At 41.3% G+C, this 144,179-nt stretch overlaps 3 protein-coding genes across 5 annotated transcripts in view; all 3 read left to right on the forward strand.

The window, feature by feature from the left end:
• Positions 1-2,353: 2,353 nt before the first annotated feature.
• On the forward strand, positions 2,354-95,957 carry ATP13A3 (ATPase 13A3). Of its 3 annotated transcripts, XM_021692747.2 has the most exons (33): positions 2,354-2,400; positions 28,643-28,741; positions 29,794-29,967; positions 32,527-32,709; positions 33,222-33,292; positions 34,958-35,038; positions 36,226-36,295; positions 37,625-37,759; positions 38,232-38,304; positions 41,221-41,352; positions 42,507-42,686; positions 42,805-42,962; positions 43,699-43,887; positions 45,855-45,916; positions 49,428-49,578; positions 58,937-59,053; positions 59,679-59,696; positions 59,785-59,938; positions 60,035-60,155; positions 64,818-64,942; positions 67,196-67,371; positions 68,330-68,452; positions 68,536-68,615; positions 69,162-69,204; positions 69,293-69,402; positions 69,707-69,803; positions 71,137-71,209; positions 72,651-72,828; positions 74,531-74,718; positions 79,859-79,947; positions 83,362-83,442; positions 84,955-85,044; positions 92,502-95,957. In XM_021692747.2, the coding sequence occupies exons 2-33, from the start codon at positions 28,691-28,693 to the stop codon at positions 92,697-92,699; spliced, it is 3,771 nt and encodes a 1,256-aa protein (XP_021548422.1). In that variant the 5' UTR covers positions 2,354-2,400; positions 28,643-28,690; the 3' UTR covers positions 92,700-95,957. The 3 variants fall into 3 exon arrangements, with proteins under 3 accessions (XP_021548422.1, XP_044775821.1, XP_044775822.1); XM_044919886.1 differs by lacking the exon at positions 84,955-85,044 and having other exon boundaries at positions 2,362-2,400; XM_044919887.1 differs by lacking the exons at positions 2,354-2,400; positions 34,958-35,038 and having other exon boundaries at positions 28,673-28,741; positions 92,502-95,950.
• Positions 95,958-100,354: 4,397 nt separating this feature from the next.
• On the forward strand, positions 100,355-102,082 carry GP5 (glycoprotein V platelet). The gene has a single exon (XM_021692646.1). The coding sequence runs from the start codon at positions 100,355-100,357 to the stop codon at positions 102,080-102,082; it is 1,728 nt and encodes a 575-aa protein (XP_021548321.1).
• A 32,642-nt stretch (positions 102,083-134,724) lies between these two features.
• LRRC15 (leucine rich repeat containing 15) overlaps positions 134,725-144,179 on the forward strand; it is a 9,532-nt gene continuing 77 nt past the window's right edge. Inside the window, exons 1-2 of the mRNA XM_021692610.1 lie at positions 134,725-134,767; positions 142,398-144,179. The exon at positions 142,398-144,179 is cut by the window's right edge and continues 77 nt beyond it. Of these exons, the coding sequence (XP_021548285.1) occupies positions 142,403-144,145 (1,743 nt within the window). The 5' untranslated portion in view covers positions 134,725-134,767; positions 142,398-142,402 and the 3' untranslated portion in view covers positions 144,146-144,179. The remainder of the gene's footprint in view (positions 134,768-142,397) is intronic.

Below are 144,179 nucleotides of genomic sequence, written 5' to 3' on the forward strand. Positions count from 1 at the left end.
TGCGGTGTGCTGTCTACACCACGTGAGGAAATATGCGTGGAAACTGTCCAGCTCCACACAGCTTAGGGGACCAGAAGCAGCGTGTTCCTGGCTCCCAGTGAGGTGACATCTGCGCCATGGACCAGATGAGGTGTCAGCATATGTCCCGGACCCGGGGTAGTAGCCCCAGGAAAGTGTCACCATGTGCTAGAACCAGAGCCTAAATGCTTTCCCGCTTCCTGGGAGGTGTCTCCTAAGTGAGGTGGACCGGGGTGGGGCAGGGGTGCTACTTTCCTTTTCTCATGTTTAAGCAGCTAAGGGTTCTGTTAGCCGCAAGGTGTAACAATAATAACCCCGATGGCCGAGCTTCAAGGGCGCGGGCGCGGCAGGCTCTGCCAGAGCACGAGGCAGCAGGTGGCGCCTCCTGTGCGCGTCGCCGAAGGGACACCGCGAAAACCAAACGCGCGATTTGTGTATCCGGCCGGGGCCCTGCGCCGAGATAAAGCTTCTGCGGAGGGAAGTATTTAATTTGCCTCCAGCGCCATCGGAAGAAACTCCTTTAGGCCGGAGACAGTGGGGTGGGCGCCTGGAAGCTTTCTCTTGCGTATGCATCCCAGTCCTCCGCCCGAGGCCGGGTGCGCTGAGCTTGTCAAAGGCCAATTACAGTTTTTTGTTTGTTTTTGGATGGGGGGTGGTGCTGCTGTTAAGGAATGGAGACCTGGATTAAAGCTGGGATCTGGCTTCCTCTCCGTTGTAGCGTAAGTTTCCTCCTCGACCTTGACTCTGGGCAAGTCTATTCTAGGTCCCTCACTGGTCCTCAGTTTCCCTGTTCATTAAATGGGGATTTGTACTATGATCTTGTTTTTGCACGGCCAGGGTGGCAAATTCCACCTCCTCCAGGCCAAAAAAAACCCCGTGCTCTGTTGGTAACCTCCCCTCCCCAGCATCCAGCTATTTTGAAAGGTCCTCTCCTCCCCTTTCTTTCCTTCGCGGGTCTAAGGGGCTGAAGGCGAGGTGGGCAGGGCCTGCCTCATGGCCCCGCCCATCTCCGCTGGCCCCGCCCCCGACGTCCCCTCTGCGCCCCTTCGCGCTCGGCGCTGGGATGAGGCAACCACGTGACCTCACATCCGGGCGCGGGAGTCCCGAGCTTGCGGCGCGCGCTCCCCCGCCCGCCGGCTCTCCCCGCAGCGTGATCTGGGCGCCACGGCGGAGGGGAGGGGGGTTCGCTTCGTCGCTGGCGGCTGGAGGCTGTTTCGGAGAGCAGACCGCCCCCCTCCCCTGCCCGCCTACCCCCGCCACCCTCCCTTGTTCTCGCTCTGTCCCGGCTGCACGCCGCCGCCGCCGCCGCGGGCGCTGAGGAGGAGAGCGCGGACGCCCCTGTGCCCGGCTCGGCCGGGGCCTGGCCGCGGCGCCTCCCTCCCCTCACCCCGAGCGCAGCGCGCGGCGGCGGCGGCGGCGCCTCGAATCCGAGCGACCCGCGGCCGCTGGCGCCCGCCAAGGGCGATGGGGCTGGGCTGAGGCGAGGCGGCGGCGGCGACAGCGGCGGGCCCGGGCCCCGGCCCCCCGCGGTCCCTCGGCTGCTCCGGCCCGGAGGCCGCGGAGGAGACGGCGCAGCGGCGGCGGGTGAGTGGTTGGGTTTTCTCGGGGCGCCGGGGGGACAGGGTGAGCGGGGCGCGGAGTAGGTGGGTCGTGGTGGTGATGGTGGGGGGTTGAAGGAGGTGAAGGGTATTGTCGGGTACCAGGTGAGCTTCTGGTCGGCTCCTTGGGCCAGAATCCCGCATCACTTCCCGGGGGAGGTGAGTGAAGTGGGGAGGGGAGCGCTAAGACCGCGGAATGTCTGCCTGGGACAGGTGAGGCGAGAAAAAGGGATCCACGTTGTGGGTGCGAAGGCCTGGTTTGGACACACTGCTTGCATTGGGACTGGGGAGTGGGATGGTGGTCCAGCCCTTTTGGAAAGTCCGGGAGATGGTGTGGTGGAAGGGCAGGACGCTTGATGTGTTTCTGCGGATGCTGCTTTTAAAGGCATCTTGAGTTCGTCCTTAACCTCGGAGTAGTAAGAGCTTCTTGCCATCACCGCATTTTATGGATGACTAAGTGAGGCCCAGAGAGGAAAAGTCACTTCTTAATTGGTTAAGGCCTCTCACTTTGACTCTGTAAGTGAGGACTAGGAAAACCCCGGGGTCCTCTCCTCCAGCACTTGAGTGGCCACTCTCTTTATGGCCTTTACTTCTCCCCATTGCCTTCACAGGTTTTGTGGATGTATATTTAGCGGGGTTGTGGCCGGGGGAATGGATTGGGGATTGACAGTAACTCAGTTCGGGGCTTCCCAATTTGGAAAGCTTTTGTGACAGGTGTTTATCATTTCCTCTTCCCATAGATCTGACAGAAACATCCTTGGATCTTGGTGTCTGGACATAGGAGGTATGAATCACTCACGCAATTAACTCTTTTTAATCGTCAGTGTCTTAGAGCTATATTTAGTGGTTATATTAGTGCAAAATGAATGGGTATGGAGTCGTAAAACTAGAAACAGAAACTTAGGTTCCCTACATATGATTCTGAACTAAATAAGTAGAACATTTGTGTAATGACTATTTTAGCTCTATGAGTCAGGAAGTTAGAATTTTTTTTTTAAATCCAAGAAATACAGGAACGTTAAAGATGATTGCAAAATGAATACTGTTTTTAAAGGCTTTGTTGCTAAAGTGAAGGTGTTCTGATTTCCTTGTCTTTTAAGGGGTGATTTCAGAGTTCAAAGTGCTCTGCCTTAGGTTAGATCTCAGCCTCCCTACCAGGGCACATACATTTTGTTACACAGGAGTATGCCTGGAATTCTTTTCTCAAGAGGATTGTTGCTTTGCCCAGAAGGCTACAGTTGCCAGAATAAGTGTATGTGGGTATCCCATTCTGGTTTAGCAACCCTTTCTTTTTTTTTTTTTTTTTATTATTTATTTGACAGAGAGAGACACAACGAGAGAGGGGAACACAAGCAGGGGGAGTGGGAGAGGGAGAAGCAGGCTTCCCGCCGAGCAGGGAGCCCGATGTGGGACTCACCCAGGACCCCTGAGATCATGACCTGAGCCGAAGGCAGACGCTTAATGACTGAGCCACCCAGGCGCCCCTAGCAACCCTTTCTTAAATGCAAATCAGTTCCTGGAAGTTCCAAATAGTACCTATTATTAATAATTGTTATGGAAGTTTACATTTGCTACTGTCCTTTTACATTATCCACTGCTAGATCAGGTGAGCCTGAGACAGCTAAGTGAGATTTTTGAACATTGTTAGAAGAACAACAAAACTTGTATTTGCTCAGGACATCGGGTAGGAAAAGTGATGATGCTGGTTACCTCCATTTATAAGTAGTATAGTTATAAATGAAAATATGAAGTAGCCGTTTATTTTGAAAATACAGTTGACAGGCTTCAATTTGATGCAGTGTTCAAATTATGTAGTAGGAGGGCTGATTTCTTTGCCCAGGTCAACCAGAATGCTTTATTTGGTGTATGCTTGGTAATTAAAATTTTAATTTATAACTGATTTGAGATAAATATAATAAATTCCTACATAGATAGGAAAATAGTTTTATAGTAATTAGAACAAAACTTTGTTAAGCCTGAATGTCTTAAACATTGTCTTCTAATAAGTTTCTATGTGGTTTTGCTTATTAGATTTTAGAGCTAAAATACTTCTCTTCGTTTAGTTAGCCCTTAATAGTTCTCTTATTTAGGTAACATCAGTTTCCCACCTATGTCATATTTCAAATATGGATTCTTATATGGATAATGATTGTGTGTTGGTAGCTACAACATAATGTATTAGAAAAAGCACGGACTTGGGAAATTAGACTGGAGTTTGATTTTTGACTTTTCGTAACTAGCTGTTTGACTTTGACCAGTGCTAATAGTTATTGAGTAAGCTTATTACATAGTAGGCTTTGGATTAAACACTTAACATTTCATTTAAACCATATTTTACAGATGAGGAAACTTGAGGTTCAGAGATGTTAAGTTGCCCAGAGTCACATACAGCTGACTTGGTAAACCTAGAAATAGAAACTGCTTGTCACATACAGTAACAGAGAACTAAGATTCGGGCTGTCTTCAAAGTCCCTTATATTATAAGTTGCTTAACTTCCCTGATCATCAGCGTCATCATCTTCTAATTCTTTTTTATTGAAAATGAATACTAATACTTATCTCAGAGAGTTTTGAGGATTAGCTGAGAACTTACGTCCTCCCTTTCCCCCATCTATTCCATATACTAAGTCAAGCTCTGCTTGTATAACATGGTGGTCTTGTAACCACTGTGAATATGAGGTTTTAAAATGTGAGTATATTTTATTCCCAAGATTAATAGTCCTAGGAGATGGGCCATGATCAGTGATATGGGGGCATCCTGTGAAACTTTGTCTTTATTCTGTATTTTTTCCCAGTGGTCTGGGTGATGGTGGAAATAAGAACTTTATACTTGAATGACAATGTGATGGTTGTAATTACTAAACATCTGGGAAGACAGAAGTAGAATTTTAAAATGATCTTGATTACTTTGTTTATCTAACGCTGGATTCTGTCCATTGCTATACTTGGTAACCTAAACTAACTATATACTTAGTAAGTGGAAGACCTTGTGAATGGAACATAAGTTGAATAGGAGTTAGCAGCTTATCACTTATGAAAGATAACACTTAAAACAATTTATAGTGGTATGCTAAAAGAAGATAAATCTAGTGCTTGACATCTACCTGATACATCAGCAGAAGGTTTGTTCCAGTGATGAAATGCATTCTGAATGTGCTGTATAGCCATCTAGTTAAATCCCCAACCCAGAGATAGCTGATGGGATTTAATCTTTGGTTTTGGGACATACTTGTGTGAAATGAAGGTAAGTGGACTATGGAGAGAATAAATCTGTAGTCACTAAAACCATATTCTAATTATTAACCCATCTAACCAGTCCAGGAAACATGCAAGAAGCAAGGAGATAATTGTTAGAGTCTTACTTGAATTTTGTTGACTTCATATTTTGAGATAGAGAAATAAGAGGGCATTGGAATTAGAACACATCTTTTTTTTTTTTAAAGATTTTATTTATTTATTTGACAGAGAGAGACACAGCGAGAGAGGGAACACAAGCAGGGGGAATGGGAGAGGGAGAAGCAGGCTCCCCGCAGAGCAGGGAGCCCGATGCGGGACTCGATCCCAGGACCCTGGGATCATGACCTGAGCTGAAGGCAGTCACTTAACCAACTGAGCCACCCAGGCGCCCTAGAACACATCTTTTAAGATTTATGTAAAAAAGTAAAAGGTTCTGGGTTTATTTAATCTGGAGAAAAGTAGGTGATATCTGTATGGTACAATGTCCTGGACTTAATGGTAACTAGTGATTATATAAGCTATGAAACATTTGTATTAGTGGGGTGCCTGGGTGGCTCAGTTGGTTAGGCATCCAACTCTTGATTTTGGCTCAGGTTGAGCCCTTTGTTGGGCTCTCTAATTAAAAAAAAAAGTAATAAAAGAACACAAAAGATTTGTATTAGTAAGATTAAAAATAGAGGTGATGTGAAATGTCATGAATGAATGGTAATAAAAAATTACCACTTTTGTAATCGAGAGTTAAAAAATGGCATTAGTAAGGAGGGAGAAAAATGGAATGAAGGAAAGGGAGAGTTGATCAGATAATCAAATGTCTGAGAATAAGGAAAATTGAGGGTGTGGATTGCTGAAGAGTTTCCATAGAACAGTTCTCCAGAGAGAACTGTCCCAACACCGGATCTGGTAACATCTTAGACCCAAAGGCTCATAATGGGGCCTTTGTTAGGTCTGAGTAGTAAAACATTAACTCAAATAGCAAACTTTAAGACTGCCAAATTAAAAAAAGGAGTTATGTACCACAAGGCATCTCCCCAGGGAAAGAGGCCATATAGACCTTTGAGAACAGAGCTCACAGAGACATGTTTCTTTGAAGGTACAGGTGAAGATACATCTTTTACATTCCTATCACCCAAGACAACTAATACTAGTATGAACTGAGAATGCAGTAAAAAGTAACCCTGTGTTTGGGGCACCTGGGTGGCTCAGTTGTTAAGTGTCTGCCTTCAGCTCAGGTCATGATCCCAGGGTCCTGGGATTGAGCCCCTCCCTGCTTAGCGGGGAGCCTGCTTCTCCCACTCCCCCTGCTTGTGTTCCCTCTCTCGCTGTGTCTCTCTCTGTCAAATAAATTAAAAAAATAAATAAATAAAAATAAAGAAATCAGTCCAAAGGCCAGAGAAGTAAAATAAAATCTCAAATCTTCCTCTTAAAGAAAAGATGTAGACACATTTCACTAACCAGTATTTTCTATTGTTTTAATTTTAATTTTTTATCATTTATTATTTTTTACTAACCAGTATTTTTAAATGAAAATAAGGCACATAAAATTCCATTAAATCAACCTAATTACACATATTTTTACATTTTATAATGTGACCAGGGAGAAAGAGAATGGATAACAGTAACACAGAGGATGGGGGGAATGACACACCCAGAGACAGAAAGGGAAAGACAAAAATACAAATAAGATGTACATTAGAGATACATGAGATTAACAGCTTGAGCCTTTTAGGACGCTGTTCCCAAAGATGCAAAATCATGGTATCTTTCTATGAAAAGCCTGAATACAACATTATGTCCTTACTGCCTGCTGCTCTAGTTAAAATAAAACAGGCGGCAATCCTCAGTCCTGCCCCCACACATTCTCCTCTCTCTCTCTCTCCCCACACACACACACACACACACACACACACACTACTTGTTTTGAATATGTTAAATGTTATTAAACCAATAATTGTATGTTACCATTTATTGAGCCTCTTATCCTCACAATTCTCTAAGGTAGCTTTTATTCCCTCCGTTCGTCAAATGAAGAAACTAAGAAAGGTTAAGTGACTTGAACCTGACTACAGAGCTAATAAGTGATGAGCCTGGAGCTCAAAGTCACTTGTATATGGCTCTGAAGCCCACATTTTGACCACTGTACCATGCCCACTCCCGAGGCATCTTTGGCCACCATTACTTTTTTTTTTTTTTTTGAAGACTGGTGTTTTTTACTGTGCTATCCCAAGAGTGAATGTTAAGGTTCAGATACTTTAAATTTCATGAAAAACATCAACAACTTATATAGTTTTATTTATCTGTTTCTTTTATTTTATTTTTAAGTAGGTGGGGCTCAAACTCACAACCCCAAGATCAAGTCTCATGCTCTAGCGACTGAGCCAGCCAGGTGCCCGTATAGCTCTTAAAATAATGCAGATTTTACTAGCAGTAAGGAAGACATTAACTAACACTGAATACAGCTGAGTATCAATCCAGAATTATACAAAGTACAAACGGTTCCCCAGTACTCCCAACTTTATTACCTAGCCTTTTAATTATGCTGGGTTCTTTGTGTGGTATAAAATACCCAGTGTAACCCTGGAGAGATAACAGATTTTCATAGATATCTAATTTCTTTCTCCATTATTCACATTGTGGACTCTCATCATACATGCATTTAACTATACCCATTCAACTATTTGTGCTACACGAAAAAAGAAAAACAAAAAAATACTTTAAATAATGATGGCAGGATGCCTGCCTTTACATCCGTGTCCCAGAGAATGCAATGAAGACTATAAATTTGCTGTTCCTCAGCTAAAGTCCCATTCACCTGTCAAAAGGTATCTTGCATAGCCAATTATGATCCAGCTCACCAAAAAAGTAACCTATTCTTTTTTTTTTTTTTAAATTTATTTGAGAGAGAATGAGAGACAGAGAGCATGAGAGGGAGGAGGGTCAGAGGGAGAAGCAGACTCCCCGCCGAGCAGGGAGCCCGATGCGGGACTCGATCCCGGGACTCCAGGATCATGACCTGAGCCGAAGGCAGTCGCTTAATCGACTGAGCCACCCAGGCGCCCAAAAGTAACCTATTCTTAAAGCTGGAGGAAAAACTGGCTGTTGGAATTGAAAAACAGTATGTCAGTTAAGAACCAGTTTTCAAACTGGTATCTTCCTAAAGGACCTTTTCAACAGTAATTTTCACTATACAGGATTTCTACCTTAAATGAGAATTTAGACCCAAAGCCCCCACATAAAAGGTGATTTCACTTTACCCAGCTCTTTAGATTATGAAGAATTAGGAACTCAAACATTTGTCTTGTATATCAAAATAAGTTAATTAGTAATGCATATTCATCCTATTTCACAAATGGGAAAAAGCAGAGCAACAGGGATGCTGTTAGAAGAAGGCACACTTGGGGTGCCTGGGTGGCTCAGTCAGTTATGCGTCTGCCTTTGGCTCAGGCCGTGGTTCTGGAGTCCCGGGATCGAGCCCCACATCGGGCTCCCTGCTCAGAGGGGAGTCTGCTTCTCCCTCTCTCTTTGCTCCTCCCCGCCCCCATGCTCTCTCTCTCTCTCTCTCTCTCGATCACTCTCTCTCTCAAATAAATAAAATCTTTTTAAAAAAGAAGGCATGCTAGACACATATGGGAACTGTTCCATGACTTATTAAAAATGTAATAAAAGTCTGTCATGTGGGGCGCCTGGGTGGCTCAGTTGGTTAAGCATCTGCCTTTGGCCCAGGTCATGATCCCTGGGTCCTGGAATAGAGCCCCACATCAGGCACCCTGCTCAGTGGGGAGCCTGCTTCTCCCTCTCCCTTTGCCCCTCCCCCTATTCGAGCTCTCTCTCTCAAATAAATAAAATCTTAAAAAAAAAAAGTCTGTCATGTAATCAAAAGCAATCCTTAACATTGGTTCTCAGTAGAAAAAAGAAAAAAACAGTGAGTTCTGAGATGAGCCATTACCAGAGTACAAAACAAAGGCAAGAGTGGAAAGAATACCCTACCGACAAAAACTGTCTAACCCCAGATCCTTTACTGGCATGCTGTTGCTTACTCTCCACACGTTTCCTTTTCTGTAAAAAGAAGGGACTAATCTATCACCTGTGACAATTCACCATTATTGTTTTCCAATCTCACACTTCGATTATTTCAGTGTCCAACTCACAAATTCCTTGTGAGGAAAATAGGTAAAAACTAAATAAAATAGGAGTCAATTAATCTAGCTTGCTATCAGAGGTAGAACTGTCTTTCATATCACCACCCAAAAACAGTTAACAAATATTTTTATTTTTTTTCAAGATTTTATTTTTTTTAAAGATTGTATTTATTTATTTGAGTGAGAGAGAGAGAGAGCATGAAAGGGGGGAGGGCCAAGGGGAGAAGCAGACACCCCACTGAGGGGGAGCCCGATGTGGGGCTCGATCCTGGGACTCTGGGATCATGACCCAAGCCGAAGGCAGACGCTTAACTGACTGTGCCACCCAGGTGCCCCTTCAAGATTTTATTTTTAAGTAATCTCTACACCCAACCCGGAGCTCAGACTTATAACCCCAAGATCAAGAGTCACATACTCCACCAACTGAGCCAGACAGGCATCCTCAAATATTTTTATTTAAAACTTCTGAGAAGGTCTACATACATCATCAAGTTCCACATCATGTAATCGGTAAATTCTACTTTACATAGTTAACTCACTTTTCTCAGCAATTCAGTTTCTTACCTAGCTAGTAACTGAGTATCAGCAGATCAAAAGCTAGATCCACAGGGAGTAAGTGAGAGTCAGCAAAACAGAGAAATTTCAATTAAGAGATTGATTATACCTCAATTCATACACATACACAAATAGACTTTAAACACAGGGTACTTTTTTTTTTTTTAAGATTTGATTTATTTATTTGACAGAGAGGGAACACAAGCAGGGCGAGTGGGAAAGGGAGAAGCAGGCTTCCCGCTGAGCAGGGAGCCCAATGCAGGACTCGATCCCAGGACCCTGGGATCATGACCTGAGCCGAAGGCAGACCCTTAACGACTGAGCCACCCAGGCGCCCCTGGATTGATTTCTTTAAATGTTGGTCACTGGTTCTTCAAAGACCAAAGAGTTTTCATCCATCTCTAGATTATGCCTTAACAGCTTCTTTTTTTTTTTGTAAGATTTTATTTATTTGAGAGAGAGAGCGTGCACGTGAGCACGTGTGAGCGAGTGTGCGCACAGAGGGAGAGGGAGAAGCAGACTCCTTGCTGAGCAGAGAGCCCGACTGGACTGACGTGGGGCTCCATCCTAGAACTCTGGGATCATGACCTGAGCCTAAGGCAGACGCTTAACTCACTGAGCCACCCAGGCGCCCCAGTGCCTTAACTTCTTAAGCCATCAACTTTCTAAGCTCATTTATAATTTAGTTTCAGCTGTGATTTCCTGAAGTTTCTCTTAAAAATTTTTGCTTTACTGTTTCACCAAGCATAAGAAATGGAATCCTTATTTACATGTCAATTATAATAATGTTATTCAGTTTGCTAAGTTAAATGTAAGGTAGTACAGGCAAGTTGCCTAATTTTGTATGGAGCACTTAAATTATTTGAAAGAATAGACTAGGGGCACCTGGGTGGCTCAGTCAGTTAAGCGTCTGCCTTCGGCTCAGGTCATGATCCCAGGATCCTGGGATCCAGCCCCGTATCGGGCTCCCTGCTCAGCGGGGAGTCTGCTTCTCCCTCTACCCCTACCTCCCCACCCCACTGGTGTGCACACAAAAATAAATAAAATCTTTAAAAAAATTTGAAAGACTAGACTAACTTAACAAATTCTCAGTTAAAATAGATTTTTATTTCATGGATCCTTTTGATATGAAAATAAGCTTTTTATAGTTATTACCACTGCCTTAGAGTTCATTGATGAATAAATTTTAGCTAACCCATGGTTGTTTTCTGCAGTTTTTGGTGAGAACAGAATAAAGTGTTTAGGGGCGCCTGGGTGGCTCAGTTGGTTAAGCGACTGCCTTCGGCTCAGGTCATGATCCTGGAGTCCTGGGATCGAGTCCCGCATCGGGCTCCCTGCTCGGCAGGGAGTCTGCTTCTCCCTCTCCTACTCCCCGTTTGTGTTCCCTCTCTCGCTGTGTCTTTCTCTGTCAAATAAATAAATAAAATCTTTAAAAAAAAAAAAAATAAAGTGTTTAATTTAGTTAGGTTCAGAAACATCTTAATGTGTTTTTTTTTCCCTGAATCCTTTCTTACCTCTGATACAGCCCATGGTGAATGACCTTTTCTCATGTTCCCTTAAAAGTTGCGGTAATTACCAATTATTTTGGTACATAAGAGTTGTGATTTTTATAGGCAGGAAGGGAGAAAGCTTGGTTAGGGCCTCTTGGTTATGCCCTTAGGACTGTGGTGGCAAATTTAACTATTCAGTATTTTTTTAGTTCCTGTATGTGCCAAGCACAGGGCTAGATGTTGGATATATGTTGATGAACGAGTTTTGCCATCTTGAAGGTAAACAGTCTAGCAGGTGAACACAGTGCTCCTGCACTGTACCAGTCTTGAAGACACCATTCACACTGTATTCTTTGGAATGTGGCCCTGTGGTGTGGGCTTTAGTGTCTCAGTTGAAAAAAGTTCAGAATCTCTATCCCATGTAAGTTAATCCATATCTTTATCTAATCAGGCAAGGCCCTTCATCATAATCTGATCCTGTCCCATGTTTTTAGCTCCATTTCTAGCTGTTCCCTAGAGGCTACCCTGTGCTCTAGCTGGTTTAACTTGTATTCGTGACCTTTTCTAGGATTTCTCACCTTAGTACTTCTTTTTTTTTTTTTAGTTTTTATTTTAATTCTGGTTAGTTACCATACAGTGTTACATTAGTTTCAGGTGTACAATATAGTGATTCAACAGTTCCATACATCATTTGGTGTTCCTCTTGGCAAGTACACTCCTTCATGCCCATCACCTCTTTAACCCATCCGCCCAGCCTCTTCCTCTCACCTCAGTACTTCGGCGTGTGGTAATTCCTCTGCTTGGATTCCATCCCTCTGTTATTTTCTTTTTGCTGCCTGTTTGCCTGATGAACTTCACACCTTTCAGGTCTTAGATCAAGGGATATAATCTCCAGCATTTAGCACAGTACTTGGCACATGTAGACAGTGACATTTTTTTTTTTTTTGTAAGATTTTATTTATTTATTTGAGAGAGAGAGAGCACAAGCGGGGGGAGGGAGGAGCAGAGGGAGAGGGAGAAGCAGGCTCCCCACTGAGCACAGAGCCCAGTGCGGGGCTCGATCCCAGGACCCTGAAATCATGACCTGAGCCAAAGGCAGACACTTAACTGAGTCACCCAGGCGCCCCAGACATGGACTTTCTAAAGCATGACTTTTTATGAAATCAGAAATGGTGATAAGCCATAATGATTTTTGCTAAATGCTAATTTAATATTTACAGATCTATCCTGAATTATTAGGACACTTGGGCAACGTTGTTTTTTTTCAACTAATTTGCCTTTTCCTAAATCAAGCAATGGTGTAGAGTATATTTGAAGATCCTACCTGGCTAGGATAAGGACAGTTTTAAGTTCATTGGAGAACATGTTAGTGAGACTTTCCAGAATAATGAAAAATTGGTCATAAATGGTCTCTCAGCTGAACCAAGCTTTTCAGTCCAAGAATGGGTGACCCAAAGGATGGCAGTAGCACTAGTTCCAGCTCTGTTTGTGCTGGTAGTGCCCAGTGCTGCTGCGGTGAGAGCCCTTGAGGGCAGCCCAGGCAGGAATACTCCGAGACTGTTCCATGATGCCCACTCGCCACATCTCCTCCGTACTTGTTTTGTTTTGTTATTTGGAGATTTATCTTCTATTTCTCAGTTTTGAGAAGTTATAATTTATTTATTTATTTTTTTAAAAGATTTTTTTATTTATTTAATTGACAGAGGGAGAGACAGCGAGAGAAGGAACACAAGCAGGGGGAGTGGGAGAGGGAGAAGCAGGCTTCCCGCCGAGCAGGAAGCCCGATGTGGGACTCGATCCCAGGACCCGGGGATCATGACCTGAGCCGAAGTCAGATGCTCAACTGACTGAGCCGTGCAGGTGCCCCTAGACTTTGCAGTGTCTTGCTAGTAAGAGGATTGTTCAATTTGCTTAATCCAGTGTATTTCTTCAATTTATATGAGCAGGGGATGCCTTTTTAAAATTTTTATTTTGGAGGGGCTCTTACCAGTTTGGGAAATGCTGCTGCAGACAATGGGAAGCTATTTAAATTTCAAGCAGAGAAATGATCATGTATGGATTATATAATGATATGAATGAGGGAGACTAGAGAGGGCATCAGGACCCTGATGGGCAGTGCCAGTGGAGATAGGGCTTGGTGAAGTGGATGTGAGAAAGGTAGAAATGATGACTAAGTGCCTCCTTGTGGATACAAAGGAGTCTAGGATGACTTCCAAAATCCTGGCATGTAATTTTAGCAAATCATAATTCATTTAAGGAGTAGAGGGAATTGTTCGTGTTAGGGGGTGGGTTTGGAAGAAAGATAAAATGAATCTATTGAATTTTAGTTGTATGTAAACATGTTTGTTTGATGTTTAAATCTGTGGGTCTAAAGCTGGAGAGAGATTAGTGCGGAAAATACTGATTGACAGCTATTGGTAGCTTTCACCATAGATGGGTCAGTGGAGCCCCTCTTGGCCCTTTGTGTTGTTATAAAGAGAGAAGGCCAGAGAATATTAATAATTAAGTAGTGGGCAGAGGATGTGGAGGCTTGGGGAATATTAATAATTAAGTGGGCAGAGGAAGTAAAAACTTGATTACCTGGCTGCCTGCCCCATGACCCAGGCTACTGTGATATGAAGTATAATTTAGCAGAATTGTGGGAGGTAAAAAGGTCATTGTGGGCCATCTTGGGAACCTAGTCAGTACTTCAACTACATTTGACTTTCAAATGAATTTTTGAGAAATAGACCCTTGAAAGATGGTGCTGTCTGCGTGCTAATTCCTTAATTTGTTGGTAAGGCTTTTTGATATAAAGTCACCCCATGCTTGACTTTGTGGGAAAGTAAAAAATGCTAATTTTGGTCAAGTGAAGATTATTTTTTTTCCTGTTTTTAAAAGATGATATCGATTGAAAACTGGTAAGTAAAGTAGGAAAGGCCTGTGAAAGTGTTTTGTAAACTAAAAATCCCTGTATAAATGTCAGTTACTTTTGTCATGTTTGGCATAGTACCCAAATGCATTGTTTTTTTTTTTTTTAAATCCTGGATAGTGGATTACAGAATGACCATAGGAAATGAGAAAGTTCAGATTTCTATGATGATTGTACCATGAGTAAGGCCATTATCCTCTTCAACAGCAATTTAAATTGTGTTTTTGAAATATTTGTTGAATGCAGATGTTAAGGGCTTTGCACTTCCTTTCTATGCTGAGTCAACATGGGTAGGTTTCAAATTGGGGAAGAGGAGTAAAAGTGGAAAGAGACAAATTCACATAATTTTAAAAAAGTGATCGAAGTGCCTATCAATTATAATTGTAAATTAGCAGGATTGCATTTTTTTTTTTTTAAGATTTTATTTATTTATTTGAGAGAGAAAGAATGAGACAGAGAGAGCGTGAGAGGGAGGAGGGTCAGAGGGAGAAGCAGACTCCTCGCCGAGCGGGGAGCCCGATGTGGGACTCAATCCCGGGACTCCAGGATCATGACCTGAGCTGAAGGCAGTCGCTTAACCAACTGAGCCACCCAGGTGCCCAGGATTGCACTTTTTGTACAGAATAGCTTCCTAGTGATTTTGTGCTTCCTTTGTGGTCAGGTTCAGGTCTTCATAATGTCTGGAAGAATAAAATGTGAACCATAGTGTAGTACAGATGATGAGTAAAACTAATTTTGCTTTCTTGCCAGCACAATACAGTAATCCTGAAGTGAACCATGCTGAGTTAATAAAGAAAAATTATTTTGGGTTTTGCTGTTAATAAGTAAAATGAACATCTCTGGATTCTGTGTGTAACTTCTTAACATACTACTTAAGACTTAGAATCTAATTTTCTGTAATGTTTTCTTCCCGCTCCCCCCCCTTCTTGACTATTCCCTACCCACCCCCACTCCTTCTCCAAGCCCCTCTTCTGCACCTTGCTGCTCTGTTTGGGTACCTTCTGTGCACACGATTAATTTTTGTTTCAAAATGCAGCTACAGTGTAATCTTTTTGAATACCTTTAATCAACAATTTCAACTCAGCACTGTACTACCAACAAAGTACTCTGCTCAGCTGAAATGACACAGTACTATGAAAAGTGAGACCAACTTCAAGCAGCACATGCAAGGACCACTGCATAATGATGGTCATCTGCCAATAGCAACTATAAGGTTTTATCTAAACTATATCCTGGTTTCTGTGCAAACATGTGGATAGTATGAGTCTCAGAATTGATGACTTGAAATTTTATTTATTATTAGTTTTTACAGTAAGCCCTACACCCAGTGTGGGGCTTGAACTTAAGCCCCCAAGTTCAAGAGCCACATGCTCCAGGCATGCTCTACGAACTGAGCCAGCCAGGTGCCCCTGAATGTTTAAATTTAAATTTTATTTATTTATTTATTTTTAATTTAAATTCAGTTAGCCAACATACAGTACATCATTAGTTTTTGGTGTAGTGTTCAGTGATTTATTAGTTGTGTATAATACCCATTGCTCATCACGTCATGTGCCCTCCTTAATGCCCATCACCCAGTTACCCCATCCCTCCCCTAAATTTTAATTTTAAATTGCTGATTGAAATGTCAAACAAGTTATTAGGGATTTGGATTAACAGTATTACATTTTAGAAAAAATAATCACTAATTTGCATTAAAATGGAAGAAACATTCATTCATATATTACTTAACAAAAATCCTTATCTTCTAAATTTAAAAGTGTAGCTTTTATTTGGGCGGTTAAGCTCACTTACTAATTTGGGTTGTTTATACAAGCTGTTGTTAGAACTCTAGATTTGTCAATTCTTTACTGTATTAAATGCCAAACACTTTCTTTAGTGCTTGCTTTAAAACTTGTTTCAGTTAGGTTTTTCTGCTTGTAAGTACTCCTCTCTACCCCCAAAGCACAAAACTCATATTCTCTATTTCATGAGTTTGAAGAAACAGTTAATGGTAACATGTATGTATATGTACATGTGACGTGGCTTTCTAATTGGGATTGTTGGATCAAAGTGTGGGAGTATTAAATTCTAATATACTGTTGGTTTTCCAAAAAGGTAGTACAGATTCACTCTCTCTCTCTTTTTATTTTTCCTTTTCTTTTGGAGGGGGCAGTGGGGGAAAGAGAGACAATCTTAAGCAGGTTCCACATCCAGCATAGAGTTTGATGTGGGGTTCAATCTCACGACTGACCCTGAGATCATAACCTGAGCCTAAATCAAGAGTCGGACGCTTAACCAGCTGAACCACACATGTGCCCCCAGACTCACTCTTAACAGCAGTGTATAAGGGTGCTCCTTTTTTTTTTTTTTTTTGCAGTTTAATGGGCAAGTAGTGTTTTACCACATAATTTTATACTTTACCTCATCTTGTTCTCTAATAGGTTCATGTGCTCTTTGTTACTCTTCTCCCCTCCCTTGCTTCACAACATTATAAGATCCCTAAATTCTAATTTCAGACAATTGTGAACTTGGGAGTAATCTTTGTAAAGGCAATAATAACATACCTGCCTTCTCTCCCCTCCATCACCATTATCATTTGTTTTGTGTTTGTGTCTTATTTTTCTATTGAGACACCTGAAACAGAGGCTGTATTATTTAGCCAACTCCTGCTTTCCCAGATAAGTACCTACAGTCATACTAAACAAAAAATCTTAAAACTTCCCATAATCACTTTTGATCATCAGCTTTTCTATTAAGGCTACTGAAAACTGGGGCGCCTGGCTGGCTCAGTCGTTAAGCGTCTGCCTTCGGCTCAGGTCATGATCCCAGAGTCCTGGGATCGAGTCCCACATCGGGCTCTCTGCTCCACGGGAAGCCTGCTTCTCCCTCTCCCACTCCCCCTGCTTGTGTTCCTGCTCTCGCTGTGTCTTTCTCTGTCAAATAAATAAATAAAATCTTAAAAAGAAAAAAAAAAAAAGCTACTGAACTGTCAGCCGTTTTCCTTACCAATGTTGGAACATCACCTAGTGGTGAAAGAGTGCAACAGCAAGATGCGTACAGAGGCAATACTTAATGTAGGTAAAAACTTTCATGGTTGGAATGAATCATACAGACTATTAGAACTGTCTCATTTCAGGGCGCCTGGGTGGCTCAGTTGGTTAAGCGACTGCCTTCGGCCCAGGTCATGATCCTGGAGTCCCGGGATCGAGTCCCGCATCGGGCTCCCTGCTCGGCAGGGAGTCTGCTTCTCCCTCTGACCCTCCCCCCTCTCATGTGTGCTCTTTCTCTCTCAAATAAATGAATAAAATCTTTAAAAAAAAAAAAAAAAAAAAAGAACTGTCTCATTTCAGTGGAGAAGAAATTGAAACCATGACAGGTGAAGGAACATGCAAAATAGTTCATGTTGAATTGTCTTTTAAAAACAAGTTAAAGCTGACTCTTGAGTTGTGTGCTCGTTCTTGTGTGTGTGTGTGTGTGTGTGTGTGTGTGTGTTTGGGGGTAAAGTTGTTTATCTCCTACAGTTCCTAATATCGTAATGAACATGGCATATATGCTTACTTAACGCTTGAAGATGGGTTAATTTTTTTTAGATGGATTAATTTGATTAAATAACTTAGGATTTGCTGCTATTTTATGCTGTGTCAATGGCTACTACTTTTCCTCAGTGGAGCCAAAATGTAGAGGGGATGTAAAAATAAATATAATCACATTGTCACTTACTAGAAATGTATTTGTTAAGGGGGCCTTCAAAATGACCACTTTATCTTGCCTGGGGTAAAAAAAACCTAATTAAGACAGATCCAGAGAATCTGGATAATGGTTTGATAGAGCACCATGAAGTGTTTTGCAGGTTCCTACAAGTTTCACACCCAAGGTTGGCCATGCATTGTAAAATTAGAAGTTTATACATATGCTCAGCCTACCTTCTTTCTTTAACTATTTTAAAATATTATTACATGTAGATGGTAAAAAACATTCAGAAAGCACTAAAGTCTCTCCCTTCACTCTCACTCTGCAATACACTGCCACCACTAGTAGCCACTGTCTCCATTTTTTTTGGTTTTTGATTATCTTAGGGGTAGATGCCAGTTTTCTTTCTAGGCCTTTTTGATTCTGCCTGTTTTGAATATTCAGTCTGTAGGACTGGTCTTATCGCAGTGATCCTATCTATTATTTCCTATTGCCTGCTGCAGCACTTTTCATAATAGATGCTAAGATTTTGAAATCGGTTTAGCAGTTATAACACTTTTGTAACTCTCAGTCCTTGAATATGAAGTTTTGAAAAGTTATATACATGAGGAAGATTTAAGAGGAAATTTAGAAGTTTTAAGATCAAAGTAGCTTCAGTAAATGAAAATCTCTCATTCATGTAAGTAGACATTTTAAAAATGCAAACACTTTATTATGTTGTATATAAAAGAGTTTTTACATATTTCCATATTTACAGAGCAAAAGTTAAAACATAGATACCAGTTGTCAGTTCAGAGCTACTTTTTCCCATTTTTACTAATTAAATACTTTGCAATTGATTAATACCTCAAAGCCACTGTTTTGCCTAATGATGACACTCTTACCACATGGAGGTTTCTCTGAATAAAAGAGGGTTGATTTGTTAAATAGTGTATTTAGTAAAAGTGATAAAAACGTATATAAATAAGTACGCTGTAGTGTGGGCTAAGTTGAGCTCTTAATGTTTCTAATATTGATCCTAAGACAGATAATTACATTATTTTTCCTAATTATAACTTATTTTGTTTTAGCTATTGCATTGTTTTGTAACATACAAAAAAGTGTAATTATACAAAGACTGCACTTTACAAATGTAAATAGTCTTGGTTTGGTGTATATTGGATACAATGGTCTTCCTTAAGCCTAAACACAGAAACAAAAGCATGTATTATAAGAGAAAGTTCAAGATGGGAAGTGATAAAATGGGTATTCACTAGAGCTTTGTTAAAATTTAGCTGGTATCCTTGTAAAATTTCCATGTATTCATTAAATTATATTATGTCATTCTTATTGTTAGGAGCTGACTTGAAGTGTTACGTTTTGCCCTCAAAGAGTTGTGACAGTTTGGTTTCTGTAGTTAGGAGATTGAGTTTTTTAAAAACTTCTTTTACACAAATATCTGTATAGCTATTAAAATTGAGGTTGTTCAGTGAGTAGATTAAGGATTTTAGATGTATGAGGGTACTTTTTATTTCAAAGGGAGAACTTGCTTTTTTTTTTTCTTTTTAAGATGTTTAAAAATTTATTTGACGGAGAGAGACACGAGAGAGGGAACACAAGCAGGGGGAGTTGGGAGAGGGAGAAGCAGGTTTCCTGCTGAGCAGGGAGCCGGATGTGAGGCTGGATCCCAGGACCCTGGGATCATGACCTGAGCGTAAGGTAGACGCTTAAGGACTGAGCCACCCAGGCGCCCCGGGAGAACTGCTTTTGAATTGCAGAAGGTTATCTTAGTTGCTGTGGATGCTACAGATTTGACAATGAAATAATATTCAGAGTGCTGGCTGAACTGTTTATACTTCAGGATCTTTAAAAAACCCTTTGCTAAGTGGTCCTTAAAGATGGGTTCGTCAAATTTTTATTTAACACGGGTAGGCATGTTTAAGTCTCAGGTAAAATATCTAGAACTACAGAGCCAAGTAGGATGATTCATTCTGTTTTTCAACAGTGCAGGGTATCCTAAAAAGTCTTCTTCTTTTTTTAAAAGATTTATTTTTATTTATTTCAGAGAGAGAGGGAAAAAAAAAAGACAGTGCGCGCATGCGCTAGCGAGCAGCGGGGAGGGGCGGGGGTAGAAGATCTTAAGGCGATTCTGCGCTGAGCGAGCTGGATGTTGGGCTCCATCCCATGACCTTGAGATCAGGACCTGAGCTGAAACCAAGAGTTGGACACTTGACTGCGCCCACCCGCGCACCCCAAAGTGGCCCCCAAACCTAATGCAGTTTTAATTTCTAAAACTGCAGAGTATATGTTCCAAACTTATAAAAAACATTATTTAAGAATTTCTTTTAGAATAACTTAGTTTTGTAAATTTTGAGTAATATATTTTTAATTTTAGTTTTTTTACTTCCAGCTCTCTGAACTTGGCAAATACTGAAGTAAAAAACTAAAAAGTGTTATTCAAAATAGCTTTCCTTGAAGTTTTACTCGAGTTTTGTGAAATTACCAACTTTGTAATTCTAGGTACATATATGGAATATCCTTAAAACCTCCCACACACATACTATTATAAAACTCTTGTTCCAACTAATAAGAAATTCAGGTTTGAAGCAAAGATGGATTAGAGGTTTGGGGGTTTCTGTGCCTGTTGAGGCCAACTCCTCTTGTTTTAGGAAATGAGATATGACTAACTCTTATCCTAGAGCACTACAGATGATTCTTAGTAATTATATAATGTGAAAAAAAAATAAACTTTCAAGAATTAGCATTTGATTTAGTGAGATTTATTCCTGATAGCTTGACTTTGTCTTGTGCTGCTGTTTTTACTCACACAAAAAATCATGTTCATTGTAAATGCAAGGAAGGGTTTGGTTAAGCACAATAGCCTATGAGCTCCTTGCTATTTAGATAACATCAAGGTTTAGGCATGCACTGTGGAATTGGGACTTGAGTGTGCTCACTAGATGGGACTTATTCAATAGTAGCTCTACCAGTGGCACAAGGGCGTATCTTCTGAGAACCCATTTAAAGTCAGTGAATTTAAAAATCCTAAATTTTAATATCTTAATCATTTTGAAAGCAGTTCAAAAAGAGTCAAAACAATATTTGGCCGAAAATTCTCATCTGAATGGATTTTTATGCTTAGTTTTATTTTTATTAATAGCCAGCTTTTGAAAGTGCTGCTGATACAGCAGTTGGGAAGAATGATGATATAGTGCTTTTGGTAAGAAAAATTTCTTTAATTTGTTTCCTATGAACTAGAAATTGACTTGATTAAAAAACATACACTCCTGCAAGCTATGATAGTTATATTTTGAAAGTTAAATGGATTTTAGAAGTTTGATATTAATGCTTCAAATGTTCTAATTAGATATATGGTAGTATAGCTTAATATGTGTTTTTATCTTTAATAGGCAATATAATTTAAAATATATTTATAGATTTTTATCCTTATAGAGTCATAGAAATATTAGAGATTTTCTATTATGTACAAGTTTTTAAAATTTAAATATACATTTGTAATATATATTTATTTTAAATGTAAGCTGTTGGAATTACTGTCTCATTGGATTTTATTAAAAGCTTATGTGGGGGCGCCTGGGTGGCTCAGATGGTTGGGCGTCTGCCTTTGGCTCGGGTCGTGGTCCCGGGGTCCTGGGATCGAGTCCCGCATCGGGCTCCCGGCTCGGCGGGGAGCCTGCTTCTCCCTCTGACCCTCTCCCCTCTCATGCTGTTTCTCTCTCGCTCGCTCTCTAAAAAATAAATAAAATCTTTAAAAAAAAAAAAAAAAAAAAAAAAAAAAGCTTATGTGAAAGTCTTGGTGAAGTCTTGATAATTTCCTGTGTGGTATAGTATGCTTAAAGAGAATAATAACTGATGGTTTTTAGAGCAACTTTTTATTTAATTTATTTAAATTATTTTTAATGCCTCAACTTTGGTAAAATTTGGTAAGACAATAATTTGCCTTAAAAAGTAAGCTAAATTTTAGAGCAATAACACTTATAAAAAGAGTAATGAGATAAAATGGTCAAGAATTGAATTTATAAGAGTATGAAAAATAGATTGTTTAGGCAATGTATAAGCTTCTTTAAAAATTACTGCAGTATTTTTTTGCTGTGGTCACTTTTTAACTCTGGTAGATGAGTTGATAATATAGCTGTGTTAGACTGAGGTGAGCTCTGTCAAGATCTGTTTGGGGAAAAGGTTTTTTTTTAAACTTTTTTTTTAAAGATTTTATTTATTTATTTGAGAGAGAGAGAATGAAAGAGAGCATGAGAGGGAGGAGGGTCAGAGGCAGAAGCAGACTCCCCGCTGAGCAGGGAGCCCGATGCGGGACTCGATCCAGGGACTCCAGGATCATGACCTGAGCCGAAGGCAGTCGCTTAACCAACTGAGCCACCCAGGCGCCCCTGGGAAAAAGGTTTTAAATAGTTGTAAGTACATGAAGTTAATGAACACATTGAATATTAATGATAATTTTTCTAAAATTATAAAAACATGCTTATTCATCTAATACATTCTTCATTGAAAAATTAGGATTTACAAAAGTGGGGAAGTACATCTCTGTTTCTAGGCAATGGATAAAAGACAAAAGTGAAGAAGAGTGAGAGTCAAAACTCAGCAGTAAAGGACTGTGGATAATGCCTGGTATATGATAGTTGGGTCAGTGGATTTGGGATTTATAGAGGCAGAGTTCTCAAGATTTATGGACTTTGGTGCCAGTAATGAATATCTTATGAAAATGTTTTTCTATCTAAAATCTTCAGATGGGTGACTTTTATTTAAAAACATTTTCTATTACAATTTTTACATGTTAAAAAACAGTAGGAAGATTAGTATAACGAACTCTCATGTACCTACTACACTCAGCTTTTAACTCAGCTGTGGCAGTTACTAACTTGTGACCATCCCATGACCGATAAAGATAGAGGTTTTTTAATTTTTAAATTTTTTTATTTGGAAGTAAGTTCAAACCTGCAGAAAAGTTGATGTATTGGTGTAAAGTGTTCATTAAGTTCCTTGATTATACTTCTGATATCTGCAGAATCTGTAGTAATGTCTCCTCTCTTATTCCTGATATTGGTAATCTGTGCCTTCTCCCCCTCACCCCACACTTTGAGTCTGACTAGAAATAATCACTTTTGTTGATCTAAAAAAAAAAAACAGCCTTTGGTTTCATTGATTTTACTCCATTTTACTGTTTTTTATTTTATTGATTTCTACTGTGAATTTCTCTTTGGGGCTTACTGTGGGTGTAATTTGCTGTTCTTTTTCCACTTTCTTAAGGTTGATGCTAAGGTCACGATTTTAGGCATTTCTTCTCTTCAGATTTTGGAATTTAGTGCTATAAATAATTTCTAAATACTGTTTTAGCTGCATCCCACAAATTTTGATATATCTTCATTTTTTATTCGGTTCAGAATATTTCATAATTTCCCTGTTGATTTCTGACTCATGGATTTTTTTAGAAGTGTATTTTGTTTCCAGATATTAAGGCTTTTCTACTTATCTTTCTGTTATTGGTTTCTAATTTAATTCCGTTGTTTTTAGAACTTAACTTTATATGACTTGAATCTGTTTTATGCCCCGGAATGTGGTCTTTCTTGGTAAATGTTCTGTGCACATGTTAAAAGAATGTATATTTTGCTGTAGTTGAGTAGAGTGTTCTGTAAATATCAATTGGGACCAATTTGATTGATAATGTTCAGATCTTCTATGTCCTTTGTGTATTTTGAAGATCTGTTAAATATAGACATGTGTAGGATTATTGTTTTATGTCTATCAGTTGACCCCTTTGTCGTTATGAAATGACTTTATCCCTGGTAATATTCTTTTTTTTTTTAAAAATCCCTGGTAATATTCTTTGCTTTGAAATCTATTTTGCCTGATATTAGTACAGTTATTCCAGCTTTAATTTGAATAGTACTTGCATGGTATATTTTGTTTTAACATTTAGCCTACTGTGCCTTTATTTTAGGTTGCATTTCTTATAGGCAACATATAATTGTAGCCTTACCTTTTTTTTTTTTTTTAAAGATTTTATTTATTTATTATTTTAGAGAGAGAGAGCAGAGTGGGGCAAAGGGAAAGGGAGAGAATCTCAAGCAGACTCCCTAATGAGCATGGAGCCCAAAGCAGGGCTGAATCTTATGATCTTGAGATCATGACCTGAGCTGAAATCGAGTCAGACACTTAACCAACTGAGCCACCCAGGTGCCCCTGCAGCCTTGCTTTTGAAAAATAAAACCACAATCTCTGCCTTTTAATTACTGTTTAGACCATTCATATTTAATGTGATTATTGATATTGTTAGGTTTAAATCAGCCATCTTGCTATTTGTTTTCTCTTTGTCTCATCTCTAGTTTCCATTTTCCTCCTTTTTTTTTTTTCGCCTGTTACATCAGTTTAGTATTTTTTATGGTTCCATTTAATCATCTTTGTTGATTTTTTTAATTGTGACTCTGTTTTATTTGAATGGTTACTTTAGAGTTAATAGTGTACATCTCTAACTTACTAAAGTTTACCTGCAAGTAATACTAAACTCATTCACATATAGTATAAGAACCTTAAAAGAGTATAGTTCCATTTCTTCCTGCTGTTTGTACTATTGTTATGTATATTTACCCACATATATACCATGTCTGATGCTTTTCATTCCTTCGTCGAGATCCATATTTCCATTTCCATTTTTCTACCTGAGGACTTCCTTTAACATTTTCTTTTTTAATGGTGTAGGTTTGCTCATGATGATTTTTTTCAGGTTTTGTGTCTAAAAAAGTCTTTATTTCACCTTTGATTTTGGAAGATATTTTTGCTGGGTATAGAATTCTCTGAATATTTTTTTCTCAGTACTTCAAAGATGTTGCTCAGCTGTTCTCACCTGCATTATCTTTAGCAAGAAATCTGATGTCATTCTTATCTATCTTCGTTTGTATATGTAACACATCATTTTCCTCTGGATCCTTTTAAGATATTTTTCATCACTGCTTTTTTTTTTTTTTTTTTAAAGATTTTATTTATTTGACAGAGAGAGCACAAGCAGGGGGAACTGCAAGCAGAGGGAGAGGGAGAAGCAGGCTCGTTGCTGAGCAGAGAGCCCAGCGTGGAACTCCATCCCAGGACTCTGGGATCATGACCTGAGCCAAAGGCAGATGCGTAACCGATTGAGCCACCTAGGCGCCCCTCATCACTGCTTTTGAGCAGTTTGATAATGACATGCCTTGGTGTAATTTTTCATTGTTCATTTGCTTAATATTGGATGCTTTGGATCTGTAGGCTTATAGTTTTTCATCTTATTTGGAAAAATTTTGGCCATTATATCATCACATATTTTTGGTCCTTCCTACCTTACATGTATATTAGGGTGCTTGAAGTTGTCTCATGGTGTACTGATGTTGTTATGTGCTTTTCTCCCCCTAGTCTTTTTTTCTGTTCATTTTTCATTTTGAATATTTCTGTTATTTTGTCTTCAGGTTCATTAATTTTTCTTCTGCCATATTTAATCTGCTGTTAATCTCATCTAGTAAATTTTTCTTCTCAGATACTGTACTTTTATAGTCAAGTTGGTTTTTTTTTATATCTTTCATGTCTGTACTTAATGTGTTCAGTCGTTCCTCTAGCTTTTTGAACATACGGACTACAGTTACAAGAGCTGTTTTTTTTTTTTTTTAAGATTTTATTTATTTATTTGAGAGAGAGAATGAGAGAGAGAGCACATGAGAGTGGGTAGGGTCAGAGGGAGAAGCAGACTCCCTGCTGAGCAGGGAGCCGGATGTGGGACTCGATCCTGGGACTCCAGGATCATGACCTGAGCCGAAGGCAGTCGCTTAACCAACTGAGCCACCCAGGTGCCCCAGAACAGCTGTTTTAATGTCCTTGTTTACCAGTTCTATTATTTGTGTCATTTTTTGGTCTTTTTCTACTGATTAATTTTCCTCATTTTGGGTTTTCTTTGCATACCTTTTAAGTTTTAATTGGATGTCAGATATTGTTCCTTAATTGGGACTAGATATTTTGTGTTCTTATAAATTCCTTGAGCTTTATTTTGTGAAGCTGTTATTTGGGAACAATTTATTATTTCATTTTTTTTTTTTTTTTAAGATTTTATTTATTGGGACACCTGGGTGGCTCAGTTGGTTAAGCATCTGCCTTCGGCTCAGGTCATGATCCCAGGGTCCTAGGATTGAGTCCCACATCGGTCTCCTTGCTCAGCAGGGAGCCTGCTTCTCCCTCTGCCCTCCCACTCCCCCTGGTTGTGCTTCCCCGCCCTCTGACAAATTAATAAAATCTTAAAAAAAAAAAAGATTTTATTTATTTGAGAGGAGAGGGAGCACACATTCTGGGGGAGAGGCAAAAGGAGAGTGAGAAGCTGATCCCCCATGGAGCAGGGAGCCCGACACAGGGCTGGATCCCAGAACCCTGGGATCGTGACCTGAGCCAGAGGCAGCTGCTTAACCTACAGAGCCACCCAGGCACCCCTGTTATTTCATGTCTTAAGAGTTTTGTTAGGTAGGACCAGAGTAGCTTTTAGTTTAGGGCTAATTTGATCCCACTACTGAAGCAATACCCCTCTGAGCGCTCTTCCTGAATCCTTGTGATTAATGAGGTTTTCCACTGTGGGTTGGTAGGAACAGGCATTCTTCTCAGCTCTGTGTAAGCCCTTATGAGTTTTTCCTCTTAATCCTTTTGGTTGGTGCTTTCTCTGGCCTTCAATAGTTTCCTCACACATGTGCGCTGATCAGTACTCAGCTGAAGACTTGAGGGGGACCATCTTGGGTATTTTCGGTGTTCTTTCTCTGTACAGATCTCTTTACTGATAATCTGCCTTGCAGACCTGCCTACTTTGGTGTCTCCCCAGACTCAGTCAACAATAGCTGATCTTTTCTGCAGGGAAAGAGGTTGGGCTTGCCCATTTTCCCAGTAGTCTATAGCAGTAGGTTATGGCCCTTGAGAATAACTGACACCTCAAGTCATATTGATTTGATGAATCAGGCTTACCATGGTGGAATGACTCCAGTAATATGCTTCATAGCTGTAATACTACCCTAGACTGAGAAGCAATTTTTACTAAATTCCTCACAGGGTTTTGTATGATGATGTGGCTTGTTTTGGAGATGTTGGACCAGATACCTGTAAGACTTCATTTCCAAGATGGCGTGTGTGTGTGTGTGAGATATGTTACATATATTATTAATATATGTAATATATGTAACATAACTTACATATTACACACACACACACACACATGTATATGTAAGCAAAGTTTTGTGTTTTATTTCTGTAGAAATGCCACTCAGCCCTGACCCCCATCTCCAGGGCTACCAGAAGGTACAGAAGCTTTGAGTGCTGGTGCAGGAAGCATCAGTATTTTTTACTGGTCATTTTGTTGATGATATAAATCAAGAGATTTCAGTACTCATATATGGATTTGTTTAAAATTCTGCAGTTGGTTTTACTTGGCTATTTAACTCATTTCATGTAAACATTAAATAACTTTGGCTGTCTTAGCACAAAATCTTCCTTACTTCATTTATTCAACAACTACTTTCTGAGTGTCTGTCATGTGTCAGACATGTGCTACACACTGGATAGACAAGTAGAAGGATGGCTGGCATCTGGAATGAGAGAGGTGTAATATTCCCACTGTGTTCTGCAGAGATCAGCCTAGCCTACAGCAGTGGTTATTTGGTCTCAGACATTTTTATATTCTTGAAAATTATTTTGACCTCTGAAGAGCTTTTGTTTATGTGAGTTATATCTGTTGATACCATATTAATTAAAACTGAGATATCTTTAAGCATATTAACTCAATTTTAATAAACCATAACAGTAATAAGCTTATTACAGATTAAATACTTTTCTGAAAAATATCTATTTTCCAAAAACAACAAAGATCACAAGGAAACTGACATTGTTTTATATTTTGCAAATCTCTTTAATGTGTGGCTGAATGTCTAATATTTGAAGCTAGTATCTTTTTAAAAAGATTTTATTTATTTATTTGAGAGAGAGAGACAGAGTGAGTGAGAGAGTGCACAAGCCAGGGTGGGGAGAGGCAGAGGGAAAAGCAGACTCCCTGCTGAGCAGGGAGCCTGATGTGGGGCTTGATCCGAGGACCCTGGGATCGTGACCTGAGCTGAAGGTAGACGCTTAACGAACTCAGTCACCCAGGTGCCCCTCCAGTCTCCTTTTTTTTTTTTTTAAAGATTTTATTTATTTATTTGATAGAGATAGAGAGAGGGAGAGCACAAGCAGGGGGAGTGGCAGGCAGAGGGAGAGGAAGAGGCAGGCTCCCCGCTGAGGAAGAAGCCCAACGTGGGGCTCGATCCCAGGACTCTGGGATCATGACCTGAGCCGAAGGCAGCCACTTAACTGACTGAGCCACTCAGGCGCCCCCAGTCTCCTTTTTTAATACAGGAAAAAAAATTGTCAATGAGCTCAATGCATTTTCTCCTAGACAAGCATCATGGGTAGTCAGACAATTAGAAGATTGCTTAGTGGACTTGGAATCAGAATGGGGGAGTGATCTCTAATAAGGGTACACCTGCTTTAGGAATTGACTCTTGGCCAGGGATTACCATTCATGTAAAAGGTGCTCAGTAAATATTTGTTGGATGATTAATTTAATAATCATGGAGAGGTTTTGGGGTTGGTTTCTCTGCTGGTGCTTTACCTTTTCACTATACTTCAAGGAATAAATTGAGTTGTGTGAAGCACTTTTACCTCAAGATGGTTAAACTAGATTTGTTACTGAGTCTGGGGAATGAAAAGGGAAGATTATGTAGTAGTTTCTCGCAGAACTTAAATTGTTTTGTACCAAGGCTATTGCTAGTATAAGTTAATTGATGAAATATGCCAGGTTTTGTGATAGTATGTGTCAGAAGAACTAGCACACTATTGAAAGTGTAATGAAAACCAGTCAGCACTTTAGTGAGTACTTAAATATCAGTTAAACTTTGATACACATATCACAACAAAGTCTTACAGTATGAAGTTAAATAGTCTACTAAAATACAACAGAATTCCCTAATTGTTCTTCTTTCCCCTCAGTTGTCTTCAGCTGTTCTGAAGCACAAGACCTATCAAACCACTGTAGATATGGACAAAGAAGAAAGGAAGACTATCAACCAGGGTCAAGAAGATGAAATGGTAGCTGGTTTTTATAACTTATTTGTCAAGTGTGAAGAATTTATCTTTGTAATTTATTATTCCAGGGAAGTAGAAAAGTACACGAAACAACAACAAAACACTAAATCAATGTGCTTTCCTCATCCCAACTGCATTTTTTAATTGGGATTATGTAACATCTCTATTTGTTGGTTTTAGTATAATTCCTGTTTGTGAACTGTAATACTTAGAGGAGAGTAGTATACTTTATTTTTATTTGATAATTTAAGAAGTTACATTAGCTAATGTTTTAAATACAATCCCAAATGTAAGATTTCTAATTTTGATTTATAAAAAATGTTTAAAAGTCAGCTTAATAAAAAACCCAACTTTTCAGCTCTTTGTGTGTAGAAGGGGGGAGATAAGGATGTCAGGTATAATATATGACACCCCATTAAATATGAATTTCAGATAATCAAGGAATAAATTTTTTTATATAAGCATGTCCCCAAATATAGCATAGGGCAAGCAAAATTAATTTTTTATGGAAATTTAAATTTAGGCCCTCTGCATTTTCATTTGCTAAATTTGGCGACCCTTGTTGGGTTATGGTGGGGGGGGTGCAGTAAACTGAAACAATTGAAATAATTGGCCTCAAGAAGTCAAATTGATCAGTCACAGTGGTATTGAGACAATTAGCTAATCATTCGGGAGAAAAAGTTAAAACTTACTTCGTATAAATGCAGTGTTATATTATGGCTTATGTCCTGGAACAGAAATAAGACAGTGGAAAAACTAGTGAAATTCTAATAGAGACTAGGTTTAATTAATAGTAATGTACCAGTGTCAATCTCTTGATTTTGACAAATGTACCAAGTTAGCAGAGGAAGTAAACCAGAGGTAAACCAGAGGAAGGGTATACAGAGAACTTTCTGCAAATCTAAAATCATTCCAAAATTAAAAATTTATTTAAAAAAAAAAAACCTACCTTTTATATGATAAGACTGTTAATACTTATTGGGAAAACAAAAAATTTTGGCAGTTACCTCTCCTATCATTTGATATTCAATTGTGTGATCACCGTGTCCATGCAGGAGATTTATGGCTATAATTTGTGTCGCTGGAAGCTTGCCATAGTTTCTCTAGGAGTGGTTTGCACTGGTGGCTTTCTCCTCCTCCTCCTCTACTGGATGCCCGAATGGCGGGTGAAGGCGACCTGTATTAGAGCTGCAATTAGAGACTGTGAAGTGGTGCTGCTGAGGACTACTGTAAGTCCTTGTATTTACTGGGAGCTGATTATTCAAAAAGTAATATAATGCTTTTGTGTGTACTTGGTTCAAAATAATATATGAGGAGAATATCACTGATGGATATAATCAGGAATACTAATCCTAAAAGCATTTGTGTTCTAAGTGATAGTGATTAGAATATAAAAGAATCCTAAGGATGATTGTATCAACCCCTTCCTTTTATAATTCTTGATGCACTGAGAGATTAGATGCTTGTCTGTCGAGGTCACCAGCAAGTTTGAGGACTGTATCAGATCTGTTACTCACTAGACCAGCTGCCTTTCTACTATGTGATGTTGCTGCTTCCCTGTTTTTTTTTTTTTTTTATCTTAATTGGAAGCATTTTATCAGAGGCTTTAATTTTTTTTTCCCTTTTTTTTAGTTAAAGAAATTGTTTTTTATTGAGGTATGATTGGCATATGACATTATATTAATTTCAGGTATACAACATAATGATTCAGTATTTGTGTAGATTGCAAAATAATCACCACAATAACTGCAGTTAACATCTGTTACCATACACAGTTAACAGAAGTTTTTTTTTCATGTGATGAGAACTTTTAAGATCTATTCTCTTAGAACTTTCAAATATACCCTACAGTATTGTTAACTAGTCACCATGCTGTATGTTAGATCCCCAGGAAATTTATATCTTTTGACCTTTACCCATTTCACCCTCCCTCAACCCTTACCTCTGGTAACCACTTAATCTGTTGTCTGTATCTATGAGTTCGTTTTGGCTTTTTTTTGTTGCATATATATTTTAATTGAAGTAGAGTTGACATAAAATATTATATTAGTTTCAGGTAGACAACATAATGACTTGACATTTATATATATTATGAAATGCTCACCACAGTAAGTGTAGTGACCATCTGTCACCATTCAAAGTTATTATATTACTATATTCCCTGTGCTGTACTCTTCATCCCCATGACCTAATTCTGTTATGCTGGAAGTTTGTACCTTTTTTTCCCTTTCACCTATTTCACCTATTCCTCCTTCCCCCTCCCTTTTGACAACTACCAGTTTGTTTTCTGTATTTATGAGTCTATTTCTGTTTTTGTTTTGTTTTTGGTATTTGTTTTGGTTTTTGTTTTGTAGTATTTGTCTTTTTCCTTTTGACTTATTTCACTTAGCATAATACCATCTCGGTCCATCCAGTTGTCCCAAATGGCAAGATTTTATTCTTTTTTTTTTTTAAGAGTTTTTATTTATTTGAGAGAGAGAGAGAGCGAGCGAGCACATGAGAGGGAGGAGGGTCAGAGGGAGAAGCAGACTCCCTGCTGAGCAAGGAGCCTGATGCGGGACTCAGTCCTGGAACTCCAGGATCATGACCCGAGCCAAAGGCAGTTGCTTAACCAACTGAGCCACCCAGGCGCCCCAAGATTTTATTCTTTTTCGTGAATGAGTGGTATTCCATTGTAAATATATATACCACATCTTTTTTTTTTTTTTTTTTAAGATTTTATTTATTTATTTGAGAGAGAGAGAGACAGCGAGAGAGGGAACACAAGCGGGGGGAGAGGGAGAAGCAGGCTTCCCGTGGAGCAGGGAGCCCGATGCGGGGCTCGATCCCAGGACCCTGAGATCATGACATGAGCCCAAGGCAGACGCTTAACGACTGAGCCACCCAGGCGCCCTATACCACATCTTCTTTATGTATCAGTGGGCACTTAGCTTGCTTCCCTATATTCTTGGCTCTTGTAAATAATGCTGCAGTAAACATAGGGGTGCATATATCTTTCTCAATTTGTGTTTTTGCTTTCTTTGGGTGAATACCTGCAAGTGGATTACTGGGTCTCAGTATTTCTATTTTTAATTTTTTGAGGAACCTCCATATTGTTTTCCTTAGTGGTTGCACCAGTTTCCATTCCTACCAACAGTGTACCAGGGTTCTCTTTTCTCCACACCTTTACCAACACTAGTTATTTCTTATCTTTTTTGATACTAGCCATTCTGACTGATGCAAGGTGATACCTCACTAACGGTGGTTTTGATTTGCATTTCCCTGATGATTCATGGTATTGGGCATCTTTTGTCACTTGTCCATCTTTATGTCTTCTTTGGAAACAGGTCTAGTCCATCCTCTGCCCATTTTTTAATTGGGTTTTTGTTGTTGTTACTGAATTATATGAATTCTTTATATATTCTAGATATTAGCCCCTTATCAGATATATCTTTTGCATGTATCTTCTCCCATTCAATAGGTTGCCTTTTCATTGTGCTGATGGTTTCCTCAGAGGCTTTAATTTCTAGTGTCATTATGTTGATGGTTAAATTAAGAAATTACTCATGATTTTGCATGGGATATTGTATTAGTGAAGTATGTCATAAAATGGTGAGCAATGGAAAGCATTTATACATCTTCATGTATAGAATTTATACATCTTCATGAAATGGTTTAACATTTAGTGAGTAGGAAGTGATGCTTTCTCAGAGACAAATCAATAATATGTAAAGAATGGGAATTAAAAATGTATATAGGCAGTTATGCAATATACATAATTAACTTTTTATCCCTTTCTCTCTTGTAAGGATGAATTCAGAATGTGGTTTTGTGCAAAAATTCGCTTTCTTTCTCTGGAAACTCACCCATTTTTGAACCCCAAATCTGTGACTAATAAAGTTTCAAATGGCCATGCTGTTCATCTAACTGAAAATTTGGCTGAAGAGAATAGGCATGAAATGAGTAAATATTCACAGACTCAACCACAGCAGGTATTGTGATCTTAATGTCAAAGTTTCTTTGAAAACCATTAGAATTGTTACATTTTATGCCATCATAGCGATAATTTTGTGCATGCAGTTATTTTTGTTTGGGATAAATTCATATACATATAAAATATTTATTACTATATATAACACAGTTTAGGTACATTAGAAGAAACAGATTGCATTTGTAGTGATCACTTTAATTTTAATAGATAGTAGATTTGTGTTAGTAAACTTTTTTTTAAAATTTTTTTTTTTTTTAAAGATTTTATTTATTTATTTGAGAGAGAGAATGAGAGAGAGAGAGCATGAGAGGGGGGAGGGTCAGAGGGAGAAGCAGGCTCCCTGCCGAGCAGGGAGCCCGATGCGGGACTCGATCCTGTGACTCCAGGATCATGACCTGAGCCGAAGGCAGTTGCTTAACCAACTGAGCCACCCAGGCGCCCTGTGTTAGTAAACTTAATCATAAACAAGTGATGATAATGCTTTTTGATGTAACATTTATGTGTGTTCTACAGGTCCGTTATTTCACCCACCACAGTGTTAAATACTTCTGGAATGATACCCTTCACAATTTTGATTTTTTAAAGTAAGTATTTTTTTTTTGTTTGGATTATATTATGAATGTCTTGAAAATGTTCTAGATAAAAAAGAATTCATTGTAGTGTTACATAAAATCAGAGGTATTTATTGCGTAACTTTTATTCACTTATTAACAGCTCTCTAGTGTTACTTGAATACTTATTAACCATTTTAAGATAAATCCTACTTGTAACTTGTACCTTGGCAATATTTACATTTAAAGTTTGAAACAGTATGATTCTCCAAATCCACTCTGAGTCTGAGTTCTTTTCTTTTTTGTGGGTTCATCTCAAAGTGAATTTCAAGTACACTTTATAGCCTGTCAGAATATCTGAAGTCTCATTTCCAAACTTGCTGACAGTTCCATCTATTTATCCTTGAGGGATGGAGTAATAGACAAATAGAAATTTAACTTTACTATGTGGATTAAGATTCAGACATTGTCAAATGTGTTAAGCCTTGAGTAGGACAAATTGGAGGAATCCCTTAAACTTTATTTTTTGTGGAAGCTTCAAGTTATGTAAGTACTAGATTAATTAGGATTCTATTTTTATTGCTATTGTTAAAGTGATTATTATAAACACTAAGTATCATTACTTGAATGCTGAAGGAATTCTTAATATTAGCAATACAAAGAGAATCGCCTTATGAACATTTAAAATATTCATGCCTGGATTTTTTTCCTCAGACACTAAAGAATTGGAATATTCTGGAATAGCCCCGGGCATTTCTCCATGCCTAGTTCTGAAGACCATTCCTAATTAACTGTTGCCTTATAGAACACTGCCAGTGACCATTTTGTTTTTTAAAAAAAGACTTGGAGCTGTTCCTTGCTGCTTTTGGAGAAGTTACCAACTACAGTGGGAAAAAAATGTCAAACCTATTTGCCATGTGGTGTTTGCCAACTGTAGAAACTTACAGAATTTAAACTTATGCCAATGACAGCTGTTAATTATGGAGCTTAGTTTTTCTAACTGAAAAAAGTAGAAAAGGATTGGAGTTCAGTGATGTACAAGACTCTCTTTAGAGTTCTGTGACCAGTATCTCAGTTAAAATAAGCATAATTAAGACATTTTGGGGGGAAAAGTAGATCTGTTGGTTGAATCCAGTTAGAATTGTTACAGATTTTAGGCAATGCCTGTGACTCATAAATTCTGTACTTCTCTTCTAGGTTTGTATTAGAACAGGGACAGATTTAGATTGATGCTTTTGTAGAAAGAAAAATCAATGAATAGCATTTCTTAGCATGAAGGTTAAAAAATTGAAGAGGGAAAACTATATAGATAAAAAGTAAAAAAAATTTTATTTTTAGTTTGGAATTCTCAAGTTAGTCATACTTTAGTTTTATTAGTTTAATTATTAGCTCTTACAGCTTTGGTACAGACTTAAAGGATAATAATATTATTATGTAAACTTGAGTATTTAGAGCCATCTTATCATGTGATAGATACATTGGATAATTTAGAATGGCACATTTGAGACTTAGAACTTTCATTATTGTTTATCTTAGGAATTTGAGATTTAAAAATTCTCATTCATTATCTCAGTTTTTGTTAAGGGTTTCTATTTGTAAGGAAGTCACGCTTTAAAATCAGGAATATAGAAAAATGAGGCATTAAGACATTTGGATATTTTAAACTTTGTTTAAAGTAAAAACTTTGGATTTATTTAGGGGACTGGATGAAGGTGTTTCTTGTACGTCAATTTATGAAAAGCATAGTGCAGGACTGACAAAGGGGATGCATGCCTACAGGTAATTTTTATCCAACTAAAGTTAGATCTGTTATCAAAATTCCTAAATAAAGTAGTATATATAGTCCACCCTTTTACCATATAGTTGTACATATTAACAGGTATTTATTATAGACATAGTAGTTGACAACTTACTGATGTTTTATTTGGGTAAGACTGTCTCTTAGTTTAAGAATTATGAAATGTTAAAATGTTAAAGCTGGAATTTTGAAGTTGATATCCCTGAAAATATACCATATTTCATCAATTCTAAGGTGCACATTTTCCCACATTTTAACATATTTAAAGGAGGGATGTGTCATATTGGGTGGAGTGTTACCCTTTACTTGAGAGCATTTTTATCTTGATGGCATATAAAATAATGAGTGTCTTATAATTGATAGCATCTTAGATTTTCTGAAATGTATTGGGAATTGTAAGCATGAGCTAAAAATTTACCACAATGAGTATTTGTAAATTGGAATGCATAATCTTTTTTATCATGTTATTCTTTGCTACAGTATAATATGCTACCAGTGTGTTGCATATTTTGAGAATAAATGTTATTTTCAAATTAAATTGGCAGTTTTTTTATACTCCTGTAGCATGTTTTTTCAACAGGTTAGGATATTAAAAAATTAATTCATTCAGACTTATATATCATAAAAGGCAAGAATTACTCATTACTCTTTCATATTGAAAGTACTACCAGGAGTTTAAGTTGGAAGGATTTAAACAAGTTTTTGAAAGCATTTTTTTAAAAAGTCAAATGTACAGTTGTTTTTGAAATAAATATTCTTAGTGTAGTATTCTCATTAGAAAAATAGTACAGGACCCCTCAAATATATTTTAGTCTCTTGCAAAAATTAATTGCAGTTCAAAATTTTTTATTCCTGCTGTGTTCAAGGGTGAAAAAGAAAGCGTTTGCAGACATGGTTATTATAGACTAGTGGGAAAGATACTTGTCACACAAAGAGATATGAGGCAGAATGAAACAACAGTGTAGTTATACAGTATTGACTACTTTGATTTAAATACTGTAGGTGGAGAATTGAATTGTAGAAGACAAGTATGTAGAAACATGAATGTTTAAGTTCCAGATTTAAGAGCAATCTGTGGTTTAAACCTTATCTAATGAAATGCCATCCCTAAATTATACTGTTATTATATAATATAATGTAACACTATTATTATGTTTTCCTGTTATAGAAAATTGCTTTATGGAGTAAATGAAATTACTGTGAAAGTGCCTTCTGTTTTTAAGCTTTTAATTAAGGAGGTAAGACAACATTTGTGATCAACTGAGTTGTCAATTTGAAAAGAGCCATGATTTAAGTGATAAGATATTCTTGGTTTTCTTTTTCTTAGTTTCTGCCTCACTCTTTTTTTTTTAAATTGAAATGTAAAGGTAGTAACTCTGGTAGAGAAATAATTTGGGGGCTTAAATTACCTTTTTATTAATTACCTTATTATTTGTTTTGCTTTTCTTGTCTGTAAATTTTTTTTTTACTCTCAGTATGTTGCACATGTAAATCTTGCCCTATCTTACAGATGTATACACCTGTCTTTTCTCTTTTCTTCAATTTTTAAACAGTTTATCATATTTATTCTTAGAAAGTCTAGTTTTCATCAGTAACTATCTTTGATCATTAGAAAACCTTTCTGCTGCTCCTTTATCTTTAAAATTGGAGTAAGTCCTTTCAAATTATCTTGTTTAATTTTGAAGTAAAATGGGACTATATATGTGAAAATGCTTTGAAAAGCATACAAGCATCAAGTTTAAGACATTTGGGGGAAGTTATTGAAATTGATAGAATACTATGAAATTTGGCTAAACAAAGTCCATTGCCAGGATTCCCTTATCTCTTTTTCTCGTTTAGGTTTTTTTTTTAAAAGATTTTATTTATTTATTTGACAGAGACAGAGATAGCGAGAGCAGGAACACAAGCAGCGGGAGTGGGAGAGGGAGAAGCAGGCTTCCCCCCGAGGAGGGAGCCCGATGTGGGCTGATCCCAGGACCCTGGGATCATGACCTGAGCCGAAGGCAGACACTTAACGACTGAGCCACCCAGGCGCCCTCTCGTTTAGGTTTTAATCCTTAATTATTTCCATAGAGAATGCAAAACAGTGTAACTTATTATCTCATATTTGTCTTCCCTGTAGACTCCAGTGAACCTTTGACTTATAGGAAAATTGGTATTTGGAGTTCATAATAAGTAAACATTTATTCCATTTAATTAAGAATTTTATATCCTTTAGTAGCCCAGTAATTATTGGAAGTAAATGTACTTTATTGCTAAAGCAGAATGAAGAACAGCTAAATACACACATTTTAGCTATTTCTAGCTGAGTCTGTATTGGGTTTAGTATGTAACTAAATGGATGCAAATAATTTAAATCAAGCTTATTTAGCCAAATTCTGGTAGGTTAGTGGTAAAAAAGTACTATGCTAACATCTTGCCCTACTGTTTCGGTAGTACATGTTGCCCTAGGGTCCTACAGATAAGCTACAGAGCTTATCCTCTAAATGTCTTGTTGTTTATTTCTTAAATGAAAAGGTGGAACATCTGTATGGTTATAAATTTGACTTAAAAATCTTATTTTTTAGGTTCTCAACCCATTTTACATTTTCCAGCTGTTCAGTGTTGTACTGTGGAGCACTGATGAATACTATTATTATGCTCTAGCCATTGTGATTATGTCTATAGTGTCAATTGTAAGCTCTCTGTATTCCATTAGGAAGGTAAGTCCAATTTATTATGGCTTTCACAACTGTGTATTTTGTAGTAGCAGAGTGTAAAGTGTGTAGAATAGTACTTGGTATAAAGTAATACTCAATATAGTTATTCTTTTGGGTTATATGCATATGTATTCCTTTCCCTCTGTTTTCGAGGTGGGGGAAGGTGGATGCTTTTTAGAGTTAAAATACCACTTGACTGCTTAGAGGCCATAGGGATCTGTAAGTGCTTATCACAGACTGGAAAACTGGAGGGTTTATTTTACTGTTTTCAGGACTGTCATTAAAGTGCTTCTTATTTTGTTTTGAGCTAATCATTGAATAATCTTTGAATCTTTTAGTCTTGACATTTTTAATGGCAGAGTAATATGCATTTACCATATTAACTTACCTTATTTTATGGCACCCTTGCTTTTTAATGTCTTGAAGAGTGGGTTTATATTAGCTAGTTTTTACGTTTTTTTTTTTCCTCTTTCAGCAATATATTATGTTGCATGACATGGTGGCAGCTCACAGTACTGTGAGAGTTTCGGTTTGCAGAGTGAATGAAGGTAAGTACTTAAGGTAACTCTTGGAAAAATAAACCAAATAAGATACCCATTAAGCACTAATAACTAAAGCAAGACTAATATATTATACATATACATTCTTTTTTTTAAAGATTTTATTTATTTGAGAGCGTGTGTGCATGCACGAGTTGGGGGAGGGGCAGAGGAAGAGGGAAAGAGACTCGCTGAGTGGGCAGCCCCATGTGGGGCTGGATCCCAGGATCCCGAGATAATGACTTGAGCCAAAGTCATACGCAACTGACTGAGCCACCCAGGCGCCTTTGCACCCCTATACATTCATTTTTTAAGAAGTAAAAATAAGTATTTGGATTGTACTACTTTCTGAGATTTTATCTGATTCATTTCTGTAAAATGATATTTTTATTTCTTACTATGTGACAGGTACTGTGGTTGGCTCTGGAGATGGCGTGGTTACAAGATGGACACAGTGCTTGTCATCATTGAACTTCAGTCTAGTTAGAAAGGCATAGTAACAAAGTGTGACAAATGCTATGATTAGGAGAGGTCAGGGAATTTAGATAATAGAGCTCATTTACTGTAGGTGTCAGAGATGGCTTCTTGGAGAAAGTATTTTTAAGTGGTTGAATTAGTCAGATAAGAGGTAGGTGAGGGGGGCGGTGAGAGAGGGAGAGAAGAGGGTTTTAAGTGCCCAGTCTTCTGGAAATGAGAGGGAGCTTGGTCATTGTAATAACTGAAAGGAACTCAGTGTGCCAGGCGCAGCAACTAGATGATGGACAGCCGTCTAAGGCATGTTAAGGAATTTGACCTCATTCCAAAAGGCAATGGAAAGCCATTGAAGGGTTTTTAAACAGGGGAGTGATCTGATGTTTGCCTTTTTGCAAAAATCATTCTGGCTGTTGTGTTCAGATGGGTTTAGAGGAGATTAATGTTGAAGGCATGAAATGGATCAAGGTGAAGGTTGTGGAGATGGAGATAAATGAGATGGGGCTGAAAGATGCTTAAATGTGGGCATTGAACAGGATTTAATAATTCATTGGATGTGGGGTGATAGAGCAGTGTCAGGCCTGAGGGATGGGCATCGGTGCCATTTAATTAAATAAGGAACGCTGGAGGAGAAGCAGTATTGTAGGAAAGGATAATGTTTTGGACATGTTAGTTTGTCTGGTGTGGTATTGAAGAGGTGTAAAGGACATAAAGGAGAGACAACACAACAGCATGGGCCTTGGAGGCAATAGCCATTTTGATTGATTGAGAATACCAAATCAGTCTCCATTCTCTTGGCTCAGTACACTACATCCGAGCATAAACACAGTTTGGCCTTGCAGGTGCTTCCTTCCCTGTGCTTCCTGGTCACTTGCTGCTTTAGTTGGGAGTATCTCTCTTCTCTATTGGTGCTCATCCTCTTACTGATCTGCCGTTGCTGAAGGCACTGGGGATGCCAGGACATTGCATTCAACTCATGTCTTCCTTACCCCTTTGGTTTTTTTTTTTTTTTTTTAAAGATTTTATTTATTTATTTGACAGAGCAAGAGAGCACAAGCAGGGGGAACAGTAGAGGGAGAGGGAGAAGCAGGCTCCCCGCCAAGCAGGGAGCCCGATGCGGGCCTTGATCCCAGGACCCTGAGATCATGACCTGAGCTGAAGGCAGACACTTAACCATCTAAGCCACCCAGGCGCCCCTTCCTTACCCCTTTGTAAAGTCTAACAAGTCATTGGTATTTTGTTTCCTGGTATACCTGAGAGGAGTAGACTTTCAAGTGGCATTAAAGTTTTGAAAGAGTCAAGTTTATTTAAAATGAAAAGTATTATGCCTAGTATGTGCTTAATATCATTAGAATTCTTTAGAAGTTGTTTCCTCATAGCTTAGTTAAAGGAGAAGAAAGGGAAAGAGTTTTTGTCCTACGGATTAACATCACAAATAATAGTTTTCTCTTTACTTACCAACTACCAGAACTCTTTTCTGAGCATAGTATTAAACCTAAGGGAGGGAAAGAATGAGAGTCTAAATGTAAGGTAGTCTTAAAGAAAAACCTCCTTTTGGGAAAATCTTTTTAAAAAGTGTTTAGCTAAATTGTACAAATTTCTAGCTAAATTGTACAGATTTTTAGCTAAATTGTACAAATTTTAGCTCAATGTACAAATTTCTAAGGAAATAATGAACCAGATAAAATATTGCAGTGTATATTTTGTAAATTTATTTAAAATAGATCTAAAATATTAGGACTATCTTAGGAATACTGAGAAGGATTGAAATGTTATGAGTTATAAATAGTGCCAGTGAGAAAAAGGATGGTGTAAAAAAATTGCTGTTAAAAAAGAAAATACACTGGGGTTCCTGGGTGGCTCCATTGGTTAAGTGTCTGCCTTCGGCTCAGATCATGATCTCGGGGTCCTGGGATCGAGCCCCGTGTTGGGCTCCCTGCTCGGCAGGGAGCCTGCTTCTCCCTTTCCCTCTGCTCCTCCCCCCACCATTCATGCTCTCTTTCTCAAGTAAGTAAATAAAATAATAATAAAAAAAGAAAATACACTAAAATTTTCAATGCTTTCTCTGTTTCCAAGGAGTTTTAGAAATCTGAGCTTATTTACCTATTGCAGGGGATCTCATGTGTGGACTTACTGTTTCCTAAGAGGGCTGTTGTACTGAGTATTGAAGTCTAGCCGCCTGTTTGGTCAGAAGGGACTTGGCATCACCTGTGTGTAGTTGGCATCCTATCAGGGACAAACTGCCTGATATACTTAAACACCATGCTTTGTTACCCTAAGGCATAATAATCTTACTTGTTTCATTTTCATGTATTGAGATTGTCGTGTTTAACTACATTATATTTCTGACTTAGTATGGAGGTCAGATGACCTTCAGGCAAATCTTTTATTTACTGTATTTTTATTTCAAGTTAAAGAATATTCAGACTTCTCTTTTTCTTTCTTTAAATCCAGAAATAGAAGAGATCTTTTCTACAGACCTTGTGCCAGGAGATGTTATGGTCATTCCATTGAATGGGACAGTCATGCCTTGTGATGCTGTTCTTATTAATGGTACTTGCATTGTAAATGAAAGCATGTTAACAGGTAAAGTAAATGAGTAAAAATCAGATCAGTTGTTTTTAATGATACTAAGATCTAAGTAGTTACCGATTAAACTATTTAAAAACTATCTTGTATCTATAACTATAAAACTATATTGCTTATATTTACTCATGAATGTTATGAATGTGATGGATAATGAAGATTTTTTTTTCATTTTGAGGGGACCAAATTCTGCATTATACCCAGTTGTGATACTAAATCATTATGCTGGTGTTCACTACATTTTGTGACATACTTCTTTTGACATGAGGAAATATTTTATAGTAAGAGAAGAGGAAATAAGTCTTTTGCCTGCAGAGAATGGCAGCATATTTACTTCCCTATTTGATGTGTAAAAAGTGGGAATAAAGATTTTATACTTTACTTAAACTGGGGGGAAGTAGACTTTGAAATGACTTCCCTTTGGAAATTCATAATCTGAAGGTAGAGTTTGATACCTTTTTATCACGTTTTCTTTATTTTTTGTCAGAGTCAATCTGGAAAGAAGTGATTGCTATGTTTTTAAACTGTTAAGAGTCTTCTCTTAAAACACAGTCACACAAATATCCCCACATACTTGCCACCTTTGAAACAAGAAATGTGAATGCTACAGAGAATTAAAATTTAATGTTGAAAAGAGTTTGGCCGTTTGTTGTTGAGAGAACTACCATACTATGTATTTTTCTCCACTCCCTTTCCTAGATGCCTTTTCTCTTCCTTCCGTGTGTGTGTGTGTGTGTGTGTGTGTGGGCGTGCGCGCGCGTGTGTGGATAGTGGGGGTTAGGAGTATTTCTTCACATCTCTGTGCTTGAGGTTGTGGAGTACTTTCCAGTTCAGTTTTTGGGGATAAGTGAACAGATGCTGGGGCTGTGGCAGTTACCTGGTCTTTTTATCTGAAACTTGACAAAATCATTTCCAGATTATAACTTTGACTCATAACTCACTTTCAGGACTTATTGTGAGAGACAAGACTTGATATTTTTGGGCAAGGAAATTGGTAGACAGAAAGCTAATTGAGTAAGCTTTGTTATCCACATATGAGAACTCTTAGTAACTATTGAAATAGTATAATAACATTTAGGTTATTTTAACAATTCAAGGTTTGTGTGTTTGATACTGATTTCTGTGCTTTAATTTATGTTTTTTTTTTTTTAAAGGAGAGAGTGTTCCAGTGACAAAGACTAATTTGCCAAATCCTTCAGTGGACATCAAAGGAATGGGAGATGAATTCTATAGTCCAGAAATACATAAACGACACACTTTGTTTTGTGGGACTACTGTAATTCAAACTCGTTTCTACACTGGAGAACTTGTCAAAGCTGTAGTAGTTAGAACAGGTAGAAAACATGTCACCTCTTCTTGCATGGTTTAGCGTATTTGATGCCTACTGAATGTTTAAAAAGAGATTCTGTTTTGGGAGATAATTCTCATTTTCTTCTTTCAATTTTTTTTAAGGATTTAGTACTTCCAAAGGACAGCTTGTTCGTTCTATATTATATCCCAAACCAACTGATTTTAAACTCTACAGAGATGCCTACTTGTTTCTACTGTGTCTTGTGGCAGTGGCTGGTATTGGGTTTATCTACACTATTATCAATAGCATTTTAAATAAGGTATGTAAATGGTAAACATTTAACAGGGTTTGATTTTTAATGATGGCATGTGGCTGCTGAGGGTTTGAATGTGGCTAATGAAAATGAAGAACTAAACTTTTGATTTAATTTAAATTAACCATATGAAACTAGTAGATGTTATTTTAGAATCAAGTACAGATATAAAACATTTTCATCATAGCAGAAAGTTCTTCGGACCGCTCTGGTTTAGGTGGTCTTTTTCTTGTTCTCTTATGACTTAAAAAAGGGAGGGGTGACCACATACTCACCAAAAGCTTTATTTTCTCTCTCTCATTTTTTTAACTTCTGGGATATACAGCATTAAAGTTACTTGTGATTACTTAATTGAAGGTACTTCTAAGAGACCTCGTCAAATTTTCTTTTCCATCCCCTTTAGAGATGGGCATAGTACGGTGCTGATAGTAAGAGTCAATATCTGATACATGTGTATTGAACTTTGAAGTGTGTAGTGTGTGATGCATGTAGAGCTCTTAAAATGAAAATTTCCTTTAAAAATAGCTTTCATTCCACAGTCCACTGACAATTCACTGAGCCACCTTTTTTGCAGCCTCTAAAGGGAAAAGAATTGTAAATGGTTGATGAATATAACTATATACACCTTTATATATACAATTGAAAATGGTTTATGGATTCTTCACTAAAGAAATACCCACATTAGATTAGTAAATATTTGATATGGGGGTGGTCCTGACATTTATTTTTGTGTTAATTGTAGGTAGAAATTGGGGTAATAATTATCGAGTCTCTGGATATCATTACCATTACGGTGCCACCTGCACTGCCTGCTGCGATGACAGCTGGTATTGTGTATGCCCAACGAAGACTGAAAAAAATTGGTATTTTCTGTATCAGTCCCCAAAGGATAAATATCTGTGGGCAGCTGAATCTTGTTTGCTTTGACAAGGTTGGTTCAGTGTTGTAATCATTCTCAGAAGTTACTGTCAGAACTTTTAAATACTTAGATTAAGGTTTTCTGTATGTATTCTCTATCAACCAATTTACACTCATTGTTTAGTGTTCTTCTGATATTCCTCTTTTTCAACTTTCTTGGCACATGCATCATTTTTGTATATTTCTTTTCACTGCTTTTTCTTTTTTTTTTCTTTTTCAATTTTTAATACTTTGGATATTGCTTATTTGCCCACATCTGGAATTTTCTAATCATTCACATCCAGAATTATGCCTTATAGTAGTCTTGAAAACCATATGATCTTTTGTTTTTAACAGAGTAAGCTCCATATAGATATATTTACTGGAATTGTATTGCTATAATGTATATATGTTTAGTTAAAGTTTGCTCTGTGATTTTATTGAATATGTTTCAAAATTATGAAGGTCACTGATTTTACGGTTTTATGTGAAAGTGACAAATTATGTACCTGTGTGAAATATTACTTGCCTCTTACAAAGGGTTTTTCTTTCCTCTGCTGAAATTAGTTTTCTTAAAACTTTTATTTTGAGAATTAAACATTGACCAAGAAACCTCCCATCAAGCTCTTCTTGGTAACTGATATGATAAGTATATGATTTTTGTGCATGTTCATTATTGAAGGAAAAAATGTGAGACATTTGGTTTTTTTTAAAAAGTCATATCCTGGGGCACCTGGTTGACTCCGTCGGTGGAGCATGTAACTCTTGACCTCCAGGTTTGAGTTCGAGCCCCACTTTGGCATACAGATTACTTAAAAAAAAATCCTGTCCTATGACTACATTTCATATTTGTTTGTTTGGAAAATTTCACTTACGCCTTTTTGGGGAACATTACTATTAAAATTTTTAAACAGTCGCGAAAGTGGAGAAGATACAAGTATAAAATGCCTTCATTTACCCATTGCCCAGCTTTAACAGTTAATCAGTATGTTGTCAGTCTTACTTCATCTGTCCCCTCATTTTGAAGGTGGCAGCATCAGACATTCTTTCACCCAGTATTATCTCAGTTTTATCTCTAGAAGATGTAAAAAAAAAAAAAAAAAAAAAAAATTATTGCAGTACCATTATCTTACCCCAGTTAACAAAAGTAGTAATTCTTGGTGTTACCTAATATCCAGTTCTCATTCAGATTTCCTTGTCTTTCACAAAAAGTGTCTCAAATTTTACAATTTGTTTTTTCTGTCAGAATCCAAATAATGATTGCATTGATTATAATTAATCTGTAACATTTGCTTTTCTTGCCCCTTGTCCTGAATCATCTTATTGAAGAAACCAAGTTGGTTTCTTCAAAACATCCTGGATTTAGGGGCGCCTGGGTGGCTCAGTTGGTTAAGCCACTGCCTTCGGCTCAGGTCATGATCCTGGAGTCCCGGGATCGAGTCCCGCATCGGGCTCCCTGCTCGGCGGGGAGTCTGCTTCTCCCTCTGACCCTCCCCCCTCTCATGTGCTTTCTCTCTCTCATTCTCTCTCTCTCAAATAAATAAATAAAATCTTTAAAAAACAAAAAAAAAAACCAAACAAAAAAAACATCCTGGATTTAGCCAATTGCTTCCTCTTGGTATCATTTAACTTGTTCTCTTCCCTTTTTGGCTCCCTCTGTCCTAATGTTTCCTTCCTATGTAGGCCTTTATTGATTGATAGGTTGATTGGTGCATTGTTCTGCTTTTTTTCATAATACAAGCACATAAACATACGATTCTACACATATGCTCCCCCTACCTGTCCAGAGGAACCGTACTGTAAGGAATATTCTGCACCCTTCCCTAACTTTAGTTATTTCCTGGAGGTTCTTCTTTATCAATATACAGAGATCTTACTAGTTTCCTTTGTTGACAGCTGTATTTTATTTTATTATGTATATGTAGTGTAACTTTTTGTGATTTCTGTTTTTGGAGGCATTATTCATACTTTGTACATGTGTGCTTTTTTTTTTTTTTAAAGACTGGAACTCTTACTGAAGATGGTTTAGATCTTTGGGGGATTCAACGAGTGGAAAATACACGGTAAATATTAGCTAGATTTGATCATTTATTAGTTACTTATTAATAAGTATCTTAATATATGAAACATTCAAACATAGAGTAATAGGACAGCTATGTAACCAACACCAAGATTAAACAGTTGACATTTTGCATATTGGCTTCAGATCTCTTTTAAAAGATTTAAAATATCGCAGATACTGCTAAAGTCTTAATCTATCCCTACGGTCATTCTGAAGTTGTGTTCTATTATCTTTGCATGTTTTTATATTTTCTCTACATATACATCTGTCTCTAAACAAGACCTATCTGTAAATAAACATTCATAACTGATATACTGTACGTGTTTTTGCTGCTTTCTTTGCCTCTTTAACATTGTTTTCAAGATTTATCCAGGTTGGTATGTATAGATCTAATTTATTAATCATAACTATCGTTTAATATTCCATGATAGGATTAAACCATAGTACCTCTTCTACGAAGGGGCAATTTCATTGTTTTCTCCCTTTCCTCTTTCACAACTAGGGCTGCAATTGCAGTTCTTCTACACAACTCCTGGTGAGCATGTGGTTGAGTTTCAGTAAACTAGCTTCTTAAAGATGTCAGTGCTGGGTTATATAGCATCTGCATGGCTACAGGTTTAGTAGGGACTGCCTAGTTACTAAGTGATGCTGCTCACACTCTCTCCTTTAGTAGGAATGATATCCTGTTGCTCCAGGCCTTGCCAAACTTGATATTGTCAGACTTCTCATTATTGCCACATGGATAGATACAAAATGGTCTTTCATTGTGGCTCTTTGCAGTTTCCTCAGTACTTAATAAGCTGATCTTATTTTCACCTTTTTGGAAGGATGGTCATTTAGCATTCTTCTGTGTATTGTCAGTTTATACCTTGACACCGTTTTTCTTTTGTGTTCCTAGTCTTTATCTTACTAATTTATTAGAAGTCCTTTGTATTTTTGGGTGGTAATCTTTTTCAGTACTATGCACTGCAAAAATATTCCAACAGTCTGGTCTTTTTACTTTTGTTTTTGTTGTCTTTTGATAGCTTAGTAGTTGTGTTTATGTCATTTTTTTGCCCCCCCTTAGAAGTCTGTGGGTTTTAGGTTTATAGTTGGAGAGAATACTGTTTGGTTCATGTAATTTCAGAGTTGTTACATCATCTTGATAAATAGTATTGTGACATTGTGACCTTATTTCTCCCTAATGCATTCTGCCTTCAATTCCATTTCATCTGATATTTCTACGGTTACACATACCAGCTTTCTTTGGTCTAATGTTTGCTGAGTGTGTTTTCTTTAGCATTGCTTTACTTTTTAATCTTTCTGTGCCATTGTATTCACATTTGTAATTTCAGATATATTGGAACTTATTTCTGTAATTCCTTGCCCCAGTTCACACACACATTTTCTCAAATTTCTCATATTTTCGTACATTTTCCCAGAATTTATACATTTTAATCTTTTACTGCTTGTCCAATTTAAATTATTAACGGTCGTAATTAGAGTGTAAAGTTCATGGGTGTCTTTATTGGGTTTCTAAACCCCCCAGGAAACCCATGGACTGTAGAGTACTTTTTTGATTATTCCCCTCCCTTATTTATATGTATTTGTTGCACAGCATTTTATGATTAAGACTTAGGTTTTATACTGTCTGCATGCTGAGATTCCCTAGGTTCAGGACTGTCTTTGCCAACCACTGCTGCTTCTGTCCCACTCCCCTGGACTGCACTGCCCTCTTCTGTAGCTACATTTGTTAGTTTTATTTCCATTTTCACTTTTGAAGGACGGCATAGCTGCATAGCTTTCCAGGGTGTCAGCTGTTCTCTCAGCGCTTTGATGGTGTGATTCCATTTCTCCTTACTCCTTTTCTTACTGTTGTTTTAAGAGTACTTCCTTATCCTTGATTTTTGCAGTCTCTTTTTATTTGTGTAGGACTCATTTGCTTCTTGACTCCAAAGATTCATGCTTTTCATAAATTCCGGAAGAATTGCAGCTTTTTCCCCTTTTTTTTTTTTTTTTTTTTATTACCTTTCCTCCTTTTTTTTTTTTTTCCTTTTTTTTTTTTTTTTTTTTAATGACCTTTCCTCCATTCTTTGTTTTTTCCATCTGGGAATCCTAACCATAGGTCAAACAGGAAACTGCATTTGGTTCCTAAAAGTCTTCCTCTCCTCCTTTCCCCCCATGGTGTCTTGTTCTTTTTCTAAGTCTTTAATTTAAAGGTGCCTTTTTAATTGCATTCTTTCAGATTGCCATTCTATTATCTCAAATTTATGGGATTCTAATTCTGTCTTTGTTGTGTCTGTTGAGCCATGGGAATGTTTCCCAGTGCATTTTTAAATTATGGACTTAGACTTAGCAGGATTTTTCTGTGAGATTTCTTTGTGGTTGTGTTGTGGGAGCTCCTTTATGGAGAGTTTTGACTGTGCTTGGCCAAGAGTGGTATCAGTGGTGCCAGATGAGCTTTAATGTTACTTTCATAACCTGAGGATTTCTGGACCTGCAATAGCATGTATTCAAACCCAGATCCTATCCTGAGTGGTGTAGTGGTTCAGAGCCGAGGCCCTAAAGCCAGACCTTCTGTGTTTGAATCCTTGCCCTGCCACTTAATGGCGCTGTGTAACCTTGGAAACTTACTTCACCTTCTGTTTCAGTTTCCTCATCTGTAAGATGGGGACAGTAAAACATCTTCCTATGGTGTGAGGAGGACATGAATCAGATATGTTTAAAGTTAGTAGAACAGTGCCTAGCGCTTAGTAAGTATTGTACAGATATTAACTATTTTCTTGAACTTGGGGTGGGGGGAAAAAGATAAGCTTATTCTTAGTTATGCCTTTGGGTCTGTAGGTAAATTATTTTTCATATATTCTTTTTGCAAGATGCTCCATTCTTTTATTTAGTATGTCCTTTTTTCCAAGGATGCTCTTCAAGAGCACTGGCTATTTTTGGTGAAAGAGATCCTCTCAGTGTGAATTCCCCACTTTGTACCTGGCCAGGACTTTGTCTTCTGTTTCTGTGTGGGTATTAAAGCCCCGGGGCCTTACGGGACTGACCGGCTCCTTTCCCTTCTTCCTTCTCCTTCAGGCAGTCAGCATCACTCAGGTTCAGACTCCTTTGGTTTTCCTTTCCTTCCATTTCTGGCACTTGAACATTTCCTTTTCTTGATTATGAGCTTGGTTTCCCATTGAAAAGATTATGTGTTACACATTCATTTTGTGTTTTTACAAAAGAGATTTTTATGTATTCTTATCTGTCATATACCTATAGGAGGAGTTTTAATTATTATTTGGTATCTAGTATGTTCTGTGTTGGTTTGTCTAGAGTAGTTATTCAGAATCTTAGGTAATGTGGTATTTTAGTTACGTATAATTTACATGGAAGAAAATGTTTTGAATGCCAAAAACCATAGAGAAAATTAATACATGCAGAAATGCAAACATTTTATTTACATTTTTTAATTTTATAAAACCTGAGTATGTATAGAGTATTTATTGTCTTGGGATTTATGAATCTAATTCAGTGCATTTTCTGTTTAGTTTCCTTTTGCCAGAAGAAAATGTTTGCAATGAGATATTGGTAAAGTCTCAGTTTGTTGCTTGTATGGCTACTTGTCATTCACTCACGAAGATTGAAGGAATGCTTTCTGGTGATCCACTTGATTTGAAAATGTTTGAAGCCATTGGTTGGGTAAGTTCAATATTTTAAAGCACAAGTAACTTTAAGGAAAATAATAGTAAAAATTACCTTGCAGAAGGATATTGTTTCTGCTAGTTGTTTTGATGACAAGTCTATCTCGTACCGTTAAAGGAACTGTGTAATTTCTAAAGATACATTACTGGAAAAAGATATATAATTCTCTAAAAAAGTGTCTGTTTTAGTTAAATTAACTCACTTAAACACCTTTAATAGAGGATGACCTGCTGAGGCGCCTGTTTGATGTTTATAACAGAAACTGGCTATCACCAACATGGGGTAGTAGGCTCGAGTCAGTAAGATGATCTTCAGCAGCAACAATTGTTGACCGTAGGTGAAAAGTATAGCCAGCCGTGTGTCTTCATGTTCTTTTGTCCCCATTTTCTACTTTCTGTGTTTACACACACACGTTTATTTGTTTATAGCTTTCTATTTGTTGTCATTGATCATTTTAATTTAGTGCTTGCTATGTTTTCTGGTTACCATTTCACAGCATTGAGTTCTTTTACAGATGCAATAATAAGTTTGTTTTTAAAGTTCTCTCCTGGCTTCTGAATTAATTATTTTCTCTGGGTCAGTTTTCTTTTTCCCTCCCTATACTTGGTCTTTTTCCTTCATGCTTTTGGTTTTCATTATACATCTGGATGGTACTTCCATATTTAAGGTGAATGTTTGGTTTGATAATTCTAGGTAGCTGCAGTCAGGTTTTTATCCTTGCCTATAGTGTGTTAAGTCTGTTTTCTTGAGATGTGTCTCCCCTGAGAGGGAAGGCTGACCAAGGGGAGCTCCCTGTCTGCTGAGGGTGAGGTCTCTTCAGCAGGCATGCCTCAGTCCAGAGTTGCAGAGTTAGCCTTTTAGGTTGCTCTCCTCATCTGCTCCTACAGTGCTTGCCTGGGCAGAGTTATGTTCTGGAGTGCTGACCCTCACATTAGCAGCTCTTCTTCCTCTCAGGTAGGTAGTTCATATCTCTAGACAGTGACCCCTGGTTTTCTTTTTTGTTTTTTTTGCTTAGCTCCACTATTCTGGCTGTTAAGAAATGTACCTCTCTTGTATGTCTGCTTGTGTTTACACTGGGCTATTGCTATATTCATCAATATATATCAGTTTGCCTTTTAATATATTTGAAATCCTTTTCCTTTTTTTACTTTGTTTACTTCTGTAGGTTTATTTATTTATTTTGTATTTGGTTAATGTTTTGACAGGGAGGGAGATGAATGACTAGATTAGTGTTTGGCCATCTTCTGATAGCCCAAAATAAATACTTGTCAAATTTAATTCCCAAAAGACCTGCAGAGAAAAATTTAAGAGTAAGGCAAAATAAGACTGATCAATTTTGATGTTCTCTAAAACTTCTCTCTAGCTGAACAGATTTTCAGTAGATTTAGTGTTCTGTTTGCGGGTCTTAAAAAAAAAAACAACTGGTTTTATAATTAAGTTTGTATAATAGCATGTTTTGTTTACTCTGAGATGCCTTGATGCTTGATCTTACCACAAAGTATCAATGGAATGTTTCCACATAACCACACACTGCTGTTACCTGCTGTGATCGTTGCCATATAAGATATATCTCAATTTCAGAGATGTTAAAACATGTCTTAGAATTGTATCCATTTGGTTAATTGGACACAGTCCCTACCCAGTCATTTTCCCATTGACTGATTCCTTCATTTTTAAGTCAAATTAGTTTATTGTTTCTTGCATATATGTATTTAATACAAGTTTTTGTTGGAATTCTTTGACCAAAAATAAGTGTTTTTAAATTAAATTTCGAGCAGTTAGGGTAGTAGTATCTTAACCAGAAATGTTCAGTCTGAAACACTAAACTCAAATCTTGGTACCTCAGTGTGTGCTTGATCCAGCGGTTCTACTAACCATATCTGAGTTCCATGTACTTTTATTTTTTTATTTAAATCCAATTTAGTTAACATATAGTGTATTATTAGTTTCAGGGGTAGAATTTAGTGATTCATCAGTTGCACATAACACTCAGTGCTGACTTATTTCGCTTAGCATAGTACCCTTTAGTTCCATCCATGTCATTGCAAATGGCAAGATTTCATTCTTTCTGATAGCTGAGTAATATTCTGGGGTGGGTGTGTGTGTGTGTGTGTGTGTGTGTGTGTGTGTGTGTGTACCACATTTTCTTGATCTGTTCATCTGTTGATGGACATCTGGGCTCTTTCCATATTTTGGTTATTGTGGACATTGCTGCTATGAACATTGGGGTACATGTGCCCCTTGATCCACTGTTTTTTTATCCTTTGGATAAATACCTAGTAGTGCAATTGCTAGGTTGTAGGATAGCTGTATTTTTAATTTTTTGATGAATCTCCATACGGTTTTCCAGAGTGGCTGCACCAGTTTGCATTTCCACCAGTAGTGTAAGAGGGTTCCCCTTTCTCGGCATCCTCGCTAACATCTCTTGTTTCCAGAGTTGTTAATTTTAGCCATTCTGACTGGTGTGAAGGTGGTATCTCATTGTGGTTTTGATTTGTATGTATTTCCCTGATGCCCAGTGATGTCGAGCATTTTTTCAGTGTCTGTTAGCCATTTGTGTCTTTGGAGAAATGTCTGTTCATGTCTTCTGCCCATTTCTTAAGTGTTCTGTAGTTTTCAGAGAACGGGTCTTTTAACTCTTTGGTTAGATTTATTCCTAGGTATCTTACGGTTTTTGGTGCAATTGTGAATGGGATTAATTCCTTGATTTCTCTTTCTGCTGCTTCATTGTTACTGTATAGAAATGCACCAGACTTCTGTGCATTGATTTTCTATCCTGCCACTTTGCTGAATTTATGTATCAGTTCTAGCAATGTTTTGCTGGAGTCTTTCGAGTTTTCTACATAGAGTATCAAGTCATTTGTGAAGAGTGAAAGTTTGACTTCTTCTTTGCTGATTTGGATGCCTTTTATTTCTTTTTGTTGTCTGATTGCTGAAGCTAGGACTTCCAGGACTCTGTTGAATAACAGTGGTGAGAGTGGACATCCCTGTCGTGTTCCTGACCTTAGGGGAAAAGCTCTGTTTTTCCCTGTTGAAGACTATATTAACTGTGGGTCTTTCATATATGGCTTATATGATGTTGAGGTATGTTCTATCTATCCCTACATTGTAGAGGGTTTTATCAAGAAAGGATGCTGTACTTTGTCAGATGCTTTTTCTTCAGCTATTGAGAGGATCATATGGTTCTGATCTTTTATTAATGTCATATATCCCGTTGATTGATTTGCAGATGTTGAACCATCCTTGCCCAGGAATAAATCCCACTTGACTGTGGTGAATAATCCTTTTAATGTACTGTTGAATCCTATTGGCTAGGATCTTGGTGAAAATTTTTGCCTCCGTGTTCATTAGGGATATCAGTCCATAATTCTCCTTTTTGGTGGGGTCTTTGTCTGGTAATCAAGGTAATGCTGGCTTCATAGAATGAGTTTGGGTTTTCCTTCCATTTCTATTTTTGGAACCGTTTCAGAAGAATAGGTATTAATTCTTCTTTAAATATTTGGTAGAATTCCCCTGGGAAGCCATCCGACCCTGGACTCTTGTTTTTTGGGAGATTTTTGATTACTGATCCAATTTCCTTGCTGGTTATGGTTCTGTTCATGTTTTCTTTTTCTTCCTGTTTCAGTTTTGGTAGTTTATATGTTTCTAGGAATTTGTCCATTTCTTCCAGATTGCCTAATTTGTTGGCATATAATTGCTCATAATATTCTCTTATAATTGTTTGTATTTCTTTGGTGGTGGTTGTGCTCTCTCCTCTTTCATTCATGATTTTATAGGGTCCTTTCTCTTTTCTTCTTGATAAGTCTGGCTAGGGGTTTATCAATGTTGTTAATCCTTTTAAAGAGCCAGCTCCTAGTTTTGTTGACCTGTTACACGTTTTATTGATTTCTGGTCTAATCTTTATTATTTCTCTTCTCCTGCTGGATTTAGCTGGATTTATTTGCTGTTCTTTTTCCAGCTCTTTAGGTGTGAGGTTAGTTTGTGTATTTGAGACCTTTCTTATTTCTTGAGGAAGGCCTGTATTGTTATATACTTCCCTTGTAGGCCCACCTTTGCTGGGCCTACTGTTGTGTTTTCATTTTCATTTGCTTCCATGTATTTTTTAATTCTTTAATTTCCTGGTTGACCCATTCATTCTTTAGTAGGATATTCTTTAACCTCCATGTATTTGTGGTCCTTCCAAATTTTTTCTTGTGGTTGACTTCAAGTTTCATAACATTGTGGTCTGAAAATATACGTAGTATGAGCTCACTCTTTTTGTACCAGTTGAGTCCTAATTTGTGACCCAGTATGTGATTTGTTCTGGAGAATGTTCCATGTGCACTTGAAAAAAATTATGTATTCTGCTTTGGGATGAAATGCTCTGTATATATCTGTGAAGTCCATCAGGTCCAGTGTATCATTCAAAGCCCTTGTTTCCTTGTTGATCTTCTGCTTAGATGATCTGCCCATTGTTGTGAGTGGGGTGTTAAAGTCCCCTACTATTATTGTATTATTATCAATGAATTTCTTTAATTTTGTTATTAATTGATTTATATATTTTGGTTGCTTCCAAGTTAGGGGCATACATGTTTGCATTTGTTAGAGATCTTATTGGATAGATCCCTTTATTATGATATAGTGTCCATCTCTTATTACAGTCTTTGGTTTAAAATTTAGTTTGTCTAATATAAGGATGGCTACTCCAGCTTTCTTTTGTATGTCCATTAGCATGATAAATGCTCACTTTCAATCTGGAGGTGTCTTTGGGTCTAAAATGAGTCTCTTGTAAGCAGCATATCGATGGGTCTTGTTTTTTAAATCCATTCTGATACCCTGTGTCTTTTGATTGGAACATTTAGTCCATTTACATTCAGAGTAATTATTGAAAGATATGAATTTATATGTATCAAAAATGGATCTAAAAGCACTCTGCATTGGTTATCAGATATGGATGGACCTATACTTCTCCATGACAACATTTGACCACTGAAATCCCAGACCACCATAGGGAATGACTGCATTGGGCCAAGAACTTTTGCCATATCCATCACACTCGTCTGACCTTTTTTCAACAGATTACCACCTCTTTCATCATTTGGAACTCTAAGAAACAGAACATTCTCTAATAGAGAACAGTAATTGAAGGATTTGAATAAATTTTAACAATGCTAAATTTTATAAATATATAATTGGAGAAATTTGTCATTGGGGGAAAGCCGTTAATGCTAACTTTTGGTTGAATAAAACTTTTCTTTTTCTTAAAAAAAAAAAAGAAAGATATGAATTTAGTACTTTTGTATTACCTGTAAAGTCTCTGTTCCTGTAGATTGTGTCTGTTCCTTTCTAGTCTTTGTTACTTTTGGTCTCTCTGCTTAAAGGGTCCCCTTTAATATTTCTTGCAAGCCTGGTTTAGTGTGCATGAATTCCTTTAGTTTTTGTTTGTCTTGGAAACTCTTTTATCTTTCCTTCTATTCTGAATGAAGACTTCCTGGATAAAGTATTCTTGGCTGCATATTTTTCCCATTCATCATGCCGGTCCTTTCTGGTCTGCCAGGTCTCTGTGGGCAGGTCTACTGCCAGCCTTATGCATCCTCTTTGTCTTGAGCTGCTTTCAGGATTTTCTCTTTATGGCTTTGTAATTTGCAAGTTTCACTTTAATAATCTGTTTTTGTTGATTTTTGAGGGGAGGTCTCTGTGCCTCTTGGACTTGAATGCCTGTTTCCTTCCCCAGATTAGGGAAGTTCTCAACTATAAGTAAACCTTCTGCCCCTCTCTCCTGCTCATCTTCTCCTGGGACCCCTATAATATGGATATTATTTTGCTTTATGGAATCAATGAATTCCCTAAGTCTGCCTTTGTGATCTAATAGTTTTATTTCCCTCTTCTCTTCAGCTTCATTATTTTCCGTAATTTTATCTTATATATCACAGCTTTGTTCATCCTCATTTTTGTGGCCTCCACTTGGGACTGCATCTTGGTTATAGCATTTTTAATCTTGGCCTGACTGGATTTTAGTTCTTTTATCTGTGTAGTAAGGGATTCTCTAGTGTCTTCTGTGCTTTTTTCAAGCCCAGCTAGTATCTTTATAATTGTTTTAAATTCTAGTTATGTTAGACATCTTAGTTATGTCCATATTGATTAAATCCCTGAGTGGTTATGAGTACTATCTCTTTTTCTTTCTTTTGGGGTAAATTTCTCCATCTTGTCATTTTGTCCAGAAAAGAAAAGAAGGAAAAAAAACCCACAATAACAAGAAGGGGTGCCTGGGTGGCTCAGTCAGTCAAGCGGCTGCCTTTGGTTCAGATCTCAGTGTCCTGGGATTGAGCCAGCATCTGGCTCCCTGCTTAGCAGGGAGTCTCCTTCTCCCTCTCTCTCTGCCCCTCCCCCTGCTTGTGCTCTCTCTCTCAAATAAATAAAATCTTAAAAAAAAAATAACAACAACAAAAACTTCAGGAAGTGTTTCTGGTGTATGCTGTGTGCACTCTACTGTTGTGTTTTGGCTGATCTTTCCCACTGGTCTGTCCTCTGCGGAGTTCTTTGCTTGTAGTGGGGAGTGTTTGGATCTTTAACTTGGTGTGCTTTGATTTGTTTGTTAATTTGAAAAGAAAGAAAGAAAAAAGCCTGATCCAAGACAAGAGAAAAGGAACAGAAATGCAAACAGACAACAAACTATAAGCCTGATTCCAAAGAATAAGAAAGAAAGAAGGAAAAAAGAGTAAGGAAAGAAGAAAAGAGGAAAAAAAATAAGCCTGTTCCAAAAAATAAGCTAGAAGGAGACAAACCAACAAATGAACAAAAAATTATAAGCCTGATACCCCCCCAAAAAAAGATAAAGAGAAAAGAAAAAATATATACATATGAAGTAAAAGATAAAAAGTAGAAATGGAAAAATAAAACATTTAAAAAATTAAGGAGAAAAAAAGAAGTAAGCCTGGTCTTATTTCCACCAGAAGCTGACATTGTGGAGTACTCTTATCAGTAGACTTGGTACATGTGGAGACCTGTGTTGGTCTTCTGACGGAGAGGCCTGCTGTTCTGGTTTACAAGCTGACTTGCCCTTATAAAGATGCCCCTGCCAGGCCAGGGGCATCTTTAGTGTAGGGGACTCCGGCCTCCAGGGAGGTGCTGTGGTTCTCTCTGAAGTCCGACTGAGCTGGGTGGGGGGCAGCGCGGAAGGATGGATGGTGGAGGAGGAAGAATATGGCATCATCTTACCCTCTTGTCCCTGGAGAGGGGAACTCCTGGCCACCGCTATTCAGGAGGCCCTCTCAAAAAAGCAAATAATCTCGGGATGCCTGGGTGGCTCAGTTGGTTGGGCGTCTGCCTTCGGCTTGGGATCGAGTTCCCTGTCGGCCTCCCTGCTCCGCGGGGAGCCTGCTTCTCCCCCTGCTTGTGTGCTCTCTCTCTCTCTCTCTCTCTTTCTGACAGATGAATAAATAAAATCTTTAAAAAAAAAAAAAGCAGATAATCTCTTGTGTTCCGGGCTTTTATCATTTCCCTGTTCTTGACCTGTCTGTTCCCCAGCTGTCGGTACGCCTGGTGCCACAGATCTTCTGTATTTTATCTCTGCCCAGTGGCTGGGATTCAAAACTCCCAAGTTTTAAAGGGCCTGGCAAGATGCAGACCCACTCCCCTATGCCAGAGGAGAACCTCGTGGTGTGCCCAGCACCATCCTGTCCCAGAAAAGTAGTCACACAGTTCACCCATGCAGGCTAGAGTTTATTGTGATGTACAGCGAAAAGCCGCAACTCAGTCCCCTACTCTGTTCTGTCCCAGAAAAGGAGTCGCACAGAGGCTGAATCTACTGTGGCAGACAGTGAAAAGCAGCGGCCAGGTTACCTGCACTTGGTGGTTTAGGTCTATTGTGACTCACAGTGAAAAGCTGCTACAAGGTTATCTGCCCTCTGCGCACACCTCTGTCCCTGCTGTTGAGCTCTGCTCAGTGGCTACCAGCTGGCCTTTTGTCCTTGGAGAGGCAAAATATGTTCTTCCAAATGTACGATGGTAAGGGAGCGATCTCTCCCACATGTGACCCAGGGGATCTCCTCACCTCGGCTTATTGTGTGCTTCCCATCTGCTGCGTCCTTTCCCACTCTCTCCCTCTTCCTGACTTTGCCCCATGAAAAGCGTTCCCTTCGCTTTGGGTCCTCTTGGCTTTCCTCTCCCCCAGTTCATGGCTCCAAACCTCACATCTGCCACGTCCTCTCCCTCCAACTGTGCAGATTGTTTTCTTTTTTTTCCCAAAGATTTTATTTATTTGACAGAGAGAGACAGCGAGAGAGGGAACACAAGCAGGGGGAGTGGGAGAGGGAGAAGCAGACTTCCCGCCGAGCAGGGAGCCCGATGCGGGGCTCAATCCCAGGACCCTGGGATCATGACCTGAGCCGAAGGCAGTCGCTTAACCAACTGAGCCACTCAGGCGCCACTGTACAGATTGTTTTCTTAATCCTAGATCGTATTCCTACTTGTTCAGAATAGTTGGATGTTGATCTGGCTGTGTTCGAGGGACGAGGCCAGCTCAGCATCCCCCTACTACTCTGCCATCTTAACTCCTCCCCTGTGCTCTATATACTTTGAATCCTTTCCTGGTAGCAGAAAAGAACCCTTGGGTGATAGACTGAACATCTTTTTTTTTTTTAAAGATTTTTTATTTATTTATTTGACAGAGAGAGACACAGCGAGAGAGGGAACACAAGCAGGGGGAGCGGGAGGGGGAGAAGCAGGCTTCCTGCTGAGCAGGGAGCCCGATGCGGGGCTCGATCCCAGGACCCTGGGATCATGACCTGAGCCGAAGGCAGACGCTTAACGACTGAGCCACCCAGGCGCCCTAGACTGAACATTTTTGGTATTGCAAGAATCTTCTCTTTCTTGCCGAGATTGTCTAGATCAGCAGGTTGTAAGCAAAATGAGAAGTTTTTCTGTTTCTCTGGTTCTTTTTTTTTTTTTTTTTAGTATTTTATTTATTTGAGAGAGACAGAGATAGTGAGAGAGCTTGAGCAGGATGGAGGGGGAGAAGCGGACACCTCATGGAGCAGGGAGCCTGATGCGGGGCTCGATCCTAGGAACCTGGGATCATGACCTGAGCCGAAGGCAGACGCCTAACCACCTGAGCCACCCAGGCGCCCCTCTCTGGTTCTTTATTCCACTTCTAACCTCTGCTTCTCATTTTCCATGGGTTGCCAGGACTTTAAGTTTGCTTAAATTTTACTCTACTTATATTAATGATCTAGTAGTGCTCATTTATTCCTTGGGCACTGACTTTTTTTTTTATTATTACTGAAGATAGCCATAATGTTTTTGTTTTGTTTTGTTTTTAAAGTAGAACCAGTGAATTGAATTTTATGAAGTAATGTGTTGGATATTTTCCTTTCAGATTCTGGAAGAAGCAACTGAAGAGGAAACAGCACTTCATAATCGAATTATGCCCACTGTGGTTCGTCCTGCGAAACAGCTGCTTCCTGAATCCACACCTGCAGGAAACCAAGAAATGGTGCGAAATCATGTTAAGTTGGATAATACTGTTGATGCTCATGCTTAATCCTCATTTTGAAATGTTGCTAGAAGATGAAATCACATGTCCTTTATTTAACTCTTATGCAGATATGAATATTTTAAGTGCATTTATCCAAAACTATACACCTTGTGTATTGCAGGCACTAGTTGTATAAAACATTAAGATTTAATTCTCATTACCATTACTTTTCCTTCCTATTTATTGAGCAACTTAGTGCCTTCTGATTTAGATACATGGTGATTAATCCTTTTAAATTGAAACTGTATTCTTAGGATTCAGTAAAAAGAATATGTGAAAGGCTTTATTTTTAGGTGAATATCAAATTATGTTCCCCCTTAGTTTATTTTAGTACTTAATATGTTAACATTTTAGGATAACAAAATACTTGAAAATATTCAAGGATATATTTTTATTAAATGAGAGGTAGTAGAGAAGCAGTCTTGAAACCTGACTTTGAAATAATCAAAGCTCCTTGCTGTTTTTTAAGTAATGTTTTGCGGATGTATCAAGTTTTTTTTTTTTTTTTTTTAAACTTGAGTACGTTAATGGACCTAATCTGTACTACTGCTTCTTTATTCTTTTCACTTTGTTTTACTTTTAGGAGCTGTTTGAACTTCCAGTAAGTAAAGAATGTTTGTTACTTAAGTATACTTGCTTTAATTCTAAAAAAATAGTAAATGCTTTATGCATCTTTTGAAATCACATAGGCTGTTTATGAGATAGGAATTGTTCGCCAGTTCCCATTTTCTTCTGCTTTGCAACGTATGAGTGTGGTTGCAAGGGTGCTAGGGGATAAGAAGATGGATGCCTACATGAAAGGAGCACCTGAGGTCATTGCCAGTCTTTGTAAACCTGAAACAGGTAAGGAAGCAACTAGGCTTTGAGTGAAATTCTGGTATTTGTGTGAGCTTGTATTTGTAATTTTAACAATGACATTTATTTTTTCCTTTTTAAAAGTTCCTGTTGATTTTGAAAAAGTTTTAGAAGATTACACTAAACAGGGCTTCCGTGTGATTGCTCTTGCACACAGAAAATTAGAGTCAAAACTGACATGGCATAAAGTACAGAATATTAGCAGGTAAGGTTGATGATCTGTTTTGCTATAATTTGTCCAATAATGTTTGTTTATATAAGTCATATACAGCAATTTATATGTTGTATTTATTAAATATTTATCCAATGTATGCAACTATACCTAATGCAGTTTTGTTTTAGGTGATTGAGATACAAGTACAACTCTTCAGAACTCATATCAGTTTGTTTGTTAAATATTTATTTAGTACCCGCTATGTGTCAGGCATGTTTTAGGAATACAGTTCTGTTTTAAAATGTAAACATAATTCTCTCATATTTTGTTTTTCTCAAATAACCTGCTTGGTTTTGCCCAGTGGTTGGAACCAAGTATTATTTCGGTCAGAGTTTCATGAGTCACAATAACTAATTATATCAGTCTCCCCTTCCCTACTCCCAAAGGTCGAATGACATTGCCATCATCACATTTACTTTTCTCCAGTCTTCCTCTCTCCAATTTGTGTTCCACATTGCCTCCAGAGAGCTTTTTAACATTCAGATCTAATACCAGTCTCCTACCTGGAATTCTAATAAATGGCTTCCCATCATCTACTGGAAGAGTTCACCATCAGGAATATGCATCAGGAAAGAAACAAAACAAACACTTAATTTATGTGTTTTGTTTGATATGATAGAAGCAGATAAGAATCAGAAAAAGGCATACAGGGGTGCCTGGATGGCTCAGTCAGTCAAATGTCTGCCTTTGGCTCAGGTCATGATCCCAGGACCCTGGGATCAAGCCCCGAGTCAGGATCCCTGCTCAGTGGGGAGTCTGCTTCTCCCTCTTCCTCTGCTCCTCCCCCCTGCTTGTGCTCTCTCTCAAATAAATAAATAAAATCTTTAAAAAAAAAAAAAAGCATACAAATGGCCAATGAACACATGAAAATGGTAGTACACTTTATTTAGTTTTTTGGGGAACTACAAAATAAAACCACAGTGAGACATCACTTCTCCCGTGAGGTTGGTGAAATTAAAAAGATTGATAATATCAAGTGTTAGTGAAGGCTTGAGAAAATTTTAACAACATACTGTTACTATACTATTGTAGATTCATAATGAACATGTGTAATACCTATCAAAATTTAAATTGCTTATACAGTTTGACCCAGCAAATGCAGTTCTAGGAATCCAGCTTAAAGAGCTATTTCTACATGTGCATAAGGTTCAGATTTAAATAGTGTCAATAGCATAACCAATAGGGCAGTGGCTAAATTATGGACTATTAACACTTCTTTTAATTATAGCTTTTCCCACTATGCAAAAGTAGAGTGTTCCTGTGAAGCTGTTCATAAGCCAGAAGGGCTTAAAGTGAAGAAACAATTACCATTAATTTATTTAGAAAAAATTCTGAGTGTTTCCAGACCCCAAAAATAATCTCTCTTAAGCTGTGATACCTTAGGACACATCTTGTTAATGCAGGCACAAAATAAATCAAGATGGAGCAAGATGCTCACAGACACAGTTCAGACCTATATGGCTTGACGCTGAGATGCTGATTGTAATTCCCAGGGAAGGAGCTTGGGAGTGCCACTCTCACTGCTTGGGAGTGCACTGCTTCTGAAATGGCTCACTACAAAACAAAAGGCTGAATGCTATTTTTGCCTTTCGCCTTTTTTTCTTAAAAGTGAAAAGTCTTCAGATTTCCTTGGGTTAGTGAAAACAAGTACTAATGTAGGTCTTTCATAAAAGCTAAGTGGCCTAATGCAAGCTTTTGAAAAGTGGGAGATACCTAGGTGTGAAGAGTTAGGGCAGTGTTTATAGAATAATCCTGTTTTTCTTTTCTTTTTTTTTTTTAAGATTTTATTTATTTATTTGACAGAGAGAGAGACACAGCGAAAGAGGGAACACAAGCAGGGGGAGTGGGAGAGGGAGAAGCAGGCTTCCCATAGAGCAGGGAGCCCGATGCGGGGCTCGATCCCAGGACCCTGGGACCATGACCTGAGCCGAAGGCAGATGCTTAATGACTGAGCCACCCAGGCACCCCCCAGTCCTGTTTTTCTGAATGAGAACTAAAGGAGTGGAGTGGATAGCCAGCCAAATAACTAAAAGGAAAAGCTATGTTAGGAATTCTGCCTATTCACACAGAATGTTTGGGGGACGTGGTTTAAGTATGAACGTTTCAAAAAAAAAAGAAAAGCAGTAGCCAGATGATGTGACGGATATGCATAGTTGGGAGGTACACATGTAAAATACTGTGTTCTAATTTTTGTGAAGGGCACATTAGCTTCTTTCTCTACAGCTTCACCTTTTGCCATTTTTCCCTTTAAAGACTAACTACTGATTTGTCTGTAGTTCTTGAGCCTGTCCTATTCAGACATCCTTCTGTGCCGTTGAATAGGCTATTCCTTCTGCCCAGAATATCCTATCCCTGTCAACTTTTCTCTCTTTCTCTACTGCCCTTCCATGGCATCCTTAAACCAAGACCTTCGCCATCTTTCTATTCTATCTCATAGGGACAGGTTTTGGCATTTCTCTTACAGCTTGAACCTTTATATCTTGAGTTGACTATTGTATTGTTCATTCATTAGGGGACAAAATTTCCATGACCTGTGTCATTCATTGGAAAGTTAAGAAACCATTAGCAGCCAGAAACTAACAGGTCATGGGAAAACGGCAACAGTGCTTGGACCCCAGAGTTTCACATTGGTACAGCTTTGTTCCTTGAAATGCATTTTCAGACTTAAAGGCTTATTTCTTCTATCACCACCAGCAGTGTCATTTGTATTGTTTCCTAACTGTTCTTTAATACATTACCACCCATAGTTATAAATTATATTTCAAAGATTGTTTAGGTTTTAGAGCTATGTACTTAAAGTGCCTTTATTGAATTTTATGTCAACAAACCACTTGTTATTGCAAGTCTGGAATTTTGGTCCCTACCCTCAAGTCTTCTTTCTCCATTGAAAAAAAATATTTCTGGGGTGCCTGGGTGGCTCAGTTGGTTAAGTTGTCCAACTCTTGATCTCAGTTGAGGTCTTGATCTCTGGGTCATGAGTTCAAGCCTCACATTGGGTTCCTTGCTGAGTGTGGAGCCTACTTTAAAAAAAAGAAAAAGAAAAAAAAAAGTCTGTGATATAATTTTGGTAGCTTGAGATTTCTTAAGAATGCAACCATCTCCGGGGTGCCTGGGTGGCTAAGTCATTAAGTGTCTGCCTTCTGCTTGGGTCATGATCCCAGGGTCCTGGGATCGAGCCCCGCATCGGGCTCCCTGCTCAGCGGGAAGCCTGCTTCTCCCTCTCCCACTCCCCCTGCTTGTGTTCCCTCTCTCGCTGTGTCTCTGTCAAATAAATAAAATCTTTTAAAAAAGCACATGTTATTTTTGCATGCACATCTCTCTCTCTTTTTTAAAAGATTATTTATTTATTTATTTGAGAGAGAGTGAGAGGGAGGAGGGGCAGAGAGAGAGAATCTCAAGCAGATTCCGAACAAGTGTGGGACTCTATCTCACAACCCTAAGAGATGACTAGAGCCAAAGTAAAGAGTCGGATGCTCAACCAACTGAGCCACTCACACTCCTCTGCGTGTATCTCTTTGTTGGCATGTCTCTTTTCCCACAAAAGCTCCTTAAGGGTAGAGATCATACCTTTTCAGCTTTGACCTCCCACTGACTAGTAGTACTATTTGGTGCAGAGTAGATACTCAGCTTTTGAAGGAATAGCATCTTGATAACTGTTGAATATTAATAAAAATTTTTTTAAAGAAAAATTTTTTTAAAGATTTTATTTATTTATTTGACAGAGAGCGAGCATAAGTAGGAGGACCGGCAGGCAGAGAGTGAGGGAGAAGCAGGCTCCTTGCTGGGCGGGGACCCTGAAGCAGGGCTCCATCCCAGGACTCTGGGATCATGACCTGTGCTGAAGGCAGATGCTTAATGACTGAGCCACCTAGGTACCCGAATATTAATAAATAATTGTAAGAGCCCCATCTCTGGGACCCATGTAGATCTCATTGTCAGACTGCTAAATAGTTTTTGTATCACACTTCCAGGATCAAGAATTTGATCAAGAGTCTAGGGACGCCTGGGTGGCTCATCGGTTAAGCATCTGCCTTTGCTTAACTGATGGTCATGATGCTGGAGTCCCAGGATTGAGCCCCATATTGGGCTCCCCACTCAGCGGAGAGTCTGCTTCTCCCTCTGACGCTCCCCCTTCTTGTGTTCTCTCACTCTCTCTCTCTCTCAAATAAAATCTTTAAAAAAAAAAATTTGATCAAGAGTCTTCTAAAATTCATCAAAGGCTTGATAATAATGAATCCAGTATAACTGTATTGAATGTGCTTATTGTCAAGTTTTTCCCTTTTCTCTTAACATTTATATTAGGGTATATCGTATGGGGGGATATTAAAGCATAGATTCATTTATGCTTATTCATTTTGTGGGTAGAATATAAGATGAACATTCTTTAGTACTACAGGTGTTTAGTGTCTTACAAAAATAACATTTCCAAATTATCCTTATTTCTCACATTTCAGAGGGTAAAGTTTTATTTCAAAATATACCTCTTGGGAATTATTTTTCCAGATATAAATTTTTTGAGATAATCGAACACACACATTTATGGCTTATTCAGCATATAAAATGTTTCAATTTATAATGGCTTTATTAATATAAAGAGAATCGTATCTGTTCTCTGGACTAAACCATTATGTATTAAAATCTCTTTTTCTGCAGAGATGTCATTGAAAACAACATGGATTTTATGGGATTAATTGTAATGCAGAACAAATTAAAGCAAGAAACCCCTGCAGTACTTGAAGATTTGCATAAAGCCAACATTCGCACTGTCATGGTCACAGGTTAGACTTTATAAAAGGACACAGGAAAAATTGAATGTGACTCTTAAGAGTTCAGGTTATAGGATATTGTGGAATGACCAGTTAGTTGTAAAAGCATATAGTGGCTCCTTCCTACCTTGGCCCTTTTCAACTAAAAATGTTTTTTAAACGTATAAGATAACTTTGAAATACTCTTTTAAGGTCTAGCAAATTCTGTTTATAGAAATAGTAAAACGGTAAAGAGCATACTGTAAAAATTTAGATTTTGCTCCTTTTTGTTGCCCCTCTTTAATCGTATATTTTTTATAGCAGTTATTTTGTATAAGCTATTTGTAGATTTGTTTTCTCTACTAAAGCATAAGATTCTAGAGGGTTAAGAGAATGTTTTGTTCATTTTGGGGTCTTCTGCAATTTTTAGAACTATGCTAGATGCATGGAAAAGGATTAATAGATATTTGTTAGAATTACACTTTTATGTGTAAGAGTATGGTTATTATCATTGCCTGAATGCATACTAGTGATAATAGCCATTGTTTGATTGGTTTTTGATTTCTGATGACGATATCCAGATGATTCTCCTGGTGTTATTATATTGTTGATAATTCCCATTCCTTAGTGTGAAATTATGGCAGCTCTAAGTATTTTTTTCTTAGTAAATAAGCAGAATTAAGATAATCATTTTATGGCTCTTCTGTGTTCACTAAGACTTATATGGAAAAGGCAATTGACTTTTTTTTTGTTTCAGAGTCTGAGATATAGATGCATACTTTTTTTTTTTTTTAACTTTTTTTTTTAAAGATTTTATTTATTTTTTAGAGAGCGAGCGAGAGAGAAACAGCGTGAGAGGGGAGAGGGTCAGAGGGAGAAGCAGGCTCCCCGCTGAGCGGGGAGCCCGATGTGGGACTCGATCCCAGGACCCTGGGATCATGACCTGAGCCGAAGGCAGACGCTTAACCATCTGAGCCACCCAGGCGCCCTCTAGATGCATACTTAACCACTATGTAGCTCAAGTAAAGAAATTTATTAGCATCCCAGCAATTCCTTGGTTCTAATGATTTCTCCTTCAAAGCACTTTCCATCTCTGTCTTTTCCCTCTCTCACTTTACATCTCTGTCTTTTCCCTTTCTTTCCCTGCCATGACAGACTGTGGCCTGTGTCCCACGGGGTCTGTCTGGTCACAGGAGGACACTGCTGGAAATAGTGTGTGGGAATTGGGGGAAGAAATCCAATTGCCCTTCAGTTCTGGCAGCGGTGGACTTCCCAGACCTTTGCCTGCCTCTCACATATATTTATATTTTCTTTTTTCTTTTTTAAAGATTTTTATTTATTTGCGAGAGAGAGAATGGGAGACAGAGAGCATGAGAGGGAGGAGGGTCAGAAGGAGAAGCAGACTCCCTGCTGAGTAGGGAGCCCGATGTGGGACTCGATCCAGGGACTCCAGGATCATGACCTGAGCCGAAGGCAGTCGCTTAACCAACTGAGCCACCCAGGCGCCCTGTTTATATTTTCTTGATCCTGCCCTTACAGGGCTTCTTTTCATTTCTCTCCTCCTCGTGACTGAGAGGATGTCTGTCTTCTCTTCCTATCTTGTAAAGATTGTATTCTTGTTACCTTGCTTATCGTTTTGCTTTTTTTTTTTTTTTTTAAAGATTTTTTATTTATTTATTTGACAGAGAGAGACATAGCGAGAGCAGGAACACAAGCAGGGGGAGTGGGAGAGGGAGAAGCAGGCTTCCCGCTGAGCAGGGAGCCCGATGTGGGACTCGATCCCAGGACCCTGGGATCATGACCTGAGTCGAAGGCAGACGCTTAACGACTGAGCCACCCAGGCGCCCAATCGTTTTGCTTTTGTAATCCGTTCCTTTTTTCCTGTGATATTAGGTATTCTTGTACAGACCACCAGTCACTCCTGAGTTATTTCAACAAATATTTTTTGAGCACCTATTCTGTGTGTATGTAGCACTGTGCCAGGTGTCGATGGGTGGGTATTACTAGTGCATAACTGAAAGAGATTCACAATGTATCTGGCTTTAAAAATTACAGTTGAGAATGGTCTGACTGTTCAGCATATGTGTGCTTGAATTATTTGAGGCTTCCTTTGAAAAGTATGTTTTGATTTTTGTTACTTTTAAGATCCAGGAGCAATACTGTACATTATCTTCATTTTGCCAAGCCCAGTCATGGGGTAATAGATATTCTTGATAAGTATTCATTGTTGAATACATTTATGTTTCCATTTTAATTGTAATGTATTTTCAATATTTTGAAAATTAGGTGACAATATGTTGACTGCTGTTTCTGTGGCCAGAGACTGTGGAATGATACTACCTCAGGATAAAGTTATTATTGCTGAAGCATTACCTCCGAAGGATGGGAAAGTTGCCAAGATAAACTGGCATTATGCAGACACCCTAACACAGTGCAGTAATTCATCAGCAATTGACTCAGAGGTAATGTCAAGAACAATTTCCCCTTTTGAAGCTTGCTTGTTTGAATTTAGTCTGAAAAAATAAAAGGTGGTGCATTAAATAACACAACACAACAGAAAATACATGAAAACAGATGCCTGGGTCATCTCCTCAGAGATTGATTCATTAGGACTAGGTAAGACCCAGGTACCTCAAATTGTGATATTTAGCCAAAGCTGAGAAGCACCATTTTAAAGTATGAGAATCCCAGATATTTATCCTATTTTAATTTTTTAAAAAGATTTATTTATTTATTTGAGAGAGGGGAGAGAGTGTGCGAGAATGGGGGGAGGGGCAGAGGGAGAGAATCCCCAAGCAGACTCCTTGCTGAACTAGGAACCTGACGCAGGGCTTGATCCCACAACCCATGAGATCACGACCTGAGCCAAAACCAAGAGTGGCCGCTTAACAGACTGAGCCACCCAGGTGCCTCTATCCTATTTTGAAAGTAATGACAAAGGATGCAGATGGTCCATAATATTTAGTCCATGCATTATTTCAAACCGAAGCTGATATTTAGCCTTTTTTTTTTTTTTTAAATAACGACTATAGGTAAATTACCTTAAAACTGAATTCCTTTTACTTTTAATAAATGTTAAACTTTCATTGTTTTATGTAAAATATCAAATGAAAGCATTTAGTTTTAGATCAAATATATATATATATTTATTTTAAAAAAATATTTTATTTATTTATTTGACAGGGAGAGTAGTACAAGCAGGGGGAATAGCAGGCAGAGGGAGAGAGAGAAGCAGGCTCTCCTGCTGAGCAGGGAGCTGGATACGGGGCTTGATCCCAGGACCCTGGGATTATGACCTGAGCCGAAGGCAGATGCTTAGCCAACTAGGCCACCCAGGTGCCCCAGATCAAATATATTTAAAATAGGATTGTATTACTTGTTTTGGCTTCCTAAATACTGTTTTGAATGTTTCATACACAGGCTATTCCAATGAAACTGGTTCATGATAGCTTAGAGGATCTTCAGGTGACTCGTTACCATTTTGCAATGAATGGAAAATCATTTTCAGTGATATTAGAACATTTTCAAGACCTTGCTCCTAAGGTTAGTGACTTGGGCTTATGTATGTGTATGTTCACATAAATATACTGTGAACAATATTTTAAAGAAATTCATATTTTTTCCAGTTGATGTTGCATGGCACTGTGTTTGCTCGTATGGCACCTGATCAGAAGACACAATTAATAGAAGCATTGCAAAATGTGGAGTAAGTATTGGTTTTTTTATATTTATGGATTTTAATTTCATTTTCAAAACCAGAAAGGTAACTAATATTTCATGTATATAGAATTGTCACCTATCAGATAGGTGAGAACTCTAAAGTGTCTTTTTAAAAGAGGCTCATGTGCTCATTTATTTAGCTAAAGTACAATATCCACAATTCCTCTTCCAGGTAATATCTGTAAGATAGAGTTCATTTACTCAGCTTGTAGAAGTGACTTCATAGTTTCTGTACTAAAGACTGTACAGACCCAAGACCTTTGCTCTAAAGATTAGGAAATTGAAATACCAGATGATAAACTGACTTGCCCAGCTTGTGACAGAAATGGGACAGTAACCTAGGTCATTTGACTTGCAAGCTGGTGCTGTTTGCAGAGCAACATGCCTGTGGTCCTTGTGATAAAAAGATTCATTAGTTCCAGTGGGGAGGTCTCAGTCTGATAGCTCTTCATAATAACATATTGGAGAAATCTTAAGTTAAATGTTGTTTTTAAAAAGTAATCAAAATCTTAATGTAATTTTTGTTTCTCAGTTATTTCGTTGGGATGTGCGGTGATGGTGCAAATGATTGTGGTGTAAGTATGGTTTTTGTGATCTATAGTTCTTTCTTTTGCCTAAGTCACACTTACAAAACTTAACCTCTTTTCTTCTTCAAACTGTTAGGCTTTGAAGAGGGCACATGGAGGCATTTCATTATCAGAGCTCGAGGCTTCGGTGGCATCTCCCTTTACCTCCAAAACTCCTAGTATTTCCTGTGTGCCAAACCTTATCAGGTAGCACAAATTGAAAATGTTCCCATTATCTCTTTGTGGCATGCTCTATTAACATAGAAAAAAATTATCATAGAAATTAATATGAATTTGTTGTAATGATATATTAGTATATTCGATCTCTAACTTCATTAGCAACAGGTTGCTACTCTTCATTTCTTTCAGTTCTGCTTTGGTTTAGTTCTTTTGGTAGAAAAGTGCTTTGTCGTAGCTGTTGAATGTTGATGTTCATCTGTCAAGATATAATTGTGATTTGGAAGAGGAGCTTAAAATGCTTTTATTCACATGCTAACATTTGTTTTCACAGGGAAGGCCGTGCTGCTTTAATGACTTCTTTCTGTGTGTTTAAATTTATGGCTTTGTACAGCATTATACAGTACTTCAGTGTTACTCTGTTATATTCCGTAAGTACCGACATTGCTTATAGAGATGGTGCTTTTGTTAAGGCATTTAAACCAAAAAATTGAGTATGTATGCATCCACTAATTATGGAACTTACATAACTAGCATATATAAATTTTCCTTTAGTTTATTATACAGCAGATTGAAAATCTCATTAATCTGGAATAGCATTTTTCTTTCTTTCTTTTTTTTTTTTTTTTAAAGATTTTATTTATTTATTTGAGAGAGAGAGAGAATGAGAGAGAGCACATGAGAGGGGGGAGGGTCAGAGGGAGAAGCAGACTCCCTGCCGAGCAGGGAGCCCGATGCGGGACCCGATCCAGGGACTCCAGGATCATGACCTGAGCCGAAGGCAGTCGCTTAACCAACTGAGCCACCCAGGCGCCCTGGAATAGCATTTTTCTTTAAGGCTGACAACTGTGGCTAAAGCCTTGTGAATAAAAGATGATTGTATTCTCTTTTTTGCTTTTAGTGCAAATTGGGCATCTTTCTTAGAACTCTTCAAAATGTCAAGCTGTGACATATTTCACATTTGTAGTTAACTCTGCTGTACATTTACAGAAAAAGGCCAGAACAAGAAAGATGTTTCAGCAGTAGGTTGTAGGACTTTATGCATTTGGAGAGAAAGTGTAAACAGTGATGTCCATAGGTACTCCATCAGATTTTATAATTGAAGTGATCTCACTTTAGAATTTTCTCAAAACAGTAGTGGCATCCCAGGGAGTTTTTATGAAACTATCCCTTTTCTACCATTTGTAGAAAGGATGAGGAGGGATGGTGTTAGGAAGCTTTGAGATACTAATTTCTTTCTTTTTTTTTTTTTTTTTAAAGATTTTATTTATTTATTTGAGACAGAGAGCATGAGAGGGAGGAGGGTCAGAGGGAGAAGCAGACTCCCTGCCGAGCAGGGAGCCCGATGCGGGACTTGATCCCGGGACTCCAGGATCATGACCTGAGCCGAAGGCAGTCGCTTAACCAACTGAGCCACCCAGGCGCCCGAGATACTAATTTCTAAGAGTGTTGAATATTATGAGTAAAAGCTTGTGTTTTCTTTTTGTGAAAAAACTTAAAAGATTTTTATTGAATGAATTTTTAGGAGATGCCTTTTATATTAATCAATTGTTATCTTTGCAAATATATATTTCACTGATATCAAAGGCAAATGTATTTTAATTTTTAAGCAGGTCCAAATGTCACTTTAAAGTTGTCATTATTGGTGGTGGGGGGGGAGTGGAGTGGGGAGACTAAAACCAAGGAGGAAAAATCAACAACCAGGGGAAAAGATATAAAAACAGTTTCTGAAAACTAATTATGTTTTAAAAATTACTTCTGTAGATCTTAAGTAACCTAGGAGACTTCCAGTTTCTCTTCATTGATCTGGCAATCATTTTGGTAGTGGTATTTACAAGTGAGTAAATCACTTTTATTATTGATTTAAAAGCATATGAAATTCTGATGTAACTCATTAAACTTTGGTAAATTTATATCAATAATTATAACACAGTGCATACTTCTTCAGATTCCCTGTAAATGCATTCTTTTACTACTAGTTGTTTTTATTTGCCCTAGTTGTTTAACTGTTCTTTCTCCATCTTTTTCTCCCACTGAGCAGAGGGCCCAATGTAGGGCTCCATCCCAGGATCCTGGGATCATGACCTCAGCTGAAGGCAGATGCCTAACCAACTGAGCCACCCAGGCGTCCCACTTGAGTCTTTTTAAATCCAGAATATTACATCAGCCTCTTTGGGGGGCATCTTGATGTTGACATTTATGAAAGAAGAGAAACCAGTTATATGAATTTGTCTGGTCTGATGTAGTCTCATTAGACTCAGGCTGTGAATTCTTGGCAGGAATATGGCAGAAGTGATACCGTGTCCTAGGTAGAGCATATGAGGAGACAGAAGATATTGGTTTATTTTGGTCTTGGTGATTGTATCAAAATAAATAATAATGTAATGGGATATGACCCGTTTAATCAAATAAAACTCAGTAGGGAGAGAAGAGAAAGCTCTTCCTTAGAGTAAAGTGCAAACTAATAAATATAGAAGGTTTGATGGATATAGAGCATGGAAAGACTCTGATCTGATTGACCTTTTAAGCCAGATACTTCTTTTCTGTGCATTAGAGGATGCTTATCAACATCTCTGGTCTCTACCTGCTAGATGCCAGTAACACTCCCCCAGTTTTGACAACCAAAAATATTTCCAGATATTGCCAGATATTCTCTACAGGGCAAAATCATATTGGTTAAGAACCAGTGAGTTAGACAATCATTAGGGGATACTAAAACTAGCAAGTGAAAGTTTAATGAAGAACAGGTTTTTTACATATCTTTTTACAAATTAATTACAAAGAGAAAAGCAGAAATGTTATAGTAGAGAAACTTGGTGTGGATATCACCTTAATAAGTGATCAAAGCCTTTTTGGGTTACTGTTTATATAGCTTTCAACCTTTGTTAATGTCTTCTTTTTTTGTGTGTGTTTTCATAAGAGGGAGAAATATGTATTTTCACTATAGCTTTTCAATTAAAGATTCAGACATCTTAAACATATAAGGATGGTAATTAATGTTATAGTTTATATGTTTATGTTTAGTATTTTTTACTTGTACTAGTATTTCTCTGAAATTCAGCAGGCTAATGTAAAAGTACTTGTGGGGCACTTTTGAAAAAGGCTAAATTGTTTACTTTTATAGATGACTTAAATATGTATGACATCTGGCTTGGGTTTTGGACATTTTTCGTATTAAAGATTTAGACAAAAATGAATTTAAGTTCCTAAAGGAATCTGATTATGTATTTTATAGCAACTAATTTAGATAAAAACTTTTCTTTTTCTCCTCAATATAGTGAGTTTAAATCCTGCCTGGAAGGAACTCGTGGCACAAAGACCACCTTCAGGTCTTATATCTGGGGCCCTTCTCTTCTCCGTTTTGTCTCAGATCATCATCTGCATTGGATTTCAATCTTTGGGGTTTTTTTGGGTCAAGCAGCAACCTTGGTATGAAGTATGGCAGCCACAGTCAGAGTAAGTTGGTCAATACATTTTAAAAATCTGTGTGAAATGTTTTAGAATTTATGTAAAAGTTTGCAGACAGCTTGATTAAACAATTAAAATTATTTGGCCTGTATTTGACTTTATATCATGGTAACTCCTTTTATTTTTAGGAAAGATGGTCAGGCATCAAGGTAGTAATGATATCCGGATATTGGACCAGTTTCTTAATTAGCTACTGAGCCTTACTTTCTTTATCTGTAAAACGAGAAAGTTGAAATTAATCAATAGTCTCTTCTAAACCCAGAATGTTTGTGCATCTAAATTTTCTGCCCCAAATTTAGGAAATGACATTTTAAAACCTAAAAGAACTTGTAAAAAAGCACTAAGTGCTTCTCTTATTTATGGGTAGAGTGTTCTATCAGTCACAAATTATGATAACATTAATTAATTAAACATGTAAGCCGGGGTGCCTGGGTGGCTCAGTCAGTTAAGCATCTGACTCTTGATCTCAGCTTAGGTCTTGATATATCAGGGTTGCAGTGCAAATTCAAGCCCCCACAGTGGGCTCCACGTTGGGTGTGGAGCCTACTTAAATTAAAAAAAAAAAACAAAACAAAAAAACCACCAACAAACCGCAAAAAACATGTAAGCTATTCACTGAGGTAGTTTTGTAGAATTATATTTTTATCATATAATTTATAGTTTGCTTGATGAAGGGAGCAAAAGTTGTCTTCAAAAATTTTAGGAAACTTTGAGAAATTTAACATTAATGTTTGCCTATATGTACATGTAAACACTGCAAATGCAAAGGAATAGATGGAATTGTTCTGGAGAAGCTTTCCAGAATTCATTTGTAGCAGATTAACATTTTGTTACTACTTGCCTGTGCTTATGTAGTTAATGTTTTAGTAATGGGTGTGATATATGTTTGACAGTCCTGCCCAGCTGGAAGTAGAGCTGAGAGAGCACCACAGCCAGAGAATACTGAGGGTCATCTCAGTGCTAAGTGCTTTGCTAGGCATTTACATGAGTCATCTTGCTCATTCCCCACAGAAACCCTGTGATGGTGCAGGTGGTATCCACCCTTACACGCCAGGAAATGGGGGCTCAAATTTAATATTTCCCCAGTTAAGCTAAAAAGTGGTAGAGCTAAGGTCAAACCTAAGGTCTGTGAACATTTACTATGTTAAAATTACTCCCAAAATTTGGTTTCTTTTCTTTAAATTTTAATTCCAGTATAGTCAACATACAGTGTTATATTAGTTTTTTTTTTTTTTTTTTTTTTAAGATTTTGTTTATTTGACAGACAGCGAGAGAGGGAACACAAGCAGGGGGAGTGGGAGAGGGAGAAGCAGGTTACCTGCTGAGCAGGGAGCCCGATGCGGGGCTCGATCCCAGGATCCTGGGATCATGACCTGAGCCGAAGGCAGACGCTTAACGACTGAGCCACCCAGGTGCCCCTACTTTTATCCCCAAGTTTAAAAAGAGGGGCTTGTTAAATATGAAGTTTCTTCTAGTTTTTTTTTTTTAACTGATTGGAATGTGACTAAGGAGAAGAGACCCTCAACACTCCATTGGCTGTTCTATATATTTTACCTTGATATTGTTGGATCTTTTCCTATAAAAACCTTATTTCTGTTAATGAAAGTGATTCAAGACAGTTAAGGTAAAATTGGTTTCTTTTGAGAAATGAGTATTGTATTTAGTAATATAAAAATGTTTTGTGTTCTAGTGCTTGTAATACAACAGGAAGCCTATATTGGAATTCTTCACATTTGTACAATGAAACCAATCTTGATACACATAATATACAAAATTATGAAAATACCACAGTGTTTTTTATCTCCAGTTTTCAGTACCTCATAGTGGCAATTGCTTTTTCAAAAGGAAGACCCTTCAGGCAGCCTTGCTACAAGAATTGTAAGTTTGGCATTTGTGATTTTTATCCTGCTTCCTTTCTTTAAAAATAATGTAAGAAGAGTAGAGTTGAAACTTCTTTCAAAGTGAAATAGGTCTTCACAAATAGAACGAACCTAGTGATTTAGATGTTTATAGTCTTGTTTTGTTCTCATGGTAGCTGCCACTCTAAAGTTGAAAATTGAAGCCACCAGTTCTAAACATTCCGGGTTTTCACATCCTCTTGCTTCTGGCTCCAGCTTTTATTTTTACAGCCCATTGCAGACAGAGTTAGAATTAGAAATAGGAACAGAGGTTCTTCAGTTGGAACAGTGGGTATTATACTTTGCTTCTGGGTGGTCTGCACAGTGCCAGCTGTCTTTTTCATCATTTTTGACACTGGTACAGACATTATTCACCTGGAATTCTTTGTGTCACCTTTGCATCCACTGCTGAAAGGGTCAGTAGAATGGAGTCTTGTGCCTATGTCGACTCATTTAACTATGGCAGTAGGAGATAGCATCTTGATTGATCAAAATTAGGGTTTATGGGGAAAAAGTCAGTTACTATATATAAACTGCTAATTTTTAAAAAATTGAGAATATACTAATTAATATGTGGGATAACTTAATTATTTTCATAAAGAACTTTCAATTTTTGCAGTATCTTAGAATGAATAGTAGTTGAGTTTACAAAGCATTTTCACATTTATTCTACACTACATGGTTTGTAGGTCACATTTTATTACTCTCTATTTTGGACAGGTAAGCCTATACAAGTATCAATAATATTGAAATCTGTTTTTACTTTTTTCTTTTTTTAAAAAAAACTCATATTGGGGAACTTGGGTGGTGCAGTTGGTTGAGCCTCTGACTCTTGGTTTCAGCGTGGGTTGTGATCTCAGGGTCATGGGATCGAGCCCCACATCAATCTCTGTGGAGCGTGGAGTCTGCTTAGGATTCTCTCTCTCCCTCTGTCCCTCCCCCTCCAAAAAAATAGGTGTTGGAGCGGGGGGGAAAACCAAAAACCTGATATTATCTAACAAGTAGAAACTGTATTACTGAGAGCCATATTGGAAGCATGCTTTGGGCCAAAAAGCCTTCCATAGAAGGTCAATCACTTCTTCTAAGAGTACTTCATAACTAAAGTTAATTAAAGTTGACATACATGTTTTATTTTTAGTTCCATATTTTTAAATTTCAAGGAAATATTTAGCATGCCTAAGGGTAGCTAAAACATCTGTCAGAGAATAATGCTTTCTTTATATAAGAAAACTGGTGTTCAGACTGTTTAATAAGCAAGACAGCCATGTCAGTAATTTTAGAGATCTAAGTAAATCTACCCTATCCATGCTTCTCAATTAAAAAAAGAGATTATTAATTGCCTGTTTTTAAAATGTGTATTTGGTATTATTTGGAAAACTTCAAAAAATATTAAAGGCTTTGTATTCCCATTTAACTTTGTATTAAGATATTTTGTATTTGCATTTAGTTTCAAATTGACTTGAATAAATAATAAACTCAGTTTTTGATCACTGGACTATTTTTTTTTAAATGTAGTATAAAAAATTATGTTTTAGCGAATATATAGCCACAAAACCTTTGTCCTGCATATAAGCAGCTTGTGTGTGTTTGTTGGCGGATAAACAGAAGTGCATGCTGTCTTAAAACATGCCTCCTGAAAAATAAAATAGGAACACTAAACACAAACGTATTTTGCTAATTTTCACATCTTGTCTCTTGGTCTGTCATTGGAGCCCCTTAATCTTGGAGTAACTGATGAATAAAGAAAGGTAGAAAAAAAAAGAAGTGACAGAAATAAAGTCTAACTGTATAAAGTAATATACAGTATAAAGTATAAATAAAGCTGGGAATGAATGGGGAAAGGTTAAGGCTTTACTAGAGCTGACATTAGCTTTTCATTTTCTCCTTTAGAATTGACAGCAGTTCTTTGTTAGGACTTGCTGGTTGCTGTTCTCTGTATCTAAACAGTGAAATGTATTAAACCTGTCTTGAGATTATTGTCTTTAAAAATTAATCTCATTCTTAGGCATTTCAGGCATTCTCGTCAGAATGTTTTTGTTCTTTTCTACTGGTTGGATTCTGAGTCAAACTGAATTTCAGTCTGCGGTGACCCACTTTCAGCTTTAGCTTAGTCCAGTTATATTTTCTCCTTTGACCATGCTATCATTTCAAGGGCCATGAAGATATGGACTCAGTTCTTACACTGTCATTTAACTAGATTTGGCTTCGGTTTTTGCTACAGTTTCTTACTTGCCTCCTATAACTTCCTGCTTGTGACATCCAAGTCCTTTCTCAGTCTTTGAAGATACCACTACTGAACTGCCAGTATCTCCTCCTCTACAGGGCCTCTGCATTTTTTCCTGTTCCCCTGCCATGCCTGAATTGGTTGGAACAGATACCTAGAGGCCCTACAGGATAAGGTGGCCTTTCAAAGACAAGAAACTGAGTTAGGAAGTGGCGTTAGGAATAAAAAGATTTGAAACTTGTGGTTATAGGTCAGAAGACCCCAGTTCATATTTTTGAGGAAGGAACAGCAAGAGAAGTATATATCAAAATCATGAACGAGTATTGTAGGTTTATTTATTCTATGTAAGGTTTTATTTTTGAGTCACATACTAAGGGGAATATAAAGGAAATCCTTTCTGGTGCCTGGTTTTGATGCCGTATTCCATCAAGACCATCTGGTATCATTAACAAATCTGTGATGCCATAAGCTGGGACATATTTAATAATAACTTGAATTTACAAATACTTTGCATTTTAAGGACCAAGTCTGCTCTTTTGTATGGTATCCTCATCATATCCCCATCTTATTAGTTAAAATACCTTGACTCCTAAGGACTTGTTCATGTTCACACAGCTTTATGGTAAAATATAAATTTTTAACTTTAGGAACATTCTCCCCTGATCTCCAGTCACCACCAACACAGAATTTGTTTTGATTGCTGTCTTCTGGTGAAGAGTATTGCTTGTACTTAAGTAGCATTGCTAGGACAGTCTAGGAGTGGAGAGCACAGTCTACTAGAAACTCCACAGCTTTCGAAAATGAATACCTGATTTTCCCATTCTTGGTTTCTCTACTGATCTTTTCATTTCAGTGGTTATATACATCTGCCAGCCATGCACAGTCCCTGTCAGACTCCTTTTTCTCCCCTGGCTAAACAAAGGAGAGGTTTAATTACTTATTTTCTGCTTCACATGGAAATCTTGGCAGGTTTTTGGAGGTGTGATCAAAGGAAGTGGCTCTAGGAGAAAGACAGGAAAATTTGAGAAACATTGTTGAGGTTGGATGTAAGAAGTCTGTGAGCCTGAGTAAAAAAATGTTTTCTGGCAACATGTCAGGAACTAGATTGCAAATCTGTTTTGCTTATAGCTGTAAAAATGCAGTAAGATTTGGAAAACATTCAGTATGGGCTATTACTATTTTGAAATAACTTTTTCTGTCTCCATGTCTCTCTATTTGTATTCTGGCATTTGTATTCTCTGGCTTTTGTATTCTGACCATTTCTTCTTGTCCTTTTTCTGATTTTGTCTTTTGTGTGTTTCTGTACTTCCAACTAGCACTTTCTAAACACTTTAACTGACCACAGTAACTATTTGAATTAACTTACATATTGCTTTGGTTGCTACATTTATTGAACAGAATGTTATATTTCCTGTTTACAGTTTAATAGTGTGTTTTAAAAAATAAAAGTCTAAGAAGAAAAAGTTTTTAAAAATCTAACATGGGTCCCAAATTTTTCATCCTGTTGGTCAGTGACTCATAATAAAAGTTTCCCCCCTTTGGCATGAATGTTAATATAACTTCCAGCCTAAGTTGTTAGAACAATAAATATGTATATTAAATATATAAATCAATATATAATATAATGTTATTTCTACAGGACAGTAAATATTGGCCTATGGTTTTTTTTTTTTTTTTTAAAGATTTTATTTATTTATTTGAGAGAGTGAGAATGAGAGAGAGAGAGAGCATATGAGAGGGAGGAGGGTCAGAGGGAGAAGCAGACTCCCTGCTGAGCAGGAAGCCCGATGCGGGACTCGATCCCAGGACTCCAGGATCATGACCTGAGCCGAAGGCAGTCGCTTAACCAACTGAGCCACCCTGGCGCCCCGGCCTATGGTTTTGAACTGACATACTAACAGTGTTTATATTTATAAATGACTTGACTCCTACATTTAAAAATAGTATGAGATCCCTCTTTTACAGTCCATAAAATAGGATATTAACTTCTTTACCCAATCTGAAGGCTTTATCATAAAATTTTGGTTTTATATGGTATTAGTAAAATTTAAGTTTCAAGATGACCTCAAATAAGAACTTGTAAATAAATATCCAGGCCAAAAAAAAAAAAGGAAAAAAATTGGGGGATATTATAATGGGGAAATTTCTGAACCTTAAGGCTCATTATCTAAGAGTATGCTTGTATATGTGCAAACGTATGCATGTATGTACACAGTTAACAAAATGGCCATAAGCGGGGAGTTTTATTTTTGAGTTAGGAAAGTAATGCAAAGTAATGCTGGATTGAATTTACCATTCCTAGCTACTGCAGCACGCGGGTTAGCCCATGTTTAAAATAGTAAATCAACTCAGTTTCTGGGTTTTAGCTAACATTTTCTGTGGAAATATTTTTACAGAGGAAGTCATTGAGAAGGTGGGATTCACTTAACAGAAATATAGTCAAATTAGAATGCTTCTATTTAGGATTATAACATACCAAATACTGGGAATAAATGTTATTCAGTACTTTTATAGTCAACAGTAATTAGAGCATACATGTTTTAAATGATAATCTCATTTTGCTCTACACAGTCTAGTCTCCTGTATTTGAATTATATATGGGCTTGATTATCTTATAAAGTAGCTATCTATCTGGGAAAAATAGAAATAAATGTCCATAAAGGTCTGTCTCCTATTTTTATAAATGCTGATTATTTCTGTATCACATAAATGAATTTTTTGGGCCTAAATAATGTACTGTACTCTAGGAAATAACATAAAACACAGACTTTATATACTTCACCAACCTAAATAGATAGATTCAAAGCCAAATTTAAGATTGCCAGTATGCCAGTTGTATTATATGCATTTTTATTTAAAGGAACTTCTAATTTAATTGTTTTACTTTCTTTTTCAGATTTTTTTGTTGTGTCTGTGATTATTTTGTATGTTTTCATATTACTCATCATGTTGCATCCAGTTGCCTCTATTGACCAGGTTCTTCAGGTAAGGGTTCAGCACATCAATTACTACTGGTTGTCTGAGGGTGATAATAAGTAGGATAGCGGTAGTGAAACAGTAATAGAAAAATGACACGTTAGTATTACGTGATACTTACAGAGCCAAATGGGACTTCTGGAGGTTTGCTAGGGCTTATGATCTACCCCCTCCTTTCCTCTCATAGTACTGGGGACAGGGATTCAGCTGTCAAGGTCTTTTTCCCCAGGATCTCTTCTTTCTGAATTTTCTAAGATGCAGTTATATTAACCCAAATATACCCTAAAAAGAATAAAGAACATAATTGAAACAGCAGCTTTTATTGAGTCTCCTGATATTTTATGTCTCTTTCCTGTTTCTTCAGTCTTTGCTTCTGGTTCCATTTCCTTATCTACAAACAAATGTTCCTTGGTCTTTAGAAATAAAAAACTTTGACCCTGTTACTTGATCTGTCCCTTCTCAACCTACTTCTTGGAATAGTCTGTACCTACTGCCTTTTCTTCACTGTCCACTGAGTTCATCTTTTCATTAAAAGCTTTATGAATGATGAAATACTTGTTTTGTATAGAAGAATATGCACACATATTTAAGTTGTTAAGCATAATAGTAATAAAATAACACCCAGGAGTTCATTATCCAACCTAAAAAAAAGGCAACATTACCAACACCAGTAAGACACTATAGCATACCTTTCTCCAAACACTCTGAGGGAACCACTATTCTAATTTTTTGCTTCATTCTGTTGCTTTTCAGTATACACTTACCATGCTGTATGAAGCCATAGAGATAGTTTTGCTTGCTTTTGACCTGTATGACAGTGGTATCTTACTGTTTGTATTTTTCTGTGACTTGCTTTTTCCCATTAGCATTATTTTTAAGATGTGTCCTTGTTGATACATGCATTTCATTTTCACCACTCTGTAGTATTCCATTATAGGAGTATCCTTTCATTCATTTCTCCATTCTCTGTTGGAAAATAATTAGATTGTTTCTAGTATTTTCCCATGTTCAGGGTTGGTTTATCTCAGGTACAAGCAGCTGTGTTATTGAACTTTGAAGAGGTTGACCATTTATAGTCTTAACCAGCAGTGTGTATATGAGTGTGTCTGTTTCCCCATTGAGGGATTTAGATAAGCACTTTAAGCAAAAGAAGAAAACAGAAGAAAACCCATTTTTGTTTCTCTCCTGGCATATGTGTCTTCTGCTTCACAGCCAAATTATTTCTTGAAAGAGTGCAACATTCAATTCACCTCTCACATACTCATCAAATAGTTTGGCTTCTACCCCTGCCAGTGTAATGAAATTGCCCTGGTCAAGGCCATTAACAACTTTCTTCTTAAATCCAGCGGACTTGTCCTTTTAGTTTTTTTCCAACCTTACTTGACGACTAGTATTTGAGAGGTTAGCCAGGCAATTATTCTTGAGATCTCTCTACAATTTTGTGATGCTGTACTCCCTTCTGATTTTTTCCTACCTCTGTGACACCTTGTTCTTATTCTCCATGGTGGTTCCAGACTCTCCTGTTCCTTAAATGTTAGTGTTCCACACATTTCTGTTCTTCTCCCTCGTGTTACTCTGTGTATTTGGATAAGCTCATGTATAGTGCCGGCTTCACCCATGGTATCTTCTGTGTTGGCCTAGATCTCACAACTGAGCTTTAAAACTGAATATCCACTGACATACTGAATATTATATGCATGGTTCACCTATCAGTTCTCTCATTCAGCATCTTGATGGCTAAGCTTATCATCATGTTTTCCCTCAACACTGCTTTGTCTTTGTTTTTTTTGGTACCACTATTTATCCAAGTCAGAAGTGTGTATATGTGTCCTTGTCTTCTTTTCTTTGCATAGTCAGTCAGTTGCTAGATTCTCCGTTTTCTTACTCTGAATCTATTTTAGCTTTGCTTCATCCCATTTGCCAGCTAGAGGGAAGCTCTTGTTTTCTCTACTCACAATACTTTTAACACCAAATGTGTGCCCCACACCAACCAGTTCTCCAACTCTGGATACCAACTGGGTATCTTACAATTTGGTTCTTAGACCAGCTACCTGGAATTAGCACAGACACTACAAGTTAAGGGCTCTGTCCCACAAGAGTGCTCCTCAACTTCAGAGACCAGTGGCAAGTCCTAGGTCATCCCTTGTACTTCTGACTAGTTATAAATCAGGGTTCCCAGAACTCCCTTCTCAGGTTTGATAATTTGCTATGAAACTCAGGTTAACACTTAATGTTTATTGGTTTATAATAAAGGTACAGATGTACAGCCAGATGAAGAGGCAGGTAGTCCAAGGTCTGGAAGGGTCTCGAGCATAAGAGCTTCTGTCCCTGTGGAGTTGAGATGTACTACCCTCCCAGCACATGGATGTGTTGGCCGAACCAGAAGCTCTCTAAACCCTGAAGTTCAGGGATTTTTTTTTAATGGAGGCTTCATCATGTCATGGTCAATTATTAACTCAGTCTCCAGCCCCTCTCCCTTCCATGGAGGATGGGAGAGTGGGGCTGAAAGCTCCAAGCTTCTAATCATGGCTTAGTTTTTCTGGTGACCAGCCCCCATCCTGAAGCTATCAAGGAGCCCACCAAGAGTAGCCTCATTAGAATAAAAAACATCCCCAGGAAATTCCGGGGGATTTAGAAGCTCTGGGTTAGATATTCCTGTTGCCACCATCACTCAGGAAATTACAAGAGTTTTAAGAGCTCTGTGTCAGACAGAGACCAAGTAAGTATTTATTATTTTGTGCCCCCATCACTAGTTTTGACTTCCATCATTTCTTGTCTTGATCACTATAGCAGTCTCCACCCCTGAAATCTTTTTTGCTGGAGTCATAGGTTGTTTTTCTAGAACATATTAGATGGTATCACTTCTCCGCACCTAGCACAGTATTTTAGGTACTCAGTAAATATTTGTTGACTAATAGGTGAATGCATGAATGGGATTTTTTCTTTTATTTTTTAGATCTTAGAAATTAACCAGATTTTAAAGTGAAAACTTAGGCTGTATTTGTTAAATCGATTTGTATAGTTCTTTTATGAATTTGTCTTTGTAACAATATATAGTGTTTTGAATGATACTTCATTATTTAATCAGTATCTGCTTCATTGTTTAAAGACAGGATTTTATTTTAAAAATAGGAAATTGCTAGAAATTCGTGAACTAGTAGAAAGCATCGACTTTTCAGTCTGGGTAAATAGGATTTGACTCCAAGCTCAGTCACTTTACCCTATTCTTTTAACCCTGAGTTACACTTTTGAGTTTTATCCTCTGAAAAGTGGATATACCTTGTGGCATTGTTAAGGATTGAGTAGATAATGTATGTGAAGGTGCTTGGTATGTAATAGGAATTCAGTAAATATTGAAATTTTGATATAATGCTGTAATATCAACTGCATACTATAATTTTAACTTAAAATTTTGTCTTACAGATAGTGTGTGTACCATATCAGTGGCGTATAACTATGCTCATGATTGTTCTTGTCAATGCCCTTGTATCTATCATGGTGGAGGTAAGCATTTCAGATAATTAAATGGCTACGTTGCTGCTGTGGGATTCTTGGTGATTTATTAGTCTTGGGGGAAGAGGACAGATAACATTATGGAAGCCCACAAAGAGTTTCAGTCTCATTTTAGTTAAATTGATTTAGCTCTGTCTTCTGACCTTTTCCATGAACTGATAATTGTCATATTAAGGGATATGATGTAGCTGCACTCTTATAGATAGGAGAAAATAAGCAGTGAGATAGCAAAAATTAGTGATCTATAGAAAGGGGAGAAGATTGGTGTTCAGGTGGCCCCTAAATTAGTAAACCAGTGATACAAAATCAGAGTGGGTGTGTACAACCAGAGACCTGTGATTTACAGTAAAATCTCCCATTTAAGGTAGGAAAGGAAGGAGGGGGCTTTCTCCATGAAATGTAGTAAATTTTAATAATAGTTCATTGAAAGTATAAAATAATGACCGCTGTGAACTTAATGGCACTGATTACTGGAACTTCCTCCTTGGTATTTACTTCTGAGTTTCCTCTGGAGGCTTAAGTCCTCTTTGATCCATTGTATATTATATAGTTACTCTCCTATTAGGATTGCCTTTAAGTTGACTTCTATAAAAGGAGCTAGTAACTTCTCATTTGCTGCTTATTAATAAAATTTTGTCTGTTCTCAGAACTGTTATGATTCACTCCTACAGTAGCAATATATGAAATGGAAGAAGGAGCTAAGGTTGTGATTTTTAAGTGAAGGGTTTCTTCATAGGGCAGGCTTTTGAATTAAAATTAGGTAATTTGTGGGAAAATGTGTATACTTTGGTGATAATAGTTCTCGACTTGGAAATTGTGCTTAATTTGTTATCTTTCTAAAAGATGACTTGGTATTTAAATTTGGTCATAGTGGGCAGCGTGGATATTAACATAATATCTTTTTAAGTTGCCCAGTGGAAAGTATTTTTGCTATTTCATGGACACTAGAAAGCACATCCAAGATACTATATTTTAAAAGCTTTCCTTTTTCTATAGTATAAGTTCATCTATTCACGCAAATTAAAGAAAAACAATTTTTAGGGAATCCTCTCATAATCTCTTAATTTACTATTCTTGCTCACTATCAAAAGAATTGTGTTGGACTCTGATGAAGTCATACTCATTTATAGATACAGAATTAATATGTTAATTCAATGAAAATAATTCATTGTTAAGAAAAAAGACTCAGATTATAAGCATTATTTTAATATGGGAAAGACCCAAGGATTCAAATAAAAGCCATATTTTGTGGAAATTTTAGGGGTCCCATTTTATCAAGAATTTTATGGTGATTTATATTTGTTACAAAAGTGTTCTTGTAAAAAAAAAAAAAGTTCTGTTGTTATCCTTACCCTTTTCAAATATTAACTGAAATTGTCTATATGAAAACCAAGTCATGTTTTTCACTAATGATGCAGCATTGTATGAGCCTTTTAAAATGTGCACATTAATAAAGAATGACTTAGTCATTTTTAATTCTTAACTCACTGGAATATCTCTCAGAACTTCTTCCTTGACATGGTCCTTTGGAAAGTTGTGTTCAATCGAGACAAACAAGGAGAATATCGCTTCACCACCACACAGCCACCACAGGTTGGAAATCAGCACTTACTCTCAATTCTTCACGTGTATTTAGGCTCTTTTAGTTGTGTGCTCTGCCTTATGTAGGGTGGTGTTCTGTTGTGTGTTGCCTCAACCTTTTTCCCTATGCCCGGCATTTCATTCCCTGTAAGGAGTCCTAGAAAATTCTTGGCAAACATTTGTTACAGGCTTTTCAGGACTTCAGAAATTTCATAAGTCTCTTTTCCATTCCAATCCTTATCTTCGCTGTGTATAAAGGTCTTGTTCTCAGTGGTGAGAGTTAAGTTTTCCATTTTTCTCTGGTTTCTGTGTTTACGGTTTTCATGAGTCCCATTAGAACCTAAATGGGATTCATGTAAACGTAGTTATGAAATGGGAATTGTTCATGAGTCAGAGTTCAGAGGCCAAAAGCTTGAGGAATTATTTCTGATCTCTTGTCAGCAATTACTGTGCCTTAATTTTGGGTGGATCTTTGGCTTTTCCAAACACAGGTCTCTCTTCAGAAAAATTTTCAGAGACCATGCATATCTTCATAGAAATCACGGCTTAGGACTTCTGATTTTCTGGATCCATTAGTAGCGTGTTATTTGAAAGATATTCAAGCTCCATAGTAAGAAGAGAAACAGATGAGTAAGATGCATTTCCTGGTGTTTGGATGTTGGAAGTATAGTTACATACTATAACATACAGTCATATAGTATAGAACTAATACATGTTATAGAGTGTGTGTAGAAGCATATGTATGTACTTATACAACATACAAGGTAACATATAAGGTGGGTCTTATTTTTTTAAACTGATACCATTGAATCGGCTCTGATCCAGCCCATTTGGGTATAGAGAACTTGACAGTACAGTGTCTCCCCACCTCGTTACCTGACCCATTGCTGTTTGTAGGTAGGTGATGCACTTTTACACATATAAGTTCTAAATCTTCCGTTCATCCTGAGGCACAGGGAAAGCTTTCAGAGTTCAAGAGGATTCCCTGGCATTTCTGAGTTGTGCCTCTCACTTATTTTTAGCCTTCTTTTACCTAAGTAGCAACTTCCCGAGCTTTATTTTGGTAATTCAGCAGGCTTGATGCCCAGAGTAATGTCACAGATTGCTTTCTTTATAAGAGGTCCCATGGAGTGCCGTTTCCTTTTCTACTGCTTTATGATGAAGAATGAGAGTTTGTGGTAGTAATGGCATGAATCTGGCTTCAGCTTCAGTTCCTTTTTCTCAAAGCAGTGTAGTGATATGGCCACAGCTGTATCAGGGGCTCGTGTCCTTCAGCTAAATCTCCTCTGTGTCCAAGTTTTTTTCCTTTAGGTTACCTCACTACATGACTTCAAAGTGTAGATTCTTGCTCATATCATCAGTCCTCATATGGAATGTTTGTACTGGCAAAGACCCGGGCCAAGGGAAACATTTACATTGAGTTTTCAGCATCTCCAAAGAGTTCTCTAACTATTGATCTAAACAGGAAATGCAAGGGCACCTGGCTGGCTCAGTCAGCAGAGCTGCTGATTCTTGATCTCGGGATTGTGAGTTTGAGCCCAACGTTAGGTGTAGAGATTACTTCAAAAAAAAAATCTCTAAACAGGAAATACAGGTTCTGAGGAGGCATTATACCCCTATTTAGTTAAAAGTGGGTATCATAAGCCTCCTTTAAAATATTTGAATTGGAAATTTCTCCTCACTTTTCAACCAGAATTAAATGGGAGAAAATTCTGTCATTTGCTAAATCCCTGTTTTTCTAGAAATTTGTTAGTATCTGTCCTCATTTTTAAGAGTTTGTGTCTCTCATGTGATGTCCTACCTCTGAAGTATTCAGAGGAGAGAAAGTAGAGAGTGGTCTAGCATAGGCAGCTCTAACATCCGCTGTGTTTGCCACTTTGTTCTGAGAATCACGGAGTAGACAAGAATTTTAGTCTTCAATTTCTGTAGTCATGATTAAGAAAGCATTTTTCTTTTTAAATTACTGGCTTTAGAAAAGAGTTCTTGTAGGGGCACCTGGGTGGCTTAGTTGGTTGGGCATCTGCCTTTGGCTCAGGTCATGATCCTGCTGGGGTCCTGGGATCGAGCCCCAGGTTGGGCTCCCTGCTCAGTGGGGAGCCTGCTTCTCCCTCTTCCTCTGCCGATCCCACTGCTTGTGCTCTCTCTCTGTCGAATGGATAAATAAAATCTTTAAAAAAAAAAAAGAAAAAAGAAAAGCGTTCTTGTAATGTTTTAGCACAGAATGATACACTTTCATCTTCTGACACTGCTATGTGTAATGTGGTTTCACTGTTCATATTTGTGACCCTTCAAGAACCAATCAGCTAGTCATATTACCATAAGGCTATGATTCTCAGTCAGAGACAGTTCTGTTTGCCCCTCCCCACCCCGACATTTGCTGGTGTCTGGAGACATATTTGGTTGTCACAATTGGAGGGGAGAGGGGTTGCTACTGGCATGTAGTGTAGGTAGAGGCCAGGGATGTTGCTAAATAAACTTCCTCCAATAGTAAGCAGGACAAACCCCTCACAACAAAGATTTTGTTTGTTTTTTGTTTGGAGAGAGAGCAAGAGAGTGTGCATGGGGGGGGGGAGGGGCAGAGGGAGAGGGAGAGAGAAAATCCCAAGCAGGCTCAATGCTCAGTGTGGAGCCTGACATGGGACTCGATCCCAAGACTCCTGAGATCATGACCCAAGCTGAAATCAAGGGTTGGATGCTTAACCATCCAGCAGCCTCACCACAAAGAATTTTTAGTCCCAAGATGTCACTAGTGCCAAGGTTGAAGGTGAAAAAGAAAGTAGAGGTGAGAGTAACCTGCTCCATCAAGGACTTCTGTGGCCACTGTAATTCTGCTCTGCCACAAACTCTCATTCCACGTCTGCCTGCTCTGTGCTCTTTTCTTCCAAGAATCCCATGGATCTTCTCAGACTGCAGCTCCCAACCATCTATATTAATTCTGGGGGGAAGAAAAACCCTATTTCTTTTTTTTTCCTTCCTTACCATATAGACCCAAGGGCCGCTGAGTTGGGTTGAAAGTTTCAAAGCTAGAGGCCCTAGATTAAGCACCAGGTCTTAGACATTTGGATTGGGAAGTCAAGAGCCCTATCTGAAAATCTCTCATAACTTTTTCTAAAATATCTGGTGATCTACAAGGCACACTGTACAACACCTCCGGCATCCTCCCAAATGTTAAGATATTTCTAACTTCACTTTTTTTTTTTTTTTTAAGATTTTATTTATTTATTTGACAGAGAGAGACACAGTGAGAGAGGGAACACAAGCAGGGGGAGCGGGAGAGGGAGAAGCAGGCTTCCCGCGGAGCAGGGAGCCCGACGTGGGGCTCGATCCCAGGACCCTGAGATCATGACCTGAGCCGAAGGCAGACGCTTAACGACTGAGCCACCCAGGCGCCCCTCTAACTTCACTTTATACATAAAGAAGCAATATTCAGTTGACTTGCCAAGTCATTATGCATCTAATGAATGACAGAGTTGGGAGTTGAAACTCAGGGTTTCTGATTTCAGGAAGAGTTTTCTATAAAGCTTTACCCCTGTTTAGGAAGATCTGTGCTGCATATTATCTTACTAAGAAGCATTTGTTAGTATCCTGTGTCTGGTAAACTGAGGCCACTTAGTGGTAGATGTGGACCTAGGATCATGTCATCATGTAGTTTAATCCTGCCTGAGGATTTGTGCCTGATTATGTTTTCCTTTTGCAGGGAAAAGCAAGTATTAGCTGTAGTCTTTATGCCACTTAGAATATTATTTGAACTTATTTAGATAGAACGCTAATTCTGATTGTCTTTATTTTATATTCAGGATTGGTATGGAAGAAGACTACTATGAAAACCACAGTATCATTGCAACATTTTCCCCACAAGCATGGCTTTATATTTTACATGCTACCCATGAAAACATTTCCTAAAAGTAAACTGGCATTGGGATTCTAGAATGAACGGTTTGGAATGGTCTAAGAAGCAGGAGAATTTTAGCTGTAGATCTTTTTGAAAGTTCTTTGTGGTCTCTCTGCTGGGCTTTGGTAGCATCTTACCCATCTTTGAGGGATACGCTTGGTTATTTAACCATTCCTTTTGGGAGCAAATGAGAAGATCCAGTTGCTATAGCTATAGTGTTCTCCTGCTTCGGGGACTTAGGCCGAGATGTTTGGGGAGACCTGAATGTTCATTCTAGGCCCTGTGATGCTCCACCTTTTTGCCTTCTTGTGACACAGAGCTTGCCTTTCTCTTCTTACTGTCATCATCTCTCCCTTGGTTCATTTCTCATTCTAGCATGCCTGTAGCCCCTTTTCTTTTCTCTCCCAATGAATTTTATTGTATTTGAGGATGTATGTGGTATGTTTGTGTTTGTAATCTAACAAACCTATGCTTGCCTATAGTGTATTTTTGATACTTGGGGAAGGTGAGGTACAGGAACAGGATGTTTCTAATTATAGTGGAAGGGGGATTCCCTAGTGTTTCTTGTGACTTATTTTTTCTAAATTACAGCAAGTGTACTTGTTTTTAATGAGGAAATGAGGATTTTTTAAAAAACATGCACCTTAATGTTAAAAGATTTCTATTGTGATTCTGTTCGCAATGAAATCAGTTTTAATTTTATTGCTTGCCTCACTTTCTACAGGTAGGAAACAGTGGGCTTAGGCGTGTGTGTCTTAAGTTTGAAGACAATGGGCTGTGACTTTCCTTAACTCAGCCTGCTGTGCATTGTTGCATTGCCCTTCAATCTGGACAGACAAGACCTATATGTTTTTGCTTTTTTTTAAAGTCAGCATTCACCATTAGCCTTTTCCTGTGGTCCTTTAACAGTGCTACAGGCTGTAAAATAAAAAGTGACAGCTTTCACATTGATTTAGGAACAATGATCTTTTCCACAATTACATTGAAGAATTTAAACACCTTGGGGAAAAGATAGATCCAAGTAGTGAGTCTCCTCTTTGGTTAAATATTAAGGTGTACTGTGTATGTGCCTAGATGACATGTGTATGTGGGCAGGAATTACAGTTGGCCCTTGAACAACACAGGTGTTAGAGTTGCTAACCACTCCCCTCCCTCCGCAGCCCCAAATCTGTGTATAAATTGTGACTCCTCAAAAACTTAACTACTGGGGCGCCTGGGTGGCTCAGTCGGTTAAGCTGTCTGACTCTTGATTTCAGCTCAGGTCATGATCTCAGGGTTGTGAGATCGAGCACTACGTTGGGCTCCCCTGCTTCACTCGCGCTCTCTGCCCCCTTTCAAGTAAATAAATCTTAAAAACAAACAAAAAAACCAAAAAAACCCTTAACTACTGATAGCCTACGTTGGCCTTACTGATAACGTAAGCAGTCAGTTAACACATATTTTCTGTGTTGTATGTATTATATACTATATTCTTACAGTAAAGTAAGCTAGAGAAAAGAAAATGTTACTAAGAAAATCATAAGGAGAGCGCCTGGGTGGCTCAGTTGGTTAAGCGTCTGCCTTCGGCTCAGGTCATGATCCCAGGGTCCTGGGATCAGCCCCGCATTGGGCTCCCTGCTCAGCGGGGAGCCTGCTTCTCCCTCTCCCTCTGCCTGCCGCTCGGCCTGCTTGCGCTCTCTCTGTCAAATAAATAAATAAAATCTTAAAAAAAAAAAAAAGTCATAAGGAAGAGAAAATACATTTTCAGCACCGTACTATATTTATCAAAAAAAAAAAAAAAAGATCTGCATAATTGGGCTTGCACAGTTCAAACCCGTATTGTTCAAGGGTCAATAGTATTTGTTATTTGAATCACCTCAAGAATCCTATTATCTAGTCTCTTTTGTATCTTAATGTCAGATATTTTCTCGTAGACTTCTTTTAAGGTGATGATAACTCTTTTTAGCTATGACAGTAAAGAGGCTACTAGATAAATGATCTCCAGTGCCCTCCCTCTCCCTCCCCCAACTTCATACAGCTTATTTTTGCCTGTGAATTCCTGCTACCAGTGCAGCTTATTGTGTTTTGTTGACAAAATAAACTAGAAGACCTTTAAAAGTTTTAAAGAGTTTTTAAAGTATTTTTGTTGTTCTCTGCTGGCCAATTTAGAAACATATGTTTCAAAACATGTTATAGCAAATTTGCCTTCCTTGATGATGAAACCATTTTGACTGTCATCATTAGAATGCCTACCTCAGTTATGTTACATTTCATTTTGTGAGATTACTTCAATTGAGATTAAACCTAGTTTCAGTTTGAGTTATATGTTGATGGCACAACAAAAAAACATGGGATTTAAATTTTGCTTTGAAGGAGCAACAGCCAAAATAATTAGAAATGGACTGTTCTTCAGAGGTGAATATAACTAAGGTCTCAGTATAGTCATTTTAGTTTTATCTTATTTCAGTGTTATTTATCTCAAATTTCAATTAAATTCTTGAGGGCCTAGTTTGAATTTACATTTTTAAAAAATTTTATTATGTTAATCACCATACAATACTGAATTTACATTTTTGTATAATAACTAGGGACTGCCTTCTTGTTCTTTTTTTTTTTTTTAAGATTTTATTTATTTTTATTTGAGAGAGAGAGAATGAGAGAGAGGGAGTACATGAGAGGGGGGAGGGTCAGAGGGAGAAGCAGACTCCCTGCTGAGCAGGGAGCCTGCAGGACTCGATCCAGGGACTCCAGGATCATGACCTGAGCTGAAGGCAGTCGCTTAACCAACTGAGCCACCCAGGCGCCCTGCCTTCTTGTTCTTCAAAGATTATTTATCTAAGATCACTATTCATTAAAAACATCACGATTGATCCAGAAAGATTTTAATGCCAGCAGAGCTTTTTATAATGAAATAATACTAAGAAATAGTACTTGATTTATACCTTTCTGTGTACTTCTTTCCAATAGTGGAACACCAGGGGAAACCATTTATAAAAAGAAAAATTTTTTATATTAATGAAAATATGTGAAAAGAAGTGATTGACAGTAAACATGATCTTAAGTTCCATTTTTGACCTAACAATATTTTCATCATGCTTTATTTTTTGAAAGATGACATTAATAGTAATAATAATTTTTACACTGCTTTCTTCCAAAAATGATCAGCTGGCTAAATTGCTAGGAGCAATGGTATAATCTGGGATAGAATATGAGGGTTTCCATATTAAATATTAAAAATGTGTTCTGTCTGAATAGTTTAAAGTTATTCTTAACACATTTGATATTTTGTGTTGTAGAGTCATAGAATCCAGATCTGCAAGTTATTTTAAAAATGTATCTGTACACAAGAGGATAGGTACAAAGAACTAAATAAAATGAAATTGCACTGATAATTTAAAAAAATCTAATCTTAAAAAATATGTTCCTAAATAATTGAAAGCTGACTTTTTTAACTTGGATTTTTTTTTTCATTTATTTGTTGTATTCAGAAGTCATTTCCTCTTTTCTGTGTTGATGTATTATGCTTTAAAAAAAAACTTATTAAAAACAAGCAGACCTTAATCTACTAGTGTGTTCTTTTTTTCCCTTATTTTCTTAGGCGTCAGTGGATCGGTGGGGAAAATGCTGCTTGTCCTGGGCTCTAGGCTGTAGAAAGAAGGTACCAAAGGCAAAGTACATGTATCTGGCTCAGGAGCTCTTGGTTGATCCAGAATGGCCACCAAAACCTCAAACAACAACAGAAGCTAAAACTTTAGTTAAGGAGAACGGATCATGTCAAATCATCACCATAACATAGCAATGCATCGCTCTCGGTGGTATGCTAGTAGCAGGAAAATGTAATTTTAGGACATTCTGATACTGTGTGTCAGAATGGCACCATTTCAGTTTATGTCCCTTCTAATACAGTAGCTGATATGAGAGCTTTTTCTTTTTTTAATAAACGGAACAAAACAAAAAGATTGGTCCATCAGTTAAATTAATAATCAGTCTGTAAAGTCCTATATCTTCATTCAGTAACTACATATTATATATATTTCCAGAATTTTCTTGTTACCCTCACTGAAACTCTTTATATAGGGTACAGAAGAAAGTTGGTATTTGATAGGTTTTTAGACATTAGCTTCTGAGACTTGGTTTATCCATTTAAATTTATTTTCACAACCCCCTTATTAGAAAAAGTCCTTGTTTATATACTGGCCCTAAATTTGTGATTGGTAAATAAAATGGGTGTTAATTCGCCTCCAGTGAAAATAGGTAGAAAGCCCATTTTCATTTGATTCCAAAATTTCTTCCAAAAAATTCCATATATACATACACCGGTTCCCTTTGATAGCCTAGGAGTTTTACGGTGTTGCTTATAGAACAACTCAGGTAATTTCCATTTATGGTTTTATATTTTCTGTACAAACTGCCTGGGTTTTATTTTTCTAATCAGCAAGGTGCTTCACTGCCTTCTTCAGATGTCCCTCAAAGCTATTAAATGGATCTTCTGGTATGTCTGCTGTCAGTAGTATAATTTACTTCACTTATATGTTGTAGAACCATTTTCACTAGGAAAAAAGATTATTTTTTTGGGCAGTAGATTTAGATCTAATATCTCTTCATATCTTTTTTTTCTCTCAGGTTTTATATCATTTTAAATATTTTTATTTTCTATGTTTTTAATTAATGACATAGGATAATAGTGCATTGGGTTTTGTTTTGTTTTGTTTTAGTTTTTTGAGTTAGACTTTAACCTCCTAAAGTTTTTAAGGGTTGATACATGTCTCCTGTAAATAATGAGGCTTAAAATTGAGTGAGTGATTTTGAGTGACTGCTACTTTTTCAAAGCAGTATGAACTTGGGTGAGTTTGTTTTATGCCATTAGGTGGCGCCAGAGGTCAGAGCTTACCTATTTAAGGATGTTTACAAAGGAGCATTATTTGGTTGTAAAAATTTCTGGGAGGAAGAAAATTGAAATAAAGAATAGACATTCATTGAGCCAAAAGAAATGTGAAAAGTATTTTTCACCTTTCTCTTTTGTCTGGTTATGTTTAAATTTTAAACAAAATTAAAGTAACTTTAAAAATGCCTTTCTAGGTAAGATCCAGCAGTTTGGCAAAGCCCAGAGTTATAATAAACAAGGAAACCGATATTGCTATAAAATGGACACTAAACTCCTAAAACTATGTGATATTATCCTATGTTCTTCCTTAACTGGTAGCAGGCTTGTGCTTTTCACTTCCAGCTGATCTTGATTTTCCTGATAGATATTTACCAGTTTATCAGATGTTAGCCAGAACTATAGAACCACGTGGTTCTCTTTTTGTATGCTGCAGAGACCTGAATGGTGTTAGGTAACTATAGGAAAATGTAAGTTACACTCAGGATCACTGTTACTGCTATTGCCACTGATGATTCTTACAAAAATATAATTGAATTTTTCCATCAAAAAGTATAATAGGATATTAATACACGTTAGATAAGAACAGTTGTTCCATGAATGATTCTATGAAGCTATGCATCTTAGACCTCTTGAGCTGTGAATTAGCACTGTTTTCTATAGTTACTTACTCTCTTGATCATTTTCTAATCTCCACATTCATTTTCAATATGTACAAGCATTATTCTTAAGTGGTTTCCCAGAATTGTAGATTTTATTCTTTGATTTAAATACTGAAGCATATAATTAAAGTAATTGCTAAGTAGCAGCTTAAAAGTCCAGTTATCCGTTTGTATTTAACATCTTTAAGAGCATGACCATAAAGAGCTATATTTTTTACACCCTTCTTTTTTTTAACATTTAGATTTTATAAGGGTTTTATATCTCATTTGTCCATATTGTTTTCAAAGGAATGAGGTTTTTAGGTAGGTGGAAGAGCATTTGTAGGAAGTTGGATTTGAACATAGACAAGGTGGGTTGTTCAAGTTGCAATTGATGGTTTCCAGAATGTTATTTGAAGAATGTCTGTGAATCCAGGTGTGGGTCCTACTCAGTGCCATAGATAGATGAGTTCTCTCTCTGTAGGTTACCATTACATAGTAATTTTGATTCTGAACTTCACATTAAATTATTTGAGTGTATACAGACCTAAATTTAAAAATCTGTACATATCTTATTTTGATGTATTAAAGATTAATAAATATTGCCGATTTAAATTTTATTTATGCACATACTTAAAGGACAGAAATGTCCGGGGAAAGTAATTGTTAAATAATGATATGTAACTTTTTAACTTTTTAAATAAATAACAAGATTTTTAATGTGTGTCTCCCTCAGGGTTGTTTAAAGTTTTTTTTCTCCCTCAAATATAAATAGTGGTAACTATATGTTTTGTATCTTCTAGCACCAACTGCTGTAAAGCAATGCTGCAAATAATGCTTGAATAAAAGTGGCTAAGCCAACAACAAAAGAAATACTTTTTATATTAGTTTTATAATTCTTACATTGGAGAGCTTTCCAAATTGCACTTGCATTTAAACAGAACTGTTGCAGTCTTAACTGTATTTCTTTTGTCTCCCATGTTTGTGAAGATAACTGCAGTTTCAGAGGCATGGTAAATAACATATCAGTGTTTATGTAGTCTGTTCCCCAAATGGCTATAGATACAATATCCAGAAAAGAGCAAAATTCAAGCTTTAGAAAACATTCTAAGATCTCACGCATGCGGTTTTGACATATCTGAAAATAGGTTTTTGTATATTTATGGTGGGAGGTGGTTGGGAACTTTTGACAAAATGTGGGATGTTAATTTTTGTACAGTCTGTGGGCATTTACACATATTTTTAATGTAATAAAATTTGGTAATTATGTGCACATTAAATTAATAAGATAGTTACTTCCTGTTATGATTTGTGAATTCCCTAAGACTTTGGATTTTTTTTAAGTAACTTTATATCAGAAATGATACTGCATCTTTATATTTTTTAAAATGTATTGCTGCTCAAGAATGGTACCCTGATGTCAAAAAGGCATACATTCATAATTGTACATTCAGCACTGTAAATAACCTTATGAAATCTTTTTTTGGATTGAAGCTATTCAAAATAAAAATTTAAATGAATGAAATAACATTTTTTTCTGTGTCCTTATACATTTATTTGCCTTTTGGCCAAATACTGCCCTTCTGGATTTCTTTTTCTTTTTCTTTTTTTTTTAAGATTTTTTTATTTATTTGAGAGAGAGAATGAGAGAGAAAGAGAGCATGAGGGGGGGAAGGTCAGAGGGAGAAGCAGACTCCCCGCTGAGCAGGGAGCCCGATGCGGGACTCGATCCCGGGACTCCAGGATCATGACCTGAGCCGAAGGCAGTCGCCTAACCAACCAAGCCACCCAGGTGCCCTGGATTTATTTTTCTACTTTGTAACTTTGCACTTCCTTTTTTTAACTTTGGGTTTTTGAAGGGAATAAATACCACATCCCACATAGATATCACATCATATGTGTGACCATCCCATGGAAACCCATTCATTAGTCAGAGACCCTGTAGAGCCAAATGTTAAGTGTAAGGAGGTCTAAGGGAAATTGTGAAATGTTAAGACTAGAGGCTTATAATCTACTAACAGTTGGGAAGATCAAACGCAGAGCTAATGCCATGTAACACATTGTAAGTTTGAAGTGAAGTGGCAGCCGTGGGTGCAAAAGGAGCACTCCCAAGGAGAGAAAAACTGTGGAACTAACCACTGGTCCTAGAAACCCCTGAGAAGGCAGGACTTTGTGTTGCCTTTGTGCCGGGGTGAGAGGTCCTTCTGGGTATCATGGGTCCTACAGGAGGCGTGCTTCCTCTGCTGTGGCCTATGTGGCTGGCTGTGGTGGGATGGATTGGGTGGTGTTAGAGTCCCAAGTTCTTCCCATTCACAGAGGTTTGTGTAACAGAAGTAGCGGGGGCACAGTTCTGCATGTCTCTCTCTCCCCCGCATGTCACTGCCAGGTGCGGTGTTTCGAGTATGCATTGCAGGGAAGGATGGAGTTGGAGGAGTTTGGATGAGACCGTCACCGTTCAGAGTTGGAGTTGTGACTGCTCTGTGAGTGCACAGAGGTCTCTCCAGTGCCCTGGCCTCGGAGTCTCCCCCTCACTGAAGAGAAAAGCATGTCTCATCCAGGCACTCAGCTCTGCTTTGGAAAGGCCAAACCTCAGAAGCCGGGGTGACTTTTGTACAGAAGTTGCCTCTTAGCATAGCAGATTTCTAACCTGCTACGTGAATCCAAAATTCAAAAGACACAAAAACACGGGAGCCATCGACTGCATTGTTCAAAATACTTCTCAACACCTCATCCAGTTTTTCAGCAAATGGACTCAACAGTGTTCCTCTACTGACTGCAACTTCCATACCCTTCTGGGCATTCAGAATGTCCTGCTCTTTTCAAAGAATAAAAGTTGGAGGTCCTTCTGATCGGAGTGCTTCCTGGGGAAATAGGCCACAGGAGCTTACAAGAATCTGACATGAAGTCTTCCTCTGATTTAAAATCTACACAAATAGAATCCCATCATATATGTATGCTCTGCTGTCCTTGTTTTACATCGGTCTGTGAATCGAAGATGTCAGCATCTGTAGCTCATTCATTCTTTTTAAAGTCCACAAGCCATCCCACTGCATAAATGTTTCATAATTTCGATGACAACTTCCCTGTTGATGGCCATTTTGGTTTTCTTGTTCTTTTTTCTTTTCTACTACACACAACCCTGCAGTGTTTTTGTGCACGGTTATTTTTAAGTACGCTCCACACCTAATGGGCTTGAACTCCTAACCCTGAGATCAAGAGTTGGGTGCTCTACTGACTGAATCCCCAGGTGCCCCATTTTGTGCACAAATGTTAATGAGCTTAGACATGGGATGCATTTTTAGCAGTGGACCTGCTGGACAAAGGATATGTGTATTTTTAATTTGGTTGATGCTCCTAAATTTCCCCCCACAAGTTTGCTCCAATGTATAGTCCACCATTGTAGTATGAAAATGTTTCTTCACACTTCTTAAAGTGCTGGGTATTTTCAGGCTTTAAACATTAAAAGGTTATTTCAGTATGGTGTTGGTGCGGGGATTATCAAATAGCCTGGAAACAGACCCACACATTCATGAGATGTTGGTTCATGACTGTGCTGACATTTTAGCTCTGCAGGAAGAAGGGATTTGATTTTATATATATATAAATGGGGCTAAGACAGCTGGTGATCTTAATGGAAAAAAATAAAATTGGACTCTACTCGCACACATCATACACAAATATCAGTTCAATATGGATTAAAGGACCTAAAAACAAAGGACAAAACTATAAAACTCAGTAAGGCATTATAGGAGAACTTTTTTCTTTTTACCCGGGAGGAGAGGAGGATTTATTTCGATACAAAAAACACAAATCGTAGAAGATTGATAACTTTGTCTATATTAAGACTTATGTCCATCAAAAGACATCATGAAGAAGATGAAAAGGCAAACCACAAACTAGTTGAAGATATTTGACACCTATAACTGACAAAGGATTAGCATCCAGAATACATAAAGAATGCCTACAGTTCAGTTTTTTAAAAGACATACATATTTTGCATATAGGAAAATGAGCAAAAGAAGCCAACATTTCTGAGAAGACGAAGCAGAAGTGGGCATTAAAAATAACGAAAAGATGCTCAAGTTCATGAAATGGGGGAAATGAAAAAACCACACTGACAAAATGACTTCATATGAATGGTAAAAATTAAATTTAAAAAATCAATTCCCAGTATGGGCAGAGCTGTGAGGCGCAGGAACTGTCATCCACTGTAGGTGGCGCCATACATTGGTACAGCTACTTTGGAAAGCAGCTGGACATAGTTCCTAACACCCTTCAACCCTGTGGTGCCATTTCTGGACATATTCGAGAACATTTTTAGCCTTGTTATTCCTCAAAGGGGGAAAGGGGAACTGGAATAGAGAATTGGGGCAATGTGGTGGGAGAAGGAAGACTCGAAGGAAATGTGGTCCATCCGGGGGTATGGCTGCCACAGTGATCCAACTGTGTCACTAAGCTATCCTGGCATCACAGTCATAGTTTGCCATTTTATGGAGAAACTTCTCTCTCTCCTGCTCTTATCATTCAGCTTGGACAGTAGGATTTAAGTTACAGAGGGCGTCTTTTTCAGTTTGAAGCTTTCTTTCATTAAAAACCAGAATATGTCCTCTGAGATAGGATCCTTTTCATGACTTTTATTCTGGTAAAGTCTTTATCCTCAGGATGCAAGGACATTTCCCTCTTCCTTTAGAAAGTGCTGAATCACCCACGAAGCCCTGAGCCCTTCAGTTGCTTTCGGGTACAGCACCATTTCAGGTAAGGTCAAATACTTTAAAAATTACTATGGGCAACTGAGAGCTTGGTTAGTCTGTATGTGCATACATAATAAAATTTTGTACAAGAAATGATTTGTGTAAAATTACACTTGGGAAACCTTGTTTTGGCAGATTAGCATTACTGTGTATATTTCATATGTAATTCAATGCCACGAGTTATTTTTTGTTAAGCGTCTTAGAAATGATAGCTCCTTATTTATGACACAATCACAAATACTATTCTCAAATTCTAGCTCTGTGGCCGTGGTTAAGTTACTTACTCTTTCTGTGCCTTAGTTTCATCATCCATTAACCCGGGTTAAGAATAGGATCTACCTCATAGGGTTATTGTAAAGATTGAATGAATAATGTAAATAAAACGCTGAGAACAACAAATGGCAAAAAGTGATAGGTATTCCCTGTTTTTCTCACTGTGGCTAACAGAAGGGGTTCGCTCTTTGAGGGTGTTACTGTTTTTGTAGAGTAAGTAGTGTGCCTATAGCATGATTGTGGTGAAAGGAATCAGGTGGTGGTTGCTGTTGTTTTTCCAGACTTTGCTGTTAACGTCCTGACTGTTGGTGATAGCCACCGCTGGGCAGAGGCTAGAAGAGCAGGGCTCCCCTCACTGTGGGCACTGCTCAGTGATGTCTGTGAGCTTCGATGCTCGAATGATTGTTTTCATTAGTTGTATGTAAAGATTTTAAAGTACTGGCTTTTTTTTTTTTTTTTTTTTTTTTTTTTTAAGATTTTACTTATTTATTCATGAGAGACAGAGGCAGAGGGAGAAGCAGGCTCCCCGCGGAGCAGAGAGCCCGATGCGGGACTCCATCCCAGGACCCTGGGATCATGACCTGAGCCGAAGGCAGACGCTTAACCGACTGAGCCACCCAGGTGTCCCTGAAGTACTGGCTTTTAACTATAGCTTGAAGACGCTTTAATTTCAGTGCTTTAACCTGAGTAGAAAATCAGTAGAACAAAAGAATGAGACCTCTAAGTGTAGAACCAATGTCTTTTCACCACCGGGGGCAATCTGCACTCCTGGGAAAAGAGGGATAATAGTCAAAGTCCTTGATAATCCTGGCAAAGGCTCCGGCCTCTGCAGGGTTACCAGATCGAATCCGAGCGTTCGCCCTGGCGTGGCGCCTACAGACCTCCCGCTGTTGCCTTTTCAGACATGCTGAGGAGCACCCTGCTGTGCGCGGCGCTGGGGCTCCTGCGCGCCCAGCCTTTCCCCTGCCCCCCGGCCTGCAAGTGTGTGTTCCGGGACGCCGCGCAGTGCTCCGGGGGCGACGTGGCGCGCCTCGCCGAGCTCGGCCTGCCCGCCAACCTCACGCACATCCTACTCTTCCGAATGGGCCACGGCGCCTTGCAGAACCACAGCTTCAGCGGCATGACGGTCCTGCAGCGCCTGATGCTGTCCGACAGCCACATTGTCGCCATTGCCCCCGGCACCTTCCACGACCTGATAAAACTTAAAACCCTGAGGCTGTCGCGCAACAAGATCACGCATCTGCCGGCCGCGCTGTTGGATAAGATGGTGCTCCTGGAACAGTTGTTTCTGGACCGCAACGAACTGAAGGACATCGACCAAAACATGTTTCAGAAACTGGTTAACCTGCAGGAGCTCTTTTTGAACCAAAACCAGCTCGCTTTCCTTCCCGCTCGCCTCTTCACAAATCTGGGGAACCTGAAACTGTTGGATTTGTCGGGAAACAATCTGACCCACCTGCCCCAGGGATTGCTCGGGGCACAGGCTAAGCTTGAGAAGCTCGTGCTCCACTCGAACCAGCTCGTCTCTCTGGATGCGGGGCTGCTGAGTCGCCTGCGCGCCCTGAAGGAGCTGCAGCTGGACCGAAATCACATCCGTTCCATCGCACCGGGAGCCTTCGACCCGCTCCGGAGCCTGAGCTACTTGACTCTCTCCAGAAACCACCTGGAGTTTCTGCCCTCCGCACTCTTTCTTTATTCGCACAATTTGACATTCCTGACGCTGTTCGAGAACCCGCTGGAAGAGCTGCCGGAGGTGCTCTTCGGGGAACTGGCCGGCCTGCGGGAGCTGTGGCTGAACCGCACCCGGCTGCGCACCCTGCCCGCCGCCGCCTTCCGCGCCCTGAGCGGCCTGCGGGAGTTCGGCCTGACCCTGAGCCCGCGTCTGAGCGCGCTCCCCGAGGACGCCTTCCGGGGCCTGGCCGCGCTCCAGGTGCTCGCCCTGCACTCCAACGGCCTGGCCGCGCTCCCTGGCGCCTTGCTGCGCGGCCTTGACGGGCTGCGCCGCGTCTCGCTGCGCCACAACCGGCTGCGGGCCCTGCCGCGCGCGCTCTTCCGCCACCTCCGCAGCCTGGAGCGTGTCGAGCTCGAGCACAACCAGCTGGAGGCCCTGCCCGGCGACGCGTTTGCGGATCTGCCCCGGCTGGCGGAGGTCCTGCTGGGCCACAATCCCTGGCGCTGCGACTGCGGCCTGCGGCCCTTCCTGGTGTGGCTGCGGCGGCACCCGGGCCTCGTGGGCCGAGCCGAGCCCCCGCGGTGCGGCGGGCCCGGACCCCGCGCCGGCCTGCCGCTCTGGGCCTTGCGGGACGAAGACCCGCACTGCCCGGGCACCCGCGGCCCGCCTCCCCGCCCCGCCCCAGCCCCCACCCGGGCGACCCTGCCCGCGGCCCACGTCCGCACCGCCTGGGTGCCCGACGGCTCGGAGCCCTGGGCCCGCGCGCAGCTGGTGGCCCGGGGCCAACGCCAAGACCACAGCCTGTTCTGGGGGCTTTATTTTCTGCTTTTAGCTACTCAGGCCGTCATAACGGGGATCATCGTGTTTGCTATGATTAAACTCGGCCGGCTCTTTCGAAGATTAATCAGAGAGAGAGAGAGAGAGCTCTTGTTTGAGTCAGTGGGAAGACCTTGCAACTAATTAAAACGTGGCCAGAGTATTGTCAGAAGTGGCTCTGGGGGAGAATCGAGCCAGGCTGCCGCTGTCGTCCTCTCCCTTCTCCCTCCCCTCCTTCCCTCCCTCTCTCCCCCCAATCCCACCTCTCAGAGTCCCTCCTCCTCCCTCCCTCTCCACAGAAGTTTTTACACTTGTAAACTGTGTGTGTCTGCTTGGCCTTTGTGTACCCCTACACGGCGTGCCCCAGGGGCCATGGATTGTGTCTGGGCCACCTTGGGCTGCACTTTCCCCAGGGCAGAGAGGGGTCTCCTGCCGGTGGAGGAAGGGTGCAGAAGAGCCAGCCAGCTCCAGGCCAGGGCCTGTCTACTGCACAGGGTGTCTGGTAAATGTTTATGAAATGAATGAATAAAATGAACTCGACGGATCCCAGTGATGGTGGCTTTTCCCTGGGGGGCAGGATGGATTGTTCTCTTTATCTACTTTAGAAAAGCAGAACTCTTCTGGTTCTTTCCCTCGCCCTATCTTTTTCTCACTTTATGTATCTCTGTGGGCTACTGGGGAGAGTGCTGGTTTTTTTCCTTTCTTTGGCGGAGGAAGGAGGCCTACTGACATACAGAGCGCAAGGCCTTCCTGCCAGGAGCTCAGCACCCAGTGACAGAAGCCCCAGGAATCAGTGGTCCTGGCTGAGTGCCAAGGAGCAGGAGGAGGGAAGGAAAGCAGAGACTTGCGGGAGGAGGGGGAGCTCAGGGGAAGGTTGGAGCCTATAGGGGGTTGGGTCCCCGGAGTCCCTGTGTGTGCCTGCCAGAGACAGCTGTGTCTGCATGTGTGCGTGCTCTGTAAGTTCCTCCTTGCTACCTCCGTGGGTGAAGTATATCATTGTGACACTGGGTTGGTTTCCATTTCCTGGAGCTAAATGCTACCTCATTTCAAAGCATTTATGGAGCACCTAACACGTGACAGGGGTTCATGAATGTAGTGATAAGCTTGGTTTCCAGTTTATTATGGTGGCATCACGTTCTCATTTAGTCTCCCAGCTGAGAGCCATAAAGCCCTTGTTGCTTTAATTGTATGTCTGTGCTTGCGAGAAGCAGTGGTTTAAACGTGGGTGGGAGAGAGAACAGCAGTGGTGTCAAATCCCAGCTCCACCACTTACTAATTGCATAGGGCTTTGGGCCAGACCCCTAAATTCTTTAAGCCTTGGTGTCCTCATTCCTGGAAAGGGACACATAGTACCTGCTCTCACAGAGCTTTTGTGAGAGTTAAGGGCAATAAATCATGTGCTGACTTCGCCCTGCAGACAGTCAATGCTCAATAAATGTTAGCTCTTATTATTAAAGAGCAAGCAATTAGGGGCGCCTGGGTGGCTCAGCCGTTAAGCGTCTGCCTTCGGCTCAGGTCATGATCCCAGGGTCCTGGGATCAAGCCCCGCATCGGGCTCCCTGCTCGGCGGGAAGCCTGCTTCTCCCTCTCCCACTCCCCCTCCTTGTGTTCCCTCTCTCGCTGTGTCTCTCTCTGTCAAATAAATAAATAAAATCTTTAAAAAAAAAAATAAATAAAGAGCAAGCAATTAGTCCTGCTGTCATGATTGCAAAAGAAGAGCTTTGAGTCGGCTTTTCCTCTGTGCATGTAAAGGTGAGAGCAGACTTTCTCAAACGGGAGATTACATGAAATCAGCTTGTCTTCAGCGGGGTTGGTCCCAGCCCTGCATGGTCGGGCCTCGCGTGCTCACGGTCCAGAGCAGGGGGTCCTCTGAACAACGCCAATCGGATGCAGAGTAGGAAGACCTGGGTTCCTGGCATTTGTACGTGGACTTCTTCCAAGCCAAGTTCAACTGGTAAAGCTTTCCCTGACGGCTCAGGCAGCCTCGAGTGTTCCCTGCTGTGTACTCCCCTCTCAGGCTACCGCGCACTAAGCACCCTCCTCACTGCCGTGTGGTTGGCTCACCCTTCACTTGGGGGGCGGGGTGTGTGTATGTGTGTGTTGATATATGCCCCCTGCACTGTAGGCTCCTTGGCCCTACCTTGTCTTCTTTATTTCCACTGCTCCACATTTTTGATGGAATAAAACCCAGACTTTTTGATGGAATGTAGACTCTAGTGCTAACCACTGTGTTCTTGGGCAAGCTACTGAGCAGCTCTCAAAGCCTGTTTCCTCACCAGGAGAGCGAGGAGGATGGTGGTGCATACCGTTGTTGCGAGGATGAAATGAGATAACCCAAGCCAAGTAGTGAAGTCGGCGGCTGGTGCATAGGGGACTCAATGAAGCTGGCTATTATTTTGATTGTGAACTACTTAATAACTGTAGTGTTTCACATTCCTAGTGGTGCTTTTAGACTCTTAACTACACAAGTCTACAACCCTGAACAAGCTGAAATAATGCTTTGCCAGTTTTTAAGTTGTCTATAAATGATGGGACTCTCCATGTAGCATTCTTCAAACTTCTCCCCTGGGCTCACTTTTTTTTTTTTTTAAGTTTATTTACTTAATCTCTAGACCCAATGTGGGACTCGAACTCACGACCGCGAGATCAAGAGCCTCATGCTCTTCTGACTGGGCCAGCCAGGCGCCCCTCACATGTTTTTGAGATCTATCCATATGAAGCATTCAGCTCGAGTTCATTCATTTTAATAGCTGCATAATATTCTATTGGATGAATTTCCCACAACTTATCTGTTCTCTCATTGAAGGATGCGTATTCCCATTCTTTTTATTCCCCATTACTTCACATCCTTCTCAACTCTTGATAGTATAATTTTGAATTTTTTGTCAATCTGATAGGTAAGAAATGGTATCTTGTTGTTTTATCTTACATTTCCCTGATAACTAGTGAAGTTGAACTTATTTTTAAATGTTTACATGTTTATTGGACTTATTTTTAAATGTTTAAACCTATAATTAAATTTTAGATTCCTTCTTTTGAAAATTATCTGTGTATATACATGGGCCTATTTATAACAGAGCATTTTCTTTTTTTTATTATTATTGATTTGTAGGAATTCTTTTTTTTTTTGTAAAGATTTTATTTATTTATTTGACAGACACACAGTGAGAGCGGGAACACAAGCAGGGGGAGTGGGAGAGGGAGAAGCAGGCCTCCCGCTGAGCAGGGAGCCCGATGCTGGGCTCGATCCCAGGACCCTGGGATCAAGACCCAAGCCGAAAGCAGATGCTTAATGACTGAGCCACCCAGGCACCCCTGATTTGTAGGAATTCTTTACATATCCTGGGCACTAATCCTCTGTAAATTGTATTCTTTGGAACTGTCCTTTTTCAGTTTGTGGCTTATTTCATTTTATTTATGCTGTGTTGTGCGGAACAGCAGCTTTAATTTTAATCTGGTCAAATTTAGCAATAAAACTTTATGGCTTGTGCTTTAAAAAAAAATTCATTTAAGAAATTCTTCCTACTCCGGGCACCTGGGTGGCTCACTTGGTTAAGTGTCCCACCCTGGATTTTGGCTCAGGTCATGGTCTCAGGGTCGTGAGATTGAGCCCAGGGTCAGGCTCCAGGCTCAGTGCGGAGTCTGTTTCAGATTCTCTGTCCCTCTCCCTCTGCTCCTTCCACTGCCTTAGTGCACCCTCTCAAATAAATAAAATCTTAAAAAAAAAAAAAATTCTTCCTACTCTCAAGTCATGAAAGAAGTCTCCTATATTTTCTTCAGAAAGTTGTGAAATTTTATTTTTCACATTTAGGGCTTTAGCCCACATGGAATTTGTTATTTTATATGGTGTGATGTAGGGAACCAACTATATGTTTTCCAAAAGTGCACACCTTTGTTCCAGACTGATTGTTACCTAGCCCATTCTTTCCGCATCCCGGTCTGCAAAGCTCCCTCTGTCGTTTGTCAAATTTCCCTATGTGCACGGGTTGGCCTCTGGGTTCTGTAGCTTAAACCAGGCCTGTTGCGTCTTATACTCACTGTCTTCATTACTGTAGCTTTCATAATTCTTGGTACAGGGTCACCACTCCACCTTGTTCTTCCTCAGAAAAAGTCTCATCCATTCTGGACCCTTTGCAATTCCATACACATGTTAAGATTAGCATGGCCAGCTCCGTGGAGAAACCTGCTGGAATTCTGATAGGAATTGCAGTGAATTTGTAAACCACTCTGGGAGAAAATTTGCATCCTTTACAATACCTAGTGCAATTGTCTGTAAACATGGTTCATCTTTCTATTTATTTAGGTCTTTTCTAATCTTTCCATGAGGTATCAGAATTTTTTGCGTAAGAATATTGCACAGGGGACACCTGGGTGGCTCAATCGGTTAAACATCTGCCTTGGGCTCAGGTCATGATCTCAGGGTCCTGGCATCCAGCACCGCACTGGGCTCCCTGCTCAGCGGGAAGCCTGCTTCTCCCTCTGTCTCTGCCTGCCACTCCCCCTGCTTTTGTGCTCTCTCTCTGTCAAATAAATAAAATTAAAAAAAAATTTTTTTTTGCACAGATTTTGTTAGGTTTATTTCTAGCTCTCCTCCCCCCCTTTTTGAATTGTGGCTGTTGTAGATGTTATCTTTTTTAAAAATTACATTTTCTCATGGTTTATTACCAGTATATAGAAATATGACCTATCTTTATGTAATTATCTTCCATCCAACAATAATTTCAATAATTTGCTTCTTCCTATTAAAACGTTACACCTTTTATTTACTTATCTTACTATTTTAAAAAAATCTAATCAGCGTTGGCTAAAACCTCCAATACAATGTTGAATAGCAATGGTCATGGTGAGCATCCTTAAAAGCATCCTGATCACAAATGGAACACCTCAAATGCGTCATCAATAAATATGACCTTTCTAGCTCTAGTTTACTAAGCATTTTTTTAATCGTGAGTAGGTGTTGAATTTTATTTTTTTCATCTATTCAGATGCTCGTAGGGTTTTTCTCCTCCAATGTGTTAAAGTGGTGAATAAAATTTATAGATTTTGAAAAATAAATTAATTCTTGCAATCCTATCAAGTAAACCCAAGCCTAATCACACATTTAAAAAATACATGTTGGATTCAGTTTGCTAATGTTTTGTTTAGAACTTTTATTATCTGTTCATTAATGAGATTCCTTTGAAAAAAATTTAAAAATAATATCTTTGACTAATTTTGACAGTATAATCCAAATCACACAGCCTCATAAAGTGCGTGGGGACAGTCTCTCTGGGAACAGTTTGTAAAGAATACGATTACATTTTCCTTGAATGTATTCCAGAACTCCTTTGCCTGGTTTTATTGTGTGTGTACCAGTTATCATCACCGCATTAAAAATACCCCAAACCTTAGAGGCTTCAATTTATTTTCTCACAGTTCCTGAGGGTCAGAAATCTGGGAGCAGCTGAATTGGGTGGCTGTGACTCTGGATCTCTCATGGGCTATCACTGAAGGTTGGCTGGGACTATAGTCATCTTGACAGGGGCTGGAGGGTCTGCTTCTCACGTGGTTGGCAGTCCTTTGCTGGCCGATGGCAGGATCTTTGCCACATGGCCCTCTTCATCGAGCTGCTTGCGTGTCTCGAGACCTGGTATCCCCCAGGGCATCCCTCTTCCCTCAAGAGAGAGCTATCAGGACAGAAGTCACAATGTCTTTTTTAGTTTAGCTTGGGAAGTCACAGTTCCTCCTCTGCACAGCACCCTCCTGGTTTACGTGGGTCCGCCCTATTTGGAGCAGGAAACACCTGTCCCAGGAGCGGGGATCCCAGGAACAAGAACTGCGTGGGGGCCACTTTGGAGCCCAGCTCCTACAGTATGTATACATTTGTGTGGCTTATTTTTAACTACCGATTTCACTTCTTCTGGTGGTTAGTAATCTATTCAATCTTCTATTTCCCACTTTCGTTACATTATGTATTTTTTTAGGAAATTGTTTATGTTGTCTCTAAGTTTTCAAAATTGTCTAACATTTTTCACGTATTTTTATTTCTATTTTGTTTTAAAATCTCTCTTGTATCCACAGTTGTCCTTTTCTCGTCCCCACTATTGTTCAGACCCATCTTCCTCGTACTTGATCCATCTTGCACTATTTTTTCTCTTTTATTAGCTTTTACTAAGAACAGACTAGGCTTCGGGACAGCCCTCTATGGTATGATTGTTTTCCATTGCATTCGCTGGCAGCTTTCATCTTTATTCTCCTTCTGTTTCCTTCGAGTCTATGTAGTTGTTTCTTCCTTGTGACTTTGTAGATGGGATTCTTAGCCCATTAGTTTTCGTCTGTTCCTCTTCTTCAGGATATCCGTCTTCCCGAGGTACTGCTCTACCACACCTCCTGTTTCAGGCTGGGGTATTGCTGTTCATGTTTGGTCTCCATATTGGCCCCTCTGTATTTTCTCATTTCCACTACAAGTTTTCCTTTGAACTCACTTATTTAGAAGTTTGCTTTTTATTCCGATTTTTAAGAAACTTTCCTGTATTGACTTCTAACTCAGTTGTGGTCTGTATGATCCCATACTTTGTCTCCATTTTTTTGTTGTTGTTTTTTAAAGATTTTATTTTTAAGTAGTCTTTACACTCAACATGGTGCTCAAACTCATGACCTGAGATCAAGAGTCGCATGCCCTACTGACTGAGCCGCCCCTGTATGATCCCAATTCTTTGAACGTTTTTGAGACTTGTTTTATGGCCTAGTACATAGGCAATTTTTGTAAATGCCTCTATGTGCTTGAGAAAAAAAATTCTCTTTTAAATCAGGTTCATGGGTCGCCTGGCTGGCTGAGCCTGTGGAGCGTGCCACTCTTGATCTCCCGGTCCTGAGTTTGAGCCCTAGGCAGGGTGTAGAAGTTACATAAAAAATAAATAAATAAACTGGGTTCAGGTTATTATACATCCATTAAATAAAGCTTGTCGGGGCACCTGGGTGGCTCAGACGGTTAAGCATCTGCCTTTGGCTCAGGTCATGATCTCAGGGTCCTGGGATCGAGCCCCGCATTGAGCTCCCTGCTCAGCGGGGAGTCTGCTTCGTCTCCCTCTGCCCCTCCTCCTGCTCATGCTCTCTCTCTCTCAAATAAATAAATAAATAAATAAATAAAATCTTTAAACAAATAAATAAAGCTTGTTAACTATGTTGTTCAAGACTTCTGTAACCTTACTAAATTTTAGTTTGCTGACCTACAGGAAAAAGTTTGTGAATTTCTTAAGTTCCTATTATAAGTCTATCAGTTTATATATATTGTATATATAATGTATATATATTATATATATAATTTTATATAGCCACATAAAAATTTATTTTTTATTTTATTTTATTTTTTTATTATTTTTTAAAGATTTTATTTATTTATTTGAGAGAAAGAATGAGATAGAGAGAGCATGAGAGGGGGGAGGGTCAGAGGGAGAAGCAGACTCCCTGCTGAGCAGGGAGCCCGATGTGGGACTCGATCCCAGGACTCCAGGATCATGACCTGAGCCGAAGGCAGTCGCTTAACCAACTGAGCCACCCAGGCGCCCTATTTTATTTTTTTTAAAGATGTTATTTATTTGACAGAGAGAGACTTGGCGAGAGAGGGAACACAAACAGGGGGAGTGGGGGAGGGAGAAGCAGGCTTCCCCGCTGAGCGGGAAGCCCGATGAGGGGCTCGATCCCAGGACCCTGGGATCATGACCTGAGCTGAAGGCAGACGCCTAATGACTGAGCCACCCAGGCGTCCCGCCAAATAAAAATTTAAAATTCCCTGTAAATTTAATATTTTATAAGGTTATTTATGTAGTTTTTTTTAAGGTTCTGAGGTTTTATAGGTTTTTAAAAAAGTTACATTATGTAGTGTTAGTCTTTATCCCTATAGCATTTTCTTTTTAAAGTTTATTTTATGTGGGATTTTTTGTTTGTTTATTTGTTTGGTTTCGTTTGGTTTGGTTCTTTTTTTATTTATTTATTTATTTTTTAAAGATTTTATTTATTTGACAGAGAGAGAGATCGCGAGAGCAGGAACACAAGCAGGGGGAGTGGAAGAGCGAGAAGCAGGCTTCCTGCCGAGCAGGGAGCCCGATGTGGGACTCGATCCCAGGACCCTGGGATCATGACCTGAGCCGAAGGCAGACGCTTAATGACTGAGCCACCCAGGTGCCCTGGTTTGGTTCTGTAGCCATACCAGTTTATTTTGGTTAGTACCTCTGTGGTATGTATTTTTCCATTCTTTATTTTCACCTTTTCTCTTTGGTTTTACTTTAGGTGTGTGTTTTGTAGATAGCATATAGTTCGATTTTCCTAAATTTTATTTAGATAACATCTTTTAATAATTGAAATTGCTCTGTTTACATTTATTTTAGCTGCTCACTGATGTATTGTTACTGCAGAGTTACTCTATGTTTTCGATTCCCATTTTCTGTCTTTGCTTTATTGCCCTTCTCTTTTCACACCCTCTGGTAGAATGATAAATTTATATTACTCTCTCTCTTGCTTATATATATATATATATATATATATAGTTTATTTGTTGTCTGTTGTTCTTTTAGTGATTAATTTTTAACATGCATATTTAATTATAAAATTTTCCAACAAATTTGGAAAATAATAAATCTTTCTTTTTCTTTTTAAGATTTTATTTATTCAGAGAGAGCACAAGCAGGGGGAGCGGCAGAGGGAGAGGGAGAAGCAGGCTCCCCACTGAGCGTGGAGCCCAATGCGGGGCTCGATCCTAGGACCCTGAGATCATGACCTGAGCCGAAGGCAGATGCTTAATGGACTGAGCCGCACAGGCACCCCATCTTTTCTCTTTCTAAACATGCTGTGGATTTTACTGTCTTCACTCCCCAGTGGAACACACGACCATCTTCAGTATCTCATTTTTTTTTTTAAGATTTTATTTATTTGACAGAGAGAACACAAGCAGAGGGAGAGAGAGGGAGAAGCACACTCCCTGCTGAGCAAGGAGCCCGATGTGGGACTGGATGCCAGGACCCTGGGATCATGACCTGGGCCAAAGGCAGCCGCTTAACTGACTGAGCCACCCAGGCGTCCCAGTATCTCGTTATTTAACTTCAGGTTTGACCTTTTCAAACTTGGTTAAGGATTTTTCTTTTTTTGTAATTGAACTTAATCTTCTGATTATTGTATATTTCTGCTTATATGGGTTAGGGTGAACCAAATGAAATTTCTGATATTCAACCATTTTTAACGTAAAAAACAACAGTTTCATGTGGTTCAACTTTAAAGTCCCAGCACCACATGCCGTTTTTCTAAAGGTTACGTTTATACTTAAATTCCACCTTAGGGGCACCTTATTTTATAACTTCTTAAGAACTGGGATACACAGAGTATCCCCTTTTCTGAGTCTTTGCCTAAAAATTTCTTTATTCTTCATTCACACCTGATTGCTAATTTAGCTGGGAATAGAATTCTGAATTCAAATGATCTTCTTGCACCAAGGTTGTCAGTGAGAATTTGTTATTATTTAGAATTGACTCATTGTTTCTTTTTAGAAGACTTTATGATCTTCTCTATGTCCTTTATGTTCTGGTTTCTTTTTTTTTTTTTTTTTAAGATTTTATTTATTTATTTGACAGAGAGAGAGACAGCGAGAGAGGGGAACACAAGCAGGGGGAGTGGGAGAGGGAGAAGCAGGCTTCCCGCAGAGCAGGGAGCCCGATGCGGGGCTCGATCTCAGGACCCTGGGATCATGACCTGAGCCGAAGGCAGACGCTTAACAACTGAGTCACCCAGGCACCCCTATGTTCTGGTTTCAATATGATGCACCACATGTTGCTCTTTATTTCATTCACACCTGCTGGGAACATTCAGGGTTCTCAGGAGACTGGTGTCCTTAAGTTTTGTGAAATTCTTTTCTACTATTTCCTTCCTTCATCATTTTTTGTCTTCTCTTTTAATCTTTCTTATCTTCTCTTTTTTCTTCTCTTTTTAATCTCTCTCTCGTATTTTCTGGAGACTTCTCAACACTGTCTTCTAACACTTGAATTAAAATTTTAATTTCTGCAGTTGTATTTTTAATCTCTGTGTTCTTGTTCTTTAATTGTTCCTTTTTCTAGATACTTATTCTTGTTTTATGGATGCGGTCTCTTTTGGATTTTTCTTAGGATACTAGAGTTTAAATTTTGCAGTTTTTAAAGTTCCCTTTTATTTTCTGAACTATCTGTTTTCTCTGGGATTTGTGGTTGTTGCTGTTGTTTGCTTCCCTTAGATCCTTGTTTGTCAGTTCCTATTTTAAAAGTGAGGCAACAGGGGCAGCCAACTTTGAGAACTTTGTACATGTGGGCAAGTGTTGTGGGCTGGCAAGCTTCATTTTAGGGCTCTGGGGTAGCAAGCTGAGTATTATCTTAGGAATCTCTATAAGCAAGAATGTTCGTAGAGGGTTGTTTTCTCCAGGACCTTGTAATTTCTTTAAATAACTTTTTTGTTTGTTTTCCAAGGGATGGATGTAGAGGCAACTGTTCCATGTACTGGCTGGTTTTTACTTCCACAGCTCATCTCATCTGTCCTGATGTAATCAATCTTCAGGCCTCCATATGACTCTGTTAGGAAAATGGGCTCTCTCTGCTCACGCTTGCTGGCTGTCACTTCCTCTTCTTCCTCACCTGCATTCAACTGTTCTGGTCCATAAACTTGCTGAGGTCTCCAATCCACTGATCCTCCTCTCCCATTCCCTATGATGTTGTGGGTTTATACCATTTCAGTGCCTTTACTGCCATCTAAGTGAAATCCAAGGAGAGAGAGAGAGGGGACAACTGGGTGTGACCAATTTGCATGTTTAACTGAAAGTCCATCCATTTCTAGTTTACAGGTTTCTAGCCCAGGAGTTTCTTTGACTGCCCCTGGGCAAAATTGAGTCTTCCTTGTCCTGGGTCCTGGGTTCCTCCTGTACTTTGGGATTCCCCTATTCCCCCATCCTCCACTCCACCCCCCACCTACTGAGAGTTGTAATTGGCTTCTCTTTCTGGAACCATTGCAGGTTGGGCTCTGAATCCCTACTGACATTGGGACTGAGCAAGTCTGTTTGGGGAGAAGTCACTCTGGGCTTCCCAGCTTTTAAAAATCACCATTACTCCCAGGGCGTGCCGAAGGCAGGGAGATGCCAGAACTCTCTGTCCAGTAGCTGCACACACCCTCATTAGGCACTTGGAATGTTACAAGATGATTTCATCAATGTCATAAAGAGACAAGCATTAATTGCATTCAGTGTCTGGATCCAGAGTACCGGGAACCTGAGATGCCTAGGGGAAAAAACAATGAGCAGCCTCTGCCCCGTGACACCCTTCCTCCATCCCTTTCTACCTCTCTCTTGGTGCTTCCTCGTTCTTATTACCCCGACACAGATATCAATATTTCCAAGTCCAGCCCTCAGGAGGCTTCTGTACTCCAGCTGCTGCCACATTCAACCAGCCTTGAATAAACATCAAATACGTGCCCAGCACCATGAAACCAATTTTCCTAGCCCTCCCAACTGCCTTGGGAGGTGCGTATTATTATTCTACATTACTGATGAGGAACTGAGGTCCAGGGTGGGGCAGTAACATATCTAAGGTTATGACTGGCAGGTCTGTCATGGGAGGTCCTCTCCTGGCTTCTGGCCTAGAGCTTTCCAAGATCCCACCCCCACTGCTGCTTCTGGCATGGATGGCTCAACTGCCCAAGCTGGGACCTGTTGACTGAGGGACACGGGAACCAGGAGGACGCTCATGGTCATGGTTGTAGGCATCCTGATTCAGGGGTTCTAGTCCCTCCAGCCTAGCAGGGGGCCCCTGAGAGCTGAGCATCATTTGTGGGGCTCTTGGCTGGTGAGAAGGAGAAAAGAAGAGGAAACAGAGGAATACAGATACAGAAGAAAAAAGGGTAGGGGAGAGGTGGTGGTGGGGGGGAAACAAGGGAAAAAGGAGCTGGAAATCTTTGTTTTTCAAATTTTTTATTCAATTTAGTTAACATACAGTGTATTATTAGTTTCAGGGGTAGAATTTAGTGATTCACCAGTTGCATATAACACCCAATGCTCATCACATCACGTGCCCTCCTTAATGCCCATCACCCAGTTACCCCATCCCCCACCCACCTCCCCTCCAGGAGCCCTCAGTTTGCCCCCTAGAGTTAAGAGTCTCTCCTGGAGCTGGAAATCTTAAGTGCAGGCCCTCATTGGCACTTGCTGCAGGCCCGGCCCTGACCCCGCAAGAATGATCCAGAGCCCACGGGCGGCGTCCACGCGTGGTGGGAACAGCGGAGAGTTGGTCTCAGATGCGGGTCTCAGCTCTGCCACTGACTCAGTTTCCCTCACCAGGGTGTTGTAAGAGTTAAAGAAGGTAATGGATATAAAAATGCACTGTAACTAAACTGTTCAGCACTGAGGGCAGGGTTGTATCTGCTCCATTGTCTCACATCCCAGAAATCACTGGGAAGAGTCCTGCCTGGCCCAGAGGAGACCCAGGGGCGATTGTCAACAGAGGATGCAGAGGGATCAGGGATGCTGGGTGTGTCTTCTCGGCCAGCCTCTCTGTGGCACTGTCCTCCTTCCACGGTCCACAACCCCGGAGTTCCGGTACTGCTCCCCCCAACGCCCCAAGGGCCACAGCAGCTACCACCTGGATTGAGGCTGCCAGACCCCCAGTTTGTCTCGGGCAGAGGGCAGAGAGCTGGGCCTCCTCCCTGGCTCCAAACTTCTAGCAATTTATGTTTGCTCTAACATCAAAAGAGGAACGGAAAATGTCAGCATTACTGAGTTTTTGTCCCTTCAAGCTCAAGTTCAAATTCAGCCTCAGCTCAAATTTTTTTCAGTTGATTTGTAGCACAGGAGTAGAGGATGTGGTGTCAGTGAAATTCTGCAGGCCATCAGCTTTGGGAGTGGTGTTCTAATAAGTCATTGGCCTGGTGACCTGTTCTGACGCATTTAGTGGGAACAGTCTGTCCAAGGTTGAACCTCGGAGAACCTTCCGGATGTATCAGACCCCTGTGTGCCATGACCCTCCCATTACCCAGTACACCTTCTGGTCCAACTAAAGTAACTCCTGGGCACCGTGAGATCTATTAACATTTCCAGTGATGATGAAGATAGCGGGGTTCAATTTAAGGAAGGTTCTTCTCTGTTCAGAGCCATCCATAGGAGGAAATGAGCGGCCGTGAAGGGTAGTAAGCCTCTAAATGCTAGCGGCAATCAGGCAGAAGTTGGGTCTTTCCAAAAACAAAGAAAAGCAAGCCATCAATAAAAGGAAAATACTAGTCACACTTTCTGGTCTCCAGGCCTTGTACAAGCACATTCTTTGTGTGGATCCCTTTTCCTGTCTGTGCCAGGGCTCTCCTTGTAGAGCCTCGAAGGATCCATTCAAATGTAATGTATCTTCTCACGGGCAGTGAGTTGATTCCTGTGCCTGCCAAAGATGTCCCTGTCCCAGTCCCCAGAGCCCAGGAACACAATTTACCTGACAGGGCAAAAGGGACTTTGCAGAAGTGATTGGGCTAAGACCCCTGAGATGGGAAGGTTATCGTGAATTATCCAGGGGAGCCCAGTGTAATCACACGAGTCCTCCTAAGTGAAAGGAGGAGGCAGGAGGTTGGAGAGGAACACTGCTGGCTTTGAACACGGAGAAAGGGCCGTCAGCCAAGGGAGGCAGGCAGCTGATAGAAGCTGGAAAAGAGGATCGTCTCCCAGTGGCTCCAGAAAGAACCCAGTCCTGCTGACGCCTTGATGTTAGCTTGGTGAGACCCATGTGGGGTTTGTGCTAATTTGTTACCGCAGTGATAGGAAACTAACCTTTCCCATTTTCTTGCCTCCATCATAGCATCCGGCACATTTTGCTGTAATTCTATGTGTACTGATCTCCCTAACTGGGCTCCTTGGGATAAAAGCTAACCATTAAGTAGTTTTTCTATCATGGAGCTACAGGGCTTGGTGCATAGCGGGTGTTGAGAGTCAGCTCTCACCTGAATGCTTATGTGACCCACAAGCTAGCCTCCGCAGTGGGACCTGACACATTAGCTTCAATGCACACTGTGTCATTGGGGGGTCTCACCCTTGACCCTATTGCCTTTTACAGAGTTAAATATACTTCCTTACTAATGTTTGGGAAAATCAGGATTTGCCACACATGTTTAGTTGTGAGCCACAGGGTGCCCATAGCTCTGCTTTCTCTGAGTAAGTATGGCCTTCCTGTGTGGGTCTCTGAAGCTCGGATCGGGGAGTTTAAGCACGAGATAACAGAAAGGAGAAGGGGCATGTGCGTAATGATTTGAGATGCTAGCCTTCAACTTGAATGTCATGTTCAATCCTGGGGATCCACAGCAGCTGAGCAGAGAACATGTAGTAGAAAATAACTAGGATGGAGAGGGGCTGGGGGAAGGACTCAACCCAGTCCCATGGAAACTGGTTTAGAGAGCCAGTGGTGTTCAGCCCAGAACAGCGAGGATTTGGGGGTGCTGGTCACTGTGTATAACCAGTTAAAGGGTTGGTACAGGGAAGAGGAAGGGATGCGTTCCCCAAGGTTTCAAGGGATAGAATGAGGACTAGTTGGTAGGAAGTACAGGGTGAGCAGGGGAAGAGATTTTGCCTGAGTCCAAGGAAGAACTCAGTCAGCACCATCCAGGGTTGGAATGGCTGGCCACCTGGGGCTGTGAGCTGTCTGTCTCTGGAGGAATTCAGCCGGTGACTGGGCAACCCCAAGATAGAAGGAATTCCAGTGTTTGATGGAGATAGGTGTGAGGCTGGTGAATGCTCATTAAGATCCTTTTTCCCTCACATGGTCTGTGATTAATCGACCCAGCCCTGGGTTGAAGTGGGTGGATATGGGTGTAACCCACGGCCTAGGCTCTGGCCACTGGAGACGTTGGTCGCGGCCTTGTTGGGCTGACCTGTGCCGAGTGGAGGACCAGTTTGCAGGCATTGTGTTGGCGTGGGTGCTTAGTGCTCTGGAATCAGTCCATGTTCTCAAACACGCGTAAAACCAGCTGCAGCTTGCTGTTCCAGGGTTGGGGGGTGGGGGGGGGGGCTCTCACTGGCCTGCAGAGGCCTCCTTGGGTTTTATAGTCCCAGATTTCTTTGAAAGGCTCAGTCCTAGGTTCCCACATGGTCCTGATAGGGCTGGCCCCTAGCCAAACTGTATGTCTGGTTTTCTCACACCCAAATGTTCCATCTGCTACTGACCACCTTGCGTGACCTTGAGTCAATTCTTTCCCCTCGCTGGGCCTCAGATCCCCATCTATAAAGTGGAGGGGGGGGTCTGGACCGGAAGGTCCTTCCCATTCTGATGCTGCTGGAACCCTGAGTCTAGGTCTTGAATGGAATCACTTTCCCTCCCATGTCTGTCCATCCACCTCTGTCCCTTCAAAGACACATCCCTGTCACCTGACGCTCCCTCCCACCCCCAGGCGGCACTTGAATGGCTGATCCTGCTCACCTAACATGTAAGTGGGAAAGGGCCTTTCCCAGAGCAGGTGGGAAATCAAGGTAAGCTCATCCTCTGGCATCAAGCATGGAGTCTCACTTTTCCTAGTGTGACAGCGAGAGACGTCCTGCTCCTACCCCCACAGATGGCCGGGAATGGGCGTTCTTGCAACAATCATGGTGAGACACAGGTGAGAAAGTGCTCTGTGAGCTGCCAAGCTCTGTGGGAGGAATTACTGCATCGCCAAGTCCACTGGGCACCCATGGTTAGTGAGGCAGGTCCTCCCCGGCACGTGGTCACTCGCTGGTGGCACTAGGGTTGGACATGCTGAGGTCAGGTGCTTCCTGGAGAGACAGCGAGCAAGAGAGAGAGAGAGATTGAGAAAGAGGGCGCGAGCGTGTGGACGCCCGCCTTGGCTGCGCCCCTCACTCTATGACCCGGGCAAGTTCTCCCCTCTGGACTCAGTCTCCTGAAATCGAGAAGGTTCCTTTTGATGGCAAAGCCATCCACACATCCCTCGTGTGGGTGAGGCTCTGTGAGCTCAAGGATCTTCTCCGCCTCCCTGGGACTCCTGGACCACGCTGCCCTGGACAGGTGGCGGCGGCGAGGCAGCAGGGAGCCCGGGGTGGTCTGAGTGGCTCGGTGATCCGATGAGGGGGCCAGCAGGGCAGTGGACAGGTGGACCTTCCTGCTCAGGCTGCCCCCCCCGCCTCCCTTCCCAAGGGGGAGGTGTCTGTGAGGAAAGTGGGGCTGAGTCACAGGCTCCTGAGATGTCACAGCTTCCGGAGCATGTCATCCTCCTGATGGGCCCGCAGTGCCAGACTCTTAAACAGAGCCCAGCCCTTGGGACTCGGTTTATAGATTGAGTTATGGGGTATCTCTTAAAGGCCCAGTTGAAAACCATTTCCTGCATCTTCCTTTCTTCTTGAGGAATTCCTGTTTTTGCTCAGATTAAGCAGGTGGTTCCTTTGTCAGGCACTTAAAGACTCTCTCTTTTTAGGCACCTGAATTTCTTAAGAGGGCAACTCCAGTGTGGGTGGGTTTGTATTTTCTGGAGAGAAGCCAGCATCTCGATCCTGGGCTGAGGAGCAGGGGTGGCCCCCTAGCCACCTGATGTTGTTTAAATGCTCCGATGAGGGGAACAACATTTAGGGGAGAGTTGGTAGAAGGAGACATGTGATGTGGCCCGTGCACTCCTCCTGAGAGCCTACGATCGGTCCCTTGGACAGGCCAGAGGTGCAGAGAGCTGGGGTCCAGACCACATGTACTGGGCCCTCTGCAGAGTTTTTATGGCCATCCCTATTTTATGGCAATTCCCATTGGCCCATGGAGGAACGTGGTAAGAAGCACCCCATGGGGGGCGCCTGGGTGGCTCAGTGGGTTAAGCGTCTACCTTTGGCTCAGGTCGTGATCCCAGGGTCCTGGGATCGAGCCCCGCATCGGGCTCCCTGCTCGGCGGGGAGCCTGCTTCTCCCTCTCCCTCTGCCCCTCCCCACTGCTTGTGTGTGCTCTCTCTCAAATAAATAAATAAAATCTTTAAATAAAAAAAGAAGCAACCCCGTGGAACTCATGGCTCTGTGTGTTGTGAGGATGCTTAGTGTGAGTACCAAGTGGCCACTGCGCACAGACCCTTGGGAGAAAGGTTCCTCTGGTCTGTGTCCCAGGGTTACTTACACTCCTCCTCAGCCACGGATCTTCATATCTGGGGGATAAACGGACTTGGTTTCCTTCTTCTCACTGCCTGCTAAAAAGTTTGGAGGCAAATATCTGGCCCACCCTGGCAAGGTTCCCCTCCCACTTCCTACCTCTCTGGTTGCCTTACCTCAGTTTCCCCCAAAGGCTGAGCCTCCTCCCTCCAGCCATTAAATGCAGGGAGCCCCCACAGCATCTGTCTGCACCCTCCTCTCTTCTCAGGCCTTGGCTTCTTCCAGTTGCCTTCTGTTTGAGACCCACGCGGACCGCAAGTGACAGGCTCGCCACGGACACCGGTCTGGCCGCGTCAGAGGTCTGCAGAGGCGGACCGTCCGGGGGCAGGGTGGCCACGCCGGTGGCCCCCATGTCCCTGTTTCCGTGGGCTGTTCCACTCCACCAGCTGTGGCCTGTGGCGTTTGGCCCCGTGGCTGTGGCCCTTGCAGCCTCACGTGTGCATTGCAGGTGGGGGGAAGAGAGAAGAGGAGGGCAAAACTGCATGTCAGCCTAGTGTGCCTCTTTAAAAAAAAATTAAAAATAAATTTAAAAAATTGCCCTCCATATAGTCACACAGACAAGTACCTAAATCACACGTGTGCAGCTGGATGAACTATCGTGAAAGGAATTTTGAGATATTGACATTTGGTCTTATTCCTAGGTCCCTTTTAGTCCTTCATTCACGTTGGCTTTTCTTTTTCCTTTCCTTCCTGCTGTTAACTTATTTTGTTACATTTTATTTGAACTATCTCAAATCCTTTCTGGAACCGGGCAGGATAAGCTAAGAAAGAATACACCAGTAGATGGATGGGTAGATGGATGGACACACAGTTCTCTGACGTGACCAGGAAGCTCCTGTACCCAGAGTCACCAGTCCGAGGACCAAGACTCCGTCCTAGATGTGACGAAATGCCCCCCAGGAGAGATGGGGTGAGTGGGTCATCACTCGTCATGGGGCCTCCATCCATACTGTTAACCACTTCCTCCCTCATTCTAGGTTCCCAGCTGTAATAAGCATAGTCATGGCATTCCTGTCTTCAGAATCCTCTGATGTCAGAAATAAAGCTCAGTCATCTCCCTTAATTTGCCAGTAGGGAAATGGCCAATGCCAGAGAATGCCAGAATGACTATCTGTCATTCCAAGGATCCAGGTGACAGCTCTCCCATGGGACCTACATGCATTCCTGTCATGCAGCCCTGCTCTCCCCTTCAGAGCAATAACAAACAGCTTCACTTAGTTGGAACAACAGCAATTTCAGCTGTCTTAGTTCATATGCAAAGGTTGACCAGAAGTCTTAAGAAGTACCATGTTGGTCTTCTGAAGAACAGAGTCAAAAAGTGTGGGGTAAGACAGACAATACTGGATGCTAATCCCAACCACTGATACTTTTCTGGAATTCAGTTTCTTCTCCGAGAAAAGTACATATTTAAACTAGATAAAGTCTAGGGCCCTTTCAATCCCTGTCCTCTTCTTCCCCTTCCCAAAAACATATGGTTTGGGGTCGGTAGTGGTGTGAGAATCCTGACCACTCTAAGGTGGCAAAAATGTTTCTGGATGCTAACACATTTTTAAGCAATTGTTTGAGCAAAGGGAGAAGCTCAACTCCTTCTGACACTGATTTAATTTGGAAAACTCTAGTGGACTTATTTCTTTTCTTGACAAGTCCTTCAGAAAAGGGGGTGTGGGGTGTGGGGGCGGGGCAAAGGTCTGAGATGAGCATGGCTATGAGAATGTCTGACTTCCTGAACTGTAGCTACTGCGACCTTTCAGAGTATGTGATCGGATAAATGGCCTGAAAACATAGGTTGGACTTAGAGATTTTCAAAGCAAAAGAGGAGGCAGAATTACAGAGGCCTTAGCTTGGGCAAGCCCTCCAAAGAGGCTCTGCTTTGAAACACTTTCTTCAGGTCTTACTCTGGAACTGAGTCCCTGAAGTCTGTGAGGCTCAGAACAAGAGGACAGGCCAGCGATTAGCTGAGTCTTTTTTTTTTTTTTTTAAGATTTTATTTATTTATTTGACAGAGAGAGACAGCGAGAAAGGGAACACAAGCAGGGGGAGTGGGAGAGGGAGAAGCAGGCTTCTTGCCGAGCAGGGAGCCCGATGCGGGGCTCGATCCCAGGACCCTGAGATCATGACCTGAGCTGAAGGCAGACGCTTAACTGACTGAGCCACCCAGGTGTCCCTGATTAGCTGAGTCTTAACTGGACCCAGGCAAACCACCTCCTACCCCTCAAGAGCCGCTCGCCCCCAACGCCCGCCCAGCCTGATGAGACCAGGGCCATCCTAGGACTCTGTGCAGCCATTTCCCAGGCCCCTGGAGACTCTTTCCTTCCCCAGGACTCGGGCCTCACTTGAAATTCTTGTCCACAATCCCCTCAGCTTCCTAATGGAAGTATCTCCCGTGCTCAAGACCCTTTCTAACCTTCTTCAACTCCAGATCTTTAGGGGCCACCATCTTGGTTCACTCTCTGTGCCTGCGCCATGGGGAAAGGATGGAAAGAGGGTCTCAATTAGCGTTTATTAAACAGCTATTTGGTCTGGGCACTGACTGTGTGTGGTGGGCAGTACAAGGAGTCAAGAAGGTCTGGAATTAGTCAAGATGGATGGAAATATGAACTCTGACTAATTTCTGCCTCCTTTCCTCCCTCCCTCTCTCTCTCCTTCCTTCCCTCACTCCCTTCCCTTTCCTTTATCAGATGAGGTGAGCAGAAAAGAGGATTTTTTTTCCCCATAGAATAATAGGCTGCCATAACTGGGCATCTAGTGTTAACGCCTGTTCCCAGTTTATGGATAGGAAAACTGACACCCAATTGGGGGAGGGTGACTTGCTGTGGTCCATGTTCTGAGCTCCTAGGTTTCCATGTCTTTCTTGAACCTGTTTATCTGGCTAAGTGACATTTTCCTATTCCTTTTTGGATTGTACACAGTGAGAAATTTGTAGAGAGATGAGGAGCAAGGCGGGCTTCTCGAAGTGAGATGGAGCAGGGGAAGGACAGGGCTCCCTGGCTTGAGCCCACGTGCCCCTGTGTGTCTGTGTGAACTTCAGTCATGTAGGGCATTCAAAACAAACTTGTCCATTCATGTAATAATTAAGGAAATATATCAGCTCTTCCAGCACCCGTCCCTGACCTTTAATTAGGTGTGGTGACGCGCTGGAAGCTGTTCCAGCCATGAGGACTGCGAAGTTGCTAGTTTAATCATTTCAAAGCCTGCCCTGTTTATTGTGGCATAAAATTTGGAAGTCTCAGATTAAAATGTGCAATTAAATGTAACTTGAATAAATTGCTTTAGGCCAAAGAGAACTTTTCCCTTCCTCCTGCAACCAGCCCTGACTCCTCCTCTGTTAACCTCCTCTGTTAACTGTCTAGTTTCAAACTCTCCGAATCCCTTTGAGGAAAAGGGATGGATGGGCTCTTAAGAAAACATTTGGCAGACTTACCTGAGTCAGTCTGTAGGTCCCGGGACACCTACTGGTTGGGCTTAAACGGTTCTGGATGCTGGTGGGACAAGAAGGCGGACCCTGCGGCCTCTTGGTCGAGGCAGCCTGGTCTCTTGATAAAATAAATGAAACAGGGGCGCCTGGGGGGCACAGTCGGTTAAGCGTCGGCCTCCTGATTTCAGCTCAGGCCATGATCTTAGGGTCGTGGGATTGAGCCCAATTTTGGGCTCCCTGCTCAGCAGGAAGTCTGCTTTAGGACTCTCTCCTTTCCCTCTGCCCCTCCCCCTGCTGGCGTGTGCCCTCTCTCTCTCTCTAAATAAATAAATAAAATCTTAAAAAAAAAAGAAACAATAATGACCACCACCCTTCCTGGTTCCCAGCCACCTATGGAAAAAAGTTTAAGTTTCTCAGCCCAGAATATAAGGGCTTCATAATCCAGTTCTGTAAAAGCCCACTCCCCACAAACACAGCACCTGTTCTTACCTTTGGGCATTGGCTTACCCCATGGCCCTCACCTGGAATGCCCCCCACCCCTTCAGACCCTTTCAGAGTCCCCTTCATCCCCCAAAGGCCTGTGTCCACCCACCACTCGTTTCTGGCTCTACCCTGGCTGAGCAAACTTTTCCCTCTTCTGTCCTGCATGATTCACCCAGGAAAAGAGCATTTCGCATGGAGGGGGGCTAATCCTGGGCAGTGGGGGTCCCTCCTGGGAAACACTGAGCCCTTGCTCATGGGACTGGCGTGGAGGATGGGGTCTTTGAAACATGGAGAATTTAAGGAATGTTTTCTTCCTTATAGAACGTGCCAAGTCATATAGAGAAAATGTGAAAAAAATATAAAAGACAAAATTATAGAGGAGGGAATGATGGCTCATATTCTCATCACCCAGAGGCAAGTCCGCCTTCCTCCAAGGCTCAGGCACATCTGCTGGGCGAGGGGGAGCTGAGTGCAGCCCGGAGCAGGAGGGTGGGCTCTGCGACCCGGACACGGCCAGGGCAACCAGGGCCCAGCCCACCTAGATTGGGTTGGTGTGTTCTTTATTTTTGATAATGTTTTCAGAAAGGCCTAGTTTTTAACTTCATAGGAAAACTTTTCATGAGTTAAACAATGGTTTTCAACTCTGTCCAGCATTATTCACTCTGAGGACTGCTGTGTGTGTGTGTGTGTGTGTGTGTGAGAGAGAGAGAGAGAGAGAGAAAATATACCTAATGTAGAATTTACCATGTTAACCATGTTCCGTGTCCAGCACAGTAGCATTAATACTGTGCCACCACCACCACCATCCATCTGCAGAACTTTCTCGTCATCCTCAACCGAAACTCTGTCCCCATGAAGCGTCACCTCCCCACTTCCGCCTCCCTGGCCTCCTGGTGACCAAGTTCTGCTTCCTGCCTCTCTGACTTTGACTACTGTGGGCACTCCATAGAAATGGTATCTTACCGTGTTTGTGTTTTTAGACCCCCGGGTTGCTTCCACCTTTTGGGGTATTGTGAATAATGCTGCTATGAACACAGGTGTGCAAATATCTGTTTCATCCCTGCTTTTAATTCTTTAGGGTATACACCTCGAAGTGGGATTGCTGGATCCCGGGCTAATTCTGCGTTTAACTTTTGGAGGAACTGCCATACCGTTTTCCCAGAGCAGTGGCAACTTCTACGTTCCTATCAGCGACATGTGGGGGTTCCAGTTTCTCCACACCCTCGCCAACACTTATTATTTCCTATTTTTTTGGATACTAGCCATCCTAATGGGTGTGAAATGGTATCTTACTGTGGTTTGGATTTGCGTTTCTCTGATGCCTAGTGACGTCTAGCATCTTCTCATGTGCTTATTGACCATTGGTACATCTTCCTTGTTGAAATGTCTACTCAAGTCGTTTGCTGATGTTTTGATTGAGTTGTTTGTTTGAAGATTGCTTTTTCACGTGTGAAATTCTCTCTCCTCCACCCACTGCTCCCAGGCTTGACAACCTCTGACCAAATAGCCTCCTTGGAACACTCATGACTCTGAACACACCATCATCATCATCAGGAACAGAACGCTGGGGACCAAGTACAGTCTCATGACACTTGTCCTTGGAGAAACACCACTAATAACTGGGTATGGTTGGAGATGAGTGTGGCAGCTGTCACTGGGGATTTTAAGAAGGTGACTGCCTGTTTGTCTCATTGTTATTATTCTATATATTGTCAGTGTTTCTGGCTTCATTCTTCCCACAAGAGGATGGTGTGCAGAACTTCAAATGGACCAAATTCTGCCCCTTTGGAACAAGGAGGAAGACTATAAAGTCCTTTCCTCAAAGACTGCCCTTTTCATGTGGGTGGAAAAGCAACAGAGAAGGGAAGAATGGGCAGGGGAGAAGGGCCCTCCTACTTACTGAGCATCGACTGTGATCAGGACCTGAGCTGGGCATTTCACACATGATCTTTCTTCTAATCCTTTCATCATTCACATCAGGCAGGTTGTTATCTGAGTTCGCACAGGGGACAAAGAGGCTCAGAGAGGTGGATTCAGTTGCCCAGAGAGGTGGATTCACTTGCCAAGGTCCCAACCAGGGATAGACAGAGGTAGAAAGCACCCTATGAGTCAGCCCTTTCTGTGACTGAGCAATTCTGCTCCTGCTGCTGGGACTATACCCGAGTGCTAAAGTTGGTGCCAGGAGCCTGTTTCGAGAAGAAAATATCATTTGCTCTATTTCTGCTCTTCTCTATCTCTTCTTCTCTGCTGGACATTTCCATTCAATCTCTGACGTATTTAATCTTCTGCCATCCTAAAAAGCCAAGACTCACCTTCCCTCCAATCTTTCCTTCTGGGAACCTGCCTCCTACACCTGCTCCTTCTACTCCTCTCTAAAGCACTAACTGTCCTTGTCACAGGCTTCCCGAGACCCATGGATCTCATCCATTGACCACTCAATCTTTTTAAGTTCTGCTCCCCGCAGCCCCCCAAACAGTCTGTCCTGCTGCTCCCAAGGCCACCTTCATTGCTCTTTCTTGGTCCCTTTGGTGGACTCTTCTTCCTCTGTCTCCCTCAGTAATAAGGGAGGGGGGGAGAAATACCCAGGCTGCCATTCTGAACCCTCTTCTTACCTCACTCTGCACCCAGACCCTTTGAGAGTCTAATGAAAGTCATGAAGGTCAAGCTGTCTCCTTGGAAAAGTGTACAGCACATTTCCACATACCTTACATACAATTTCAGGGAATTCATAGGCTGTACCTTCAGTACTTTAGGTGTAGAGAGGCTGCTTTAATGGGTGGGGCTTATGGACTCCAGATTAAGCCCAGTTGCTGGCCAATCTCCCCTTTATCTATGGTTTCTTAGACCTCTATCCCCACCCAGACCCTTCCCCTGAGCTCAGACCCTGATTTCAGGCTCCACTGGCCACTCCATATTATGGTCTCACAGGACTCAAACACAGCCTGTCCAAAATGAGTCTGCCCCCTTGCTTCTTACCACCTCCGTTTCCATGTTCTCTGGTCTCTCTCTCTCTCTTTTTTTTTTTTTAGAGAGAGAGAGAGCATTTGCATGGGGAGCAGCAGAGGGAGAGAGCTTAAGCAAGCTCCATGCCCAGCATGGAGTTCAATGTGGGCCTCAGTCTCACCAGCCTGAGATCATGACCAGAGCTGAAACCAAGAGTTGGAAGCTTTAACCGATTGAGCCACCCAGGTGCCCCTCTGGTCCTCTTAATGGTACCCACCATCCACTGGGTCACCCATGCTGAAAACCCGGCTGTTCCTTTCATGGTTTTTTCTCTTTCACCCATGGTATGGATTGCTAATAGCCTCCCAAGACTGCTTCCCACTACTTCTACTGTTACAAAAGTTTTAATTTATATACGGTGCTCAGCTCAAGACTACATTTCCCTTGTAGATAGGGGCAGCCACATGACTACGTCCTGGCCAGTGGGTTATGAGTGGAAGTGATGTGTATAGCTTTTAGGTCATGCCTTTAAAAAGAAGGACTGAGCCCCTTCCTCTGTCTTGCCTTTCCTTTGGCTGGAATATGAAAGTGAAGGCAGGAGCTAGAGCAGCAATTTTGGGCATGGGCTGAGGATGGCTGAGCAATTGGATAGATGGGGTCTTGGTTCCTGATATAGTCAAGTCACCATTCCAGGCTTGATGGGAAATAAACATCCACCTTATTTAAGCTCTTGCTATTTTGGGCTCACTTTGTTATGGTGGCCTAACGTGTATTGTAATGGTCCCACTGTATCACGCCACTTCCCACCATGACCAATCCATTGTCATGTTGTACCAGTTTCACTCCTTGTTAGAACCTTCTGATTCAGTCTCCTCTCCATTCTCACTGCCCTGTCTTAGCTCAGGCCATCATGTCTCCCATCTGAGCTATTGCTATAATGTTTTATCAGCTTTTCCTGCCCTCTCCCACCCGCACCCCGCAGTGATCCATCCTCTATGCTGCTGCCAGAGCTATCCATCCTCCATACCTGTGTTTCTCACCCTCAGCACCATTAACATCTCAGTCCACATAATTCTTTCCTGCAGGGGGCTGCCTGTGTCCTGGAGGATGTCTAGCAGCATCTCTTGGCTGTACTCACTAGATGCCATTTGCATTCTCCAAGTAGTGACAACCAAAAATGCCTCCGGACATTGACAAATGTCCCTGGGAGGGGGGCAGAATCATGTCTAGTTGCTAAACAACTACCCTACACCAATCTGATTGTGTCTGTCTCTGGTCACATACTTCTGTGGTCCTCCGTGACCTACAGAATGAATCCCAGTTGGTGAGGCCCTTCCTACCTTGCATCTTGCCCTCGTCCCAGGATGGTGTTTCTCCTAAGCCCTCATTCGCACCCTGCTCTCCAGTTATCTTGAACAATTTGCCACATGCTGAAGGTGCCATGGTCTTTTGTGCCTTCGAATCTTTGCAAATGCTATTTGTTCTTCTCAGAGGCTGAACGCCCATTCATTCTCCCAGGCTTCATCCCAGGGCCACCTTCTTGGGGAAGCCTTCCTCTCATGGCCCAGGAAGTCTGGGTGGTTCCCTTGTGTGGCCCCATCCCACATATGCCTTATACTTGAATAAGACTATTCATGTATTTGAGTGCCTCTCAGGACGAATTCACTTCTGTTTCCTGGCACCTCACCCAGGGCCTGCCACTTACTGAATGCTCCATTTGCAGAGTGAATGCGGGGCCCCATGGGGAGCAACCAGGACGGTTGAGGGAAGGGACTGTGTGTGGTGTGTCTAAAGGGGCAGATGGAAGGGAGTGAGCCTGTTTGTGGGTCCCAAACATCTGAGGCGATGGGCCCCGGGAGAGGGGAGGTATACTGGGGTGTGAAGAGGGGAAGAGAACCGGAGGGTGGAGGTTCCAGGGAGGCAGGTCTCAGTGTAATAAAAAAACATGTTTGAAAGAGTAGAACTCTGTTTTTTTTGTCTGTGAAAATAGTTGTTTTAATGATCCACGAGATGCAGCTCAGGAATGCATTTTTATTTAAATGGAACATAAGCCAACACACAGTGATAAAAAATCCGCATTCATCACTGTTCCCTTCCCCCCACACTGCAGCAGATCTGAGCGTGCCCTTCTGTCCCTTTCCTAAGCATTTATACATAGCTACAGAGATCATATATATGCATGTGTCTGCATACACACGTGTGTGTATGCATACATGTGTTTAAATAGAAACACACACGTACATAACAGAGATATAACCGGGTGAAATTTTCTCTCACCTACACTGTTCTTTCTTGTTCCTCCTCATCTGTGTTCTGGACATTTTTCAATAAAACTGAGCAAATTGACAGAGACTTGGATGGTGACCAATTTTCTTGGTCCTGTTATGAGAGGCTGTCCACATGAGTGAAAGGGATGGCTATCGGTTGGTCTTTGAGAGTCACTGCTCTGAGGAACAACCTAAAATTCCTCCCTCAGAGAACAGCCAGAGCCTTGGGAAAGAGCTGGGAACCACGTGGAGACTTCGTGGTTTCCCTGCCTCCCACAGAGCCGGGCCACTGCATGGGGAGCAGGGGGTGGGAGCAGAGCAGAGTGACCTGGGGAAGGAGAGTGGTGGGGGCACAGGCTGGGACAGGAGCCTGGGGTGCTCATCTGAGGCTGACCCCGTGAGCCATTCAGTTGGAAAATGGATGTTTTGTACCATCTTCTCGTGTTTTGTGTGATCATGATGGACAAATGGTGAGATTGTTTTCCTTACTACGTTTCCCATATGTTGAAATAAAACTGAGGAGTTATACATGTATGTTTTCCCCCTAAAACCAGTAAGGGCAATCATACACACACACACACACACACACACACACACATGTATACATATATAACTGCTTGATACATCAGGTATATTTTTCTTCTTCAGGAAAAGCTGTATTCCATCTTTTTTTAAAAAGATTTATTTATTTATTTTAGAGATGGGGAGAGGCAGATGGAGAGGGAGAGAGATTCTTAAGCAGACTCAGCGCTGAGCATGGAGCCCCACACAGGGCTCAATCTCATGACCCTGAGACCATGACCTGAGCTGAAACAAAGAGTCAGACGCTCAACCAACTGCACCAATGTAACCCATCTTTTAAAATTGGCTACTTGGTATGGGTTTTCATGATGCATGGGAATTATTGTCTTATGGACGGATATTTGTATTGTTTACAACAATCTGTTGTTACAAACAATGCTGCACCGAGGATTCTTGGGCATATAGCTTTGTGCACACACACAATCATGTCTGTGTATGTGGCACAGACCCTGGTGAATGGGTTTACACATTTTGAATTTTGATAGTTATTGCTCTACCAGTTTATATTCCCATCAGCAGTGCGTGAGACCACCCACATCCTTAGCAGCCCATCTTCTTTATCCTGCCAATCTACCCAGGGGATTTCACTGTGTGATCCTGGCTTCCCCATCCCTGAAGTGAATCAAGCAGGGCCACAACTCTGTCTCTCAAGGGTGCCGGGGAGGGATTACATGACCTCCAATTCCCTGGACTCTATGCTTATTAACTAAACTCAAGAAACATGCATAGGTGAGAAAGACTGGACTTCTCTGAAGCCCGGGGGCAACCTGGCCCTTCTGGTTCTCCCAGGGGGGCTGGACAGTGAGCCATGAAGTTTACAGGGCCTGTGGTTGGTGAATCAAGCTTTTACTTTCACCAACAGATCTCACTTCTGGGGACTTACTGGGACCATCTTGTTTTCTCTGTAGCAGAGAGTGTGCTTCCCTATGAAAGAGGGGGCCTCAGAGAGCTAAAGCTCAGAGGTTCTGTCGCTGGGGAACTGGTCCTTCCTGCATGGACTGGGTGGCTGTATTGAAGCCCATGTCCCGTCATGAAGACCAAAGAGGATGGGAGGAGTGCTTTGAGAATCGGATGCCTTGTGGACAGCCAAGGGTCCAACATGAAACCTGAAACTCCTGCCACACTGTGCTTCCTGTGCTGTGGCTCTGACTGTGCCTCTACTCTCCTCCAAACCCTCAGTGTCTCCCTATTGCCGGCAAGGGACATCACGCCCCTCAGGGAGGCATCCCAGCTCTCTCCAGAGAGACCTGCCCCACCCCCTGGGCTCCTGCCAAACTCAGTGTTGGTGGAAAACCTTCTCTCTTTGGTCTGATTCGATGATTTTCCTTAACTCACTGCCCCCACCCTTCCAGATCCTGCTCATCATTTAAGGCCACCTTCTGCATGAAACTCAAGCCCCATCCCTTCAAATGCACCCACATTTATCCACCTTATTCTGAGGACTTCACTCCCGTGGACTTCTCAAAATCCCTACTCTACACAATTTGAACACAGCCACACTTCTATCTGTAGCAGTTAGGTGCGTATGAGCACACAGTGCTGGGAAGAGCACACAACCCACAGTCCAGGGTTTGAATTTTGTTTCTGTCACCTAGCATGTGATCTTGAGGAAATTAGTTAACTGCTCTGGGCCTTAGTTTTCCTATTTGTAAAATGGGGGCAATTACTCCCACTCACAGGATTATTGGTAGATCAGTAGTTCTCAACTGTGTATGTGTGTGTGTGTGTGTGTGTGTGTTCACAACTTGTAGAGACATTTTTGGTTGTCACAACTTGGGAGAGATGCCAGTGGTATCTAGTGGGTAGAGTCCAGGGATGCTTTAAGCATCCTACAATACAGGCACACGTCACTTTTTTGCACTTTGCTTTACTTTTACTTTTACTTCACAGATACTGCATTTCTTACAAATTGAAGGTTTATGGCAACCCTGTGTTGAGCAAGTCTATCGGCACCATCTTCCCAACAGCATTTGCTCACGTCATGTCTCTGTGTCACGTTTTGGTAATTCTCACAATATTTCAAATTTTTTCATTATGATTACATTTGTTAAGGAGATCTGTAATCAGTGATCTTTGATGTTACTATGGTAACATCGCTGTCGCTGTGGCGTTTGTGGCTCTCCAAAGCAATTACCTGCTGTGGAGCGCTTTGGCGCGCCACAAACCACACCCATATAAGACAATAGATCAATGGTCTTGATCCATTAAGTGTCCTGAATGCTCCACTGACCAGCTATTCCCCCGTCTCTCTCCCTCTCCTGGGTCCTCCCTATTCCCTGGCACAGCAATATTGAAATTAGGTCAACTAATAGCCTCCACAATGCCTCTAAGTGTCCAAGTGAAAGGAAGAGTTACATGTCTCTCTAAATCAAAAGCTAGAAATGATTAAGCTTCATGAGGAAGGCATGTCAAAAGCTAAGACAAGCCAAAAGCTAGGCCTCTTGTACCAAACGTTGGTACTTTGTAACCAAAGTTAGCCAAGTTGTGAATGCAAAGGAAGAGTTCTTGAAGGAAATAAAAAGCGCTACTCCAGTGAACACATGAATAAGACAGTGAAGCAGCCTTACCACTGATACCGAGTAAGTGTTAGTGCTCAGGATAGAAGGTCAAACCAGACACAACACTCCCTCAAACCAAAGCCTAATCCACAGCAAGGCCCTAACTCTCTTTAATTTTATGAAGGCTGAGAGAGGTGAGGAAGCTGCAGAAGAAAAGTTGGAAGCTAGCAGAGGTGAGTTCATGAGGTTTAAGGAAAGAAGCCATCTCTGTAACATAAAAGTTTAAGGGGAAACAGCAGGTGCTGATGGAGAAGCTGCAGCAAGTCCTCCAGAAGATCTAGCTCAGGTAATTAATAAATGTGGCTATACTAAATAACAGACTTTCAATGTAGACAAAACCACCTTCTGTTGGAAGAAGATGGCATCTAGGAAATTCATAGCTAGAGAGGAGAAGCCAGTGCCTGGCTTCAAAGGTTCCAAGGACAGGCTGACTATCTTGGTAGGAGCTAAGGCACCTGGTGACCTGAAGTTGAAGCCAATGCTCATTTACCATTCTGAAATCCTAGGACCTTTAAGAATTATGCTAAATCTGCTCTGCCAGTGCTCTATAAATGGAATAACAACACCTGGATGACAGCCCATCCATTTACAACATGTTTACTGAATATTTTAAGCCCACTGTTGAGACCTACTGCTCAGAAAAAATGATTCCTTTAAAAATATTACTGATCACTGACAAAGGACCTGGTCCCCCAAGAGCTCTGATGGGGATGGACAATGAGGTTTTCCTGCCTGCTAGCATAACATCCATTCCACAGCTCATGGATCAAAGAGTCATTTCTACTTTCAAGTCTTATTATTTAAGGAATATATTTCATAAGGCTATAGCTGCTATAGATAGTAATTCCTCTGATGGCTCTGGGCAAAGTAGAAAGAAAATTTTTTAAGTAGGCTCCATGCCCAATGTGGGGCTTGAACTCATGACCTTGAGATTAAGAGACACGTGCTCTACTGACTGAGCCAGCCAGGTACCCCCAGGCAAAGTAAATTGAAAACCTTCTGGAACGGATTCACCATTCTAGGTGCTATTAATAACATTCGTGATTCCACATTCACAGGAGTTTGGAAGAAGTTGATTCCAACCCTCATGGATGACTTTGAGGGTCCAAGACTCCAGGGGAGGAAGTAGGTGCAGATGTGGGGGAAACAGCAAGAGAACTAGAATTAGAAGTGGAGCCTGAAGATGTGGCTGAATTGCTGCAATCTCCTCATAAAACTTGAATGGATGAGGAGTTGCTTCTTATGGATGAGCACAGAGAGTTGTTTCTTGAGATGGAAACGACTCCTGGTGCAGATGCTGTGAGGATTGTTGAAAGGACAACAAAGGATTCAGAATATGACATAAACTTAGTTGATAAAGCAGAGGCAGGGTTTGAGAGAATTGGCTCCAATTTTGAACGAAGTTCTGCTGTTGGTAAAATGCTATCAAACAGCACTGCATGCTGCAGAGGAATTGTCCCTAAAAGGAAGAGTCAATCAATGCGGCAGACTTCATTGTTGCTTTATTTGAAGAAATTGCCACAGCCAGCCCCAACCTGCAGCGGCCACCACCTCATCAGTCAACAGCCACCAACACCCCGAAGCTAGACCTTCCACCAGCAAAAAGATCGTGACTTGCTGAGAGCTCGGATGATGGTTAGTATTTTTTAGCAATAAAGTATTTTTAATTAAGGTCTGTACACTGTTTTAGGCATAATGCTATTGCACACTTAATAGACTACAGTATAGTGTAAACACAACTTTTATATGCACTGGGAGACAAAAAAAAAATTCATTTGCCTGGCTTTATTGTGAGACTTGCTTTATTGTGGTGGTCTGAAACTGAACCCGCGTTATCTTCAAGGAATGCCTGTACCTAGGACAGCTCCCCACAACCAAGAATCCTCTGGCCCCAAGTATCAATAGTGGTGAGGTTGAGAAACTTGGTGTAGATAGAATACTGTATAGATGTAACAAGGTGATTGTGGGCTCTCTGATTCACAGCAGGTGCTTCATAAATGTCCATTCTTCCTCTCTCCACCCTGAGTATCAGCTCCTCATGGGCCAAAGAAAGTATGATTCATATCTGCTGTCCACAACTCCCAGTGCAGAGTGGCTGAATGTTAGAATCAGGAAGGAAGGAAAGAAGGTAAAGGGGGTGTGTGTGGTATTCTTATTTGAGCAGGTTCTATGGAAAGGCAATTGACACCCCCATTGTGCAGATGCAGAGATGCCAGGGTAGTAAGAGGGAGGGAGTGCTCCACTTAGAATATTATTTGGAAGGGAGGCTGGTGGTTGAAGAGCTGGGGCTGGGCATTGTGTGGAGACCCCTCCAAGCAGTGCTTGCCCCTCTTGGGATCATGTCACTTAATGGACTGGGTGCATTTTGTTGCTGGCTCTGTATCATGGTGCCTCCTATGAGGAAGAATGTGCCATGATTCAGGCGGTAGGGCTTGACCACTGCAAGCCACCCAAGTGACTATTTCAGTAATAACACTACGCACTTTTATGTCTGCCTTTCATCGCAGATCTCAAAGCACAGTGCAAACATTAATTAAAGCTCTTAGCATTCCATGAAGCATGGTGTGTAAATATCACTCTCCCCACTTGGCTGAGAGGGTAAACTGAGCCAGGGAAGGGCAGGTGGCTCAGCCCAGTGCAGCTCTTGCCTTACTGAGGCTGCCTCTTAGAGGACAAGCTGGGGTTTGGCAGCCTCCTCACCCCACCAACTACCACTTCTTCCTCTTCTTCCCCAGGGCCCCTTGGTGATACCAAGAACAGAAATGGTTTCTTGTCCCCCACTAGGGCGGCAGGGAGTGGGCTCCAATGCAGAGGTGAAGGACACCGGGAGCCTCTCATTCTTAAATACGCCCCATGACTGCATCCACCTGTGGGAGGGGGAGGCGAGGGAACAGAGGACCATGTCGGAGGGAATTGAAACATTGTTTTTACGCAGAACTTGCTGGGGGCGGGGTGGCGGGTAACTTTATCTTTCTTTGGAACTTAAAATAAGTGCTTTTTGCCAAAATGTTAACAATAGGTAAATTGGGTTAGGCAAACAAGAGCCTTCCTTGTATCATTGTTGTCAATTTTCCGGCAATTACATCCCAATAAAAAGTTTGAACGAAAAAGGAAAGAGTCCATGCTTTTCCACAAGCCACGGCGCTTTCCTAGAGCCGAGATGGCCAGCGCAGCGCCTTTGGGACTGCACTGGAGGAAAGGGGGAAAGGGGGAAAGGGAAAATGTGTCGTTGGAAAACCCCGCGGCGGAAGAGCAGCCGGGCATGCGAGCGGGGCAAGCTGTGGCCCCCCGCCCGGCCGCCCCTCCCGCCGCCGCGCCGGCTCGGCCCCTGGCGCTGACTCATGCCCGCCCCGGTTAAATACGGCGAGCGCCGGCCCGCCGTACTCATGCTGCAGCCGTGAGCCGGCCGCGTCCAGCTCTCGCGCTCCCTCTGGTCCACGGCGGGCGGGCGCCCAGCTACTGGTAAGTGGGGAGGCCGGCCTCTGCCTCCTCCCTCCCTGCCTCCCGTCGGCCCGCCAGCGCTGGCTCGCCCCTCCACCCCGCTGCCCGCGGACCCCGCTGCCCAGGGCTGGTGGGGACCGGGATGCTCTCAGGAGGGGGCCAAGTGGAGCGGCGCTGGAGGGGTGCCGGGCCGGGCCTCCCACCGCCCACCCAGCCTGGGGCCACCAGCCCCCCACCCCCTCGGCGGCTGGCTCCCTGACCAGCCCCCTGCCCCATGAGGTCAATCTGGGGGTGCTGTCCAGACGTTCTGCAGGGGGCAAGTTGCCCTGAAAGTTGACTAAGTTAGCACACCAGTGACCCCTCGAGGTTACCTCTTTCGGGAACTAGCTCCACTGGGGGAAGAGTTTCTCTTGTTCAAAGATTCAGGTTCTTTGACCCCTCCTTTTGCTAGCGCTCACTGTGGTGGCCACAGGTGGCCAGCCCTGCGTGTGGGTCTGTCCAGGACCCATGGAGGGGTTCCCAGAACACAGATCTGTCCTCTTTTGCGGACTTAAGAGTTGCTGCAAGAGTGAATTCAGCCGACGTGCCCTGCCTGGTTGGGATTTCCAGTTTGGACCTCAGCTGTGGACTCAAGAGTTGTTTCGGGTTCTAAATTTGTGTGTGGCTTAGGCGACCCCATTCGGGCAGCTTTGCCCTCTCGCCAGCCGGAAGTGTCCGGTGTGGCCAGGGCTGTCGGTTCTGAGCCGGGGCTCAGGGCCGCAGATGGATTTGTGATGAGGGTGGGGTGCATTTAAAATTGTGACTCTGGTAGCTTTACGGGCATCTCTGCTCAAAGGTGGAGGCAGGGGCAAGGCCCAGGAACCAGCTGTGGAAAACCAGAACTTTGCTAGAGCTTTCCCACCTGTGCCAGAGTGTGAGCAAGCCAGGGCCAAATGTGTTACCTCAGGGCAGGCTGCCGTGCTCTTGGAGAAGATGTCCCTCAGGCTGAAGGTGCTGGATGCCCATCTATCATTTCCGGCTTCCCTGGGATTATCTGGGATTCCACCCCCATCCATTGCCTCCAGAATTTAGAACTCCTCTAACGGCTGTCACATCTTTCATTCTGCACTGATTGGACATCTGGGGTACATTCGGGGCCAGACAGTCCCATTTGCCTGTGGTCTTGAGTCAGCGGGCGGCCTCGGCCGTGAGGAGACAAGCCTGTGAGCGAGGTCGGGGCCGGGGGGAGCGTTCTGAACACGCCCCGCGGAAATTTGGGGCACCCCAGGCTCCCCCAGGGCTGGTGGACGCTCGGTGGGGCTTGCTCTGTAACTGGAGGGGGTGGGGGCTGCAGGTGGGAGTAGATCCAGATGTGGAGAAATAGGGAGAGATGGGGGAGAAGCTCAGTCCCAATTCGTCCCAACTCGGTCCTGCCAGCAAACACTCCCAAGGCTGTGATTACACAAGGCAAACTCCTTCCCAGAATCCTGACCACGAAGGAACGACTGTGGCTTCTGGTTTCATGGCTTCTCGGGCTTTGGGGACACAGGATTTAGAAAATGTCTCCAAGATGCTTTGTGGAGAGGTTCATGCATTTCTATTTGGGGTCCCCTAGGTGTCAGCCCGAGGAGAGAGCTGTAGCTTCTTTCATTCAAGCCCTGAGTGGGAGCCTCTCCCAGCTCTGCTGGCAAGTTTGTCCCTATCTCCTGCTGCTTTTGCCAAGCTAATTACAGCCCTGCTCTGGCCTCTGCAGGAAGCCCTACCTCCCCAAACCCTGGGGCTGGAAAGGACTTGCTTTTTCTTACTCATTTTCTTTTTTAAACAAATGAACAATATGTTGGCTTTGAAGGTCCAGGAGAGATGGGGTCAGCAACTGAGCTGGGTGGGGAATGACGGTGTGGCCGTGTGGCCAGTCTTCCCTTGGGGCTCCAGGATGCATTGTGTTTGGGGTAGAGCATTCCTAATTCGGGTAAATCCCTGAAGGGGCTGTGTGTTGAGATTACGGGATTAACCTCTTCTGGCAACCCCTTCTGTTCCTTCCTTCGACTCTTCCAGGCCACTCAGGTGAAACTGAGCTCACATGAGCTAGCCGAGATCGTGGCTCGACGTTCAGCCTCCCTGATCCTGAGTTTAGGCTCTCCATTCTTGGCAGTAAATGACACAGGTCAGGAGCATGTGTTTATGCTGGGCTAGACTCCCAGGGGTGCTTCTGAGTGCAGACCATAGGCACCTACATCAGAGTCACTTGGGGAATTTGTTAAACAGTGCAGAGTCCTGGTCCCACCCAGACCTGGGAATCAGGATCTCTGTGCGTGGAGCCTCCGGAGATCCTGATTTTACTCAACAGCAGAAGGAACAGGAATTGTCGTTGACATTTTTCTTTTTAAAGATTTTATTTATTTATTTGAAAGAGAGAGAATGAGAGAGAGAGAGAGCACATGAGAGGGGGGAGGGTCAGAGGGAGAAGCAGACTCCCTGCCGAGCAGGGAGCCCGATGCGGGACTCGATCCCTGGACTCCAGGATCATGACCTGAGCCGAAGGCAGTCGCTTAACCAACTGAGCCACCCAGGCGCCCCTGTCGTTGACATTTATTGGGTAGTCATATTGTGCGAAGAAGGACTCTAAGTGCTTCGAAGGGAGCACTCACTTAATCCTCATGGCTGCAATGCTGTGAGGTCAGGTCTATGAAACAAGCGTCCCAGGATCTTCTAGGTGATTTTTATGTACTGATTTGGGGTATAGGGTGGATACCCCCTGTTTAGTGAGATGGGCACACGTCTGGATGCACTGAGCCTCTCAATCGGTGACTTGGGACCCGTTGGATCAAGCACTGATGAGCAGCTTGATGGAGGCGGATACTGGCCGGAGGGAGTAGCCGAGGTGCTGCTGCGCGTGGTACAGAAGCCATCAGCAACTGCAAGCCTGACACCTCCCTCGGCTGGATGGGGCAACCTGTCACTGCAGATGGTGCCATGTTTAGGGAGAGGGCACAGGCCAGGGAGGGAGATCGTCTCTCTGGGCCTCAGTTTCCCCAGGTGCACCGGACAGGGACAGGACCAGACGCTCCCTAATCCCATGAAATGGCTCTTGGCTATTTGAAGATGCACTGATTAACAAGTGGGTTTGCCCTACCTGGAAAGCCTTTGAAACGAGGTAAATGGGTCTGAGTTCCTCCGGGCTCGGCATGAAGGGAGGGCCAGGCCAGGTGGCATTGTCAGCCGTCCGGGGTGACCTATGTGGAAGGGAGGATGAAGAGAATGGTGGGGCTTCAGGCCAGATTTCCTTTCTGTCTCCGGTCAGAAGATATCAGAGCTATCAAGGGCCTTTGGACGTCTTTACAGGAGGGGAAATTAAGGTCTGGAGAATTTACCCAAACTCACCCTCCACTTTAGTGTCAAGACCAGAGTAGCACATCTGTCTGCCAGGCTCTTTCCAGAAGCTTTGCTCCGTGGCATGGACATAAGAAGGCATCTCCTCCCAGGGAGCGTCATGTTTAGGGGATATGAATGATGGTAATAAACCAAAAAAGCGCCAACCCGCCAACCAACCAACCAAGCCCAGGGCTTCCAGGCTAATTATGTGTTCAGTCATGAATGACAGGTAGTTCTCGCTGAAGAGTCTCACAGCCAAGGTGCCTGGGCCAAGTGCTTCTACTCCTGGGGAGGGACCGCGTCAGACTGTCCAGGTGAGCTGTCTGTCTGTCCGCTTGGCTCACTGAATTCCTGGGCCAGCGACAGACCCCAGGCTGGCCCTCCTCCCAGGACAGCGGCCGGACTGAGTTGCTGCAGTGACGGGGAACGCGTTCGGCCGCCCCGGGGGAGGAGAGTATAATTAGGGTAGCTTTGTGGGTCTTTAACTGGCATTTGTCACAGCTGCCAAGCAGCCCTGGGCAGCGTGGGCTATTAGGCTGCTATATGCCGGGCTGCTGAGGGCCAGGGGCTGCTGAGTATGCCTGCCTCGCTTGCTCAAGATCCCAGGGCCCGGCTGGCCATCCAGCCCCGCTTCTGCGGGCCCTCCCTCCCCTGAGGGCTCTGCAGCTGCGTTTGAGGTGGGCTCTTTGGAGGTCCTTTGGAGCGGTGAGTGCCTTGTGGCACTAACAAGTGCTGGAAAACAGGAAACCGCCGCATGTGGTGCTGGGGTAGACTCTGCAGACATAAGGATTTATAAAAAGGAAAATCTGCAAATTCTTGCAATATTTCTCAAGCTGAGTGTGGTCCATTTTAAACAACAGTGGCTCTGTTCCAATAAGGGGATTATCTTTTCGCTCTTTCTCCCAGGCCATGAGGCACCCTCCCCTGGCTCTGAGCCCTTCCCGGGGCTGGCTTGATGCCCCCACCCCAGCTGGGGAGTGCAGACGCAGAGAAGGCTCGGGGTGGGTCATCGGAGGGCACCTCAGCCCACACCCTCACTGACAGATGGGGCAATTTGACAGAGACTGCCTTGGGCTTGCCACGTTATGGACACTTAATTTAGTCTCTGACATTTGGGCTACAACACCATCTTGAAGCATGCTGGGCATAGGAGTAGACATTAAAGATAAACATGTACTAGCTAGTACATCACCAGGCGCCCCAGAGCTCCACCTTTTGAAAGTCAGTCCAGGGGGTAAGTCTCTCACACATGCATGTACCAGGAGGATGGGCAAACACCCCCCACCTACCCACACAGACCCCTGGGAGCACAGGCACGATCGTCTCGGTAGATGGCTCTCATACCCTGGCTCTGGGACTCAGCCTTAGAATCCCGAAGTCTTGGGGCTAGACAGGCCATCAGCCGTCATCCAGGTCAGTATCCAGCAGGTGTAGGCATCTTCTTTTTTTTTTTTTTCCCCAAAAGGTATACATATTTTATTTATTTTTTTAAAAAAATTATTTATTTATTTATTTAAATTTTTTTAATTCTTATGTTAATCCCCATACATTACATCATTAGTTTTAGAGGTGTAGGCATCTTCTGTCCAGCTTCTTTTTTAGACAGTTGCTCAGCCTTTGCTCGACACTTCCAGTGATGGGGAGCTTACTACCTCCATGGGTTGTCCATTCTGACTCAGACAAGCTCTCTTCGGTGGTGAACTGAAATATGCTGCCCCATAGCTTCGGCACACCACTTTTGACCTCTGGAGCCACAGTGAGTCCCAGGGCAATCCTTCATGTATCCTTGGAAAGTGCTAGTGGCTTCCTTCACAGATGCTCTTCTTCTAGCTATCCATGCACAGTTCCTTCAATGGGTGCTCAGATGTTCTGGTTTCTGGGTCCCCTGACGGTCCCCTTACCCTTCTCTACCAGGCCTTCAAGGGACTGGTTTGCTATTAGTCTTCTTCAAGTTCAGGGTGGGACTGGCCCAGCAATACAGGTGTGGCCTGATCAGGGCAGAGCAGAGGAAGACCATCGCTTCCTTTGTTCCACACTGCATGCTTCTACTGGTGGAAGCTAAGATCACAGTCATTTTTCTGGGCAGTCTCCTTTCTCTGTTACTAGCAATAAGAAGCCCTAAGTCTTTCTCCTGGGGTGGGTGTTGAGTCACTTTTTCTGTGCCCCCTGCTCAGGCTGTTCATTTTCCACTCTCAAACTCTGAACCGGACTTTTGTCTACGTGAGGTCGTCCTTCTAGATGTGTCCATAGCTTCATCTGGCCCCATGCCTCTGCATCTAGACTCTGTTGGCCAAGTTATTATTCATTCTTTCCTCCATCATTTTATGTACTTACTCAAGTCCTTAATGCAAAAGTACAACTGGTCAGGGCTTGGGTGGCTGTGAATAAATAAAAAGTCAAGGTCTGGGTAGGTGGGGATGAACTTGGGTTCTGTCCTCAGAGCAGGCTTATCGGTGGGGGGTGGGGTGCCAGGAAAAAGTGCACTGAGTTAAGGCCAGGCTGGGAAGCCTGGATTATTCTGAGTTATGGGCCGGGCCTAGGATGCTGAGTTCAGGAAGAGAGGCCAGAGAAATACCTTCTCTACCCAGCCGGTTTATTATGCCCTATATGCCATCATTTGAAATTCCTTCTTCTGACTCAGGATTTTTGCTTATTAAAAGGAGAGGCATTGCATTAACACTCAAAGTACTCACCCAAGAATCTGGAGCTCCAGGCCTTAAGCTCTGAGCCTCAGTTTCCCTGCTTCATTCATCCCCACAAGATAGTGGGAATGTATGATCAGCAGTTCTTAACCCTTTGGAAGTTAGAGACTCCTTTGAACCTCAGATGGAAGTTACAGATGCTGCTCTGCACACAGAAATCCTTAGTCCCTGGAGTAAGAATGTCAAGATTAAAATACACTTTGAGGCCTTCCTTACCTCCAAGAGTCTACAGAGTCCGTGTTGCAGATGAACTTGAACCCTCGCACACATTTAAACGGCACTGTGTGGGACACCCTCACATCCGTTCTCCTGTTTGCTCCGCTCAGTGGCCTCGAGAGGCGGCAGAAGTTATCATCCCAACTTAACACATGAGGAAGCTGAGCTTGGAGGCTCCAAGTTTCCTTCAAGGTCAAACAGCTAGCTAGTGGTTCTTAACTATTCATGTAGGTAGGGCTCCGTGCATACCTCATGTCCCCACCACATTGTATACATTATCTGTAATTATGTAGATAGATAATTCTCATCACCCCTGACCTCAAACATTGAACCTTTCGTGAATTTGGCTCCATCCCCAGATCAGCACCATGCCTGCGGGAGCATCTGGCCCTACCACCTTTGAGCTCGAAGGGCATCTTAAGTTTTCTGGGTCTTACTCGAGGTCACTCAATGTTTCTTTGTGGAAACTGGAACTAGGACCCAGAAGGGCCACAACAGCCCCTTCCAGTGAGACAGGAAGTGGCACAGATAATTTTCTTTCATTGGGAAGGTGGTTTGAATGAAGCCTCCATGAAGTGCCCGTGAACGGGTTCAGGAAGGGCCAGGTTGTCAGTCACGGTGATGGGGCTGGGCAGGGCAGTGCTGGGCATGGCCCAGGCGGGGGAAGAGCGGAGCTTGCCTTGTAGCCTTTTCTGCCAGATGGGCAGTGCGTTCCACCTTTGCTGGCTGCCACTGCTTTCCCAGCTGACCTCCAAGTGCGTGCTCTCAGCATCTTCTCCCAGGCTCAGGCCCCATGTATTTGGTCTCATTTCCTATCTGTTCCTCCTGAGGAGATCATGTTCAACCGGCAAATTCAGGTGCTATGGGGGATACACAGATGTATCTGATCCGGGGGTTTTGTATCCAGACAAGATACTGTTCCTGCCTTAAGAAACCTATAGGGATGAAAGATGAACATCCCTGCCCTTGAAAAGCTGATTGACTAGAGAAGGACACAGACAGGAACACAACAAATGCCATACGGAGCCGGCATGGCCATAGTGGATGCTGGGAAGACGACCTGCATGGGAGGGCAACTAATGCTGACTCACGGTATCTGGGGAAGCTTCCTAGAGGTGATTGCATTTGAGGTGGACTTGGAAGTATGGGAAAGATTTAGATGAGGACAAAGAGAACTCTGGGTGGGGGGAATTGCTTGGGCAAAGGCATGGGGAGAAGGTGGAAGAGGCTGGCTGACCAGGTCATAGGTAGCATAAGTCGGGGTATGTGATGATGGAGTTCAAAGGCAAGCCAGTGTTCAACACCAAAGACGTTGACTTAAATATAACCGCAGTGTCGGTGAGATAAAAACCCTGAATCACGTGTGCTCTCTCCCTTTGCAGAGGCCATGCCACTGAAACATTATCTTTTTTTGCTGGTGGGCTGCCAAGCCTGGAGTGCGGGGCTGGCCTACTATGGCTGCCCAAGTGAGTGTACCTGCTCTAGGGCCGCCCAGGTGGAATGCACCGGGGCGCGCATCGTGGCGGTGCCCACTCCCCTGCCCTGGAATGCCATGAGCCTGCAGATCCTCAACACGCACATCACTGAACTCAACGAGTCCCCATTCCTCAACATCTCCGCCCTCATTGCCCTGAGGATTGAGAAGAATGAGCTGTCCCACATCATGCCCGGCGCCTTCCGAAACCTAGGCTCACTGCGTTACCTCAGCCTCGCCAACAACAAGCTTCAGGTTCTGCCTATTGGCCTCTTCCAGGGCCTGAACAACCTCGAGTCGCTCCTTCTGTCTAGCAACCAGCTGGTGCAGATCCAGCCGGCACACTTCTCCCAGTTCAGCAACCTCAGAGAGCTGCAGCTGCACGGCAACCACCTGGAATACATCCCTGACGGTGTCTTCGACCACCTGGTGGGCCTCACGAAGCTCAATCTAGGCAAGAATAGCCTCACCCACCTCTCGCCCAGGATCTTCCAGCACCTGGGCAACCTCCAGGTCCTCCGGCTGTATGAGAACAGGCTCTCAGAAATCCCTATGGGCACTTTTGATGGGTGTGGAAACCTCCAGGAGCTGGCCCTACAGCAGAACCAGATCGGTATGCTCTCCCCTGGCCTCTTCCACAACAACCGTAACCTCCAGAAGCTCTATCTGTCCAACAACCACATCTCCCAGTTGCCCCCTGGCATCTTCATGCAGCTGCCCCAGCTCAACCGTCTCACGCTTTTTGGGAATTCCCTGAAGGAGCTCTCGCCGGGTATCTTTGGGCCGATGCACAACCTGCGTGAGCTTTGGCTCTATGACAACCACATCACTTCTCTACCTGACAACGTCTTCAGTGACCTCCGCCAGCTGCAGGTCCTGATCCTCAGTCGTAACCAGATCAACTACATCTCCCCAGATGCCTTCAATGGGCTGGCAGAGCTTCGGGAGCTGTCCCTCCACACCAACGCGCTGCAAGAGCTGGACGGGAGCGTCTTCCGCATGTTGATCAGCCTGCAGAACATCTCCTTGCAGAACAACCGCCTCAGACAGCTCCCAGGGAATATCTTCGCCAATGTCAATGGCCTCATGACCATCCAGCTGCAGAACAACCAGCTGGAGAACCTGCCCATGGGCATCTTTGACCACCTGGGGAACCTGTGTGAGCTGAGGCTCTATGACAACCCCTGGAGGTGTGACTCTGACATCCTTCCACTCCACAACTGGCTCCTGCTCAACAAGCCCAGGTTGGGGACAGATGCTCTCCCGGTATGTTTCAGCCCACCCAGTGTCCGAGGCCAGTCCCTCATCATCATCAACGTCAACGCTGCTCTCCCCAGTGTCCAGGTCCCAGTGATGCCCAGCTACCTAGAAACACCACAGTACCCGGACACACCCAGCTACCCTGACACCACCTCCATTTCCACTACTGACTTCACCAGCCCTGTGGGGGACTACACCGATCTGACCACCATTGAGGTCACCGATGACCACAGCACGTGGGGCATGACCCAGGCCCAGAGTGGGCTGGCCATTGCCGCCATTGTCATTGGCATTATTGCCCTGGCCTGTTCCCTGGTTGCCTGCATCTGCTGTTGCTGTGGCAAGAAGAGGAACCACGCGGTCCTGATGCAGATGAAGGCACCCAATGAGTGTTGAAGAGGCGGGCTGGAGGCAGGGCTGGGGAAGAGTG

Source organism: Neomonachus schauinslandi, chromosome 1, assembly GCF_002201575.2.
Source record: "Neomonachus schauinslandi chromosome 1, ASM220157v2, whole genome shotgun sequence".
In the NCBI taxonomy this organism is placed as follows: Eukaryota; Metazoa; Chordata; class Mammalia; order Carnivora; family Phocidae; genus Neomonachus; species Neomonachus schauinslandi.

Bases quoted from the DNA above. Each gene is read 5' to 3' on its own strand.
- ATP13A3 (XM_021692747.2), top strand. From the start codon at position 28,691: ATGGACAAAGAAGAAAGGAAGACTATCAACCAGGGTCAAGAAGATGAA. The intron at 37,760-38,231 runs GTAAGTCCAATT...TTCCTCTTTCAG, and splicing joins CTCTGTATTCCATTAGGAAG to CAATATATTATGTTGCATGA. The intron at 83,443-84,954 runs GTAAGCATTTCA...AATATCTCTCAG, and splicing joins TTGTATCTATCATGGTGGAG to AACTTCTTCCTTGACATGGT.
- GP5 (XM_021692646.1), top strand. From the start codon at position 100,355: ATGCTGAGGAGCACCCTGCTGTGCGCGGCGCTGGGGCTCCTGCGCGCC.